At 49.7% G+C, this 142,127-nt stretch overlaps 4 protein-coding genes across 5 annotated transcripts; all 4 read right to left on the reverse strand.

Annotated features, from left to right (window-relative positions):
- Positions 1-1,121: 1,121 nt before the first annotated feature.
- DAAM1 (dishevelled associated activator of morphogenesis 1) lies at positions 1,122-92,466 on the reverse strand. Of its 2 annotated transcripts, XM_077783911.2 has the most exons (27): positions 92,328-92,466; positions 73,704-73,802; positions 54,128-54,351; positions 40,964-41,053; positions 31,546-31,617; positions 30,261-30,355; positions 27,790-28,123; positions 26,557-26,667; positions 26,355-26,458; positions 25,874-25,940; positions 25,432-25,549; positions 25,179-25,317; positions 24,784-24,842; positions 24,282-24,469; positions 23,651-23,956; positions 23,440-23,547; positions 19,267-19,296; positions 17,839-17,942; positions 12,614-12,698; positions 11,726-11,832; positions 9,923-10,011; positions 9,500-9,668; positions 8,674-8,781; positions 6,220-6,280; positions 5,465-5,596; positions 3,779-3,949; positions 1,122-3,198 (listed from the first exon to the last, which is right to left on the reverse strand). In XM_077783911.2, exons 3-27 carry the CDS (start codon positions 54,308-54,310, stop codon positions 2,989-2,991), a joined length of 3,240 nt encoding a protein of 1,079 aa, XP_077640037.1. In that variant the 5' UTR covers positions 54,311-54,351; positions 73,704-73,802; positions 92,328-92,466; the 3' UTR covers positions 1,122-2,988. The 2 variants fall into 2 exon arrangements, with proteins under 2 accessions (XP_077640037.1, XP_077640038.1); XM_077783912.2 differs by lacking the exon at positions 19,267-19,296.
- Positions 92,467-116,899: 24,433 nt separating this feature from the next.
- Positions 116,900-123,992, reverse strand: LOC144246456 (inositol 1,4,5-trisphosphate receptor-interacting protein-like 1). The gene has a single exon (XM_085580940.1). The coding sequence runs from the start codon at positions 122,014-122,016 to the stop codon at positions 120,460-120,462; it is 1,557 nt and encodes a 518-aa protein (XP_085437066.1). The 5' UTR covers positions 122,017-123,992; the 3' UTR covers positions 116,900-120,459.
- Positions 123,993-127,091: 3,099 nt separating this feature from the next.
- LOC144246455 (inositol 1,4,5-trisphosphate receptor-interacting protein-like 1) lies at positions 127,092-130,359 on the reverse strand. The gene has a single exon (XM_085580942.1). The coding sequence runs from the start codon at positions 130,168-130,170 to the stop codon at positions 128,614-128,616; it is 1,557 nt and encodes a 518-aa protein (XP_085437068.1). The 5' UTR covers positions 130,171-130,359; the 3' UTR covers positions 127,092-128,613.
- A 4,859-nt stretch (positions 130,360-135,218) lies between these two features.
- Positions 135,219-140,441, reverse strand: LOC144246454 (inositol 1,4,5-trisphosphate receptor-interacting protein-like 1). The gene has a single exon (XM_085580943.1). The coding sequence runs from the start codon at positions 138,294-138,296 to the stop codon at positions 136,740-136,742; it is 1,557 nt and encodes a 518-aa protein (XP_085437069.1). The 5' UTR covers positions 138,297-140,441; the 3' UTR covers positions 135,219-136,739.
- Between the last annotated feature and the right edge of the window lie 1,686 nt (positions 140,442-142,127).

Genomic DNA, 142,127 nt, shown 5'->3' on the forward strand with positions numbered 1-142,127 from the left:
CACCAGCAACAACAAAACAAGGAGAAATGAATGAGTTCACCAACTGGAAGGCATTTCAGAAGCCACATGTGGGTGACAATGAGGATGCTGCAATCCTGGAGGGTGGAAAAACCCAACTGCCTTAAACGCAGCAGGGTGGAAAAAAACCCAATCTCCTAAAACCCAGCACTCAGGGCAAGGTGAAGGGGTTATCACCTGAGCCCAGAAATGCCTGCAAACACACCCAAAAAAGGGCAACCCTCAGAGAGCCTCTTTTTCAACTCCTGCCTCAATTCCTAATTATCCCATTTTTGTCCCCTAAAAAATAACTCACGCCTCTGCCATGTACACTCACCGAAATTGTTTCGCTTTATTGCATATTGCCATCTTAGAAAATGTACAATCTCATAACATCACACAGCATTTCCCACTAGCTACAACTACTAACATCCTTGCACCTAACAGACTACCTTAGTCACTACGAAGCTAATAAGGTCCAAGACATAAACTTTCGTTTACAAATTATGATGGATTTTTTTTTGTTGTTTTGTTTTTGGCATTATTAAAAAAAAAAAAATCATCTTTAAAATACACACCCAAGAGAAAAGAGTGGCTACTTACACCAGCACCAATCTAAAAAGTAGTTTTCGACAATGGCACATGGAATTATCTGCACACAGCCTTTGTATTTATTTATAGAGATATAATATTTTTTTCTTTTTTCTATTTTTTTTGAAAGAAAACAAAGAAATGGCAAAGTCAGCCTGATAATGAGGCTGTTGTAAAACAATTAAAAAAAAAACAACAACAACCCAAGAAGTTTGGAAGGGCAAGAGGAAATCTGTCAGGAAAGGTCCTGATGTGGCACTGGGGTTGCAGAGGCAGGAGCCGGGGTGGGTGCTGGACCCTGGGAGGAGATTGCCCTTTCTGGCCCCACCACCTGCCCAATTAAACACATGTGACCAACCATTCCTTAAACCATCAGAAGCCAAACTTTTTCTTTTTAACCTTTTTTTTTTTTTTTTCCTTCTTATTTTATATATTTTCAATTCCCCCCATAGTCCATTCCCTCAATTGTATCAAGCCCCATTTTTTTTCAGCCATAAATAAAAAATATAAATAGAGGCACTTTAGTTAAGGAATAGTATTATCATTACCTTTTGTCTTTATTTCCCCCTCCTTCTTAAAGCAAAGTGCTTAACTCCACCTTTGAACATAATCTGCAGGTTTTGCAGCTGCTTGGCTATGAGGTGCTGGACCTTATTTTTGCACTTACCTGCTTTATTTATTACTGCTTTAAATGCTACTCAGAAAGTATTTTTTTTCTTTTTTCTTTTTTTTTTCTTCTTTTTTTAAAATCTACAGTGCGTTAAACGTTGCAACGAAGAAAAGAACAAAATGGTAAAACCACAGCTCTTGACAATTCTGCTTCGAGAGAGATTTCACAGCTTTCACTCAGCACACAGACCCTGTGGCCTTCAGGTGCTTAGAACCATATTTTTTTTATACAAATTAGTTTAAACAGCACTTTTGCTATACAGTACATATAGTTAACTGACATCCCATACCCACCAGTAATACCGATTATCTGACAAAAAAAAGAAAAAAAAAAAAAAAAAGAACAACCAACCTTATTTCAAATAGTGTTAATATCTAGTGCAACAGGGACAAACTCATCTCTCCACAGGAAAAAGAACAAACAAACAAAAAAAAAGATCACAAAAGTATTGGTGGTATAAAAAGGTTTTGTTTTGCTTTCTTAAAAAACATACCACAAATAAATAAAAGTAAAAAGTAACAGTCCTCTATATACTCAGCATAATTTAAGAATAGAAATGTTAATATGTTAATGGTGGTTATTTTTTATTCTCCAATTCTTAATTTTCTAAACCCTTAAATTATTACTCCCTGAGAGCTCTGAATTACTTTTATTATTGGTTTTTTTTGTCTTTTTTTTTTTTTATCGGACTGACATTTGACAGGTAGTTCTGCTTACAAATTTGCAATGACAATGAACAGCAAACCAGTCAAAAAAAGGACTTGGCTAAGAGACAAGTGTTTCTTGGCATCGCTGCTTCTGTGTGTCCGAGAAAGAAAAAGGAAAATAAGGCAGGTGAAAGCTGGTGGGTTTTACCCCAACCCCTTTGTATTTCAGAGACCTTTGGTCCTGACCCACCTTGACAGAGGATACAGTTTGTCCCATTGAACAGAAAGCAAGAACAAAAGTTACAACGCAAAAGTTTATGCTCTTCGTCTCCTCCGAGAACCGAACCTTTCCCACCGTCTTGGGCCAGAAAACGTTGCAAAAGTATAAATACATCAGTGTGGCGTTACAGCGAGAAGCACTTTGGGGTAAAGTTTGTCCTTTAGCAAGGTGGCAGCAGGAGGAAAAAGAGCATTTCCCAAGGATGACGGGAAGAGCATCGCCGGGAGCACCCGCGGCGCCGAGCTCGGGAACCAGCGCGAACGCACAGATCTGCGCGTTTCTCAGAATAATCACAACAGTGAGAGAAAACAAACAAACAAACAATGGGTTAAAGTTCAGTCAACTTTGCTTTTGTGTTTTTTTCTTCTTTAAACCTTGTGTGCAAGGCGTCCCCTGCAAACGGCCCTGGGGGGTTCTGAGCAGGAGAGCAGCAGGAGGCAGCTTCCCCGCTGGCTTTGTGACCACGGGGACAACCGGCGGCTTGGGGTTGGGTCCTCTCTTGCTCCACGGACGCGGCATTGTGCTTGTGCATGGGGAGAACTACTTTTTGGAGTGGGGAGAAGGTGGTTCTGGCACTCACCACCGTGAGCTGCCCACACACCTCCCTCCACACCCCCGACCCGACTATTTACACAGTATCTACACACACACGCTCGCCCGCGGGGACAGAGCGCGTGCCACCGTTCCGCTCGCAATCGCGAGGCAGCGTCATGGAAACAAAAACCAAAAAGCCCAAAAACCACAGCCACTTCGGAAAGACTGACCCGCGTGTCCTTTGCTGGGCTCTGCTGTCAGTTTGTTTCTCAGAAGTTGAGCTTGGTGACGGGCCTCTCGCGGCCGCTCTCCGCCAGCTGGTTGGTGATGCGCTTGCGGTTGCGCTTCAGCTTGGTGAGGTCCTTGTCGAAGACTTCGCCCGAGCGCAGGGCCGACACCAGGTCATCGAACTCACCGCTCTCCTCGCCCGTCTCCTTCGCCTTCCTCGCCTTGCGCTCCCGCTCCCGCTGCTCCTTCAGCTGCAGGGCGAAAGAAGGCACCTCAGTCTCGCACAGGTGGTTGTAGGGGTGCCCAGCATGTGCATGGTGATCCCCAAAACTCAAGGAGCAAGGGTTGTTTCCCACCCCAGTGCTTAGCACATGAGAGCTGGTCAGGGTTATTGATAAACAACCCTGGAAGTGCTCCAAGGCCAGGTCTGAGAGAGCTTGGAGCAACCTTGTCTAGTGGAAGGTGTCCAAGCCCACAGTGAGGGGGCTGGAACTAGAACTAGGTCACTTCCAGTCCAAACCATTCTATGATTCTGAGATTCTGTGATAAAACCATGGGCTGAGGGTCACAGCCCCATGGCTGCTGCTCACGGGTCACAGCAGCCAACAGACAGCACCAGCTCTGCTGCACATTTCACTGCAAGGCCTCCCCAACCCAAGGTCATAAATCAAGTAATCAAAAGTGAAAAGCCATTGGGTCTAAGACCTCAGAAACTCCCTTCCCAGTCTTCAGTGCTGCTTGTGCCACCCTGACCACCACTGGGACATCATGACAAGGTTGCCACTCCCAGGTGCCCTGGGGGTGCTGCCAGGCTTGCTGGTGTGTGCTCACCTGTGCCTCCATGCGTGCCCGGCGCTCCTCCTCCTCCTTCCTCTTCCTCATGTTCTCGTTCTCCTGCTTGGCTTCAGTCACAGCTTGAAGGAACTGGTCAAAGATGCCAAAGAATTCGTCCGGCTGCATTTTGTCTGTGTCTTCTCCAAAGTGCTTCACAGCCTTGGAAAACTGGAAGAGAGAAGACAGGGGTGCATCAGTCTTGGATAAATCCACTGGACTGGTGAAACTCTGCTCTCTCAGAGCAGAGTGCAACTCTTCCAGCAGCCATAGCACACAGCAGGGCTTTGCCTCATCAAGACTTGATTTAAACCTGACATAAATCACCTGATGTGTTACCTGCTGCCCTGCAAGACCTGGATGACTATCAAGACCCCTCTCCCCATCTTGCCTCTGGCTCTGCTGAGCCTCCCCTGCCCCAACTCCACTTTATTAACTAAGCAGCAGTAAAAACAAGGAAGCAAAATACTGTGGGACTGAAGACATAAAACTAATAGTAAACACGGCAGGGGAAGGGAAACTTGCACTTTTAAGTTTTTCTTTGAAGTATTTTTGGGGTATTATTTATCATTGCCACATGCTCTGCTATTGAAACCAAATGTGTTGGTGAAACTTCTAAAAGAGATTTCTGCCCAGGCTCAGGCACAGCCCTGGGCAGGGAAATAGGGAGTTTTCCTGCCTCTTGTGCTGTTTGCACACCATTAATGTGAGGGAGTCGAATGAGGCCGTAGCAGAGGTCAGGACAGGACATCCACGATCTGCCAACATGTCCTGGTCCCCAAACAGCCCCCAAGTTGTCCTTGGGACTGACACTCCTTGTTCTCACTTCTAGGCTGAAGGAGACTCTTTGTGCAGGGCAAGTTTGTTAAAATTGTGAAGGCACATTCTGGAGATAAGCACGCTTAAAAGAAAAGGAAAACAAAATCAAAGCACCAACAGATTTATTAGTTGCTTTGATATTGCAGGGTAGACCAAGAGGAACATTTTTAAAGCCTGCCTGTATGATTTAGTTTGATTTGCAGGGGTGCCCCTGGCTCTTCAAAAGATATTTAGTGAATTTTTATTTCTTTGTTTACTTAAGAGGCTTAACACTTCAAGATGCAGGGAGGAATCTGAGAAGTGCCACTATATAAGTCAATATAATTGAGGTTAATCTTGCTGATTTTAATCAAGATATTACAATTCTCTGCCATGTTACCAGAGATTGTGGTGGGGGAGGGAAGGCTGAAAACACTCTCCTCATGTGATATAAAGTTTATAAAAAGGGGATGTTTCTGCTTTCCTAAGAAAAAACAGGAACACAACTTGAATCTGGACATTGTTTAAAAAGCAAAGAGCTGGAGCACTCCACACAGCCCATCCCTTCCAACAACCATGGAAAATTGCTTCAGAGTGGGGCTTCCACAGATGCTGGGGACCACAACCAGACCTTCTCCTCCAGATCCAGCCAAGATGATACAGTTTGCAGAGCATCTGTCCCCGGTCCTAACTCCATGCTGAGAATGTCTCTGCCAGGTTACCATCAGCAGGCCAAAGGGGTGGCCTGGGTTAACCACCTCAGGGAGGTCTATGATAAAGCCCAACCATGGGTCAGAAGGACAATGCCAGCTGGACAATGGGTACAGCCAGGGAGAAGGAGGTGAGGCTGAAAAGCTGCTCAGATCTCAAGGACATTGGTGGCCTTACCAGCTCTTTTGCTTCCATCAGGAGATCTTCGACATCTGAGAAGCTGAAGCTGGCCAATGTGATGAACTGGCTGACCACAGACACAAACTTGTCACCTGCCTGCTGAACCTGAGACTTCTGGAAGTCCAACTCCTTTGAGGGGGAAAAAGAGGTAAATCTGGTCAGGCCCTGGCTGATGAGGGACACAAACACCCCTGGCTACTGGTAGTGTCACTGGGAGTGTGCCTGAATCAGTGCCAGGGGTTCTGCTGGAACCCCCACTGCAGCTGCCCCTGCCATGCATGACACCCTGGATTACACTGCCTGAAGTAAGCTTTTAGGCCAAATCCTGCAGGAAAGTTTATGGAAGCAGGATAATTCAGCAAGACAGTGAGTCCTTTGGGATACCTCCACTATTTCATCACCACTCCAGCTGTGCTGCAGAAGTGCTCCCCAACCCTCAGTGGTTTTCCAGCCAAGGGGAGACTCCTCTGCACATCACAGATCCTCCTTGGGCATCATCTGTAGGCTTACTCAGCCTCCCTTGATGCATTAGACACAAACCATGCATGTGCCTAATCATACATGGTAACTTCAGTGCCAGAACAGCCCTGAGAGGACAGGCACATGTGCAGGGCAGGAAGGAAAGGCAAACAGATCTCCAGGATGTGAGATAAAAGCAGCTTCACTGGGAGCTCCCTGGCCTGCCTCCCCAAGGAGGGATGCAGTGCTGCTCAGAGCCAGGCTGGACTATACTTGATTTAAATAATACTTACAGTCTCCACTGCTCTCAGGCCACTTCTCAGAGTGTTTATTTCTTTCTCCAGCTCGGTCATGCTGTTGGAAATAGCAAGATGTTAGTTTTCAGCTTTTCCCAGCAAAATCTACAGCTCTCTGCCCAACTTGACTCTGGTTTTCCCATGAAAAGACCCCAACCGTGCCCACATTGCCTTCTTTTTGCAGATCAGCGTGTCTCAAGCAGCAAATCAGCCTCTAAGCTGGGACTATCTCAAAGTGGCTGCAGCTGTTTGTTTCAAAACAAAGTGCTTTTCTGTATTTTTCATCAAGGGGACTGTGCAGGTTTAGCAAGCTCAGCAGCCTCCAGCCCTCTCCAAGTGAAAGGATGGCTCAAGAGAGTGCCTTGCTGGGCACAGATTTCTCTCCAGGTCCAGGAGTAGATGAGATCATTGTCCCAGTGCACAGAGGAGAGTTATTCAGGGTACCATGGTTGGGTGAACACCAGGCAAAGCATCCTTCCGAGGCTTTCACAAAGGGAGACAGCCCAAATATAGAGAAATAAAAATAAATCACCACGTCTGGCGCTGCCTTTGTTTACACAAGGCTCAAGCCTCTGATGAGCTTCAAATTCAAGTGCTCATGGGTTTCTACCACTATTATGTCAGGGGAAGCTTTCTCACAAAGCCTCAGTGACCACAGGCTTGATGCCTTTCCAGGGGTGTCTGTGCAAGGGCTGGGGTCCCTGGAAATGCTGACACTGGGTCATGGGGCAAGCATTCCTGGCAGGTTTAGTCTGGGAAAATGCAGTTTTGGGAGCCCCGTGCTCCAGCAGTTCATTACTGCTGGTGGGATTGACAGAGGCGGCAATTTCTGCTTCACAGCTGCAGGACTGGGGGGAATTCAGGGTTTTCCAGAGCTTTAGAAACTTTTTGGTTTCGCTCTAGATTGGACCAAACCCAAATGTTACATATGGTGTCCAGTTTAGAGCGAAATGATAAAGTTTAGGGGGGTAAAGAAACCCTCTGTGCAGGCGTTTTCTTTCCCATACATGTGTCTGTGCAACAGCTGCAGGTCAGAGCATGGGAAAACCAAAGTCTCCACCAGCATGGAGCATGTCCTGCTCAGCCATGCCCTCAGCTGATGCCTACAAACTGAGCACCACACATCCACAGAACCATGGAATACCCTGAGTTGGAAGGGACTGACAAGGATTTCCAAGTCTAACTCCTGGTCCTGCACAGCACAGCCCCAAGAATCCCACCCCGTGCCTGAGAGCATTGTCCAATGCTTCTGGAGCTCTGTCAGGCTTGGTGCTGTGACACTGCCCTGGGGGAGCCTGTTCCAGTGTCCAGCCACCCTCTGGCAGAAGAACACTCTTCCCTGCACACCAAGATTTGTCCTGTCACTGTGCTCAACCCCAACAGCTGGTGATTATTTGACATTTTATACATGAGGATCCCTGTTTTCTCCAGTACACATTTTACCTGGGAACCCACCACTGCTACAAGAGAGCTTTGATGCTTAGAAGACATCATGGAATAAGGTTTGAGTTGGAAGGGACCTCAAAGCCCTTCCAGTTCCAACCCTGCTGCCATGGGACACATTCCACTATCCCAGGCTGCTCCAAGCCCTGTCCAACCTGGCCTGGAACACTTCCAGAGAGGGGGCATCCACAACCTCTCTGGGTAACCTGTTCTACCTGCATGCTCTCTAAAGGGGTGCAGTTTCAGCCCCTTTCCATGTCCACAGCTAACACAAATGGCTGCAGAAACGTGTGGTCTTTGCTGCTCACATCCCTGAAGCATCAAAGCCCATAAACTCCTGCTGGAGTTTAAAACCAAAACAGAGCCTCACTGATTTCAGAGGTACTTCAGCACATACTTGAGGGCTTTGCAGATCAAAGGCAGATTCCTCCTGAACTTAAAGGTTCAGGCTGTGTTTAAGGGCTTTGCTGAACTGGGGCAGCCTGTTCCCAACAGGTCACTGGGCAGGGTTAAAAAGCTGGTTGCAAACCCCAGAAACTCCACGTTGGTAGAACAAGAGGCAGACAGGAGCTGGATGCAGGTGAGTCCCTCCCACAGCTGCCTGGTCCTGCCCATGCTGCAGGCAGAGCCTCCCTGGCACATGAAGATAAAACAGCTGCCCTTTATCTGCAGCCACACCGCAGCCGCTTCCTCCCAGGTTCCTTAATGCACCATTAGAAATTAATTAAATGCTTTTGCGGTGAGATAGCAACAGGAAGCGGCTGCTCCAAGCAGCTCTCCTCCCCCAAGCTCAGAAGTTTCCAGCCTTCCCTGCAAGGGCTCTGATTTAAAGCTGCCAGGTGATGTTTGTTTCTGAGTCTTGGGCTGCTCTGGGCCAGCGTGGCCATGGCATGGGACAGAGGATCTGGCCAGGAGGGTGAGCTGGGGTGAGGTGACACAGAAAAGCAGGCTGAAATGAGGGGAGAGGTGCTCCCAGGGCTGCCTGAATGCCACCTTGATCCTGCTTACTTGACTTTGGCTGCCTGTGGGATGTCCCGCAGCTCCTCGTGCAGGCGGAGGACTTTGGGGTATTTCTTTTCCACAACAGTGATGAGATAGTGCAGCAGGGTGATGTTTCTAGAAGAGAGGAACAGAGAAGTCAGTGTGGCAGCATCTTGGGGGGCTCATTGTTCAGTCAAAACCCCTGGTAAAACCCTAATAATTAACTATTTGAGGATTTCTGTAAGGATGCTGTTTGATGGGATCGGTCTGTCCCATGCACAGCTACAGGGCAGAGCAGCCTGGCCCCCGCAATCAAGGGTTCTACACAGGAGGAACCCAGGGGAGGTGACTTGAGCATCACTGCTCTTGTCCTCCACCATCTTTACTGATGGATGAGACCAGGCAGGTTTGAGACTCGGCTCCTCTTGCTCTGTGAACACAGCTCAGCAGGGCAGAGCAAACCAGGCAATGGCTGCATCAGTATGAGAGTGGCAGAGGGAGTTCCTGTGAATAAAAGCCCCTGGGAACCCTTTCTCTGGCTCTTGGCATCTCCAAAGGGGTTAAAAAACATTTGGAAGATGATCCTGCTAATCAGCCTTGGCTGCAGTTTAGCCAGCCCAGGAAGGAAAGGCCCCATCAATCGCTGTGCTGATCTGCAGCTTGGCTTCCCTTGAAAGCTGTCCTGCTCAAAAAAATGCACACTCACATCACTGGATGTGCCAAATTGGGCAGCAAGAGGAGGGGACTGCTCCCTCCTACCCATGTCCCAGAGGTAATGCTAATGACCCCTGCATCCCTCCAACACCCCTGGGGGCTGTGGATGCTACCAAGGATAAGGGCAGGGGCTGCTCACTTGTCAATGCTGGACTTGGTGTCTGCAATCTTGTTGAGGCTGGAGATCTTAAAACCGAAGGCGTTGCCTCTCTGGCCCTTGTTCATGTAGTTCCCAAAGGCCAGGACCACCTCCAGGAGCTGCTGGAGGCTGCTGCTCTGCAACACTGCCTTGGAGCCAGCACGGATGGCTGAAAGCAGAAAGGGGTGGGACATTACCCCCTGTCACAGCAGCCCACCAGCAACCCCTTCAGTACCCCCAAAGAGTGACCACCAACCCCTTCCCTTCCCTTCCCTTCCCTTCCCTTCCCTTCCCTTCCCTTCCCTTCCCTTCCCTCTCACTGCCAGCTCCACGTGGACCAGGCTCATCCTAGCACAGAGGATGCTCTTCCTGGGAGTGATCCCTGTGCTGGCACAAAGTCCCTTAGCAGGTTTGGTCACTTGCCTTCCACTTTGGGTTTGACCTCTGCAACTCTCTCTGCAAACTTCTTCTTGAAGTAGAGGGACTGCAGCCTTTGCTGATAATGGTTTATCCTGGAAAACAAAGAGGAGGAGCAGGCTGAGCTTTGCTGGCTCCAGGCAGAGCTCCACTGCTCACAGCTGTGCTCACAAAGCATGCCTGAGCCAGGGTGATTAAAAAATAATGACCCCTTTTCTCCCTGAAACTGTGCTGGGATGGGAAACAAATGACAAGTGAAGCTACAGCTGTCCCGGGGTGGATCCCCGTGGGTTCTTAAGCACATGCTTAAGCCTATCCCCTTAACTCAGCAGGTTCAACAAGTGGATTTTTACACCCCATTAGTATGAACAAACAGTTCTTTCACAACCACTCCTAAGCAAAGGTGCTGATGAGGTCTGGGCTCCCTATGGCTTTGTGATGAGCTGCAGCTGGAGAGAGGCTCACCTATGACCAGAACTAATGAAATTGGACCTTCTGATCATCAGCTTGATGGACTGGGCTGGAAAGCCCCTTTCCTGGGCAAGTCAGTGATGGCTCTGCTCATGTCAGTTGTGTTTGTGCTAACCAAGATCTCACTTGTATGCACATGGCAGTCTGATTTGAGTCACTTGCACCAAGGACCCACGGGAGACATGCTCACACACTGAGCCATGAGCTACACTGTTGTACTAATCAGAGGTGACAAAGACATCACACTTGGTTACAGACCACAAGGCAAAATTAAAAAGCCCTGCTGGAAATCAAGGAAAACATTTGCATTGTGCTTTCCAAAGGGTGAAGGCATGGGAGCAACACTTGGGTGAGAGCCTGTGAAGAAGAAAGGTGACCTGTGATAGAAAAGCTCATTCTGAGCACCACAGAGCCCTGAGGGCTCAGGTGTGAGCTCCACAGCTCCATCCTGCCTGCCTTTGACACTCAGCAAGCACACAGCAATCAGTGCTGAGGGAGGACAGGAGCATTTCTATTTTTGATCTCCCAGTGCAATCTCCAATTGTAAAACTCGCTGAGCTTGCCAACAAGTGACCAGCTTGAAGTTCAGCTAAGAAATTCAAAGAGTTCAATGCTCAGTTCAATTCAAATAAGGAGCTTCAAGATTTTAACCTGGCACTTCTAGAGGATGTGCACGCAATAGGTAAGGTTATTCATCCCTGAAGACTCCTAAGTCTTAAATGATTGTTGCCAGGAGCAGGAAGAAATGACATTTCCTTTCAGTCTCATACAGAGATGAGTCAGTCCTGAGGTGAGAAGTGGGACTCATCTACACAGCAGGGCAAAATGTACATCCATCAGGCTTGAATATCCATTAGGATGAAAGGGAAAGGAGCATTGTGTTATTCTAACAGCACTTCCCACCTGGGCCACAATGAATCATAAAGTGGTTTGGGTTGGAAGGGACTGAAAGACAATTTAGTTGCAACCCCTCTGCCCTGTAGAGACACCTTCCACTTGACCAGGTTAGATCACAGAATCTCAGAATCATCAAGGTCAGAAGAGACCTTCAGGATTATCTAGTCCAACCATCAACCCAGAACCATCACAAAATCCATCTCCCCATTCCTCTCGCTTTCTCTGTCCAGCTGCTTCTTGTATGGGAGCACAACCCTGATTTTAGGACAGAGCATCACAAATAATCCTTATAATTTGGAACCTCCTGTCTGCTTGGCCCACTCATTTCTTGATGTGAAAAACAGTAAGAAGGACTTATTTCCCAAGCAGGCTCCATGAAACAGCCACTTCCCAATCAGCCTGTGCAGCCACTGGCCAAAATGTGTCCCCTGAGCCACCAACCTGCTCATTTCGAAGAGGAACCGGTCAGCCTTGGCCATGCGGTCCAGCTCGTGCTTGTGCTCTTCCAGCAGGTCAATGTCCCCCTTTTCAGGAACAAACTTCAGGAGCTGACCAGGAAAAAGCACAGCAGTGGACGTGAGATCTATGCACACTTTTTCAGGAGCTAAAAAGTGATTTATTTCCTGGAGTCTAACACCTTTTCAGCATGTAGAGGCAGTGACCCCAAGGTACCTGTGAAATAAGTGTTACTGCTGTCCCTGTGACCTTCCTCACATTACTCCACCACGTCAGTGTCTCCTGACTCTGCCCTGCCATCACTCAGCTTTTACAACAAATGAATTAAGTCTGCTCCAAGGAGGTTTCAACATCAGCTCTGCCAGAGGAGATGTCAGTCAGGGACTCCCATTTGCTGCAACTCTACTTATTAGCAGATGGAAATTTCATGAAATGAATCCTCCCACATCTCAACTCAAAGTGCAATTACCAGCTCAGCTTTAAGGACAGGTGAGTAATAAGCTTCCAAAGGGATTCAGAGGGGGTGAAAATGGGATTCCCCTTTAGAGGACTGCAAAAATACCGTCAAACCTTTCAAAAATAAACCACCACTGAGCACAAACTTCAAGCTGCAGCCACAAAAAGGCAAAATGGCCCCACCTCAGGGTCCCAGGGTACAGGAATTGCACATGGGGGCCATGCTGCTCCCAGCACTGATGCCACAACCGAGCTGTTTTCCTGCTGCTCCAGCCCACCTGGGTGGTTTTTCAGCATGTGGCTGGTAAATAATTTGGGGCCCAGCACACTCAAAGCTGTGCTTTTGGTCCCAAGCACTTTGCACAGCGTTGTCTCAGCATGAGGCAACCACAAAAGAGCACGAGACACGTTGCCCACCTGTTCCAGCATGTCTTTTGGGAGGTCCTCCTGCTCATCCATCGTCAAAATCGCTCGTTTGATCTCGTCATTTGAGAGTTTCAGCCTGGGAGGTGGAGGGAAAGGAGAGTTATTCCAGCCCAGCAGTCAGGGAAGGCTCAGTGCAACATGAACAGCTGAACCCCAGCCAGCAGCAGCATCACAAACTGCTCTATCCAGCATGTTATGAAGGAGGATGTGTGAGAAATGTGGTAGAACCATGCTCTGCCAAGGCTCAGCACAGCAGTGAGGAGCCCTGGCCCTGCTGCAAACAGGGGGTCAAACCCCCCAAACCAATCCCCTCTCCCCACACCGCAGCTGCCATTCCCTATTTCCCTGTTTAACAGTACTTTATGTAAGCATTGTAAGCAGTACATTAAATACCCAACTTCCAGATGTAACTCCTGCCCATAGCAATGCTGCTCCTGCTGTTCCAGCACCCCCAAAGGCCCCAGTGAGGTTACATTCCCACTGACAGCAGAGCCCAGCCCAGGCTCAGGAGTGCAGCTCAGCACTGCCCCTGAACCCACTGCCACAACCCTTAAGGAAAATCTGGCCAATTTCCACTGCTGTTATTGGATTCAAACATTGTCTCTCTCACTTTTCCTGACCACCTTCAGCTGGAGTCTACCTCTAGGAAAAAATTAGAAAGAAATCCAAAATTTGGACAAGTGGATGTTCAGCATCCCTGGGGAACCCATCAATTTGGTTTTCTTTGGAGGGGTGGGGATTCAATGCTCTTAGAAATGTAAGATGCTGGAAACTAGTCTCTCGTCCACCTTTTTCTTCCTCTACTTCACCTAACAGGAACTGAAGATGCAGCCTCAAATTGGAGATTTCCAATTTGGAAATTGGAAACTGTGTCACAGTGAGCACCACCAGGCTGGGCTTTCCTGGCAGGGATTTTTCTGCCAGCAGCCCACACTGAGCTGAGGCAACAGAGAGATGGAAAGACGCCCTCAGCTCCTCCTGAGCTACAGCAGCCATTAATTACAGTTTAATTTGACTGCAAGGAACCGCTCCCTGCAAGGACTTTGATTGCAAAACCACATGTATTTTTCTTATTCTTTGCATTGTGGTCTATAAAATAACCTAAATTAAATAAAGGGAAAGCCCAGAAACTCCTGCAACTTTATTTACATCCTCTCCCTCGCCTGGCGTGCAGTCATGGTTAAAGCCATTGCAACAGATCCAGCTCAAAAAAATTCCCTGTAATTCCCTGTACTTGCACGCAGGGAAAAACCACAGAGTTGAAAAGACCTGTTTGAGGAACCCCATGGCCTCAGTATTGGTGATCAGTGCTGCCAAGAGATGCTGAAACACTGGATGTGGCTCAAAGGAATGAGCTGAAACCAGAAACACACCCTACAGCAGGATGTGAGACCTTGGAAGTCAACCTGGTCAGCAGATCAAAAAGAAGATTGGGAGCTGACTTGATCGCTCTGAGTAATTAAACAAGGAGGGTGTTTTTCACCCCCACATCTCCTCAGGGAGCAGACTTAGTCTGTGGAGTTGGCTTTTGGAAGCTAAAGCTGATACAGGAAGGGTTCTGGTCTCTAAGGCCAAGGTAGCAAAGGCTTGGTTTAGCTTGGAATATTTTGCTCAAGACTGGAAGTGAAGGATTAGCTTTATTGAGACAGGTGCATCTTACAGACCTGGTTAAATAAATCTTCATTCCTTATGAGCCCATGTTTCTCATCCTGCACTCAGTCCTCTCTCAACCTCCTCCTCAAGGGAGCACTCTAGAGAGGGTGTGTTAATTAAGGAGTGAATTAAAATCTACCTCAGGCAGGGGAGGAAGCTCTAAGAGTGCACTGAGCAGCGGCCAAGACAATTGTTGGGGCCATCATGCAAGGAACAAATCCAGAATCCTTGGAAAATACCTGCTCTGCTGCTTGCAGTAACAAGCAGTCACATCCTGGGGTCACCCTACCTGTCCCTTCCAATGGCAGTGGCCAAGATGGGACATGATCCAAGGTGGGATACAAAACTGCAGGAGAACTCCTTTTACACTCCAGCAGAAACAGGAATGCTCAGACCAACAGCACCAGTTCCACTCTGATAAAAAGCAGACATTGGCTAGATCTGGGCATCTGGGGAACCCTGGGAGGCAAAAATGCACCTTATAAAGTGGTGAGCAGCTACTCCTCATCCATAGCAAACACCAAAAGCATAGAAAAGTAGCATGATCATCTCCAGGAGGGTGGGGGAAGACAAGAGTGTCTCTTTTAAGCCCTTACTCATTGAAAGCACAGTCAACAATAAAAATTGCATTTAAAAAAAGAGATTGAAAAAAAAAACAAAAAACCAGCTTTTCTCAGGAATCATCACAAGCCAGTGCCAAGAACAAGAGCCTTGCCCCTGCATCAGCAGAGAGCAAGCGCGGGGCGCCAGAAGAAAACAGCTTCTCAGACAATTTGATGGGAAAGGGGCCAGTGAAAGCTAGAAGCTTATCTATAACCACAATAATTATCATTGTTGGCAGCAGCTGTCGAGGGCTGAGAGGAACGGGGTCACAGGACTCGCTGTCACAGGCATTTAGAGGCAGCAGCCGGCGATGTGAGGTGACAGCTCGCCAGCCCGGGCTGCTGGCCGTGCCTTTTGTCAGACCTCGTGGAGGACATAAGAAGTGTGAAGGGGAAAAACAAATTCTGCCAGGAAAGGGACGCGCCCTCCCTGAAAAGCCACATTCATGTGAGGGGGAAAAAAAAAACCCGCCTCATGTCGCCTCACCAGGAGAGAGGAATCAAACGGGCCATTCACTGCCAGCACAGCCGGAAAACGACGGAGCGAGGGTGGGTTTGCATCTGGCAGAAAGCAGGACTAAAATTACACACCCATGCACAGGGAGCAAAAGCAAGGACGTGGTGGGTTCACAGAGGGAGACACGGTGAGGCACTGACATCAGCAAAGCCATCTCCAAAAGACAGAAGGAAAAAGCAAGCGTTAAAAATGTTCTTGTGCTGCATTACAAGCTGGAGGAAAATCCAGTGATCTCACTGCGCAGTAATTTCTCCCAAAGCAAGGGAAACAGGCAAAAAAATAAATCTACAGAGAGAGATAAAGTATCTCACTGGCTGTAATCTTTCCACGCTGCGAGCCAGACAATGCCTGGTGAGCTCACAAATGTCTGGGCTAAACCAGGGGCCAAGCCTGCAGGTCCTTCTGCATGTGAAAGTCTGCTCAGCCCCGTGGTGGCCAGGCAAGAGAGGTGGGACTGCAGCATCCCAGGTGCCAGACCAGTCCCTTTGGAACACTGGGACCAGGGACCCACTGCTCTGCCCAGATTTGGGGTGGGCAGAGGCAAAAGGTTTGCCCAGTGATACACAGAGTCTGCTGGAGATGCAGGAGTTGGACCTGAAGATACTAAGAGGATGCTTGGGCTTCATCCCTACACCACCTCTGAGACACTTGGCATCCAATCACCCAAAGGGATTTTGGGGAGAGAAGGTCAATTGTGGTCCTGGAATTACCATGGGATGAACTCCAAAGCACTTCCAAAGCAGCATCTGGGGCAAGTCACTGCAACTTCAAAGCCACTCCATCCCTGCTTGAGGATGGGCCTGGGAAAAGCCATATAGAGGCCTGAGGACCACCTTGCAGGGCAAGTCTGATCCTGTTTCTCCCCTAGGAACTGGCCCACAGGGAAAGGCAGGCAGGCAGCAACCTCCATCCTGCCCTTTTTGTGGGATCAGTTACTGGCAATTTGTTTCCAGCCATTGCTTTCTTGGAAAAGAAAGGTTTGCTGGTGAGATGAAATTGAGACCTTCACTCTGTAGGACGTGCAAGATGCCTTTGAAGTTGAGTGCTTGGGTCTCTCCCCTTCCCACTGAAGGACCTATTTGTGTGCTTAACTTCCAAATACACACTTAAACCTCTGGCTGAATCACACCTAAACCCACTCGACGCCCAGCCTACGTATGCCAGGAGCAGCTCAGCCAGTGCCCCAAATCCCATCGTTTTACTTGCTAATAGCTGCCTGCCACAGACATACTCATTTGCCTGCTGCTTTAAACTCTGCTTTCATCATCATCCTTTTTTATTTGGACTGCTAGGAAGCACGAAAATCCCCAGAAGCAGCCCAGAGCAGAGCCAGCCAAAAGCAGGGCAGTTTTACCCCCAAATGCTGTGGCACTCATCGCTCTCACTGTCCACAAGCTGCCAGCCACCTCTGGGAGAAGCACCAGGGGCTGAGTTACCCACTCAGATGGGTTTTGTTTTTTTGCAGACATCAGCCTCTCCAGTCTTTCTAGGGAAGGAAATCAGGTGGGCTGCCCAGACAAGGCACCATCTCCACTTGGAAGAAGCAGACAGAACCCACAGTCTGGGAAAATACCAAATTCAGCTGCAAACCCAACCCGCCAGTGATGTTGCTACATCCTGGCCAGTCCTGGGTAGCACAGAAGCTTCTGTGCCTCCAGACAGCAGAGTGAATATTTTAAATTTTACTGATGGTGGATTTATTTTTTGATGGGTGAGTCAGAAACAAGTGGCATTTTCTGCTGCTCTTTGGATGGTTTTTTCCAAGCAGCTACACTGACAGCTCATCCTTTCAGACCACCACAACCTGGTTTCCCTTTTCTCAGGAAATTCAATCTTATTGGTGTAGTTTATCTTGCGAAAGTAATTTTTAGAATTTTGGCAGCTGTTTGGAGATCAGATTAAATTGCTGGTAGCAGGGCTGAGCCTGCCTGGGGAGGAGTGTGAGGGAGGCTGTCAGACCAGCAGGGCAGCTGTAAGAGGGGGACATCCCCTTCCCAAAATTCAGATGCAGGCAGCAAGGTCCTGGCTGAATTGCTCCCTGAACCCTGCTGGTACCCAGCACTTCCCCAGCCCAGACAGACCCTCTTCAAAAGGCAGCAAAGAGCAAACAAAAGAGCAAACAAAACCCAGGCTGAGAATGATAAGAGGTGAAATCAGCCCCCTTCCACTTCCTGTGAAAGCTCACTGGGCATCCCAGCTCCTGGGGGGCTTTCCAGGGACACCAAATTGCCACATACCCCCTTAATGGCACTGCCCCCCTCCAGGTCACCCCACCACGAGGATGTAAGGCTATAGCTGGGTTCAGGTGTCGCTGCCTCTCCTGCTGCACTGGCTCCTGTCATCAACCCCCTGCTCCAGGGATGAGGAGCACACTCAGGGCAGCCCAGGGCACGGTATTAAGCATCCCCCCAGCTCCCCAGAGGGCAACAAGGCATTAACCATACCTGGAGAGGAGGATGTTACAATTCTGAGCTCTCCGGCCGTCTATGACAGAAAGCTCCTTGACTTTGTGCCGGGAACTCAAAGTGTCATCGATGGCATCTTCCTTCTACGAGGAAATAGTAAGAAGAAAAGCCTGGAGAAGAGCCATGGAGCAGCAAGGACATTTAGTAATCTCAGCACACAGCAGTGTGATACACAGTGGGCCCCCATTAATCAGGAGTGTCACCACAGGTTATGGGTAAAACCCCTCGCCTGTAACAAAACACAGTAAGTCATTTCATAAACCAGAGCTGGCTTTGAAGCCACTGGTTAGAAATGTAAATATTTTCTCAGACAGGGAAGATTTAAAAATCTGCAAACACACGGGCGCTGCTGAATAAATAAAGGCTGGCTTTCTTAGCATACATACTTGTGATACTTCATTAAACCCTCGCATGGAGGATTTCATTATGGGCTGCTGCACACACTCAGCATCGCTCTTGTTCCTCACCCCTGCTCCAAAAACATCTGTGATCACCCTTCATGCATCAGTCCTCCCGAGCCAGCTAACCAATTCAGGCTATCAGACTTGCAGAAGCAACCAGCAGCTTTCTCAGTGAAATCCTCCCAAAAGAAGGGATTTGAAAGCAGGAATTGGTGTGGCATAAGCACCTCTATCTCCTAAAGTGGCTTAAACACATTACCTTCAGATGAGTAACAATATTGTGGTTGTGGGCAAATGGGTAGATCTACACAACAGCAGCTTTGTAGGGCTGCCCAAGGAGTTCATGTTGCCCCAGGTTTTAATTTACCATATTGCATATTTTAGTAAGGTTAATCAATTAAAAGCTGGCTATTTAATCCTTCTGGAAGGAACACAATCTGGAGCTGCAAGGTCCTGAATGTTACAGATCCACACTAAACATCCACCAGCATAGAGACCTGGCACATGGCCACTACAGGGGCAGGGAGTGAGCACTGAAATTACCATTTTTTAACTCATTTTCTTGTTTTAATGAAGGAAACACGCAGATATGAGAAGTGGGAAGAGAGGCAGGTGATGAAAAATGAGCCCCAAGTCACCCAGCACTAGCTGCCCCTCTCATGTGCCTTGCCAGCTCTGACCAAGCAGAGAACTTCAACCCGTGGGTTTATTTCCATCTTTTGAAAACAAAAACTGCTCAGGGCTAGGAGCTTCTCTGTGTTCAGCTGCAACTAAAAATCCAACTCCTGGACTCAGACATTGGTTTTCACCTCGGGCCAGGCAGCAGAGAGGGTGGGCTCTGCCTTACCAGCCTCCCCAGCATCAACTTTCAAGCTGCTCCTTCTGGCAATCTTTGCACCTCTGTGCTTCAACCCCGTTTGTCACACATTAACCCCTCAGAAGCAGCCACGTGCCCCCATGTTCCTGTCCCCAGCCCCACATCACACTCCTGCAGGTGCTCACTTACCTGTCTGGAGCTACCATTCACAAAGAAGTCCTACAGCCATAGCAGAAGCATGGAAAAAGGCAGTAAAAACACATGCAGTTCAGTGATCTCAGCAAAACCAGAGGGAACTGAAGCACAGAGGAGGGAAACATGCAATATGGGGGGGGTTTGGCAGCATGGGGAGGCACTTGGGGGTGCCAGTGCCAAAACAGGGGGGGTGCAGGTGAAAATGTGGGTAACAGGATGTGCAGGAGGGGAGAGCTGATGGGAGAGGAGGCTCCATGAACGGGTCAGGCCAAGGTACATTGTGCACAGGGGTGAGGAGGGGACACGGGCTGAGGTGGGAGGATGTTGGCCAAGCCCTGCTACTGGCCCAAAGGCACAGCACTGCTCAGCTTGCCGTGCTGGGAGGAAAATTGCTGGTTCCTGCACATCTGAGGGACTGAAATGCCAATGTGACTGCCAGGAAAAACAGGGCTTTTAAGTGGAAATAACGAGAGGCGCATCCCGCAGCAAATCTGGCCGCAGCAAAACTTTACCATTTGCCACGGCAACACACTTCCCCTGGAGTTCTCATCCTCCTCCTCCTCCTCCCTGCTTCTCCAGGGCTCTGCAGCCTGGCCAAGTGCCACCCCAATGCCCACATGCCCCTCCCCAGAGCTGGCTGTGCTGCTGGGCTCTCCCAGCAGCCTGGAAGCAGGTGCAGTAAAGCTGGCACCACACACGTGTGCACACACACACTCACACGGGAGTTTTCCTTCCCCATCCCCTTGGCTGAGCTCTGCTGATCAAGAGTCTTGTGGCTGAAAGTCTCTGGCTCAGTTACGGTTAAGGAACAGTGTTTCACTAATCAATCTCTACCCAGCAATCTCCTTTGTGGGACAGGCACAAAGCACACCCACAAGCTCCAATGGGTATCTTTATCTTCATTAAACTGGTCCCTAATTAGGAGCTCTTCCTTCCATTTCAACCCTGCCCCACGATGCTCAGGCTTGCTCCAGGCTGCTGGAGAGGGAGGACAGGGTGGCTTTCTTTGCAGTCCCCTGCTCTAGGAGAGGGAGGGCTACTCATGCATGAAGGTAGAGAAAAGGTTCACTACAAAACCCCTCCTTCTCTGCCTCAAACCTGCCTCATCCCTGCCCCTCTCCCTCGCAGGAACCGTGCTCCAGCCTCTGCTGCAGGATGGTGTAAGGAGGAGCAGCTTTAAATGTGCTGTCACCATCCCCACAAACAATTCCCAGCCCTGCTGTCCCTGGCCCCTGTGCAGGTCACTCTTCCTTGCACAGAGCAGCTGGAGGTTTTACTTCCTTCATCCTTTTTTGGGAGATGAATTCTTTCCCAGCTCACTGCTAAGCCCCTGGTTCAACAAGGCATATTTTTTCCACTTGGCCCTGACTCTTTTACATCACTCACCGCTGCAGGACCTGCCAGAACTGCCCTGGCTGTGTCACTGCTACTTATCAACATCACTCCCAGCCTCTACCCCCGTGAAGCCTCTCAAGGCATCCCTGACAGAGGCACAAACCCCTGTGCAGTTTAAGCCCTGATGGTCCTGGACTTGCCTTTCTCCATCACTACATGCACAGCCTTACACAGCTATTGCCAGTTCTCATGCCACAGCCAAAAACTCCTGCTGGCTTTTCTGTAAATGCTGATATTTTGTACAGCTGCAGGGCTGAGACCTCCTCTGGGGACAGGGACATCTGTGGAGCCTTGGCTGGGAGGATACAGGCTTTCCTAAGAGCTTCATGCATTGTGAGGCAGGGATGCTCCCAGGCTGATCCCCAGGAAGCCCAGAGGGTTTCTGTCCTCCCCACATGGAAAGGGCCCTTCCCAAAAGCTGCAGAGCTCACTTAATAGCCTGCATTTACATGCCAGCCTGTGATGTGGGAAAAACATTTGAAGAGATGTTTAATTTTAAGTACATCATTAAGCCTCGGGTCTGTGCAGCACTCAGGGATTCCCAGGCACTCTGGCAACAAAACCAGACAAATCCCAGCAAAGGCAGCCCCACAGCAGCCACCCTGGGGGGGGTCAGAGAGCTCTGTGCACTGCACAGCCCTCTGCCTGCTGTCCCCACGTCCTGCTGGGGCAGGGCCACAGGGATGCACCACCTGAACGTGCATTTTCAGAGCCCTGCTTTGTCTGGGGCATGGGCAGCCAGGCAGCCCCTGATGCCCCACGAAATGTGGATATTGTGACTCAGGACAAATGAGAGACACGATCACTGAGCAAGTGGCTCAAGACAGGGAACAGGGAGGAGAAAACCCTGCTCCTCCCTTGCTTCTTTGTGACAGAAACCAAGTTTTGCTGGAGCTTGAAAATGCTGAGAGTTATGAAACCATTATTAGTTGACTGTGCCTCAGGGACAGGCTCACTCCCCCAGCCCCCCACCATGTACACAGTGCCCCATGGTTTGCATGTGTTACAGAACCATACAGTGGCTTGGGCTGAAGGGACTTTAAAAATCCTCTAGTCCAACCCCCCTGCCATGGGCAGGGAACATTCTGCTCCACTAGGCTGCTCAGAGCCCCATCCAGCCTGGAACACTTCCACTTCTCCTGATCTCATGGAGCACATCTAGCCCCACACACTGCTGCCTGCACTGCTGCTGGCTGCACAGCCATGCACCCCCTCTCCATCCTGGGACTAATGCTGGGAACACCCTGGGGATTCCCAGCTATGCAAACACATCCCTCAGGCCCAGGGAGATGTGTCCCATGGCTCCACTCAGACACAACGAACCACAATGAACTTGTGCATCGTGTTCCCAAGGGCAGCTCCAGCCCCAGCAGCATCTCACAGGTGGAATTTTGCCTTGTCTTTTTCATCTGCCTTTTCAGATGCTCTCACAGCATCTTCTGCCAGTCCCAACCCAGCCCCTGGCTCCTCCATTCAGCTCCCTTTTGGTCCTCATCCCATCTGGGATGTCACAGCGCTCCTTGCACTGTCTCCCTGTTCCTCCTGGCCCCAAACCTAACCAGCCACTTCACCCAGCAGGACCTCAGCCAAACCAAATTATTTTTAAATTCCTGCCTGGCAATAATCCACAGCACACCAGGTGACTCATGGGCTCGGGCAGGCAAGCCCAAGGGCAAACTGTCCTGCTGACACTCAGGTTTCTATTCTTGCTCCTCTTCCATTTCCATTCCTTGTCCTCAGACGTGCCCTCCAGTAGGCATGAGTCAAGCTCAAAAAATGCCAGGGGAAAGAGAAATGCTGTGGTCACCTCTTCCCAAACACTGGGGCAGGCAGCACCTACTTCTGGTGGGTAACTCCTGGTATTTGCCCTGCTCTAATCCACCCTGATCTTTCCCTCAATTAGCCTCTGGAACAGATTGAACTCTCACACTGCCTAATGAGCTTATGGGTCTGGTCCACTCCTTCCTGGTACTGTGCCTCTGACTGAGCCTGGCACGAAGGAGACAAGCTGCTCTCTCCTCCCAGGAACACAGCCAGGTGTTCAGCAGGTGAGCATCCTTTCTCAGCCTCTCTCCTTGCTTTTTCTCCTGCCTTCTTGAAACACTCATTGCTTTTGCCCATTTTCATCCTGCCTGGGGCAAAAATAAGTGTCTAATTTTCTTTGTGTGCTTTGATGCTTTCCAAACTGGGGCTATAGAGCTTGAGCAGGAGATTAAAAAGCAGAGACTTTTGCCTGCAATGACATTATTTTGGTATGGGATATTTGTTCAAAGCTCACATTTTGCTGTTGGCTCACTACAAAAATAAAATAAGAGACCCACCCATGGTAAATGTGGGCAAGGCTTAGTCCTTCTTGGCCAGAGAGGGATAGAAATTTTCCACCCAACACAGACACATGGAGCAGTTGCTGTTAAGAGCAATCCAAAAATATTACCCAACTGTGGCCACATCTGGGGGTTATTTTCATAGCATTCCCTGTCTCTTTTCTTGTGTGTGTGTGTGTGTGTGTTTTTTTGATGATCCACCTTCAGGGTGCAAGTGATCAGGTGTGTGGGCAGGGGTGGAATCAGGTACAGGGAGCCACAAACAGCCACCTCAATGCCAAGGCTCTGGCACATGGGTGAGAGGACAAAGCAGAAGAAGTTGATCTGGCAAACGTGGCTTTGGTATGAAATGATCATGGGAGATGTGTTTTGGGACCACAAGTGAAGCCACATGATCCCACAATGGTGGCACCTTGCCCAGGTGTGCCCAGCCCGGGCCAGCTGTTACCTGCTGTCTTTGGTAGGCTGAGAATGTCCTTTCCAGGTCTTCAAGGTCCAGGATTTTGAACACTTTTGTGTCATCTATGTTGGTCCACACGGTGCCTGCCAGCTTGTTCTGCAAGACAGTGGGAGCATTGCGGGCTGGGGTCCTCACCCACTGCCCTTACATCAGCATCCAGCACCTCCAGTGTCCCTGCCCAAATTATTGCCCAACTCACCTCTGGAAGCTTGGACCAGTTGAACGACTTGAGGGCGTTCGTCGGCTGAGGGATGCTCTTCTTCTTGAAGGCCATGCCCGGGGGTGGGCCAAGGGGAGGCACCAGCCCACCCAGGGGTGGGGGGCCAGGGGGAGGGGGGGGACCCCCTGGAGGAGGTGGTGGGGGAGGCGGTGGGGGACAGACCCCTGGGAGTGGTGGGGGTGGCGGAGGGGGAAGAAGAGAGCCGGGAGTTGGGGAAGGTGAAGGGCCACCAGGTGCTCCTGGTGGCATGGGAGGTCCTCCAGGACTGGCAGCACAGATCGCCCTCTGGGACAGAAAGAGGAACAGGGATTGGTCATATGCAGTTGGGGAACACCAGCTAAGAAATACCCCCATGCTGATTTTTAATTAATTTGGTTCAATTTTAGGAAACAAAAGGAAGCATTCAAAGACTTCAACACTCCTGACTGAGGCTCAGTGCAGCTGAGAGGCAAATCACCCCATCACTAGGGATTGACACCTTGGTGGCTCTTCCAACAAGCCTCTTTCTCAGTCCCCCCATGCAGCTCAGCCTCCTGGAATTACCCCATAGCACATGCAGAGGGTTACAGAGTTACCCCATTACACAGCAGGAGCAGGTTTGAGGTCTCACCCTGCTCATCTCGTGGAGCTGTGCTGTGAGATCTGCCACTTGCTGCTTGACCTGCTTATGCTCGCTGGACTCCTTCTCCAGCTTCTCCTTCATCTTGTTCAGCGTTTGCATCATCTCCTCCTTCTCCTGGGCCTTGGCATCACACTCCCGCTCCTTCTTCTCCAGCTTCTGCTGCAGCTCTGTGTGCTCTGAAACAGCCACAGGAGACCACTGGTGGGTGACAAACACTCCTTTTTGCCAACAGCAGCCCCACACTGCCCTGCAGAGAAGCTGCAGCTGGCAAAAGGGAGCCTGTGCTGTGCCTCAATACCCCATTTGGAGCCTCTCCATGAAAAAATATTATTTGCTTTGCCCATTTGCCACGTCAGCTCCATGGCATGATACTGTCTGAGCCCTTCAATAAAGCCTGCAGATACATGTATAAATAAACATACAAACACATGTGTATGCTAACTGTTTAGCCAAGGTTAGCACTGACACTGTGTATTTCTCCATTACCCACCTTTTCTCATTTTCTCTGCTTGTTCTTTCCACTGTTTCACTTCATTTTCATTGACTAACCTGAAAGGAGAAGAGATGGAGCACATGAGACAATCCTACTACAGCAGATAGGAGACCATCACCAGCAAGGAACACAACTGAGTAAGTGGGATTTAAGTCTCCCCAAGTGGTACACATAATAGCTCTGCTGTGTTACGTAAAATTTATCAGGGAGCACGCAAAAACTCCTTAATCTCAAATATTACTTGCAAGTGCTGTCTAACAAAAAGGATGGGCTTAATTGCTAAGGTGGGGTGAGTCCTGGGAAGCCAACAGCTCCAGGGATGTCCAGTCAAGGAGCAGGAACATCACTGTGTGACAGCAACGAGCAAGGAGCGGTGACACTCGAGCACTTACATTCGTACAACATTTTTAATGTTGAAGTTTTCCAGGGGAGTGGCGTCGGGGTCCTGCCCTTTGTCACTCTGGATGACAATCTGCTGCACGATCCTGTCGAGCAGCAGCCAGTACTGGACAGTGTTGCCACTTCTTTTATCTGCAGGGAAGGAAGGGGAGAGACTGACGTGAGCACAGGGGAGGCTGTGAGGCTGCTGGGCAGCAGGGCTGGGCTGCCAAGGCTCCAGCAAGCCGAGGCTGTGCTGGGACTCACAAGGCATCTGGAGACAGTGGTGCAGGATGGACATAAAGTGCGGGTACGCCTCGCTGTGCGTCAGCCTCTTCCTCGTCAGCTCGAACATCTGAGTTGCACTTTTGGTGTCAATGTGGACCTGTGGGCAGGAGCCAGGCAAGGTCAAGGCCACTGCACCCTCAACAGGGTCTCCTGTTCCCCAAGTCTCAGCTCCACACCCCATGAGCCACCCCCACCCCAAAACTGACAGACAAACTGGCCGCACTGCCCTGCGAGGGGCAAACAGAGCTGTTGGGCAGGCAAAGGACAAAAGGGCTACAAGCAGGCTCTAGGACAGGACAACAGGAAAGATTTCCAAGCTCTACATTTTATCCAAAGACCACTCTTTATTCCTTTGACCACTCTTTTAAAACTAACTGTGACACTGGGTGCCAGCATCTGTATCAGCAGCATTTGTACTCACCAGCTCAAATCTTTTGGCAAACTCCAGTTCATCTTCATTCCTAAGCATTTCAAAGAAATCTAAGTGCCTGAGGAAAGAAAGGGGAAAAAAACAAACCAGAACAACCTGTTAAAAGCAGATATGAATGTGACAATCAATAAATTACAGGCAGCTGGTCTGTTAGTGGATCAGACACTGGGAGGGTTTGAAACACCAAGACTTCCTAGTCACTACAGAATGTTCAAGGAGCCTTTTGGGATGGCAAGAGGTGGATGAGGGTTGACAGCATCCCCTGAACCCCTGATGGCACATCCTCCCCAGCTCAGCCCTGCATCAGTATGCAGCAAAACCGTGTTGGAATTTTTTTCTCCCTCTCTGGAGACAGCAAGGAATTTCTGTAAGAGGTGTGACTCTAGAGCCATGTGATTTCCCCAGAGGCTGACACCTGAAGCAAGGACAGCAGACAAAAAAAATCACACGTGTGCTGAGGGTCATTACTCACCGGTCAAGGGTTGAATTTTCATGTTGTCTTAGTTTATCAATGACTGGCTGGATGCCGAGCATGAGGAATTCATATCTCAGATGGAGTCTGAAATCCAGGCTTTCCTGCAAGGGACAGTTGTGGGCTCAGCACAGCAAGTTCACTGCAGTGAACACCCCAAGCACAGCCCAAGGCCTCCCTGTCCCAGAGCCCTGGTGCTCACCACGCCTGCGCCCTGACTCAGGACGGCGTTGATGAAGGACATGATGGCTGTCTTGAGGCTCACTTCATCTCGGTACCGGCCCGTGCTCTTGTCCAAGTCATTGATCAGCGTCTGCCAAACACGTGGTGTCAGTTCAGTGCCCTGGGACAGCCCCAGTGCTGGCCCAACAGCCAGGGAACACGGGCAGGAACGACTCCTCGGGATGCTCCCACGAGGTGATGCAGCATCAGCTGCTGGCCACCCCAGCACCCATTTGGGCCAACACCAGCCCAGGCAGGTTTGCTGCAGCCTTGCAGAGCTGTGATCCCAGTGACCCTGCACAAGCAAGCCTGTTTTTTTTGGTGGGTGTCACCCTAAAGAACTGTTTCCTCCCTCCTCAATCGGCTGCAGATCCCATCAGACACGGCTCTGGGGTAATTCTGGATTTTTCAACTCGCAAACAGCCATAACAAAACATTTGCAAGCTGCCACTTAGGGACAGGAATGCTGAATTTCAAGGGCTGAGAGGTGAGAGGAGACACACTGTTGTGCTTTGGAACAGAGGAAATCTAGGGAAGTGATGTAAAACTTCTTGCTCCCAAGGATGAAGATAATTTTAGAAATAAGTAATGAAAATTTTTACTCATAAACATCTCATCTTTAAAACAATATTTTATGGGGTATCTTTAAAACAATACCCCATAAATCAACATAACCCATCAACAAACTGTAAGAAAACTTGTAGAAGACAGGAGGGACTTCAGGACAACAGGGTTCCCCAAACCCTGATAAGCTGCTATCAGAGAAGGAATTAGAAATCACAAAAGAACTGTTTTTTTTCCCCTCTTATAAAAATGTCTCCATAACATTAACAAAAAAACTTCTCTCCCTAAGTAAACTGAAAAAAAAAAAAGTTTTAGAAATAATAAGCTGACTAGAAATTTTAGGTTTTGTTTCTTTACATTATCAATAAGAAAAAAAAAGGGTTCTGGAGTGAAGTGCTCTGAAGAGTTTAATTCCTAGTACCTTTTCCCTTTTAATTACTACTAATAAAATCTTCTTCATACCCTTTTAAAGTTTTAAACCTGCTTTACCTTTCTCCTAATCCTATCTCACAACAAGAAGTAAATACACTAATAACTAATCAACACCAAACCCACCACACTCTTTAAATATTAACAAAAAAAAATTCAAAATTAGTAAAAATCTCAACTTAACAAACCAAAACCCACTACAAACAACAAACCCACATACCTGAAAACGAGTCCTTTCACTGGCATATTTCTGGTAGTGCAGCATGGCCTCCAGTACCTTCTTGTGGCCCCCAGGAACCAGGCACACGGCGCCCATGATTTCCAGCACTGCCACCTTTGTCTTTATATTCTCTGTGCTCAGACTCTGAGCAATTACATTGATGCTCTCCAGGTGGGCCAGGACGTGGGCCCTGCCCAGGGAGTTGTTCATTAGTGCTTTTATACATCCAATGAGCGAGGTATGTATTCGAGACTCTGCTGTCTCATAGTCCATGCTTTTGAGGAAGTTGAGGATACATGTTAAGCCATCCAGGTCGATGAACCGGGTCACAAACCTGCCAGAAAAGGGGATTTTCACTTTAAAATAAAATGCTGAAGGTCTGCCTTATCCTCAAACAGAGTCTGTTATGTACACCTAAAACCTTTCTGTATAGTTCTTCATGGATAGCAGAAAGCCTGAAGGGCTGAGAATCACAAGGCTGGAAGAGACCTTCAAGATTATTGAGTCCAACTACTTCCCTAACACCTCAACTAAACCCAGGCACCCAGTGCCACATCCAGGCTTTGTTAAACACATCCAGGGATGGTGACTCCACCACCTCCGTGGGCAGTCATTCCAGAATTTTATCACCCTTTCTGTAAAAAACTTCTTCCTAATATCCAACCTCCTTCCTAATATCCAACTTCAACCTAATATCCAATTCCCCTGAAATTGTCTGCGGCCCAGACACAGGGATGAGCTTGGTGCCTGGTTGCCTATGCTACAAGGTTCTTCAACTTGCACAAGATTCTTCAGAGTGAGGATATTTCAAAGAGAACCAGCTAACCCAGCCATCACCACAAGTCTCAGGGTGGAGGTTGGAAGTTTGCAGTCACACTGCAAAAAATACCAGCCTGAGTCTTGAGACCAGTTTTGAACTGGAAGAAGACCCCAAGCCCTGAAGTCACCTCCTCATCAGCTGCAGACACCTCAGTGTCAGCCTTTCTGCTTTCTGCTACCTCTCCTGCCTCACCATCCACACCCTTCTCCTCCCTCAGGCACAGCTCCCCAATTTTAAGGGATTTCTGATTTTTACATGACCCACATTGCCACTGAACAGAAAGCAGACAGCAAACAGAGGTCAGTGCCCCAGGCAGATTCACTGGAGCTGGCAGACACAACAGTGCACACTGCTGAGGCATTTTGGGGCCCCCATGCCCAGTGCCATCCATGGTGGGTGTCTCTGCTTTGGCAAAAGGCATGGGCTCAGAAAGCAAACGAGCCAAGAACATCCCAGCACTGAGATGATTTTAATTCCAAACAAGCCATGCAACAAAGGGGGTAATTGCAGGCTTGGGGAAAACTGCTTTCTCTGCTTCAAAGCCTCCTCTTCTTCCAGCCAAAGTCAATAGGAAAGTTGGTGTTCATTTCCCTGGGTGCAAAAATAGGTTCAACAGGTAAAATCTTCTATGGAATCTGCTGCATCCCTCAAAAAACACTCAAACTTTTATGGATTTTATAAAGTTTCATGCTCACTGCAGGGGCCAGCACCCACAAGGTCCAGGTGTCACAGAAATCAGGTGCTCACCCTGGACCCTGGGAATTTCTTATCATCATCCACAGGTGGAAGAGGGAAAGGTATTTACAAACAATAGTGCATTTGTTTCTTCCATAACCAAAACAAATCAGGCACTTCCCAATGGAACATCTTCCCATCAAAAGATGTCAACCTGAGGCACTTTAAGTGTTGCAAAAGGGTGCATGCAGACTTCAGAGAAAACAAAATTAGGAAAAGCTCCAGACATTCAGAAAGCATCCCAGCCTTCATTTATCCTCCCATCAAAAATTGTTTTCCATTTCATAAAAGCCTGAAGATTCATGTGACTTTATTGCCTTATAAATTGCAAGAGGAGTTGAAGTTGAAACAAAGGTCCTAGCTGACCAATAAAAATTGTTGTTTTCTTTGAAAAAAAACACAAAACACAATCTTTAAGGAATTTTTACCTTCTGTTCAGTAAAAAGGAAAATTTGTAAAAACAAAAGTTGCCTGATTTGCCTGAACAGACAGAGAGGTCTTGGTCACTAAAAGGACCAAGAAAAAGGAACAAAATGACAAAATGTGACACAAAAAAGCAGTTGGTGAAACAAAAAAAAAGGCAATTAGTGCCTCAGAGTCCTTGCCTCCCTCACCCTGTAAAGCTCCCATTTATATTCCTATTTAACCCCCTGTTCTGCCAGAGAACTCAAATCCAACCCCACAACAGCAGCAAGGAGGGAAGGGAAGGGAAGGGAAGGGAAGGGAAGGGAAGGGAAGGGAAGGGAAGGGAAGGGAAGGGAAGGGAAGGGCAGGGAAGGGAAGGGAAGGGCAGGGAAGGGAAGGGAAGGGAAGGGAAGGGAAGGGAAGGGAAGGGAAGGGAAGGGAAGGGAAGGGAAGGGAAGGGAAGGGAAGGGAAGGGAAGGGAAGGGAAGGGAAGGGAAGGGAAGGGAATTGCCTCATTGGTTTTGTCCGCAGTGCAGTCTTCAAACTTTCGATTGTTTTATTTCTCTCCTCCTCATCTTCTTTTTCCAAGGCGATCAGGGATTTTCTCTGGGAAGGAGGAAGGCAGGAATCAGAAGGGGAATCTCCCTGTATGCCCAAGGAGTGGCAGTGCCCACCACCCACTGTGCCAATCCATGGGGATCCTAAACCCATCCTGGAAGTCTAGAATCCTTATGGCAACCCCAGAACTTGGGAAAAGGAGCAGTGAGGAAAACCACCCCATGGTCTGCAAGGAGACAGCCTGGACTGGGGACAGAGAGATGAAGGCACTGCCTCCAAGCCCCCCAGCAACTCCTGCTCTGCTCTGCACTGGTGTGGCCTCACCTTGAGTTTTTAGGGCAGTTTTGGGCACCACAATGTGAAATAAAGGCATCCAAAAAAGGCATTAGGCTATTGGAGATCATCTAGAGTAGGCCACAGGGATGGTGAACAGCCAACCCAAGTCTCCCAGTGCAACCCAGCAGCGTGCATCTCAGCTGGGGACAGTGGCTGTGTGCACAGCATGCATCTCCCACACTGGATTTTGCTCTCCAACTGGGGCTGGGGCTGGGATTTGACTCCTGCACCAGGGCTGCCTGCTCCCTGGGCATGCACGAGGCACAGCTACAGCTGAAAGCTCCCCAAGTGATTCCTGCACCACCCAACAGTGCTGGGCCCCCAGAGGTGTCAGGGTGAGCCCTGCCAGCCCTGGCTGAAGTTAATCCAAAGCAGAAAGGGTTCCAGCAGATATGAGGAGCTGTGCTGACCCCTCAATTTAACCCAGCTCCTCTTCAGCAGCATGTCAGGGAGATCAAAGCCACCCTCCAGGCATCTGGCAGGCTTTGATCACAAGCTCTGCTCAGGCTCAGGGTTCTGCCTGGCTGGCAGCCCATGGCCAGGACTGGGTGCTCCTGCCTTCCCAGAGGGAAGCAGCTCATTCCCCCCTGGCTCACAGCCCCTGCTCATCCCTGGGAGTGTTCAAGGCCAGGCTGGATGGGGCTTGGAGCTACCTGCTCTGGTGGCAGGGGGTTGGAACTGGATGTCCTTTTAGGTCCCTCCCCACCCAAACCCCATCCATGGATCTGTGATTGCACGGACGCCCCTGGTGCCTTAGGAACATCTCTCTATTTTGCAGCTGTACCTGTTGGTCTAGCAGGTGGCACTGCCACCCTCCCAGGCATGATGATGGGACATTGTCCCCACCCTTCTGCTGCCCCACACGGGGCTTAGAGGCACCAGGGCTCTGGGGGAATACTCACAGCAGCCATTGAATTCAGCTGATCGATGTAGAACTCTGGCCAGCTGGTGGCTCCTTTATTTTCTTCCTGGTCCTAGATAGGGGATAAAAAAAGTGAAACAAAGCCAGATTAGTAAAAAATAGTATTAACATTCCCTGCCCTTCATGACCAACCATTTCTGAAGCACCCCTGAGCTCTTGCATGACTTCATATTAATATAAGTGTGACTTTCTATATTCTGAGCTTACCCCTGACTCCAGCTATGCAAACATTGCCTGGTTTATTGAACTGCCACAAATACAATTACATCACCTGCCTATGACCAAACACTGCCCCACTGGTCCTGCATCAGTCTTGTGATTATCAGCTTCAGGGAAACCATACTGAAATTTTACATTCAAATCTCTCATTTCAACTCTACAGTGCCCTTGAAGCTTTGGCTGCACAGCCTTGAATATGCTCAGGGGGGAAAATGTTTACAAGCAATGAAGAATGTTTAAATGTGACATGATCTAGGCTGCACTCCTGGAGCAGAACCATGACTTATCAACATAGCAACATCCTAAGAGAGACTCCAGGCAAAACAATTCCTCTGGGGACTTCATAAGTCACTGGGAGGGAACATGCATCTGGCAATGTCACCCCTTAAATGATGTCACCCCTGGGCCCATGATGTGTGACACTGAGTGATGCAGAGCCTCATCTGGCCATCCTGGTCCACGATGCCCTGCATCTGTCAGGGCTCATCAGGGGTTTTCAGGTTCTACCTTGTTCTTGTAGGACATGATTGAAGAAGCTCTGAGCCCAGCTCAGACAACTAGTGCTGCACATTCCCAGGGGTGCATGGAGTAAGTAGGTAGAATTTGAAGGAATACTTCATAATTAAACTTTTCCCCCCAATTTATTTTCCTAAAGACATATATATATATTAAAAGAAGAGGATTTCACAGCAGAAATGCCACACAGGTCTAGGCTGGAGTGAACAAATTCTAAACAAATCCCAAACATTTCCATCAGCAACCACCTTGTGATCACTGCCTGACTGGCTGCATGGCTCTGCCCCTTCCCTAACTTTAAGAGATGCTTGTAAACCTCATCCCACACCACAAACACCTATGGTGGGTATGGTGGGAGCTGATGATCTCCTCTCTGCCCCCACATCTGTGCTTGCAGACAGCCACGGCTGCTTTCAGCAAGCCCCAGGAGCAGAGTCCCAAACATTTACCGTGGCTCAAGAGGCTTATGTGGAAATTTTGTGCATCCAAACTTCCCAAGCTGCAGCGTGCCAAGACGAGGACAAGCAGAGTCAAGGACAGGTAATTTGGACAAGGCTCAGTTCGGTCCTGGGCAGAACAGCCTGTGCCTCCAGACCTGACCCTTCCTTCCACCATGCCTGGCTCCAAGGTAGGGACAACACAAGGTTGAGAGCACCAAGAGGCCTGGAAACCTCTGCCCTTTGCTCGAACACTTTTCCTGACCCCAGAGTCCTTCAGAGATGCCAAGCAGCTGGGCTTAGGCTCAGGCCAGCTGTCTGCTTGGTGTCAGACTAGTGCCAACCCTCTCCTGCCAGCTGCCTGTGCCCTGCCAGGGGAAGGCTCTGCACAAAGCTTCTGGGCACTCTGATTTCCCCAGCTCTCCTGCCCCACTTTAGAGTCCAGCATGCAAATGTATTCTAGGGGACTGCAGAGCTGGAACATTCACAGGTGCCTTGAACATGGTCCAGTCACCTCCTGGAGGTGTCAGAGAAGGTCTTTCCCACTGTCCCTCTAATAAGGAGCATCTCTTTCCCACTGTCAGAACCCCAGCCTGGTTCAGGGTTTCCGTGTGGTGGAAAAGTCTCTCCTCCACCCCGAGCTTCCAAAGAAAAACTCTGCAGGCTCTTGTTGTTCGGTCTCAAGGCAGTTTATTGCAAGTTATCTAAAAGATTTTCTTCTGGGGCTGTTGTGGTTTGCTCACAGCTCAGGCAGAGGCACACACACACCCTGACATCCTCTCTGACCCCGACTGCTTCTTCTCTCCCCGCCCAGAGCTGCTGCTCTCTTTTATATGGTACATTACGTGTTACATGGTTACAGTTTTTCCCCAATGCCTATTACCTATATTAAATGGTGCTTTTCTATCTTTTATATGGTACATTACGTGTTACATGGTTACAGTTTTTCCCCAATGCCTACTACCTATATTAAATGGTGCTTTTCTACTTTAAACTGATCCGTAAGCGCCGGCATCACCAAGAACATGGAGGTAAGGAAGAAGAAAGAGGAAGGACAGTACCGGCCAAAATCCCTCCATCTTAAAACTTCAGACCTCCATGTACAAAGTAAAACTCCCCCTGTACAGGACTTAAAACCCCCCTGTACAGCACTCAAAAGATCTCCCCTCTACTTTGTGACTACTTCTACTATAATATCTAAACTTTTGTGACTTCTTGTTCTTCCTGCAAGGTTGGTAACTCATTCCATGGTTCAAATCCAAAATCACAGCTGTTTCCAGCTGCCTGCCAGCGTCTCAAATGCTTCTGACCTGGGTCTGGAACCTCCAAAAATGTCTGAGGGATATTTTGAGTTCCAACACCCACCAGAAACACCAGCTGGGAAGGGTGGCAAGGTCCCCACCAAGGCACAGCAGCAAGAGGTGGCCAGATGTGCCCAGCCACGAGACCTGGGCAGGGAGTGAGATCCGTGCTGAGGAATGGGGAGGGAAAGCAGCAGGGCTGGGGCATCCCACATCCCAGGACCTTCCCACGTGCTGAGAACACCTGTGAGGGATGTGGACCTGCTGCTCATTTAGGGTTGAAAGGAGCAGTGGAGCAAATAAAGGTCTCCAGGGGGTGAAGGGGAGGCTGAACAACAAAATTGGCTAAACTGCTCATTTATAATTAACGTGCTGCATTATAAATATTTCCCTTTGCTCGGCTCCCTCAGGCTCTTGCATTTCCTCCCTGAAACCCCCAATTTAGAGAGTGCTCTCAATTAAGTGCAGCAGAACCTCATTAATTCCAATGAGCAGCTGGGCAGGCTCGCTGGAAAGCAGCTTCCCAGGCAAAGGGGGACTGCACAATAAAGCAGGCAAAGATCAGGGCACAGGCTTCCCTCCCCTCAGCTCGCTGCAGGACGTTGCTCAGTGGTAATTACTGGGGCTAATGGTCCACAGCACATTGATAAGTGTCCTTTGGTGTATTCCTGGTGGTAAAGAAATCTCCTGACAAAGCGACAGCCCGGAGAGAAGTGAGTCACAAGGCTCTGCTCAGCACCGGGAGGAGGGAGGAACCTCTCCAGCATCAGGGTTTGAAAAGTTGAGGGTGTCAAATGGTTTCCCAGCATGCAGAGTGGGTTTTGCAGCCTGCCTTCAGGGAGGGATGCCCAGACACAAAGCTGAGCACCTCCAATGTGAGTACCTCCAGGATGTTCCACTGCATCACTGAGCATCTCCCATTTCTTATTCTCTGGGCTGAGTCTGCTGTGTGTGCTCTCAAGCAGCAAAGAAGTGAGGGCTGATCTGAACCCTGCTGGAACCCAGACTGAGCTGCTCTGTTAGAGACACACTGATGGCTTTAATTGCACATCAACATCCCTCACTGTCCTCCAGGCCCCGATGTGCCACCACATGGGCTCAGCTGCAAAAATTAGGACATGCCAAAGTTGCACAGACAAGGGCAGACCTTGCTGCATCCCCTGCTTTGTTCCACCTGCACCTCTCACCTACTTCTTCATTCCAGGGACCTGGCAAAACCACAAATCCCATCAGCTGCCCTGGTGTCACCACGTCGCCCTCTCATGCCACAGCCTCTGCTGTCCCTCATCCCTGAGCTCTGTGCTGATGGATGCTGCTCTGTTCCATGGTGGCAGGGGCTGTTGTGATGTGAAACCCATGAATGAGCTCCATCCCCTCCTCAGCACCACAGGGAAAGCAGTGCCCAGCCATTAGCAGGAGCTCTCTCAATGAGGGTCACCAATCTGCCAGTTCCAGCCATCCCTTTGCTCTTCCCAAGGAGATTTCACACTCCTGTCACATCTTGGTGATGAGTCTGACACACATCTCAACACTGCCACAGCCTTTGTGCCTCCCCCTCGGAGTGTCAGCAGCTCCCACAGGCAGAATTCCTTCTCTTCCCAATGACCACTGAACTGACGAGGTGGGGGCTCAGCCAGTGGTGGCTCAAAGCAACTTCAAGGCTGGTCTCAACCTCATGCATGTCATGCAACCTCACAGCATGTCCCCATGGTGGTGGAGAGGAAGACACCTGTGATGCTCCTCAGTGCTTTGTCACACCTGCTTTGCTTCCTAAACAAGCTTCTGGCAACATCTTGCAGCTCCTCAGTGTGCAGGTGATGTCACATCTGATCCAGCATCCTGCTTCCCTACAGAGCCCATGGTGGTAACTTTGGGATAACTGGATCTGGAGCTGCTTTGAGATGATTGATGGTGGCTGGCTGAGTTCCCCACCCACCTGATGTCCTACAAGGCTGGAAGGAAAGGGCTGGCTCACAGCAGCCAGCTCCATGCAAGCCCCAGAGAGCCCTTCAGTGACAGCAGCTGTGGCTCTTCTCCAAGGTAGCAAGTGACAGGACAGAGGGAAATGGCCTCAGGTTGTGCCAGGGGAGACTTGGGTTGGATGTCTGGAATAAATTCTCCACTGAAAATGTGGTCAGGCACTGGAACAGGCTTTCCAGGGAGTGGTGGAATCACCATCCTTAAAGTGTTCCAAAAAGTGGGGATGTGGCACTTGGGGCCATGGTTTAAGGGTGAACACGGCAGCACTGGGCTCATGCTGGATTCAGTGATCTCAGAGGTCTTTCCAACCTTAACAACTCTGTGATTTTGGTGGTTCAGCTCCCTCTTGGCACCACCTGCAAGGCTGGTCTGCCCCAGGAGAACTCCCCAGGAAAGTCACAGGAAGGGATTAAAAAATACCCTCTTCAATTGGCACCAGCTGCAAAAACAGAAACACCCCCTTCATTTTTACACATTGTCCTGACATAACTTATTTTGCACAGTGTTCCCCACCCCTCCTTGCTTCTCCATAACAGCAGAGCAAGGGAAAGCTGACAGCTCACTGCATTTTGGCAACCCCTCCCTCCTGGGTGATCCCCCTGGATGCTGTTTGCAAGGTCAGGGAGGAAGCAGGCTGTGGCATGGATGGGTTTTAAAGCCCAGGGGGTCTGCAGCCTGTATGAGATGTTTAAATCCAGCCCAGCCTTTGCAAGGGGTTTGCTGGTGGACGTTTGGGCCCAGCACAGCCCCCCAAGGCTCCCTCATCCCTCCAGGCATCCCTGGAACGGCACCTGAGCAATTCCATAAAGCTGCTTCCCCACGGAGCCACGCTGCAAAGGGCTGGAATTTCACCAGACTCTCCCCAAGCTGGGATCTCAGGGTCTGAACCAGCCCAGCCCAGCCTGCTCTGGTTTTCCATATGCTAACACTTGCTATACCCTCTCCTCCACAAACACACACGTGCCCCTGTACGCTTTTCCCAGGGTTTAGGAATTATGCTCCCCATAAGCAAATATAGCATGACCAGATGCCTTTGGTAGTCAGCTGGTTCATTGTTTGAAAAGCTTCACTTCAAAATCCAAAAAGATTGCTAACAGATGCATTTTTTGGCCGGTGAGCGAGAAAAACCTTGCTTAAACAAAAGTGTGTTGTGATTGGAACTAAAAGGGGAATTACCTTGAAAGATAAAAACTATAAACATTTCCCAGTGGAAAACATCCCCAGCCATGCAAACAGGCAGTTTCTCTCGCTCAGCCTGAGCAAATGACACCTGAGATGGTATTTCAACCTGCTGCTGCAATAACAGCAGGGATATCTGGATGTCCAGAGGTCATGAAATCCTTCCCATCCATCCCAGGTGACCCTGGAGCGTGGCAAAATGCCGAGCTATTTTATCCTCCCCTCCCCTGCATGCCATCTTTGTCAGCTTTTGCTCTTAGTTCTGCTACTGCAGCAAAAAATATGGGGAATTGATGTTTTTTAAATGAAGGGAATGGAAGGCAAGCCCCATGAAGGAGCTGAGGAGGACAAGTGGAAGAACGAGCTGGAAAGCAAAGCTCTCTGGAGGGAGTGGGTGGAAGGAGCAATTGGAAGGGAAAGAGACTGTCTGCCTGGGAAATAGAGGATTACTGGAGAGACATCACTCATTTATTACATATTTCCCCTGAAAAATCACCACTGCTGCCTCTTCCTAGTGCAAAAGGATGCTGGTTTTTATCTGACCCCTGAGGAAATTTTAGATACAAGCTTTGCTTCAAAGTGCTCAGAGTGATGCACCCAGGGTTAGTGATGCCACTGGGTTTTCAACACAAGCTTACAGAGCTCAGCATCCCTTGGCATCCCTGCAGGTGGCTCTTCCTCTACTCCAGCTTTAGAAATGCTCAGCTGGACCCAAAGGGAGAGGGGCAGAGCCAGACCCTGCATTCACATTAACTGCTTTTCACTACCCATCCCTCCCACCTGGTTATTTATTCTGAGCTTCCAACACCCTGTACCCACCTATATTTTGAAGCTCATAAAAGCCACCCTTTGAGCTGCTTTAACAGCTTGACATGAGCTACAAGGGCTGTCAGGAGCCAAATTTCCTGTGGTAAAACAGGTCCTGCAGATCAAGCACGAAGGGTTAATTATTAACTCCCTCTGGAAAAAGGCCATCCTGAGTCACACTCCTCCACTGAGGCAAACCCACAGCCAAAGAAACAGCAAATCTGGAAACCCTCCTGCTTCCTCCCTGAGCTTCCGAGCAATATCCTCTCCTGGAGAGCAGGGCCAGCAGGGAGTGAAGTATTTTGGGATGAGCTATGAAACGAGTCATGGCCCAGAAATACCACTTCTAAAAGCAGATTTCATCCCACTGTCGCTGCATCTCTGCCTTTGCATTTCCCTGCTTTTCCCCAGCCACAGAGGGGCTGACAACTTCAGAGAATAATCTTTAAATCTCTCTCCTGACCCCAGCACTGCATGGCTGCTGGATTTAGTGCAGACTTCAGCTCCTCCTCGGGCTGCTGCTGACAGAGCTGGCCAGCCCCATCACGAGATGCTTTTTGTCTCTCTGTCCCCTGAGTGATACAGGAGGGTTGGGACCACGAGGAGCTCATGCAGTGCAATCCCCAAGGATGGGATCAAACCCACCGCCTCCACAGATGGAGAATCAGGGAGGACAAAGCCTCCACCCTGCCAAGCCAGTCCTGTGGGCTGGGATAAAACCAGCTGCTAGAAGGGCAGAGAAACCAGGATATAGGGCTGCAGGCCAGGGGGAAATATTCCAGGGAAAGAAACAAGTCTGGGGAACAGCTGGATGTCCCCTATTTCCTCTCAACAGGCGCTGCCAAGGCCAGGTGCTGTCAGGTCTCTTTCCAGGACAACCCAGCAAAAAAATGTCTAATTTTTACTTTCCTTTTACGAAATCTTGCCCGTCGTGGAAATACATAAAACAGCAACATCTGGGATGTGCTCTGGAGAGCTGAGTGTGGTGGGTGATACTGACAGCAAAGCAGAAGCACCAGCCAAAACTGGCAGCAGAGTAAAGAGCAAAAACTGCTCAGGGGACAATTCTGGATTGTTAAGTCAGGCTGATGTCCACCTTCACCAGCCCCCTGGGACTCACCAGGTAAAACTGGGTTTTACCCAACATTTCAAGCAACAACTTGTTGTTAAATACAGGCATTGGGCACATTCTGCACTCCCCAAATCGCTGCCACTCAGGGTGCAGCCAAGCCAGGGAGGTAGGACCACCATCCTATCCCCAGCTCTGCTGCCCTGCCCAAAAAGCAGACACTGTTCTCAGCTGGAGAAGTCCAGCCCCTCTCCCCAATGCCATGAAGGTGATCTGGCCTCATAAATACAGAGGAGCACAAGTAAGATTTGTGCTGCCAGGATATCCACCAGTGTTTGTGCTGCTCACCAGTCACCATCACACAGGGCAGGCCAGCCTAGAGCCTGCTGTGCACAGCCATGTTCTCCAGCCCATGGAGTTGCTGATTTCCTCCATGGCTGGAGCCTTAATTGATATGGTCTCACTCATTTTTAATTAAAAAGCAGGAGAAAAGCATTTGTCTCAATCAGAGCAAGCAGTGGCACATATGCTCTGCAGCTCACTGTGATGGCAGCACAAGTAGGGAAGGAGTGGCTGGGAGCAGCCAGAGGAATCAGGAGCAGAGCAGAGCAGCAGCCAGGGTCCAGCCTCAGATGGATGCCTGCTCCCAGAACCTCAGAGGATGCCACAGGCACTTCTGTGGCTCCTTCCCCCCGTGAGCAAGGAGCTTCACAGCACAGCCTCTAAAAAGCCAGGAGGTTCTGGAAAGGGAAAGAGCCACCATCAGCTCCATCTAAACCCTTCCTCTGGAGATTAGATAGCACATAATCTGCACTCACAATAATAATTACATGGCTTTGCTTGATTTAACTCTCCCATTATCCAGACACACCAGGGCAAGGCTTTGCTTATCCACCAGGGAGTGAGGAGTGAGCATCCCCTGCCCATTCTCCTGTTGATCCAGACCAGTGCCTGTAATTTGTTCACATCCCTCCTCCCCTCCCATTTAAATCTCGGGCATGGCAGGCCTCTGTCTAACAATAATACAGGGATTTCAGGGGTATTTATGAGAGGCTTAAAACTTAATCCTACATGAGCAAGGTAAGCCTGCTCTTGGCCTAAAATGTGGATGGAAAATCTGGTGCCATTGCTACAGCAGGAGAAAAGAGACATTTACAGCAGTGAGAACCCTTTGAGTGGGGCCAGGGACTGCCAGCACTGCTCAGCCACCCCCTGCAGCTGGGTGAGGGGCACACTGGCAAATCAGGGAATGGAATCACAGAACCTTCCAATGGTTTGGGTTGGCAGGAACCTTAAAGATCAGGTGTTTCCAATGCCCCTGCTGTCACCAGGAAAACCTGCCACTAGACCAGGTTGCTCCAAACCCCATCCAACCCAGGCTGAAAAAATCCAGGGATGGGGCATCCACAGCTTCTCTGGGCAACCTGTGCCAGTGTTTCAACACCCTCACTGTAAAAACCTTCTTCCTTTAATCTAACCTAAATAAACTTCCAGTTTAAAATTATTAACCCCTGTCGTACTGCAACAGCCTCTACTATAAATTCCATCCTCATCTGTTTGATAAGCCCCCTTTAGGTACTGGGAGGGGCTCTAAGGAGATGGTGAGCAGCCCCTCACCCCTGCAAGGCCAGCCTCAGTGCCCACAGAGCCCTGATGTGCTGGCAGGGATGAGCATAGGGGTGGGGACACCCATGTGAGTTGTGGGGACACTCCCTCCAGCCTGAATGCTGAATGGGCTGGGGACCAAAGACTTTCTTTTCCCAAGGTCACTCCAGAAACAGACCCATTTCTGTGACACCCCTAGCATTCCAAGAGAGCTGTGTCCTTCCCCCTAACTCCTCCCCATCCTGCAGGAGAGGGAGGAGGCTCAGCACCCAACAAGTCTCTTACTTTTTTCTTGCTGCAGTAGATCTGCCACTTCTTCTCCGCTGGCAGCGCAAACATGGCCTCTCTGTGCTTGTCCGTGAGGTCAAGTTCATCCTGGAAAGGGGAAAAGGAACACAAAACATGCACCATGAGTACACAAACAGGTGATGGCACAGACACAACCCCCCAGACAAGCAGTGTAAATCAATGTGGGGTCACACCACAGTGCAGCAGTGACCCCACAGCATCACCCCATGACTCTCAAATTTGTCAGGGCAAAGATGCCAATTCTCATCCTGCTCTTGCTGACCTCTCCTGACTCTGGGCTGCAAACTTCCCTGCCTTGCCCCTCCCAGACATCTCCTGCATTGCTTTTAAAAGCTCTAAGTGTTTTGGAAAGGACACCCATGAAGCCATCACGGCTGCCCACAAGACTCACACTGACAGCTTCAGGTGAGCAATCTCATCTAAGACACACACAGCAAAGAAAAATTCAAACAGGACCTTTCTTTTTTATCATCTTTACTTCACTGAAGCACCTCACCCTGCGTGATCCAGCCCATTTCCATTGCTGACACCCTCATATAATCAAAAACTGTGGGGTTTGGCTTTTGCTTTGTTTTCTTACAGCTAAAAATAGAAAGCTCTTTTCCTAATACCTACGGTTCATAAAGAGGTACATCCTCCCCATCAAAACTGGATCACACACTGCCTGGCAGAGATAAAGCTGTTTACTGACTGAAGCATTTATTGGTTTATCTGATGTTTTAAAGTACACATCCATTTCTGACCTGGAAGCTCGGTTAGCAGCGTGCCCTCCGCCGGGATGCCCGAGTATTATCAAAGCCTCATCGCTTCCTGGTGCTGGATGTAGGTCAAAGCTTTTATGAGGGAACTAAATAAAACATTCAGGCAGGGCTGGGAGGCTCGTTGCTAAAGCCAACATCGATCTTAGAAGCATGGGTGTTTCTTTAAAATCACCACCACTGATGATAATCCTCGTGCTGGAGGGGTTTGGGGGCAGCAGGGAGAGGCTGCAGAAGGTCACAGGAAAGCCCTGCCACGGCTTCAAGCCAACTCATCCCACCCAGACTGTGGATTTAAGTAAGAGGATCCCCATTAAAAATTACACATTTCATTCCAGCAACCAAAAACACCCCATATGGAGAGCTGTTAAAGCTTTCCTGCCTGAACAATAACACTTACCAACTAAAGCTGGCAGCTTCTGCACCCCAATCAAAGCCTCATTTGGGGAAGGCTGAGCAAGATGCCTCTGGCAAAAGATGGGTCCCTGCATCAGCAAGCCCACAGGGCACCAAGAAATGCAGCTGATATGATTCAAGCTCATACTGTACCCAGTAGCCATGGAAGGGAACTTTCAGCTCTCTTGTAACCCAAACCTAGGGGCCCTCCAGCACAACAGCCAGTGACAGAGGGCTGCTGGCAGTCCCAAACATCTCAGAAAGGCTTATCTATGCACTGCAGGTATTGATTTCTCTTCTTGTTGAAATTACTCCTCAAAATGAAAGGTGTTGCTGTTTTTTTCTATTACACACTCATTGAGGAGGCTTTGCCTCTTCCCCGACCTTTTTGCCCCAAATCTTCAAACCAACCATGATGCACAGAGCTGATGCTGATGGAGTTCTGGAAGCACACTTGGACACCTTTACAACAGAAAAACCCATGCTGCTACAAGAGTGACTGGGGAAAAAGAGAGGACCGGGAAAACCTGAGCTCAGTGCAAGACACATCCCATCCTCCTGCACCCAGGGAGGAGAACCTGGGCTAGGAACTACTCCAAAAAGTGCCATGCTCAAACATTCCCAGGTCCTTACAGCTTGGGAGGTCAGAGATTACTATCAAGCAATCAACCTCCACCCCAGCCTGGGGCAATGCCTTCCATGCCTCAAAATCAAAACTGCACTTCTCCGTTGTCTCCTCAGGCTATCAACCAGTCAAACATCCAAGCTCTGCTTCAGCCTCAGTTCAGAGAAATCACAGAATGGTTTGGCTTGGGATAGACCTCAAATATCATCTAGTTCCAGCATTCTCCACCCTCTAAACCAGGTTGCTCAGGGTCCCATAAAACCTGGCCTTGAACACTTTTTTGAAAGTCTAAAGGTGACCAACAGGATGACACCCACGCAGGGACCCGGCTGAAATTCAGCTCAATGGAAAAGTAAATCTGGGAGTGTGGGGGAGAACAAGGGTCTCTTGATGAATATTTACCTCTGTGGTGAGGGTTTGAGAGAGCACAGGAAATTGCTTCCACTGTGACCCCACTTTCTGGCCATGTGAATCTGATAACCAGGCCTGAAAGCACCAGCCACGCACATCTGCACTTAGAAAAATATTTACTGAAACTTTCAAAATGCCCATACCCTAAAAAGACAACTTGTGCAAATGTGAAGATTTATTAACCAAGAAAAAAAAAATCTAAACCTAAGTTGAAGGCTAAGCAAGAGCAAGAAGGGACAAAACAGAAGAACATATTAGGTAGGTGCTGGCACATGACAACGTGCAAACACATCCAGAAAGGTGCAGAAATGCTTCTAAGTCTCACACAGCACATTTCATCATGCCTCAGCTCTAACACATTCAGTCATCACAGCCCTGCATCACTCAGCAACACCTACCTAATGATATCTTGCAGGATGCTTGGGAGAGGTGTTTCAATAAATACTACGTGGCACCCAGTGAATATGAAAATCCTCATAATCAAAGAGTGACTAACGACTGCTATTTGGAACCACAGCAGTGACTCAGCTGTGAAGAGTCAGGTCTTTGCTGGTTTTTATATGTTTGGGGATTCCTGCAGCCACCTCCAGCCCTTTGCTTAGGCTCCCTGATGTGCATCTCAGTGCAGGCTGCTCAGAAACTGCCCTTTCCAGCTCCAAAAGATCAAGGAAGGACAGGAACAACACCTGATTTCTGGGCCTCATAGCCCACTGTAGAAATCCCACAAAGCCTTTAACAATCGAGCTGAGCCGCAGCACAGCAGAGAAGCTGTGCAGAAACTCACACCCATATGGGCCTTCAATTAATAATCATGAGCTTGATAATTAGGTGATTCTAACTGGAAAATTCATTTTATGGGACATTTGCAACCCACACAATCCCACCAGAGCGTGTGATGCTGGCAGCTGCTGAAGAGTGAGAAGACAACCAGAGGGTCGGTGTCCATCACCCTCACAGCCCTCACCCCTCACCTTTCACAGCTCTGCCCCTTCCACCTGGCTGCTTCCCATGTCAGGATCTGCCAACTTCCCTGTTTTTAATACTGCTCTGGAATCAGGTCAGTGGCATAAAAAATAACAGCCTCGTTTTTACACCAAAAGGAAGTCTCTGCCCAGAGTGTTTTTACTGGAAAGAGATATGCTACTCTTAAATATTTATCCTGTACAGCTAAACTATTCACCTTTACATCAGGAAACAGGTTTCCACATTAAATCTTTATTTGAATATGGTTTTTAAAAAAAACTCACAGGGAAGCTTTGATTCTTAGTGTGTATTTTGCTATTTCTAGAAGGTACAACACTTCCATGCTGTGTGCTCTGCTGACAGCTCTCCATCTCAGCCAAGCAAACCTCACCTCCTCTCTCTGAGCACAGCACAGGCTCCACTGAAGGTGAGCTCTCACAGCATTCTCCTAAAGCTACCTAAGAAACGTGTGGCTCAGCTCAGCACATGGTGAGCACAACCCTGTGGGCCAAACAAGTGCTCCACAGCTCTCCCTTGGAGGACACACAGCAGCACTCAGGGACAGATGTTCCATGGCCTGCACCTCCCTGAGCTGGCCACTCAATGCTATGAGGAGCCCTGTGGTCAACCAACCCCCTGGTCGAGCAGGGCCACTGCCCAGGGCCATTCTCAGATGGCTTTTGGAGTCTCTCCAAGGAGGGAGATGGCACCACCACCTCTCTGGTTGGTAGCCACTGCCATCTCCTACCACCTCCTGAAGGCAAAGCCAGATCAAGCCAAAAAAAAACACTGGTCAAAGAAATGTTTGACCCTCCCTGGTGCAGGAAAAGCACCAAGTCCAGCCTCAGATTCACAGCACAGTCCTTTGAGACAAACTCCTGTCCCTGCCACTTCACTCATGCCATGTTTTAATGAGCATCTTCCACAGACTGAGAGCCACGGGCACCAGTGGGGCCAACAGGATGGAGACAGCAGGATGCTGCAAATTTCCTGACTGCAGGAATGACCTCCAGGATGGGCTCCTGGAGCTGGGTGAGCCCAAATGTTGCCCACCCATGTCCACAAGACCACAGCGTGACCAGCATGGGTTCTTCCCCTACATCCCACAGGTCCTTCGTGCCATCAAACATTCTGCATGAAGCATCTGGGGAGTAGAGATTAAATAAGGAACAACTTCCTACAGAGGGGTCTGCAACTCCCAAATATCCTTACAGGTTGTAAGAAAAGAAGATGAAAAACCTTTCAATCCAATGCATCTTTCTGGTTGATAAATTGTGCAAGTTCGGTACATGGAGGAGACCGGATCTTATTTATAACTGAAATACTTATTTATAACTGAATTATTTAAAATTTGTTGGTTTGTATATACATACATATATGTTTACAGAATGACAGAAAAGCTTGTTTGGGGCAGTACCATCAAGATCAGCTAGTTTCAACACATTCCCTGTAAGCAGGGATGCCACACACCTACACCAAGCTGTTCTAAGTCCTATCCAACCTGGCTTTAAAACTTCCAGGGATGAAGAATCCACAAATTCTCTCTCTCTGGATTTACTTATACATACCAGTGTGTGTACATATATACACACACACACACACACATACACACAGATATATAGAAAGATGTCACTGGATCAGTAAATGACCAACACAATAAATAGCAAGTGAATTTACTCCTGGTGGATGGATGCACAGAGTTTAGAAACTTCTGTAAGCGAGGCTATAGCATGTAAAGATGAGATCTCTTGCATCATCAAATGAAGCATGAGAGAGATTCAAGAATGTTTAAAAAAATTGGAAAAAATAGAAGGGAAAAACGAAGTGTGAACTTTTTGGCAATGTTTGGCATTAAGGGGTCCAGCATGGGAATTTAAAAGTCAATAAATAATAGCCTGTTGAAGCCTGCACCGCCTTCCTTTCTCAAGGGTCATACTGCTTTTTCACTCTCTTCCAGGCATTCTTCTCCAAGTTCATCAATTTGATTTATCCCAGAACGCTGTGGTGTCAGGGGAAATGGCAATCAGCATTTTTCCCCCCATTCCTCATCTCGTGTTTTTCCGCCGCTGCTGCTTCCACTGCTGGCCCTGCTGCCTCCAGCAAACCCCTGCCTCAGAACACACCCTACTCAGCTCCTTCTTTTCCTTTTAAGCTGTTTTCTCAGAAAAAAAAAGACATATTAATCCTTATTAACCAGTGGCTGTTACAAACAACCCCCTGCCTCCGCACCCACCCTGTGCCACAGGAGGAGATCCTCCAGCTGCAGTTTTATTTAGGCAACTACAATTTTCAGTGCATGCAGAATTATCTCAGAGGTTTTTTAAAAAGTCTTTTGTTTTTATTATCACTAATAAAAATGCCTCCTCCTCAGCACACTTCTTTTGAACTACAGTGCCCTGAGAGCTTAAAAACAACTCCTCAGACAAGCCAATCCCTGCTAATATTATCACTGTGTATTTTTAATTTCTCCATGACAACTTGCAGCTGCAATTACAGAACATGAGTAAAAATCAACTATTCATATTTTTAATGAATAAGCATAACAGATAAAAGATTATTATTCATTTTGCCTTTATGAATTTCCTGAATAAAGGAAATTGCTTACAGCCAAGTGAACGAGTAGCAGCAACAAGGAATAACAGAAGCACTTGGAAGTGCTCATGCCTCGTTAACCTCCTTCCACAATGAATTTTTCTTCCTAGTCTCAGAAAGACCCCAATCCACCCTGCTCAGCTATTGACCTGAACACATTGGACAGACATAAATGAAATATATATATTCCTTCCTCCTTCTGCAGGAAAGATTATGGCCATCAATAGCTGATTTAGCCCTTCAATAAACTCCAGCTGCAGTTGATTCACGCTCCCATCAGTTCAGACACCTAACTGAGGCAGACAGCATGTAATGTTTTAATATTTTAATTCAATCATTATTTTAAATAGGCTAAAGGTTTCATAGCTGCTCCTATTTCAATATGACTGTATTTTAAGAGAGGTATCCACTAAGTTTCTCCTTTTTTGTTATCATATATATTTTTTTTTCCCTAATGTTATTTATTGAGCTCAGCCTCCTGTGACCTTTTCACCGACCTCATCTGGAAAACCTTTCTCCCATTTTAATTAACCCAGGGTACTTTTCCAGCCTGAGTTATTGATCTACACAGTTTCACCCTGCAGAGCACTCTTGGATCCAGAAGCCCTGCAGGTGCATCACCAGAGCACTTTTTCCACACAATTGTACATACACCCTGAAAAAAACAACAAAAATATGTCTCAGCCTGTTATCTACTACTGTGACAGCTCAAATTGATTCAATCTCATCAACCAGAGCTGGGGATGGCTGTCCTTTGGTGGGAGCACCTCCTACCATAACAAAGCATAGGGCTGGAAAATAGAAAAGGTTTCAAATGTGGACCTCTCACCTCTTTACTGAATTCAAGCAGCAGCTCCCTTTTCATGCAGATTTTACACTGCTTCTGCTGCTGGCATCCCAGGGAGCTGCTCAAGCTGGAAATCAAGCCAACAGGTCAAGAGTGGCTCCAGATGTGCCCTGCCTGACAGGGATGCTCAGGTAGGAACACTGTGGATGGTTGGTCTGGGGCTAAACTGTGCCAAGGTTTCCCCAGATAATGCTCTGGGAAGGGTTTCCAAAGGGGCTGGGTGGAATCAGAGGCTACAAAGCCCCACACCAACTTGATCCTGGAAGTTTCCCAAGAGGTACCTTGGGAACTAAAGGATGCAGCCACGGGAAGCAGAAGCCAGCTGTAATCTGATGTTGATGGAGCAATAGAGGATGGAAATGGATGGGACCAGTCCTCATCCCCCACAGGCCTGGCTTTAGTCACACCTGGAATCCTAACAGCATTTTTGAGAACTTACCCAGGTGCAAAGCAAATTCACCCTAAGAGGAGGATTCTTCTGACCAAGGCTGGATGAGACTTGGAGCAACCTGGGGTCTGGTGGAAGGCATCCCTGTCCATGGCAGGGGGGCTGGAATGAGATGATCTTTAAGGTCCCTTCCAACCCAAACCATTCTGTGATTTCGGGGTCTGACACCCAGCAAGATGTCACCTGCAAGCAGGCACAGACTGGAGAATAGATGCTGGGTGTGGGTGGGAAAGGGAAGCTGATCCCTGTAAATAATGGTATTGATTTGAACACGGAGTTCATGGGAACTGGGATCGCTGGGCACTCAGGCAGGATCCTCCCTGCAGGGCTGCGAGAGCCTGGGCTGCCAAAAGCTGACCTTGGTGATGTTCCCACGCTGAGGAACACCCAGACCCTGCCAACGACAGATACTACAGCAGCACGGACAGCTTCACTTGGATCTGCAAATGGATACAAGGCAGGCACAGGCTACTCCCTGCAGGAATGCTTCCAGCTCAGCATGGTGATAGAGCACAACTCATCTGCTGTCCAATCCTGCTTATAACTCCAGCAACACCACCCCAGCACTGTGCAGTGAAGAAGAAGACTGCTGCTGGAGCAGATTCCCTGTCCAAGGAGGCTGGTACCCTCCATGGTGACCTGTGCCAGAAATACTCCAGCAAGTGCAAGCCAAAAACCTAAAAGCCTCAATTAAGGTCACCGATGCATTACCAAATGAGCTGCCAGGCATCTCCTAGGGATGTGGCCTCCTCTTTTATGAAGTGCAAAGTGGAAAGCATTTAGCAGGTAGACCATATTATTTTTCCACTTGGACTTCTGGAAACAAAGGGGTTCCTTATGTGCTCTCTGCCTTCAGCTGAGATTCACATTGTGCTGTAACACGGCTCCTTTGCAAAATCAGGTTGGGAACAGCACGTTTTTTGGGCAAGCCCCCACACTGGTTTGTAGCAGTAACAGATACTGCAATTACAGGGCTGTTTCTGCTGAAATACAGAGTTCCTTGGTGGATTGGTTCATTCAGGTCCAGGGAACACATGTAGGCAGAAAACCCTTATTTTCTGACCCAGTAGGTGTGTGACTTCCCTATCAGATGCTTGCCTATCAAAAGGTACATTTAGAGAATACCTGGGAGGGTGTTAACAACACGAGGTGATGAAAACAAGCGTCATGAGGCCTGGGCTGGGATGGGAGCCTGGCAGGTCCAGACTGCTCACATCAGAAAAACAAAAACTGGCCAGCCTGGTGAAAGTGTCCCTGTGGCACACAGATCCCTGCAGAGTGAATTTAAAAGCATATGTTACCTATTATTTGGTTTGAACTTGATTCATAAGCCAAAGGAGCTTGGTTCTGGGAGACAGCAGTGGGATGGGGTCAGGAGCTCCACACTCAGCATCTGGCTCTGGATGGACTCTGCAGAAAGGGGTGGCTTGCCCAGAACACAAGGGCTACTGCAATTGTAATTTTTTTCCAGACACCAACCACATGCTTTTCTTTGCAGATCTAGGGCAAATGGCTTTGGTCATCATTCAGTGGTTCCCAAAATCCTGAAGTCCTTAATGCTGGAAGGACCAGGCAGCAAAATACGACAGCTGACCTGCAAGCATGAAATGCAAAGCTTGGCTTTGCAGCTGATCCCTCAGCTGCTACTTAAAAGCCATGTTGTTTTGCAAAGCCCAAAACCTCATACTTTCTCCTTATTGGATTAGAAAGCAGGGGGAAAAGCACATTGCTGAAGTTCCTGAGTACACTGCAGATTGCCAGCAATGAGTTCCCAACCCAGAGCTGTTATTGACACACAGCAGTGCTCACACTGACCACACCACCATTCCTCCTCACGTTTATATGCTCCCTGCTCAAGTAGCATATAAAACAGCCATCATCCCAGCATGCCAACAGGAAGGCAAGGCACAGCTCCAAGGGACAGTTATCCATGGAGAATCCTGCCCCAGCACTGCAAACCATGAGCCACAGACCTATCGACCACCACAAAGCATTTCAAAGGCAACAGATTTAATGTTTGTGACAGGGGATGCTATCTCCTAACTATCTCCTGATAGCATCTAGAGAGCAGCTCGGATGAAATACATTAGTTGCCCCAAGTACAGCAAAAACAAATGCTGTGATAAATCTTATAAGCTGCCAGAGACCTTTTTATTGTTCCTCAGGCTCACAAGTTTCCACTACTTCATAAAGCAGCAGGGAGGGGATGCAGCCGCCTTCCATGTGAGGCATAAAGCCCAGGCAACATCAGTGAGCAAAGGCTGCACCCATCCTGATTCTGGGGGACTGGGGACACTGCATAGCCACAAGCGTCCTGCTGTCACCTCCCCAAATTCCAAAAAACTTGTCAGCTGCTGTAGTCTGGGCAGAGGCACCCAGGGCAGGTTACCTGCTCTGGTTTCACAGGCTAAAAACGGGCTGCTGCACATCACAGGCAGGATGCAGGGCAGGATGGAGGTTGCTCTAATTCCTTCTGCTTCACTAACTCAGAAGTGAAAAGGCTGTGAAGCCCCAGCGGGAGTAGTAAATGGAATTTCCTCAAAGGCTGGGCAAGACAAGCGTTGAGGAATGTCTGGGGCAGCCTCTCCTCTGAACCCATCCCTCCACCAGCAGGGATGCAGGCTGGGAGCAGGGTGTGGGATCACATGGGGCAGCATCTTGTGCTTCAGGGGCAAGCAAAGCCACACCAGAGTCAGCAGCTCCTCTGAGCATCTAAGCTACGTCAGTAGCCACCAGAGCATCACTCTCATCCTGCAGGGATGGAGATGCCACTGTGAGGAAAGCCAGAGTGGGCTCCTGGGTCATGCTGGGGCTGCTCTTATCCTCTCCAAACCAAGCCATCCCAGCCCCCTGCCCGGTGCACATCACCACACACAGAGCATTTCATTACAAGCCTCGGAGTGACAAGGAGTGTTAAGCAGATATAAAGGACATCAGTCATTCACCCATCTGGTGGGAAGTCTAGTTGCTGGCGGAAAATAGAGAGGATTGTTATGGCAAGATCTACCATATGGCACCATTATGTGGAGCTTTGCAAGTGCTTTCTCTGAGCACGCAACAAGACTTCAGCCTTTGAAGAAATGCTGTATTGTTAGCCTGGATACGCAGGAGCCTCTTGAAAGAAGCTGTGGCAGATGGCACAGCTTTGTTCTCCCGGTTCGCGGGCGGTTTGTGCAGCCCCAGATTTCCTCCTCTCTGGGGCACAGTGATCAGTGATCCTCCTGATGTGTCCCATGGGAGGACTGATGGCTCCTGAAACTCCTGAAATCCCATGGATGCTGCGTGGCAGGTGCCACACCTCTGCAGGAGCCTCGGGAAGCAAACACCGCCTACCCGAGCCGGCAGGACACAGCGGCGTTGAGGCACAGAAAGCTGCACAAAACCATAAAGCATTGTCCCAGCCAGAGGAGCTGCAAATCAGTAAGTCTTGCTGAAATACTCTGCTTTTGTCTGTGCCTCTCTGCCAGCACCTGCTCCTCCCTGGGTGGCTGAGCCTGGCCGGAGCCCCGGCAGGACAGGGGACAAAGAAAAGCTTTTCAGATGGGGCCGGTGCCCGCTTGAGCGACATCCCAACAATGCTCCGACAAAACCCATTCAGACCAGGCTGGGGGAGAGGCAGAGAAAGGGAAAAGGTTCCTCTGGGAGGAAGCAGTGATCAGTCATTGACCACAACAACAACATCTGCATCTGCCCTGAGCCAGGGAAAAGCCCCTGCCTGCTGCATAGGGCTGGCTGGGACAGGGAGCATCGTCCCTGCAGTCTGGGATGAAGATCAGGCATTTCTTATTACTGAAATTTGTGCCCAGGTGACAAAAATATCCCATTTCCCTGTTGTTTCTAATGCAACTAAGTGAAAAACACTTGCACAGACACAGAATAAACCCCTAAGTATTTATCTGTTCTACTGACCTATCCCAATTAAAATCCAAAGTGTCCATCCAACACTAAACAGGCCAAAAAAAACAGACACTGGGAAAAGAGCCCAAGCCTTTAGCTGACCTTGGAGTCACAGCTGCTCCACATCCCTCTGCAGCCCAGGCCCTCACCCTCTGCTGCTGGCATGGGACAATCACCAATTTCTCACACTACGGATCCTTCCTGCCTCGGATCAACAAGGCAGATTTAAAAACACACAAAACTCAGGGAATATTTTGCAGGATGGCTCCAAAGAGAAAGGGACTTTGCCCTTCAGTGTAAGCAGCAGGCTGGGATCCGTGGAGCTGGCATTCCACTCTGTTGTTTGTATCTGCAGGAGGATTGTCCATGCCTACTGCTGCAATGTCCCCATAGATACCCCCCATCCCAGGCTGAAATCCTCCATCCCTCCACTCTAATGCAAACAAGTGGAGTAGAAAAGTCAGGATTAAGCTGCAAGGGAAGAGTTGGCAAAGGACCAACTCCAGCTGGCAAAGCCTCCAGACCCCCTCCAACCCCTTTAATTTCCCTCAACCCAATAGGTTGAGACAACCAAGAACTTTGGAGGAGCCTCAGTCCCACAGAGCAGGCACAAGCCATCCCACCCAGGAGGGCTGAGCACGATGGCATCGGGCTCCTGCAGGCGTAAATATCAACCCAGCACCTCTGAGTGCTTTCTCTGTCTCTCTTCCAAATGTTACACAGTGGGTTTGTACAGGAACAGTGGGATACTTTCCAAACCATTTAACTAACACTGAAATTTAACACCCAACACCAACAGGTTACAGAGAGCAAGAAGGAGCCATTGTAAGGACAGAGTGGGGATTTGCAACTGCACTCCCCGGAATGAGATCTGCCTTCTTGTGCCCACAGGGCAGAGCTTGGCTTCCCTCTCCCTCCCACCCAGTGCTGGCTTGGGTTGAGATCTGCCTGATGGGTTTTTTGGGGAGACAGGGGGTTGCAGCTGCTTGTGCAGGAGCACGGTGGGCACCCGTTGTCCCCCTCCCTGCACAACTTCATCCCCAGGGAGCTCCTGCTGCCAGCATGGCCTGGAGCAGCAGCTGCCTCCAGGCCTTTTTCTCACCCTTGGCTGGGGAAAAATAACTAAAAATCTCCCCAGCATAGAGAAGGGCTGGGGAGCATAAGGCTGTACTGGCTCTTGTCTTGCTGTACACACAGAGGTTCCCTGTGGCACTGCCACTGCACAAAGCATCTGGATGAGTTTGGAGGAGATGTTTTGAAAATCCTGGGCTGAGATGAGGTGCAAAGGCTTGGTGGAGCTGCAGAAAATGAGCCTCCAGAGATGCCTCCTTCAGCCCAACAAGGCTTTGGCTGGGGCATGAGAAAAGCGATCCATGGGAAGAATTTCTCCAGGAAAACTTGGTTTGGCCAAGTTAGGAGTGGAGAATAAATCAGGACAGAGACAGCCACTTCTCCTGAACAAACTCAGTCTGACCACAAGAGTTCTGCTGCAGGGACACCTCATCCCCACTGTGCTGTGTTGGTGTCCTGCTCTGCCACACCCTCGGAGAAGGATGTCTTGGCAAAACCAACTTTTATAATACAACCTGGAGCTTTCCTCTACCAAGAGGCCTGGCTCAACAGGTCCATGCTGCCTGGCATCTAATGGGATGTGTTGTACCTTGAGGTGTGACTGACCAGTGTCACAATTCCCAGCTCCCTCTGCTTCTGAGCACTGTAGGAAAAGCTCATTTCACTGCTGAATGAACTCAAAGTAGAACGCCATCCAAAATACCACACCAAAATGTTTCTGCTTAGAGGAAATTAAAGCTTTTTTTGGCTGTCAATTTTTTTCTTAATCCATGTTTTTCCAAGTTTTGGAACCAAGGGTTCCAAGAAACAATATCCTGACTTTCTGAATCACAGTGTAGCCCACACCTGACAATTTCTCTGAAGGTCACTTTCCACCTATGGGGAACATCCTGCTTTACCAGCTTGGACCCAACCCCCCGCTAAAAGAAATAAAGAGTTTCTAATGAGAGAGACCACCCCAAAATGGCAGGATTTCAGGGAGGAGCAGAGCTCAGGATTCAGCAACAGCAGCCTCCCTTCAGGCCAAAGTTTGCCTGAAAACTCAAAAGTGGGGAGACTACAAAGAAGGGGCTGAGGGGAAAGAGGGAGAAACCCCAAAACTAAAACTGAAATTAAGAAGTGTCCTACTTACCACCAGCTCGGTGAACATGGCATCCAGCTCCTCCACCGGCGGCATGGGCAGCGAGGGCTCCATGGTCTGCAGGGCGAAGCTGCTGTCATTGCGCAGCCGGTACGTGATCTCGGGGTGGTCGCTGCTGCGGAAGCAGCAGAAGATGAAGGAGATCCCCCGGCTGCTCCTCTTCCTCGGGGCCATGGCCACAATCCTCTGTGTCCCTCCCTGCTGGGCACTAGATCCTGTGGGGAAGAGAAGAGAGGAGGCTCGAGCAGCCGCCCCGCAGCGCTGCGCTCCCGTCCCGCGGCGGGAGGAGGAACCCAGCCACCCACGCGCTCGGCACGCAGGGGAAGAGCAGAGACACTTTTCATGCCAAATATTTCTGCTCAGATTTGACGTTTACAGTCCTGGCAACCTTGACGACCACGCAAATTAAAAAGATGCATTTGCTTTGCCTCGTGCCAGAGCTGGCAGCCACAAGGGTCACGCCACTGTCCCTGTGGGATGAGAAGTCCTGGACCCCACCGCAAATCCCAGCAAATCTGCACTGATCTCCCCATGCCATGGCAGCCAGGCCAGCCCCCCTCATACCCACACTTCACATCTCTTCATGCCAGGCGTATGGAAAATTCAGGGAACTGCTGTCAGAACAGCTGGATGTGCTTGGGGCCACCAGGTGCCCATCACGGATGATTCAATCCTTGAGGACCTCATGTGGCTCAGCATGCCCTGAACTACAGACAGCAGCAGAGCTGAAAAAATATCCTGCACGCTTCCCCCAGCTCTTACACATGTCCCTAGACATCCACCAGCAGCCCTCTGTATGGCAGATCTTTTTCATGGAAAGTTTTGCTTGGCTTTATTTAGATAAACCTTACTTGCAGCTCCAGTAAATATTTACAAGAGGCAATTTCGGCTGATAAAAATCACACGGTGCCGGTAGCTCAGATTTTCCTAAGCAGTGCTGACATCGGGCATCGCTCGCCCCAGTGGCTGCTTGGGTTTTGCTGATTTCTGAAACTGGTTGGGAGCAAAGCTCAGGGCAGGAACCATGTGCCCTGCCTCACTCATGACAGCAAGGACCAGGCAAAAGCTGCCCCAAAATTGGGGCTCTTAAGTCAGCGACACAAGAGGAGAGTCACCTATGAGGAATGAGGAGTGTGGAGAAACACTCTGATGAGAAAAATCAACCAGCAAAGTAGGGAATTTTTGGAAGCCTAAACATTTGTCTTACAAAGTTACACACCCACATATTTTATCTCTGTGAAACAAGACACTGAGATGTTAAGAGCCTGGACAAACAGCCAAGGTTGAAATACGGATGACTCAGATTTATTAACAAAGCTATGAAGAGACTCAGGGAAAAAAGGTCAGCATTTGGAAAGGAGTGTCTGATCTCCCTGGAGCCTGCCATTCCCTCCAACTATGGATTTATACAGCAGAATAAACAGCTGCTGTGCCCCATGGAGAGCCAGGGCTGGGGTCAGACCCCAGGTCAGACCCTGCACCACCACAGCATGGCAAATACTGCCCTCTGAAAGCATAGAGCTTGCAGAAAATTCAAGCTCTACCCACAGTTCTTTAACAGAGGATTTGACCCTTGAAATGATCTCCATGGCACGCTTCTAGCACATGGTGTAATCATGTGCTGAACCACGAATGATGGGAAACAGCTATTGGATCTTCACACAGGATAATCCCAGGCTGTGCAATTGCTCTATGCCCAGCCTGGAGAGTCGTCCCCCCACTTCCTGAAGGGCCCCAAATCTCATTTCACATTTTTACATCTTGGATGTAGAAATATGCAGCCGCTGGAGGAATTTTAGCTGCCATGAAAGCTCTCTCATCACGGCTCCCCGGCAGCCAGCACCGCAGCAAATCCATTAGCTGCCTGCTGGCATCCCCTCGGTGTCAGCAGGGTCTGGGGACCTGCTGCAGAGCTTCTCTCCTAAAGATGGGAGGGAAACAAAAAGCCAAAGGCACGGGGATTTCTGTTCACTCCAGTATGGGAGAAAACACTGCAGGTTTGGGTTTTAAAGAGCCACAAGGAGCAGGGTTCAAAGGGAGATGCTGGTGGCTGCCCAGCGCTTTGTGCCCAGCACAGGAGCTCTGTCCCAGCCTACATTGGGTCCTCATTGTGCAAAGTTTGGTCACTTGGTCATTCCAAGTCCAGGGGTACAGCCACACCAATCCCAAAGCAGCATCTGATCCTGATCCTGCTCCAGGAGCTGGTCTGGAGCAAACAGACCCAGCCCTTCCACAGGGCATTTTCCATCCCCTTTTCAACACCACGTCAACCTCATCCTTGAAACCTGCTGCTACACACAAGCTCTGACATGGGCTTACAAAAGCGTGTGGAAAGCTTTTATCAGAACAGCACCTGCTTCTCAGAGACACACACTCCTGACAATGTTTTATGAGGAGTCTGAATGACAGACCAAAAGGCAAGGTTTTGTTCTGGGGCTTAAAGCAGACAGCCATGGAGCAACCAAGACAAGGTACTTTTGAGCTGCTTCCAGCTCTGGAGCTACTGAGGTTCCTCATTTTCATCTATAAACAATTTAAAAAACCAAACCACCCTATAATGTAGACTGAGTGGGCTGTAGGTTATTAGCAACCAAGGCTAAAAAAAGGTTAGGGAGAGAATATGTTAGCTACCAGGCAAATAGCATTAAACCTTCAGAAGACTGATGAATATTCATTGACATGATGGATCAAAATCAAAACACAGCTCCCTGGCAGGTCCTTGGGAGCTGCAGACAGCTCAGCTTGCATCATCAGAACAAAGTCCAGCTACACAGCCTCCTCCTCCCCTGCAAATCCTGCAGAAATTGGTTATTCAAGAAGAAAAAGCAGCAGCCCCTGGCAATCTGGAGGCTTATGTTAAGGAGAGCAGAAGGGACAAGGTCTATGCCACATCATATGTTAAGTGTCCTGCTCCCACCTCCTGCTTGTACCTTTGACTGCTAATTAGATCAATAAATTTAAGTCAGACTGTGATCTGATGGTGCCTTCTGGCCTCTACTATTGAGTGGGCCAGAATAAATTAAGCTTAATTGCCCCTGTATGAACAGAGCCAGGGATGATAGGTTGGGAAGGGTCACTGAGGGAACTTGTAGCCAAGCCCAAATCTCAAGGCAGGACTGATGGGGCCGAATCATTCCCAAACAACCCAGTTTTCACAGAAACAAGGGTGAAAATGTTTTTGTGATGGGCTCAAACTGGAAATCCAGACTGAAGAGAAGGAGGAGAAGGAGTTTAGCTCATGTGTGTGACAAGGATGGACCAGGACAGATGGAGGCCACCCTGCCCAGAGATACACAGAGACAGAAGTTTAGTTCTCCCCAGCCCTAAAAAGAAAAGCATCAAGCCTGCATCGCCCTGAGCAGTGTTTAAATGAAATCAGTCATTAGGAGAAAATTGGACCCTGGTGTCGCTTCCGCCTTTGCTTTAAGGAAAGGAGAGCAGCAATTACCACTTGCATATTCAACAGCCTCCTCAGCAAGCTAAATTAAACTTCGTGGAGCAAGGAGCTGCCAAAGCCTGTCTGTGACCGATGCCCCAACCAGCTGGTTGGGAGCCAGCACCGGTATTGCAGCACTGCGGTCTGCAGCCTAAAAATACCCAACAAGGGCACAAACACATGCAAAGGAGCACACACGCTCCCCTTCACACCCGCCTCCTCCAAACCCACCCAGGAGCCAGCAGCTAAATCCTCAAACATGAATATTAGCTTGTTGTTTTCCTGGCTCCCCTCCCAAAATGAGGATGTGAGATCCTGAGTGAGCTCTGTCTCTGAATGTGGAGCTTTATTCCAGTGTGCTGCACAGGGAGGGAGGGGTTTTGGTGTAACAGTGCTCACTGACCCTCTCTGCTGTGTCCTCACCAATTTCAGCATCTTGGGCCACGCCAAGCTTTGCCTGCCTTTACTCTGCAAGAGCTTCAGCACAGCCTGGGATGCTCCCAAACCATGGAAATACTCCAACTCTCATCCATCACTGCAAAGTGATGTCCTTGGCTGGAGATTGGTGGGAAGCACTTGGCTTCAGCAAGGACTTTAGGAAGATACATCACTGACACTAAGTGTTAAAACCAGGTCCTGGACCCCTTTTCTCAGCTCTTAGAAAGCAGGAATTTGGCATTCCACACAGTGCACCCTATAGTTGTCCCACCCCACCACTGAGCAGTGCTCATCCTCCCTCGGAGCTTCTCCCCACGAATTCAACACCCGGAGGAGGGCACAGTGCAAGATTATCCTGCACCATTTCTCTAAATAAACAATTCCAGATGATTTTTCCTCCTGTGTAAGTCACATCCAGACCTCCACAGCAATAAAAACTGGATGCTCCCACAACATTTTTCAGATCAGCTGTACATTTGCAGCATTCCCTGAGAAGCACCAAAGCCCTTCCCAAGCATGTTTTAATTTTTCACCTTACAGACCCAAGATAGTCAGCACTTTCCTTGGCTCCACTCAGTAACCCAACCTCTTCTTGGGTTTGGTTCTGATTGTGAGCCCACCAAAGTGTTTTCACGGTGCTCTGACCATCCAAAAGGCAGCTGCACATCCCTCTCAAGAGAGAGGAGTTCTCTTCCATTTCACATTTACACCAAATGTGCAAATGAAAATGTGCAATGGTGCATGAAAACACCTTTTACTGGGGTGGGGGGGGGTGGGGGTCGTCTAAGTAGTATTCAATTAAAAAAATATAATGTTTGATATTGAGCTCTTGCACGATTAAATGCTCAGAAATAGGATTGCCTTCCCCTGGGCAGGAATCATCTTCCCTCCAACACAGAAGCTTAAAGGATATGAGCTCATTACCAGCACCTCCACTGTGCTGAGCATGGTGCTGGTATCCCCCAGCACAGCTGCTCTGGTTTAAAGCAACCAGAATGATTTTTTTGGCCACAAACTATCATCCTGATTTCCAAAACCCCCTTTCTCCAGTGCAAAGCTGTTTTCAGGCATAGGCTGGTACAGGGGAGCAATGTTTGTGTTTGGTGGAAATCAATGTATGTCATCAGGAGGGAGCAAAAAGCCCAAAACATTCAGCTAAAAGGCTTTAAGCTATTGATTGCCTTATCTCCATGCATCTACTCAGAACAGAAGCCCAAAAGGGATGGGAACAGGACCCTTTCCATGATGCAGCTGCCACAAGGAGCCTGACTCATCACTAGTGCATCACAAGAGCTGTGATTCTCAGCACATGCAAATTCAAAGACTTGGGTTTCATGGATTTATAAATACACCTGCCAAATCCTGAATTACCCCCAATCCTTTTTCCTCATCCCAGAAATCCTATTATGCTTTATGAACCCAACAAAAAGAGTGTTTTGTGTCTCCATACCGTGCCTGGGCTACCTGGTACCTGAAGGCCACCAGGACACTGCCCCTGATGCCATGAGGAGACAGCTGCAGCCACAGGTTCTTCTGCTCACTCCAGCAAAGCCCCATCTGCCACCATCATCAAAAACCCAGTGCTTGCCTAAAATGTGTCACCTCCTCGTTCTATTCTTTCCTTTTATTGTGGCATTTGTCACATTCTGAAGCATACATCTGGGCCTGCTGTCTCACAAGGAAACGCTTCGCTCAGCTCAGGGGCAGATGAGCTTCGGGGGCTTGATAGCCACATCCAGGCTGCAGCAAGAAAAATTAAACCAAGCTTATTACAAAGCTAGTGAGGGAAAAGACATAGCTTCACGAATTTGTAACACTCCAGGAAAGCCCTCCTTTTTCCACTTTAAACTTACACCTATCAAAAGTGCTGGGAGAGACTTTTTTGTATGTGTCTGCATGGGGCTCCCACCTGGAGGTGTTGATGCCATTCAGGGAAAAGAGCAACAACCTCCACGGTGCTGTGAGAGTGCCATGGTCTGGCTTGCCTGTCTCCAGCACACGAGTGAGGTCCCTGCCAAGGGCAGCACACAGGCTGCTGCCTCTGTAATCCACTTTTCAGGGGGAAGAGTGTGGTGCACAGCAGGGTGAGACGGGATCTGTCTCAACGCTCTCCAGCTGAAATCAATCCTCGGAGCAGCCAAAATCTGGAGCAGGGGACGGCTGATGGTGAGCTGCAGGATGTTCATGCCAGGCCATGGAGACAAGCTTGGATCCAAGGAGAAGCTGAGGACTTGCAGCATCCATCAGGAGCTGGTCCAGGGAACCCCACACAGCCCTTGATCCCCTGTGCTGCATGGCTCAGTGCACATATTAATCCAACCAGGGAAGATGCTGCTGCAGCAAAACCTTGTTTAGTTTTTGAGGTTTAAAAACTAAACCTTGCTGGAAGTTTCCCAGCCATCTACATGGTGAGCAGCACAGTAACACTGGATATCACAAGTTCTCCACTAAAAGGGTAAATTTCATCAGTGACAAAATGAGATCTTCCAAACCACTACAGACCACTTCTTACAGGAGCTCCAGCAGATCAGCTCGGGCAAATACCATTTATTCCAGGAACAAGGACAACAACATGGAGCCACAGACAAGACCCAGTTTGCAAACCTATATAAATATATATATTTCTTGATATTCACTAGGGTGAATGAATGACCCAATTTTACAGACACACACATCCCATTTTCCCAGAAACCAGGTGGATTTGTGGTCTTTTCACAGAATCAAGCAAAAAAAAATGGGGTGAGCTGGCACTGATGGGAAAAAGAAAGAGTTTTCAAGTCACATAACGCTCCCTTAAGTGCAATCCATGATTTGCATCCTGAAACCCAGGCACAACACTTATCCAAGCCCAAGAGACTTTCCAGGAAGGCAGAGGGAAGCAGAGTTGGATCTCCAGGAAGGATGCTGGGGCATTCCCCTGACCTCCCTGTGTCCCAGCCCAGTTCTAAAAGACAACACAGAAAAAAAACAAAACAAAACAAAACAAACGCCCCCCCCAAAAAAAAAAAAAAAAAAAAACACAAAAAAACCAGAAAGGAAAGGTGGCACGAGGGGCAGTGGGTCCTGGTGTTCCCCTCACCCCACTCTTGTTTGGGGGCAGCAGCTGTCAGTGCTGCATTGTGGTGGGGCTCAAAGGGGCAGCCACAGCCCTTTCAGAGCCTAGGTTATGTGCAGGGAGGGATTAGCACCCACCCAAGGCTGTGCTGAAAGCCTGAAGCCTTGCAGGGAAGAGCCTCCCAGAATTTCTCCTGTGCTGTCTGAACCTGGTCTCTCAGGCAGCCTCTGGGAGTGTCTGGGCTGGGTGATGCCAAGCCTCATCCAGGCAGCCCTCAAGGACAAAACCAGGTAAGAGAGAGGGATGCAAAACCTCCAGGCAGCTCAGGAGGCTCCTACAGCCTCACTGAGCATCCTGGGGGAGCATCCTCCCCCATCCTGGCTCCATCCCTATCACCCAGCACAAGCACAAGCACCAATCCAGCCCCAGTCCCTTTCCACTGCTGGTTTTGGCCCCAGCTAGGAGAAAACTGCTCATTCAAAGCACAACACAACTCCAGAAGCTGCTAATTCCAGCTGCAAAGCCCAGCCCAGATATCACAAGTTCTGACTACTCCCTTTGACCATGCAAATGCTGTTAATACAAACTCAGCAGCCTGGCAAGAAAGAGTGGAGCTGCATTTCCCACTGGAGGAGGATATCTGTTTGCCAATTAGACTTTTCCTGGAGAACAACAGTTCAATCAACAATCTTCCCTTATTTTAATTCTTCCCCTTTTTTCAACCCTGCTCCTCCAATGAATATTTGGGCTGTGAATGTGATTTATTATATGCAAACCCTTACTGCTGAGCTTTCCATTTCACTGCTCCCCATTTCAGCAGTAATCCCCAGGGTGAGACTGGCTGAAGGCAGGCAGGTTTTTTCCTCTTTCAAAGCCTCTTAATTTGGCCTCACAAAGTGGAGTTTCCAAGTTTCTCAGCAGCAGATGCTTCCAGTCCATCAGCACAGCAACATCTGCCATGGGGCCACCACCACAACAAGGCAACAAGGAACTACTGGTTAAGTCCCAGAGGGCTTTTTTTGGGTGGTGTTTGGAGTTTTTTAGCACTATCCATGCTTAAGGTGAGGCTACTGGAACCACAGGTGTTCAGGCATTTTGTGGTGTGCAGCAAGCTGATTTCTTTCTCTCTCAAAATGGAAACTGGATGAAAGCTGCTGTAAATAGGAATCCTTCCCAGCAGGGATCCTGATGGCTAAATATCATTAAACTTCAAAATACCATTAAACCCACAGTACTGAAAGTGCCCAGAGCAAACAAAACACACTTGTCAGATCTCTCAGCTGGCCTACCCATCTGCAATGCTGATTTTCTTTTAAAGGTTTTTAAATTCTGATGTTAATCCAGAGTGATTTCCCCCACTGAAGTACAAACCTGGGGTTGAGAATTCCTTGATAAATATGTCTAATGGCAGAAAAGGCCCACTGGCCTTTTTTCCTTCCAGTATGACACTAATACCTCCCTGTGCTCCAGGAGATGAACACTAAAAAACAATGCATGTGAGCTCACATCAGGCACAACATGATGCCAACAGCTCCTACCCAGCCTGGGAAAAAAAAAAAAAAAACAGCAACTTTTATCACATTTCACTGAAATACTGTTTGCATTTAAACAGTATTAAAAGAAAAAAAAAATCAGACAAGTGAGATTAATTGGAAGGGTTGGTCATACTTATTTTGTGTGACTACAGCACAATGTAGCTTATGGCAAAAGCTTTGACCAGGACGGATCTGCACCATCCTGAGCCACAGGGCAGCAGGACTCGATTTTCCAGGACAGCTGCTCAAATCCACCACCTGCAATTCAGAGGATCTGTCTTAATGGGGGCATGTGGTTTTAATTGCCTAATTATCCAGCCTCTGACCAGGGGATGGACCAAAAGAAGGCTCTGCTCCTGCTGGAGCATCCAGAAGGGAATGTCAGTGGAGGTCCCAAGGGGATGCATTTAAAAATCAATAGAGGCTATTTTAATGCTTAATCCAGGAAAGTATCAGCATCAGCAGTGTCAATACAAACTGAATTTAAACACACTGAGTACATGCACAGGATTGTTAGTTTTTCCTCTGTGCATTGATTTAACCAAATCTGGTTTTCCCCTGGAGAATCTGGAGTCCAAACAAGGCATCCACAGCATCTCTAGTGCTTCAGGCATCCTGCCTGCCTTCCTCCCTATATACTGCTCAAAAAATGAGCCTCTCCATCCCACCTGAGCAAACATTTCAGTGATGAAACCCCCTGGAGGGGCAATATCACAGCAACAGTGGTCACATCCCTGCCACAGCTACATATGGGAGTGGATTTCTCTTTTTTGCAGGTTTTCACACTGCACCCAGCACAAACTGCAAACAAGCTTCCCACCCCTGTAGACATTTATACAATCATCTCCCTTTGCTTTAAAAAAAAAAAAAAGCCTAGCAATTGCAAACAGCTGCTTTGAAAAAGTGACCCAAGGGGCTCCTGAGAGGCTCAGACACCCTGAGAGAACATAACTATGTTTGATTTTTTTAAATTTAATCCCATCTGCAGCAGGAGGGCAGACTGGGTGTTGATATATCTGGGACTCAGCACACTTCAGACGTGTCCATGAGCACAGATGAACCTTCCCCAAGGCCACTGCAGGCATGGAGTGGGCTCAGAGAGACACAGTGTCACCCACCAGTGTCACAGCACCAAACTCTGACACCCACCCACTGCCCTCTGCAGAGATGCTCCCACACCACCACTTCACCCCTCTCTCCTGCTGCTTCCCAAGCTGGTTGTGGCTCTGGAATGCTTGGTTTTCTTTGGGCTTGTGCTGGGAACTGCGTTGCTAATCCAGAGGTGTTTGAGTTACTGCTCTGCAGCCCTGGCACAGAGTCAAGGTCTTCTCTGCTCCTCGCCCCACGCCACCAGCGAGGAGGGGACACAGCCAGGACAGCTGACCCCAGCTGACCAAAGGTTATTCCAGAGTGCCCAGCATAGAAATCTGCATATAAAGCGTTTTTACTTCTCCCCATCAACGCCAGTCTGGTTCACCCACAATCCAAACCCGTGGAGAGCTTCACACTTGGAAGAGGTGATGGTGGTTCTGGCAGAGCTCTGCACCCCTGGATAAGGCTTCAGTGCTCTGGTGATCAGTGACTTGTGGCACTCCTCCAGAGCTCCCCTCCTTTCGTGGCACTTGAGTGACACCAGGTCTGCCCAGCTGTGCAGGGAGAGAACACATCCTCAACCCCTGAAACACTCCCCCGGTGTTGCAGCATTTTTGAGACAGAGGGCATGATTTATGTCTGGAAAGAGATTTGAGCTACTCCAGTCAAGGCCTCAGATCTGGGCCTTGTGAGGCCTTCCAGCCTCTGATGCAGTTAGAAATTAAGAGTTTGTGGCGCAGTTAGAAATTAAGAGTTTGTGGCACAGTTAGGAATTGCATTAAGGTGTGATGGGAAGCACTGGGCTGTCTGGGTGTGAAGTAGTATAGATTTATAATGTGAAGTTTAGTCCACCTTAAGACAAAGATAAACAATCTTCACTTGCCAATGAGAGTGCCTTTGTAAACTGTAAACTATATAGAAGTGTGTATAAACTGCCATCTTCTCTCGAATAAACGGAGAACGTTGCATTAATCGTATTGGTTGGATGAGTGTTCTGTCCTGTCCAGCTTTCCCGTTTTATGAGGTCCCTGGTTTTGCCCATTCCTTCTGCAGCTCTAGAAACACCTCTGTCACCAGAAATGGCAACAGAGGCCACTCAGAGAGGCAGCTTTGCCTTCACCAGAATGCCAGGTCTTCCAACACAGCCCACACAACACCATGGATAACAAAGTGGGGCCCAGCAAGTCTAAGCCCAGGATGAAACCCATCTCAAACCCTCTCCTAGAACAGACAGCCTGCAGGTTTGCTGCCCAGACACTGCCCTAAATATTGAAAAACATCTTGCCCCCCCTTGTCTGACCTAACATTGCAGTCTGGATGGCTTAAACACATGGTAATGACATAAAGAACAAGAGATTGACCCTCAGATCATCCACAATCTTCTGACTGTCCACAGGGGAAGGAAATTAAATGGCTTTTGGACAACAAATCTTTGCAACATTTTCCAGCACAAGACCTGTAACATTGAAGTGAAAGCTTGAAGAAGCTGCAAATTGGATTTAGGTACCTGAAAATTCCAGATTCACTCCACCACTGCCAGAGTTGTCACAGGAAGAGAAAGCACCCTCAAATAATTGCCTCTCCGGGCAAAAACTTTCAAAATGCCTTTAATGCAGATTTGTAGAGCTGGCAAGAGCTACCCATCCCCATGGACTGCAACACGAGCCCTGAGAGCAGGCAGAGAGGAGAAAAAGCATCTGCCAAGCAATCACAGGCATTTTTTTCCCAGTGAGTGCCTAGTGAGAAGAGCAACCCATGCATCAACAGGAGCACTTGACACATGCCAGCACTTTCTAAATTCACTTTCAGAAGATTTACCAACACGTCCTGTGGAAAAGGAATGTGTGCTATGCAAATCCAGCCTCAAACTGCTCCCTGCCTAATCTAGCTTTAGATTCAAATGCTTATTACCATGGCTTCTAATCGGCCCATGTGCAATACACAGGTTTAGTTTGGGCTCCCAGGACTTCAGCTGTGCTCTTACTAAGGCACTGAATGGAGAAAGAAAAAAGGAAACAAAGAGGGGGGAAAACAAAACCCCAGCACTGCAAAGAATTCCAGTTTTGGTGGAAAGCAGGCCTGGAAAGAAGCATTGACACCTACCAGTAAAAGCCAGGCTGATATGCAAACATTTGGCAGCTCACCAAGAACATACTGAATGTCAAATCCTGTTTGCACCCCATCATATCCCTGCAGGGAAGTGGTGGTGGCTGGTCTTTTCTTTCAGGGTCTCTCCCTTCCCCCTGAGACAAGGTGATGAAAAGATCTCACACCCACACAGGACCCATCTATCAGCAGCACCAAGCCCAGCTGGTCACACCATAACCTCCTGACTACCTTACAGATGCTCTGAGCACCCACACCAGCACTTCCAGAGCCTGGGTAAGGTGTGCCAACCAGGAGCTGTTGCTGGTTTAGGGAGGAAGTGGGTAAATCACTGCATTAGGGTCTGCAGCAGGGAACAGGGAACCACCTCCCTGTTTGCTGGCACCAGCCACACAGCTCTGGCCACAGTAACCTCTGTCCTAATCAGCACCAGGCAAAATGCTTCATTTAACTTCTGAGTGTGTGAAATTTGTTCTGCTCTATCCAGCCCTGGTACCTCCAGGACACAACCACAACCTCTGACCTCCACCATGCAGCTGCAGCTCAGCCACTGGGCACCAGAAACAACCCAAAGGCAGGGACACAGGACCCCCACTCAGGCTTCTCCTCCCCATCTGCTGCTCACCTGCCAGACTGAGCTTTCCTGAGACACAGCATGGTGAGGTTTCCAGCAGCATGGTCCAGCTCCCACCTTCAGGATGCTGAACCCCAGCAGCACCTCCTCTGCCTCCACAGTGCCAAACTGCACAGGGACTGGCAAGCAGCTCCAGCAAAAAGTCAAGACATCCAATTGCTGCTACCAGCCTCTGAAGACCCTACAAGACAGTGCTGACCCTGTTATGCTACCAAAATAACATTTGGTGGGGTGAGCAGCACTAGGAATACCAACATGAATGGGAAGATTTACTTCTGTGAATCTCAGCAACACTTTTAGAGTAAAGCTGCAGGATGAACTTACGTTTATTAGACATCAGAGAATTCACTGAGGTGAACATCCCCCAGGCAACACCTACATGTCTGCACAGAGACCTGCAGGCTTTCTGCTGTCTCATAACATGGCAAATCCAACTAAAGCACTCTTTATGGCTTGGATGTTCATAACATTTATATGTATTCCCTGGTGTCTAGTACAGGCTGAGGTTTCATTGCATCCCTTAATAAAAAACCTCCGTAACACCCTTCTAACTTGATGGCTGTTTTGACAAAAAATTGCGGCAGCCTCACAAATTTGAGATGAAAAACCAATCTGAAAGAAAGGACAAAAAAACAGGCATTGGACTTAATGAATTGTCATTGACAGGAGGAGGAGCAGATGGACAGACCGACTTTAAAGCTTCCCTTCATTAGGAAATGACACTAAAATCATGGGTTAACTTTCAACAATGCATGTTATTACTGAGGAGAGTGAGGCAGCTGATATTCTGCCACTCAAGCACATGTTCCTCTATGCTTCATCATTTACTGAATTAATAATCAAATGCTTTGAAAAGAGAAGAAAAAAAAAACCCAGAGAAACCGGAGGCTGCAGCTCTCAGTGTCCTCATCAGCCTGTTCAAAGACCAAGCCAGATTCACCAGTGCCTGCATCACTGCCTGCCTGTGCTGGTGTCTGGCCAGGCTCTCCCTCCAGCACCTCCCCAGCTCACAGCTGCACCTGCAACTGGTCTGGGGGACATTTCTCCTTGCTCCTGTAGCCAAAACAACCAGCAGGGATGGTTAAAGCAGGTGGAAAGACCCCTGTTTCCACGCAGCCTGGCCTGGGGCACCGAAGGAAGAAACTCTGCAAGACTCCCTGCCCAAGGACACAGATGGAGGATCTTATGGAGGAGCCCTTCCCACACCAAAGGAGCCATGCAAGTAGTATTTACCAGGTCACAGGTACTAAATACCCCAGCAAAGTCATGCTCACTTGTCAACCAAGAAAAAATTCACATTCCTGTATTTACTGCCACTTCTACAGCAGTTTCCAGGACCAGGTCATTTCTAATATGACTGTGAGGAAGTCCTAGTGAAGGGATCCATGGCACAGAGACTCATGGATAGTTCACACACAAGTGAAAAGATAATTCCAAGCCTCAGAAGCCACATTGCTGGAGCTGTGGATAACACTCAGGCAGAGAGCAGTTTGCTTATGATAAGCCAGGATGACAACCCAGTGGAAGTGTAAAAATAATTTAATGAATAAGTATATTTAGATTTATAATCCCACAGCGGCTTTATTTATAGGGATGCCAATCACTTTTACACAGATATAAAATTGGCTGGCAGAATGCCTTAGACTATATCCAGAAACCCATCTGTAACAAATCTAAGCTGTGATATCCCTGCATACACTTGGCCAAACAATAACACTGATGCCAGTCATCTTCACTTTAAATGTGCAGATGGGCCAAAGGGGGCTTGCCAAGCCTTCCCCACAGCCAAAAATGGGTGAACTCCCCTATCACCTACTGGAAACTGGGTTGGGAAAAGGACCAGATGAAGGAAAACCAGTCACCATCTGGCTGTGTGGATTGCAACACCAACGCATTGCTGGCTGGAGAACAACCCTGCATCCAGCTGAATCTTTTTTGGAACTTTCCATCACTGAAGTAAGGAGCTGCAAGCAAGGTGAAAAACCCCATGGAGCCCTGCAGCACCTTTAAAAGGTGGGGGCATTAAAGTAGGGTTCTTGGGTATGGGTTTTTTTTGATTCATTGTTCAAGACACAAAGCTGGGACAGAGGAAGGTGCAGGAGAAATTAACTGAAAGTCATCACTTGGCTCAATCTAAAAGCAGATGAGGATTTCTAGTGATCCCTGCCCAGGATCTTACAACTTTATCTAAGCCTGCAGATGTCAAGGGGAGAGGCTGCTGTGGGTTTCCACAGGGCTGGTGACCACCTGGAAAACTGAAAAGTCACAGCTAATTCACAAAAAAAAACAAAGAAAAACCTGCTCTTTATCTCATAGGCACTTCTGGGGACTGGCTGTCTCAGAAATGGGGCAAAACAGGGGTGGCTCCATGTCAAATGGAGACTGTGGGTAACTGCAATTCATCCATAAAGCTGTCAGACATTGGCAAATGCCAAGGTGGAAAAGGTTACTCAGGAATATTACTTTGAATAGCTCTGGGAACAAACCCAGCATTAATTTTCAACACTTACTGAGCAAATTATTTGAATAAACTGAGGAAGGCTCGTGCACACATACTGACAGCATTATTTGGTAGATTTTTGCCTCTGCTCCTGAGATAATTTATGACAAAACAACTTCCAGCAATGACGATCACTTTCCAGACCAATGAGCGTATTCAACTACCCCTGGGGAAAGGTAACCTATCAAGATCCCTTCCAGCACAATTTTAGTACCATTTTACACCACAAACTATTTTCACACTGGCATTTGCTCTGATTTATCCCTGGAAATAAGTTTGTCTAAAAGAAAAACTGATGGAAAGAAAAAAACAGAAACAGAAACAGCACTTTCCTCGCTCAAGGACAAAGCGAAGTAAAATAACCAAGCACAGAGCTACAGCATTCTCAATCCAAATGTTTTCCAAAACATTTCCAAATGTTTCTCAAAGCTTCCAGATGGAGCTTTCATAACTAGGATGCAACCCCTCCAAAGCCTGGGGCATTGAGCATGGATGGCATCATGGTGTGCTGCAGCAGACACACCGAGGAAATGGCTGGTGCTGACTTTGCCAATGACAAACCTGCCAAAACACACCTGAGAGCCCTGCACAGAAAACACAGTGTTTCAAAGAAAAACTGCCTCTGCTTCTTCCACAGGGCATATTCCAATGTGACAGAGGAGCTTGATTGCTACGTGGGCTTTCAGGAAGAGTCAGTCCCTCTGTACTGAGCACTGGTGAGGCCACACCTCAAGTGTTGTGTCCAGTTCTGGGTCACACACGACAAGAAGGACATCAATGTGTCCAAAGAAGGGAAAGGAGCTGGAGAGGGGTCTGGAGAACAAGTCTGATGAGGATCAGCTGTGGGGGCTCAGCCTGGAGAAAAGGAGGCTCAGTGGGAACCTTCTCACTCTACAATTCCCTGACAGGAGAGTACAGCCAGGCAGGGCGCAGGCACTGCTCCCAGGGAACAAGGGACAAGACAAAAGGACACAGCCTCAAGCTACGTCAGGAGAGGTTCAGGTTGGACATCAGGAAGAACTTCTTCACTGAAAGGGCTGTTAAGCATTGGGACAGAGTGCCCAGGGCTGTGGTGGAGTCACCATTCCTGGAAGTGTTGAAGAAACAACTGCATGTGGCACTCGGTGCTATGGTTTGGTTGACAAGGTGGTGTTTGATCAAAGGCTGGACTCAATGATCTTTTTCCAACTTTAATGATTCTATAAATACATGTGGCCAGATGTCCTCACGTTCTCGGCAGACTTCTGAGTTTATTCCAAGCAACTCAGGATGATCCTTCCCTGCCTCTCTTTAGGAATTACAAAAAAAATATGCCAAAAGATTATTTAAAAAATTCAATAAAACAATAAAAAACTTTTAAACCCCACTTATGGAATGGTATGGAGAGAAAACCATACATTTTCTACACTCAAGCTAAAAATTCTGAAGTTCTGTCCACACACCATCAAACGTGGATGTTTATGGTTATTACAGAGAAACCTGAGACAGTTGTGGGAGATTCTGGTCTGAGCAGCTCACCACAAGCACAGCAGCCAAAGGATGAGCACTGAGGTGTCAGCAGGGCTCAGCTGCAGGAACTGACCACTCTGGGGAGGGGGGACTGGCACACAGCTGCTCCCCATCCCCATCCTCAGCCTCCTCATCCCACTGCTGACACAACTTCCATGGGAAACAGCGGCGCCTCTAAACCACGCTCCAAGTCCTTCAAAGCCCAAAGCTCATCTCCACCTCTTTCAACAAGCTCCTGGACACTATCAAAGCCCCTCCTACCAACTGTACATGGGCTTTGTATTAGACTTTCTGTAGAGTAGGGAAAAAAAAAAATAGAGCCTTTCTTGAGGATGATAAAGTCTAGACACTACAATATATTTTCCAGCTGATACAGCAAACCTAAAAAGCCTTCCCTTGATCTCAGACTGTCACGATCAAAGCCATTATCCCATTCAGAGCCCTTCTGAAACTTTAGCTTCCAAATGTGCAAGTTATTTTTAAAATCTAAACCAGGCCAAGCCTCTTGTTTGGAGTTTTATGAGGAAAATGGGGTGTGCTCCTCCCAAGCCTTCCCCCACTATGTCTGGAAGTGGCTGGTGGACACATGGTGGAGGGACCAGAGCAGGGAGGGAGCCCCATGTCTGGGGACACCTCAGTGGCACCTGGTGGCCACGATCTCCTTGCATGGGGGGACACAGCTGAAGCCCCAAGGCGCCTCTGGTGTGGGGAATATTCCCTGTCCTTGACTGAGACAGAGTTTTTTGGAGACCAAACCTGGTTTGCATCCCCATCCCCAGGATTTGTGCCTGCTTTTGGCACCCTCCGTCACTGAACATGCTACTCTGGAGACAAAGAAAAATAAACATCTTGAGATACTTTCATTTCCTACAGAAATTAAGTAACTAAGCGTTATGAATTTCCTTTAACAGGTAGCAGGATGATCCAAGTGCACAAATAACATCCATCTCTGCACCAAAGTACAACCAGGGAAATGAGGTACTCAAAATCATTCTCCAGTCTCTTGGAGCAACTTTTCAGCTGGCTGAAAGAAAAAATACACAGCCCTGCAAAAGAACAGGAAAGCCAAAGGGGTATCAACCTCTGCCTTAAGTGGGATGCTCAAGGAGAGATGGTGGAAGAGTAGCTCATCCCAGACCAGCTGGTGCTGTATGATGTATCCAGAGCTCCTGGCATGCTGTGGCCTCTGCAGGAGAGGGAATCTGTACTCAGTTCCAATCACCAAAGCTCACAGTGTCCATACTGGAAAAAAACAAAGGATGGATGGTCTGGAATGATGAGGAGCTTGGAGAGAACTTTGGAAGACTTTCTGAAAGCAGGTGACCACCAAGCTTCCCACACCACATCCTAAGGTAGACTTTTAACAGGGATATTCTTCAAAGAGAGATGGGGACAGGAGGTGGCTCACACTGCAGAAAGAAGAGAGCAACACAGCATTCACATGCTCCAAAGCTATTTAAAAGCCAAATGAGGCTCCCTAGTGAGCACTTAATTTAACTGAGCAACTTCTACAGCACCAGGCAAATGAGCCACATCATCTCCTCTTCCTCCCAGCATCCATCTCCACCACTCTGTCATCTCCCTTCCCCTCCATGCTTCCACTCTCCTCCACTCCCAGCAGCTCTGCTCCTCCTCCCCACCTCTCCCTCTGCCCAAGCCAAGCAGATCTGTGAAGGGCCCAGTGAAGCAGGCAGGCACACACCAGTAGGATGGGGATTAGAGACCTGCCACCCCCTCCAGCATCCCTCACTGTGGCTGGAGGGACCATGCCAGGCAGGAACACTGGCTGTGCTGCACATCACACATTCCCAGTGCTTCAGGAGGTGTTGTCTGAACTGCCACTGGCTTTCCAGCTGGGCAAACATCAAGGAAATAATCAGGCTGACAGGCTTTCTTAAGAGTATTTCCATCAAGTAGGACTTTTCCCACCTCCACACACACCAGAGCAGAAGGAGCAAAGGCTTGTGACAGCCACTACACCCGTCCCAGAGAGGACAGGGGCCTTGCCAGGGGATTTGTCTCTCCAAATTGTTACTCTGGAGCTGGGACAGGATGTGGGGTCATGCCCAGCTTCAGCTCTGCCACAGCAGAGTCGAACACATGCCCCATCACTTGTCTTTACTCTTCCTAACAAACACAAAGAGAAGATAGACTTCAACCTCAACCTTCACACGGGCAATTTTCCCTGAAGCTACCAAAGCTCTGCAGATCCCTTTGGTTCCACCTTGTTCCCTCCAGGCCCCTTCCCTTTCACGAACTTCTCCCAAGGAAGGGGAACAAAGGCCAGCCTCACACTTCTATCTCTAAGACGGGCTACCAACGTCAAAAATGTATGCTCCTTCTCACACAGGAAAGCAGAGAAACTGATGGCAAAGGCTGTTCTGGATTTACAAGTATCTAAACCCATCAGGAAGCAGCATGCACCCTGAACCCTCACTCCCAAGGTTTGCACATTGGACATGATAAATGAGGCAGCAGAGGCAGCTGACAAGCCAGCACCTCAGAACTCAACCCCGACCACACCAGCTCAGGAAGAAAGAGAAACCAAAGGGAAGAAAGCAAATTGTCCAGCCGCACACTGCCATCCGAACAGGGCCACTCATCTGCTCCTGGTGACAAACCCTGAAGGGAAAACATCACACAATTCACTCAGGTTCCAGGCACAAACCAGGGCTCAGCACCCCACTGCTCTCCCTGCGAGGCTTCCCAGCCATCCCACCCTCCTCTGCAGTGACTTCCTGAGTGTTTCTCATCTCCCGTGTTAGAGATGGGAAATGTGTGCATTAACAGTCCTCCTTCCCAAACCGAACATGGCAAATACAGCCTGAAAAACAGCTAATTCCCAATCCTGCCAAACTTACAGTGCTAACTTATTTCCAGACAGAGCTGTGATTTTTATAAGGGATACCACTAGGTTAAGGAGTCAAAGCTGTAACTGTATGAGTGAAAGCAAAAGCCTTTCATTCCTGCAAGGATTTTTTTTTCCCCCTGCTCCTGAAAGGACAGGGAGCAACTCAGCTCTTGCCAGTTTAGCGGGGTGAAGGCTTGGCTGGGAGCAGCCTCATTAAACTGGCTGGGTCGTTCAGCGCCAATCCAAACACTCAGTCCTCTGATCCCCACATGACGGGCTGGGAACCACAGGCAACTCACAATTAAACCCGTGACAATCAGGAAAAATCCCTATAACCCCCCCCCAAGCTGAATTCACCAACACCATCCCCACCCTCCCTGCTTTCATTTATTTATTTATTTGTTTACTTACATAAGCCTCATGGCAGATAACTTGGAGGAAATCGGATGCTTTAATGATTAAGTGACACTTAGGCAGCCCTCTGGAAGATAAATACGTCCTTTGGTAACCCTGCAACAGAAACAGAAGGTACAAACAGAGAGTAACTAATTATTCTGATTAAATCTTGGAAGACCTGAAATACCCGACTGCAGCAGAACAAAGCCAGCGTGCTGCTCGTAAAAAAAAAAAAAAAAAAAAAAAAAAGTCACACCCTTTTTTTTTAAAGAATTCACCCAAATAAACCTTAAGTGCTTCTGTGTTGTGTTTGTTTGTGTGTTTTGTTTCTTAAGGTCTAGGCAGCTGATAGGAAATCTCTGCCATACCCTGGAGGGATCCCGTCACCTCCAGCTAAAATTAGACTTCAAGGGAAGCATCGAAGGCGTCTCCAGCCCACCACGCACTCCAGGAGCAGTGTGTGAGGGTTTTTTCTCCTTTCCCATCGAAACCAAACACAGAGGGGTTTTTGGATGAAAAGAAGTTAAGGAAAATAAACAAATAAGGTGCACTCCTAAGGAGAAAGAGGGGGAAAGCAAGTCTACCCCACTGCCAGGCTGGGAGGGATGTGAGCCAGGGATGAGGTGCGGGCAGGTGGGGAGGCAGCTGAGTCACCTGCACTGGGCAGGATGCAATGGGATGCTCCATGCAGCACTGAGAGGAGCTTGCAAAGCCCACCAGCAGCCCATCCAGCAGCATGGATATGGAGTGAGGCCCCTGCTTTATTGGTGTCCAAGACACCCATGCCAGGAGCCTGCTCCAGCCAATGCTGCAGATTGAGACAAGAGGATGGGCTCAGCAGACATTCCCGTGCTCTCCTTGCCTTGGAGGAAAACCAGAATTCCCCTCCACCCCTTCCCTCTGCCTCCCCCCAGTACACTAAATGCCAGTGGAGCTCAGGGGAATATTTAATCTCAAACCTCAGTAATCAATCAGTTCACCCTCATGCATGAAAAAGAGTCACAGCGGTAAGCACCAAATCCCATTTCCATCCAGCAATACGACGGTTTAATTACGTACATAACACTTCCCTTTTAACATAAATCCTGAAGAGATCCAGGCAGCCCCCAGGTTATGGGTGGGGAAAGACACAGTGAGGGGGAAGAATATGGGGAGGGGGTGGAAGAAAGGGAGGAGAAACCATTATGGCAATTATTTAAAATGACAACTTTCTATGGCTGCTCTGCTTTGCCATTGGCATAGCCATTGTTTCACCTTGTGTTTGCTGTCCCAGAGGATGGGCAACAAGCCCAACATCCAGCCCTGCCACCAGAAGCTGCATCTGCCTCCTTCCAACACACCAGCAAGCATGTGGGAAAATGAGGGCATGGAAAATGCAAGATGGGCACACATGGAATGGACTGCCCAGGCTGTGACACAAATAACAGCAACAGAGCCTCTCCACTGGTGCTGCCAAAATTACTCCAAACCTGCTCACTTCAAAAAGATCATTCCTAGCTGGGTCTGAGCAGGTTTGGGATCACTCCCTGCCAACACCTGTTATTCCAAGTGCAAGAATGGCTGGACCAGCAGGATCATCACACAGCTGCCAGTGCAACAGGTAGGCAGCTGTGAAATACATTCTGCTTTTGTCCAACCAGACCAGTCCCGAGGGGCACAGCCATGGTGAAATATATACATATTGGTTTAAATATAAACACATGCACAGACTTTTCTAATATATAGGAACAAACGAGGGGACACCCTGCTGAAACCCCATGTGCAGCTCCACTGCTCCCACAGTGATGAAGGAAATGAGAAGCAGAGACCAGGCACACACCCGCTTGCCACGGCGTGTTTTGGCTCTGGGAACGTTTCTGGATTCTCCAGCTTGAGCTCTGACCTCCAAGAGCTATAAAATGGTTTTGGAGTCGCTCTGGAGGAGAAGTGGAGGAGTTCCTGGGGGCTCAGCCAGGCAAGGGGAACAGGATGAAGAGGTGGGATCCAGGTGCTCACAGGGACAGCTGAGCCAGTCCGTGCCCCACCAGTTCAGAGGCCTTCAAAACACCCATTGTGCACAGGAAGAGGCCAGGAACAACCCCAAACCCCCAGTGCACAGCAGAAAGCAAGGTCTCCTCATCCATCCATGACCACAGTTCCAGCCTCACCAGACCACACTGCTCAGACAAAGAGAAACAAGCTCAGGACTGGGGCAGATTGGGGTTACTTTTGACTTCTCTGTGTGTAGCAGAGCTGTGTTTCTGAACTCTATTTTTTTTTCAGGCAGATCCAGTGGCAGGCTTTGTAAACACACATGCATTGCTTCCAAGGGGCTCATAAAAGCAGCTTTTGGAAGTGGAGGTGGTGCAGAACAAGAGGAATTTTTCAATTCCTCTTGAGAGGAAGCATCACTCAGAGATGTGGAAGAAAAAACCTACCTGTAACCTAGATTGCTGCACTGTGGTCTCTTCAAAGGCCAATGATCCTACCCCTCCCTTTTTTTTTTTTTTTGGCTTCAATTTCCCCAAAATCTATAACATCAGGAAATGCTTGGCACAATGGACTAAGTCTCAAACTCCACACAGGGAAACTATTGCTCTTACATCCTGAACTCTTCAGCTCACACCAGGAGGTGCCCAAACAGGGATCAGGCACCATCAGATGCTGGCAGCATGTTCCCAGAGGATCCAACTGTATCCTCATCCTCTCCCAAAGAGCAGAACTTCACAGTGCAATTCAGGACAGAGATATTCTGTGCAGTATCTAGAGCAAATTAAACCTCCCAGGCACAGCAGCAAACATGGATTTATTGATTCATGGAAAATGTCCTTATAAATTACTTCATTCAGAGCAACGGGACAAGACAAAACGAGGACTCTCCCCGGCAGTCAGAGGTTGCACTGTAGTCCTTTCAGTCCCACGTTCCAGCAGAAATCACTTTTTCTGAGCAGACATCTCTTACAGGGCTTTGGGGGGCTGGAAGAGGGCAAGACAGGGGCCAGTGCAGATCTGTGTCACATCTCACCTGGTCCCCACCTCTTTGCCCCACAGCAGGCAGAGCCAACAGATTATTTTTGCAAGCAAATAGGATAAAACCACTGCCTGACATCAGTTTCACAGCTGCAGAAACTCCATCCACACCTGCTGGCTTACACTGCAGGGCTGCAGCCACCAGGTGGGATGGGACACAGAGGCTGCTGCCCCCCAGCAACTTCCCAAACACCACCCCAGCTTCTGGGGGTCTACTCATAGGGTATACTCACTGTGGAAAAGGGAGGGGGGATTGTCTCCCTGGTGTGATGTGGCACAGATCCATTAGGATCTCTTCTGCTTTGTCCTCCTCCACCCCTATGAAGCTACCTTAAGAGTGTTTGCTCTGAAAGTGATTTCTCCTAGAGTATGGGGCTCCCAAAGACTGCAGCTTGTCGATCTTATCTGCTTCTCTTGCTACTGATGGCTTAATGTGCTTTCATCAAGCTCAAACTCCCTTCAGGTCTACCTGTGGTCTGCATTCAGGATGCTGAACCAAGGCTAAGGCCACTTTCTGCAAATGTTTGTTCCAATGGCCAAATGCAGCTCAAATATAAATAAATATCCAGATGTCCCCGTGCCTTGTTCAGGATTGCATGCACCTGGCTTTGGCTTCCAGGCATGGGCTGAAGAGCTGCTGGATGCCATTTTATAGCTTCTTGATGAAAAGGCAAGAGGAGCACTCCCATTGCCCAGCACAAAACATTTCCCCAGCTTTTATGCACATGCAGAACTTCCCTGCACACTCATCAGCCAAACCAGGGTCAGGCACTGCTCTTCCATCAGTGGTTCAGCAGCAGCCCTGCTTCCAAAATGCTTCTTTTGCTAATCACAGCTCAAAAAGCAGCAGCTGACAGAACCAGAGGACAAAGCTTGGAAGCTGCACCAAGGGAAATACCAGTTGGATATTAGGAAAAAGTTTTTTACAGAAAGGGTGATAAAGTTCTGGAATGGCTGCCCAGGGAAGTGGTGGAGTCACCATCCCTGGGTGTGTTTAACAAAGCCTGGATGTGGCACTGGGTGAGGTGTTGGGCCTGGGTTGGACTCGATGACCTTGAAGGTCTCTTCCAACCCAGTGATTCTGTGAAAATGCTATTCCACAGCTCCAAATCACTGCCTGTGCTCCCTGTCTCCTTCATTTTACCTCCTAGCTTTGCAAATCAGCACCAACCTGAGGCCCACTTAAAAAAAAACACCCAAGACACTGAGTCACGCTGTGCGATGCCTCCAGGATGGCACCCACCGAGGGCTTCTAGGAATGCCTCTGCCTGCTGTGAACTCCCCCGCTGGAAACATTAAAACTACAATTATCTCAGCAGATGAATAACCAGCACAGCATCTCTGGCAGCAGTGTGAGGCAGGGACTCCCAGCAGCAATGAGTTGAAGTTAGCAGGGCACTGAGGCACACACAGCTGTGTTTGTGGTCCTGTGCATCTCAGGCACCTCCACCCTGCCACGCTGCCTCACCCCTGCCCCCAAACACACCCTCAGTACTGATCAGCATTGTGATAAACAAACGTGTCTCATCACATCTATTCACTGAACCCACCTCGGAGGGGTTGCCATTCCCACGTGCATTGGTTTTGGGAGAGCCATTGGCATTTTATTCCCAAATCTCCGCTGTGATGTGGTCCCTTGGCTCCTCCCAGCCCCAGGGCACAGCTCCTGGCTCCTCAGCATCCTCCTGGCTGATGGACCCTGCAAGGGCAGGGAGGTGAGAGCTCACCTTTCTGAGCTGAAAACTGGCTCCACGGTGGAGAGCTGCTCTGCTCCAGAGACACCAGGAGAGAAGGAGAAACTGCCTTGCCCCTGGAGAGCAATCCTCTGCTTCCCTGAACTAACTGTAGCACTGCCACCGAAGACAAGGAGATGGTCTTTCACAGGTGAAGCTGATTTCCCCTACTTTTATCTAAAATTTGGGTCAGGCACCAATCTCTTCTCTGTGGTTGCCTATGATAGAACCTGAGGGAATGGGATGAATTTGTGTCAGGAGAGGTTTAGGCTGAATATTAGGGAAAGGTTCCTCCCCCAGAGGGTGACTGGGCACTGGAACAGGCTCCCCAGGGCACTGATCACAACACCAAACCTGAGAGAGTTCAAGGAACATTTGAACAACACTCTCAGGCACACGGTGTGATTCTTGGGATGTCCTGTGCAGGGGTGGAGTTGGGCTCAGTGATCCTTAAGGGTCCCTTCCAGCTCAGGACATTCCATGCTTCCATGATAATTTACCTCCCTTCTCCATCTGTAAGCCAAATCAGAGATAAAGCAGGTCAATGACTCAGTATTTTAGGAACCATGATGAGACATATATATATATATATATTTATTTTTTTTTAATTAAAGGGAAACTCATTTACTTAAACACTTCAATTGGCTTAATTATCCCAATCCAGGAGTTTGCTGGTGCATTTTTTTGTTTTGTTTCTTTTTAAATAACAAAAGCAATCATCCCAGGGAGGGCAAACATCCATTTCCCATGGAAGTCATCCAGGCTTTTCCCAGCATCCTGGGAGGGAGGAGCAGCAGAGTGTGAAGGGCTGGCACAGAGGTGGATAAGAGGGTTAAATCCAGCTGCTCAGAGATAAGCTGGTTATGCACCAGGGCAGCAAATGGGGGAATACAGCTTTGCCAGCCTCCAGCAAATATCTGCACAAGGCACTTGCATGGCTGACCCCGGGTATTTAACTCAGAAGTTGCCAATATTAGAGACCCCGAAGCCACATTTCACTAAAGTTCTCCTGACTAACTGTTTTCCTGGCTCCTCTGAAGCCAGCAACAGTGAGGACTGAAAAAATTAAGTGACTTTGAGGCCAGCATGGCAGGGAAGATGCAGCAGCACGTTTTACCTGTTGTTGTGACTTTCTGGTCTTTCGAGGTCACACTAGAAGAGTCTGAGATGCTGTCACACAGGACAAACCTCAGGAGATAAAGCAACCAAAGACCCACTCAGCAGCTCTGGCAGGGCACCCACACAGACAGAACAGGCATCTCCCATCACACAGCTTGTGTGTTGTGTGCCTAATCCCAGGAACACACATTCCCAGGTGGCACCTTTGGACTGACACATTAAATTTCACCACTGGCCTTTAATTTCCCTTTTGCCTTCCAAGACTAAAACTTCTTCCAATTGCTGCTCAAGCTGACCAACAGCTTTTTACTTTCCTTTGCATCCAGAAATACAGAACTACTGCTTCTGGGAATTATGCAAAGATGAAGAGGGACCTTTTCTCTGTCCTGGAGCCACCAGCCATGCCCAGGTAGGTGCAGCTCAGCCACTAAACTTCAAAACCTGTCAGACAATGGAAAGCTCATGGCTATGCTGGAATTCCTCGTGCTTCCAAAACCTGCATCACACAAAACTCTGCAGCTGGAGCACTCCCCACAGATGCCCACTGAGCATCCCACACTTTGCACCTGGCCCAGATGCAGGTAAGCAGGAGAGAGTTTCAGCCATGGGACGCCCCAATCCCGTTCTTCTCCCGGCTCCATCTGGAGGCAGCCAGCCTCATCCCTTGTTAGTGTGATTTCCATAATCAAAAAGGGAGTTAGCCTCCATAACCACAACCCAAAGGGTATATTTAGCTCAACTGGAAGACAAAGGAAATCATGTCCACCACAGATTAAATCAGCTGAGCCTGCTTACGCCAGGAGCACACGTCTGCCACCCATGGCAGCTCCCACGGATTTATTTCCAGCTCCACACTTTAGTGGTCCCCCATGGAGGAACAGACCTGCTCCACCAAAGCTCTGGAAAGCAAAGAGGTGGAAGAATGGGTTCAACAGGTTTCCAAAGCCTTGGGCAGGACACAGTCTCTCGCAAGGGTTTGTGTCATCTGTCTACACCCTGGAGCCACGGCATGGGATGAGGTGCAGGAACCCACATGGGGCTGCACCTCCTTCAGCCCACAGCGAGGAAGAGGATGCCAGGAAACCCTGGGGGACCCTCTGAAACCACCCCAGAGCCCAGCTCTAGCGTGTCCCCTGCACCCCAGCACAGTATAGGAGGGAGAGGACATTCCCCTCACTGTCTTCAGGACCTTTCCTTCATGTCTGCCTCCCAGGAAAAGGTTCATTTCTCCTGCCTCATTTCCATGGATATAATTTCACCCCCCACCTCCTTTGCTGCAGTCTCACGCAACTCAAAGACGCAGCCAAAGACGTGGTTATTTTTACATTTTCCTCCCAGGAGATGGCATCTCCACAGGGCACGGCTGCCATGCCTCATCAGATCACGACACCAAACTGCCTCAGCCCCACGACAGCAGGATGAAGTCATGGGGACACTCTGCCACCAGGTATTTTTCTGTCTCACTGGCATCAAAACTCAGCAGCTTTTCAGTCAAGAGCGTCCCAAAAAAGCAAAACAGCACCAGTCCTGGAGGTTGTTCCAGCTTCTCTCTCCGTAACTCCCACCCAACACCGAAACCATCTTCCAGTCATCCCAGTTTTAGATTTTTCTGAGGCTTTTGCAGTTGTCATGGAACCCTGGAAGGCACTTGCTTCATCCACATTCAGATCTTTGTGGATTCAAGATTCCCAAATTTCCCCAGGGCAAAAAGTGACTGGGTTTGGCCATGCCATGATGTCAAGGTCCACAGCATGACCTCCTTGATGTGGCACATGGGCTCCAGCACAGCATTCCATGTCTTTACACCCACATCTCTTATTGGGCACTTTTACACAGGGAGAAGGAAAAAAGCAACACTTCCATGAATAACCCAACAGCTTTTGGAATTTAGGGTGTGGGGAGATGGAGAGCAAAATTTTAGGCACGCAGGGAAAAGCTGGTTTGTTCTTTTTGTGTTCTCTTGTCCCTAGGAGAGTTCCAAGTGGGGCAGAAGGGTGATCTGCTGCATGTCACAGCACATCTGCAGCAGCTACACCCTGCAAGTTCACCCAGTGTTTTCCTTTCTCCCTTTCCCTGAGATCACTCTTGCCATCATTTGTGCCTAACAGCGAGGCCAGGCATGTAGGGAAGAAAGTACCACCTGTGCATGGCTTATCTGTAGCTACTTTACAAATAAAAGTGATCATAATGAACGCTCGCACCCTAGAAGAAATCCTAGCGCCCTTCCCCCTCCTACACCTCCCAAAGCAGAGCACAGATCCAGCTGCTCTGCAGCCTTATCTTGATGCAGAAACAGTCTGGGACAGAGATAGAAGGGCTCCCCGAAGGCTCAGCTTATTAAAGGCATCTTTCCTTAATCGGTTCTCTTCAAAAACATCGCGCTGAAGCGCCGTTCCCGGACTGGTTTTCATCACAGCAGCAGCAAACACCCCCAGCCTGGCGAGGTCGTGTGTCCCCCTGGAAAGCCAAAGGGTTTTCCAAGCTAAAAAGCAGCCTAAGACCAGACAGATCTACCCAAGCCAAGGCACTTTGAGGGACCTGCAGCTGAGAGTCACCAGCAGCTCCCAAACACACCTTTGCTGTCACCCCAGGGATGTCACAGGAATGGGGGTCAGCACAGTAATGAAGTCCACGGGATGCTCCTTCTTTATCCAGCAGCTTTTCCCTGCAACCCCACTCCTGCTGCTGCAGGGGATTGCACACTTGCAGTCAAACACTGCTAATCCCAGGTTTCAAGAACCAGAGCTACAAAACAACCACACAAAGAGGCAGCAGCTCACACGCATCCCGCATCCCGGGAACCTCCCTGCAGCCAACGCCTCTCTGTTTATCCAACACAAGATCTTCCCTCCTTCAGCTATTTCCATCCCACCCTGCTATTAATGGATGCAGAAGGCGGTTGGGTGAGGCGTTTGACAAAAATCTCATTTAGAGATCAAGACAAGCTTAATTGGTTTCTAGCCAGACCTGCACAAAGATGGGTTACTCCACAAATACAGTTGCTAATCTGCTCATTATACTCCCTAAACTCCCACCCACAAAGAAAAAGAAACTAAAGCAAAGATGCACAAAAGAATGCAGGATTTTGAACGTGTTACTTCCAGCTAGGAACACATCACGATTCTACAAGAACAAGAGCTTTGCTTTTCTTTGAAGGAAAAGGATAACCAAGCAGTAAACAAAGTAACAACAAAAAGACCTAACACAGATTAGATCTGTATTTTCCACTGGCAATCCCCAGCCATTCTTGAAGAGCATTTCCAGCAGCTATTGTTTCTGTGGGCAGGCAGAAGCAGGGGAAAAGCTTACACGGCCAAGGAGACGTCATGTCACAAGTGACAGAGTAGAAAGGACGGGGAACCTCGTGATTAAAAAGCACAGGACTGAAACCCCGGAGAGCTGAATTCACTTCCGAACTTGCTGTAAAAAAAAAAAAAAAAATAAATTCGCGAATTTCCTGTGTGATCACATCCTAGATGATTTATTCAAAACCTAGTGTTGAAAAGCCAAGGGAGGGGGAAGGAAGCAGGAGGAGGAAGGGGAAGACACGGTCCTGTGGGCTTTTAATAAACTTGGGGTTAGAGCAGCACTGGCAAGCTGTGAACATCCATCAGTGTTGGGCACTGCATGACCTGGAGTGGTGCTGGGAAAGCTCTGAGTATCCCACAAGCTCAGGTGAGAGCCTGCCCTGCTGCTGTGCCCAGGTGTGTGCCATGGGCTCACATCCCACAGGCTTCTGTATCGCTGGAGTCCCAGCAGAAACACAGCCACGTGCAAAACGGGAAGTTTGGGGATGGCTTCCCCTCCTGGAGCTACACGAGGATTGAGAAGCAAGAATATAAAGCTGCCCCCGAATGCAGCGTGTTGTAAATCAGCCACAGCCCAGCTCCAGCGCTGCAGAGCAGCTGCAGCAGCAGCACAGGTAGAGGCAGGTGATGAAAGCCTGCCTCTTTGGTTACAACCTTCTCCCTCGTGCAGCAGCCCAGGACTCCCAGCTCCAGCAGAGAAGGGCTGCTTATTTTCCTGAAAGCCAGCCAGTTCTGCTAGGCGGGAAGCACTGCACCCACGGGAGAGCTGAGCTGCGGATCCTTGCAGGACAGAGCCAAAGACAAGGCCAGAGCCAGAAAGGACAGGGGTCCTTTCTTTCCTGGGACCTTTACAGCAACGTCCCCTGAGCTCCAGAGCACCTTTCCAGGGCCTTTTCCAGCAGGTGAGTTCAGAGTAGTGAAGAGATACAGAAAGGTGTTTTTCCAAGATCTTCAGCCACGATGGGTGAGCACAAACCCAAGGCTTGGTGCAAACAGCAGCCCAGTCTCTGGCATTGGACAAGAGCTTCCAGGCACGGAGATGTGGCGTTGGTGCTGTCCCAAAATGCTGCTGTGGGAAACTCAGGGTGAACAGATTCAAATTTTCCCTTTCAGCAGCGACTCAAGCTGTAATTAGCAGCACTGAGTCCAACCCAGGGGCTGGATAAGGACATTCCCGTGACATATCTGACAAGGCGACTATTGGATATATTTTCCTTGGCTTTTTTCCTCTTTGGAAAAATGAGCACCCATTTTTCACAGGTCTTTTTTCCCTCACGCTCCATATTGTCTGGAGTCAGTTTCCCAGAGAAAGGGCATACAATTCAGAATACACTGTAACAGCCCATAACCACAGCTGGAGCTGGGGTCTTGCCATCCCCAGGGATGGGTCCCTCCTTAATTATCCCACACCTCCTGGCATACTGGGGATGCCAGAAGACACAGTCTCAGTTTGACTTTCACCAAAGTGAAAAACACAGTCCAAAACCACAAGGCAAAAGTAAAATAAAAACATGAACATGAGGCAACTGAGCTACAGCTGCAAGACACATCATCACCACTGTCTCACACTTCTCTCACCTAGATCAGCCTCATCCCCAGAGCAAAACCAACAAGACTTCCTGTGATGCAACTACAAGCAGTCCTTTGGAAATCAATCCAGAGAATTTTGAGGCTGAAGTCCCTCTTTACTGTCTTTTTCTCGCTATGAAAGCTGTCATGCTATAGAATGGCTTCAAAAGCCTGGATGTAAGGTAAGTCCTAGTATGGCAGCTAAGGGAATGGCACAATTCCATGACTAAGTAATCCTCATCATAGCCTGTCACACATCACTGCAGTTTGAACACAGCTATGACCATCACGTCATCAATTAAGAACTGATAAATTTTGCTGAACCTGGTAAGTGGAAGAGCAACATTTAATACATAAGTAAATGGGGAAAAAAACAATAAGCATAATGGCTCAATTCTAGCCCCAGCCCCAAAAGCAGAACTCACTGTAGGGATTACAATATTTAGCATGCTCCAAAAATTTTCCTCAACATTTTTTTGCTCCATGTGATGGGCAGGGATTTCTCATGCCTCCAGAGCCACCAGCTACTTCGCATGCAATTTGCCAGCAGCACTCTCCATGGAAAAATAGATGGAGCTCATAAATGGATCCGAGTGGTCCCCAGAAAGGTTCCAGTCTCTTTGCTGAGTGCCTCCAAAATGCTGGGACAAGGAGAGAGCATGCTGAGGTCTGAAAACCAATCTCCCAGACCTGGAGAGCTTTGGTAAGCAAATGGCTTGCGTAAAGTTTCTGTCAGAACACCCACTTGAAGCGCTGGCATTGTAAACAAGGTTGCTCCAGAGGCACCTGGGATTAGCACTGTTCAAACAGTCCTTGGCACGACTTACCGGAGTGCCCAGGAACAGATTTGCAAGTTCAGCTTTTCTCCTGCCTGGAACCTCAGAACAACACCAGAGCTCCGACAGCCTTAACCCTTCTGTCTCCTACACGGAGCAGGGATGAGCATGGCAGGAGCCCTGTGCTTGATCAAAGTACTCAGTGGAAGAAGAAAATCCAAGGAGGCAGCACCGTGGGGCTGCTTTTTTCCTGAGTTTCAGGATGAGATCCAACACCAGGCTGTCTATGAGCAAGCTGGGCACAGGAGTGTCCCTCTGCAGGAGCACGGCAGCTGAGAGCGATGCATGGGATATGCAGGGAGAACAGTGCCAAGCCAGACAGGACAGCTGAACAACACCAGGCACCCTGAAGGCTTACCCTGCTATCAAGGCACAGAGCAGCTCTCTTCCCTACACTGGGCACACAAACCAAGGCACTCCTCATGCCTCGGGGGCAGAGGGAAGGAAACCTCAGCCAACCAAGCGTCCTTTGCATGCGATTCCTGTGGAAGCCAGGCACGACAAGGGTACTCACCTTCCCTGACACATCCCTCCCACCCTCAGCTCTGGCAAGAAGGTGCTGTGGTTTCCAGGAGCAGCAGCAGCATGAAACAACAGGAACATGAAGGATGACTGGAGTCACGGCAGGGAAAGCTTTACACAAACAGATTTACAGTCGCTTCCATCCACACAAGCATCCTTGAAGGAAACAGCTGCACCGGACCACAGCTGACATAGACTCTCCAGGATGGGACATGAGTTCCTCTAAGCACCATTCATTAAGTTGATGCTGAGGCCAAGCACTCAAAAAAAAAAAAAAAAAAAGCCACACCTCATGTCTAGGTAAAAGTCAGATGGATGTGCAGCTCCAGAAAGCCACCTCAGAAAGGTATGGAAAAAAGAAAAACACTCAGGAGCAGCAGCAGGGCAGACCCATCATGGACTGAATTCCATGTCACATAACACAACACAGACAGAAAACATCCCCCTGCACTGCCTCCATGGCCATGCCACAGCAAACAATTAATCTTGCTTGTCTGGGGTGGGGAAATGGTCTCTGGACTCTTCCTCCATCCTCCTCCTCCTCCCTGCTGGAGCTGTGAGGAAAGCCTGCCAACAGAGTTTGCCTGTAACAGGCACCAAGCTGCTAGAAAATCACCTGAGCGACATAAAACATCTTTCTACACCCTCCTGGAACACACTGCACTCTCCTTCTCACACCTCAGACCCGAGTGGCTGCAGATCACACCCCTGAACAATGCCCCTCTACATCCCCCATTTTCACACTCCAGGTTTTTGGGGTTTTTTTCATGAAATAAATTTTTTAAAATACATTTTAAAATAAAATAAATTTACTTTTAAGTAAATATTTAAAAATTAATTTTAATTTTTGAGTTAAAAATTTAAAAAAATCTCCTCCCAGCCCAAGTGGTGCAAAGCTGGCTCCCAGGTGCAGAGCACAGCCCCAGCTCCCCTGCCCTGCAGCCTCAGCATAGGGACAGTTGTGTTCCTGCCCAAAAACAGTGTGAGGATTTTCCTGCTTGGGAACAGTCTGCCCTCAAATGCTCAACCCTCCAACTCTGCTCACTAAAGGGGAGACAAGCTGATCCTCACTCCTGCAAAACATCGGAGGAACCCACACCCTGCAGAGCCTTCCCCAAAAGCTGCCAAGTTCCGTAGCTCAGTTTTGCATATTGGTACAGAGCCCAGCTGCTGGTGTTTCGCACACCACCCCCCAGAGTCTGCCTCTGAATGGCACAATTTTGAATTTTTTCCTTTTGCCATACTGCCCCAAGGCAGGATCTGCCAGCAGCCCTGCCCATCGCTACGGGAAACAGGATGAAAGCCCTATGTGAAAGATGAGCAGCAGGGAGCAGGAACACCAGGAGATCCCACTGTGTTCTCCTGTGCTCTCCTAGGGATGGGCACAGGCCAGGTGGATTAATTGAGTCCTTCCCCTCTCTTTACCTCACCAATCTCTGGCTGTTGCCAAGCTGTTCTGAGCTTTGGCACGGCTGCTTTCCACCCAGGGCCCGCACAAAAGGCGATGAGGAGCCTCAGTGCAGAATTCCTGGCAGCAGCCCAAACCCAGAGGTCGGTAATTGGGTCACTGGGTTCAGCTTCCGAAAACCATTCCTTCAGGAGGTGTGGTAAACGCAGGCACCGTCGGCAGACGGAGCCGGACACTCCTGCAGCTCCTCCACCACTCCTGCAGCTCCTCCACCACACCCTCCACACCTTATTTCATTACCTGCTCATGAAAGCACTCGGTGGCACAGGGACAGAGCAGCCTGGACAGGGAGAGCCCCGACTTGCCAGCTGCGTGCACGGGGGAGACATGATTCAGGTGAGCAGCACGTAGCTGAAAGCACATCATCGCTATGCAGCGCTCAGCCCCAGGAATGCAGAAGGGAAACATGAAGCCACTTGTCTGGCACGGCAAATAACCCTTCAATCATCTGCCAGGCCCTGCCGGGGAGCTCTGGGTTGGGAAAGAGAGGATTTCTCCAGCCAGCAACGCACCAGCTCTTACCAGCCGCGCCACGAGGCGCTGCAGCGCTTCCTCCGCCTCTGCAAGTCAGCTCCAAACACAAAAAAATAAAAATTCAAGCAGCAGTGAAGCAAGTGGCGTGTACTGCAGGAAGAGAAGAGGTTTGAAGAGCAACCAGCATTGGCAGCCATGGGCACTGGCAGGATGAGCAGCAGCTGGTGGGTAAGAACACGCCTGTCCAACACCGCCCTTCCAGCGGTCACGGCAATGTTTTGAACACAGGTTCTCAAGGCAACTCCGCCACGAGGAGCAGAACGTGGAGAAACCTTCTGAGTCACGGTCACATTGGTTCCCCAGTGAGTGTCTCTAGGCTGGGCCACCCCATCCAGTTTGGCTGACTCAGGAAGGGACCATGAGCAACCTCGTCTCCTGGGTGTTCCAGGCAGCACAAACCTCCTCTATTTAATATATTTACCATAAACTCCTCCCAAAAGGCTGAGGGTGAACACAGGAGGGAGCACAAACAGGATAATCAGAGACTCATGTGAGGGCACAGAGGTTGCTCCAGACCTGGGAACAGCATGGAACAGATGCCTTTGGGAATGACCTGACCCAACCCCACCATGAGGAAAACACAGGCCAGATATTCAGACAACTTCAGGCACTAATCTGGTTAATTTGCTATAATTCAGGTGGCTGGTGTTCAGGCCACACCAATCATGAAACAAAGTGCTGTCAGCTCAGATCCTGAAACTCTTCAGTCAACTAACCACGTCCTTACAGTGTGCCAGGGCCGTTTCTCTCATTTCCAGCTCCTCTGGTTTTCTTCTCAGCAGCCACAAAGATCTGAAAGCTTTATGACCCACTGAGCTGAGATTTTCTGAGCTACCCCAGAACTCCTGGTTCCTCAGTGAATTCCAGAATGTTATAATGCCACAAGGACAGAAGATACCAAGTGCAAATGGTCTCCTGAGAGGGCAGGAAGGTTACGTAGGCACCAGCACAGCTTTTATCCCAATTAAGGAAGAAAGAAAAGAAGAATCAAAGGCAAACAGCAAATTACAACATATATCTGGCAAGGGGCTGTGGAGCCTCTAATTTCTGCATTAAATAGAAAGTTGGAAATCATAGAATCAAAGAATGGTTTGAGTTGGAATGGACCCTAAAGACCATCTGGTTCCAACCCCCTTCCCCTAGTTTAGGTTGCTCAAAGAATATGTCATGAAGGGTGAGGGAACTAATGCAATACTCAGAAAAGCTTCTGGTGGAATATTTAATGACTTTCCAACCCTTAACTAGCTGTTTCTCTCATCCCCTAGTATGTTAAATACATAGACCGAGTAGATCTATGTGACTTAGCATCTAAATTAACCAACACACAAGTCAGGATCAGGCATTCAGTATTTCTGCCCCAACTTACAGCCCTTTGCTTAGATCAGCTCCTATTTTTTCAGCATAGCACTGACATCTGTTGTGTTGCATGAGTGAAAAGTACATATATGATTAAAAGATAGGGGGAAAAGAGAGAAGGGGGGAAAAAAATCAATGTGGACATGACTTGAATTTTGTGGCATTAGGCTGCTACGACTTGCAAATAAACAGCTGTCCCAGCAGGTCCGTGCAAGCTTAACAGCACAGCAGTAAAACACAAGGTTTTTCTTCCCCTTTAAAAGGGTTTTACTTATATAAAAAAGTATATTTTTATAAGAAAATAAATTGCAGGTTGAAGAATCATAGTTAGGTCACACTCAATTCCAGAAGAACAAGCACATCCTGCTTCACATGGCCTCACCAGTCACTCCACAGCAGTGGCAGCTTTCTGAAGCCAAGTTAAGATATTTAATTACCAGCATCAAGTCAGAAACCAAAGCGTCCAACAAAATCCTCATTTGTGAGCGAAGGCTGCAGAAATGCTGTTCAGCAGGCTTTGGCAATCTGCAAAGCTGACAGCTGGATGCCCTGGCTTATCGGCTGCTAGAGCACACGCGGAAAAAAGCTCTGAATAGTTGCAGTGCCGAGCGAGCCTTCCAGGCAGCCCCGCCAGCCTCTTAAAAAGGCTCACAGAAATAGGCAGGCTTCATTTTATTAATACTTCAGAGATAAAAGTGGCCGTGTAGGAGCAGCTCAGTGGGTGTCTGTGCAGGAGGAGGATGGGCAGACCACTCACTCTGGGTGGTACATCTGTCAGGATCCCCACACAACCCGTTCAGGTTGTAAATGCACCACTGTGCAACCTGGGCACGTGGTGGGCTGCTCCAAGTGCATCCCCCTTTAGGGATGGACCCAGCAGGGATGGTCATGCATGGAAACTTGAAAGCAGGAAGATGGAGCAAGAGGAGCTATGCTGCTGGCTGGCTGACAAACAAAATTTGTGGGAAGCCCAGCTGCCCCACAGCTCCATGTCCCCACTGCCTTGGGCTCCTCAGCTGTGACATGACAGCGCGGGAAAACTGGAGGAAGGAACCAAAACAAAGCACAGAAGCAAAGGGAGATAATCACAATCCAGTTAGACCAGCTGTCCCCTGGTCTGGCCTGTCCTCACCGTTCCTGCTCCCTCTTGCACCCCTGCCACAAACAAAGGGTCAGATAAGGAGCCAGCTCAGGTCAAGACCGGTTTGACTCCGTTTCAAGCCCAGGGGAGCGGATTCAGCGCTGATTTTACACCTCACCCATCCTGTTTGCCTCCCCGGGGCAGAGGCCAGTACATAGAGCAGGGTGCACGCCTGGCTGGCTGGACCCAAAAATCCCAGGGCCGTGTCAGGGCAGCACCGGCAGAGCCACACACCAGCTGAGCGCTGGCCAGAGCCAGGAAGTGTCACTGCTTCCTCCTGTCCCGGTGTCACACCACACTGGGCGGTCAGAGATCGCGGACTTTGGCTTTTGCTTCCTGCTCCTGACAGAGCAGGGCAGGTCCCAGCATATGGCCATGGGGAGAGCAGGGTGAGTCACTCATTAATCCAGGAACAGCAAGGTGGATGTCTGACCTGCGGGTTTGGGGGGAAACGCACGCCAAAACAAACTGCAGTGCTCGTGGAAAGAGGTCCAGATGCTGCAGGACACATCTACTCCTAATGGGACTCAAAGAGGGGCAGGCAGGGAATGCCAATAGCTTTGGAATACATTGGTTTTGGTTTTTGGCAAGGGAGGATAATGAGGTTGCACTACGGTTGACCACTGAGGCATTAATACACACCAGCACTTGATTTTGTACACAGTATCAGAATCAACCTCTAGAGAGGGAGAAAAGAAAACCAATGGCTTCTCCTTCTCCATGCAGCCAGGAGAAGCTGCCTGGCTGTACAATGCCGGGCATCTGCAGTGCTCAGGCCTGGTCAAAACCACAAGGACAGCCTGTGCCATGGACTGCCCTCTCCCCAGCACCTGCAAAAGGAGACTTGGCTGCACCCCGTGATCTTCCACCTGCCTCCGATTTCCACGGGGAGCCCCTTGCCCCCAGTTTGGCAAGCACAGCCCTGTCGGTTCACGTGGCTTTTGTTAGGAGGCACATTATTGTCACATTATTATCTGTCTGTGCCTTAAATTAACCTTGATCACTTAAAGATGCATAAAGACTGTTTCACACCAGCACCAATGCAAGAGGCAGTGTGGTGTGAAAGCCATGAGGGTTGCAGACCCCAGGGACCAAACCCCACTGGTCACACTGAAGACTTCATGCCAAGTAAAGCACCAGGATCCGACCACAGCCACAGCACAGCAATGGCAGCCAACCCTCAAGGCTCCATGCAGCAGGAGCATTGTCCCTCCTCCAGGGAGACCCCTGACCAGAATCCTCCCTCCCAGAATTTCTGGGCGGGTGCAGCCAGTGACAGACCGGACCTCCTCACCTGGTGCCTGAGCCATACACATGCTTGTAGCCAAGCCATAGCCCAACACCGGCACATGCCAAAATCCTACTCCCACATCAAAGCATCGGCCGGACAAGAGCACGCCTGCAGCAAAATGTGTGACACCAGCACCAGAGGCTTGGCACACACAGATGATGGGGCAGCCCCGAACTGCCGTGCCTGTGGGGAGGCACTCACGAAGCTGAGATTCCCCAAAGCCCGCGGGAGCCCCACCAGGGGGGTCACACCGGTGGTGTGGGAGTCGCCGCAGGGGTGGGAGCCGCCGTGCCAGCCGGCGCCGGGGCTGCAGCAGCCTCCGGAGGCGTTGCCATGGAGAAGGCAGCGCAGCAGCAGCATCCCGCATCCCACGCCCCCGCCTGGGCGCCCCCTGCCCGGCGCCCACGGGGCTGGGCACCGCCCGGGACCCGCCGGGGCCGGGGGAGCCGCCGTGCTCCGGGGGACCCGCCGTGCTCCGGGGGACACGCCGTGCTCCGGGGCGCCGGCAGCGGAGCGGGCTCCGCGGGGCCCGGGCGCTCCCCCCGGGGCAACAGCTCCACGCAGCGCCCGGGGCGGGGTGGGACGCGGGCTCGCCTCCCTCCCCACGGCGAGGAAAAGGCAGAAAAGCGCCGGCTCCCGGTGCTCCCGAACCCCTCCGCAGCACGGCCGCGGGCTACGGGAGAAGGGCAACACACTCCGCCGAAAGCCCCGCAAAGCGAAAGGGAGGAGCGCCGAGGGGCTCGGAGCACTCACCGCAGCGCGGCCGCCGTTCCTGCCGGGGCGGAGAGCTCTGTGCCCGCTGCCCGCCGTTCCTGCCGGGGCGGAGAGCTGTGTGCCCGCTGCCCGCCGTTCCTGCCGGGGCGGAGAGCTCTGTGCCCGCCGTTCCTGCCGGGGCGGAGAGCTCTGTGCCCGCCGTTCCTGCCGGGGCGGAGAGCTCTGTGCCCGCTGCCCGCCGTTCCTGCCGGGGCGGAGGGCTCGCTGCCCGCCCGCCGTACCTGCCGGCGCGGCGCTGCGCTGCGCGGCGCGGAGCCCGCCCGGCCCCTGCCCACAATGGGCCGCGCCCGCCCCGCCCGGCGCGCTGGCGTCAGCGCCCGCCCGCCGCCGGGACTCGCGGTGACGCGCGGGGCGGGGGCTCCGCCACCGGCGGTGCCCTGCCGGGGGTACCGCCCCGGCGGCGCTACCGGCGGTACAGCGCCGAGGGTACGGTGCCGGGGGTGCCGCAAAGGCTGTACGGCACCGGCGGTACCGCGCCGAGGGCACCGCTCCGAGGACACCGCAGCGGGACGCTCCGCGCTGCCCGTGCTGCAGAGCAGGCGGGGGGCAGGCGGGAGGGTCCCGCTCCCGCCGAGCGGCGAGGATAAAGTTTCAGCCGGCTGGCGACACGGACACGCGGGATCTGTGTCGCAGCTGCCTGGCAGAGGCCTCCCAAGATGCGGCAGTCTCCGCTTGGATTTAAGAAATCAATTTTCCAGAGGTTCCCATTTCACGTGAATCAGAGCAGCAATTGGATACACGGTTGGATTCCCACATGCATGGGAATAACCTCGCTGTATGAGATGGAAGAAGGAGCAGTTAGTGTTCTTGGTGCAAATCAAAACTCAGATCAAATTAATAGCGTGGAACATTTTACCTTAAGTAAACTTTTTTCTTTTTTTTTTTTTTTTTTGGAGAAGAAGTCAAGCTATTTACATCTTGAATATTTTTTTTTTTTCTTTCTTGGCAACAACTATATGGGAAGGTCTGAAAAGCAGGAAGAGATTTACTGTGATTGTGTTTCATATGGAGTCTGCACAAAAATTGATGCAGGGACAAAGGAGAAGCCAGTGTTGGGAAAGTAAAGAAAGCATCCATAGAGTTGATACCAAAATGTGGTGTAAAATTAACAGAATCACAGAACGGCTTGGGTTGGAAGGGACCTTCAAGATCATATTGTTCCAACCCTCCTGTCATGGTCAGGGACACCTTCCACTATACCAGGTTCTCCTTGGCCTTTTCCATTTGTGCCTTAGCTTTCCTGACCCCATCCTTAAACATCAAAATCATATCCCTGTACTCTTCCTAGGTCACCTGTCCCTGCTTCCATTGGCTGAGCATTTGCTTCTCACTCCTCAATTTGAGGAGCAGGTCTCTGCTCAGCCACGCTGGTCTCCAGCCTGCCTTGCTTGATTTCTTGCCCTTTGGGTGTTGAAGCAATCACAGAAGCAGTTTTGGGATAAAAGGTGTCAAGGGCAGGTTATCTGGAGCAGCAAATGCAATGATGGTGTTGTGAAACTGGTGGGACAAGAGGACAAATATCTGTACCCAGGCACAAGTTTTGGCAAGAGGAATTATAACTCACAAAATCTACCACAGTCCTTGATGGAGCCAAATATGTGGTAGATCTAATGGATATAAGAGATATTGATTTCTTAAAGGCTCTGACAAAATCCTTCATCAAAACATACTGAGGGGAGTAAGGAGCCATGAAAAAAACCTCAGTGGTTTATAGGCAGAAACCACAAAGGCCAGACTGGGATGGTCAGTCTGCAATGGAGCTATGAGGTGGGGAGTTTCACAGAGCTCTGAGCAGGGGGCCTGTGCTCAGCATCTTCATCAGTGATGTAGGAGTAGGGGACATGGTGGTGGTGGCTTCTGGTGACACTGAGCTGCTTGGAAAGGCCCAAGGCACCAAACCACAGCGGGACCTCAGGATGTGCAGTGACAAAATGACAAATGAAATTCTCTGGAGACAAATGTAAGTGATGAGCCTCACAGGGAGCGCTCCTAACATCATGCACATGGCAACAGGCTCTGAACTGACTGCAACCCCTCAGGAAAAGGATCCCAGGTTATAACAAGGAATTTGTTGAAAGCATCAGCTCACTGCTGAGCAGCAGTCAAGAAAGCAAATAGACAGATAGGAGTTAATGAGGTAAGAGGAAAAACTGCTGTACAAATTCCTGGTTTGCTCTCCTCTTGAATACTGTGAGCAGCTTTGGCCTCTGTTCTCACCAAAGAACTAGTGATCAAAGATAGGGAGCATTTTTCACTGAGGTAAAGGGTTAGGCTAGGACTATTCAATCCAGTATTTCTATACAAGCCTCAGGCTCAGGAAGTCCTGGAGCTGCATGCAGCCTGCTGTGGACTTGGAGAGTTTATGGGAAAATATCCCTGAACACTTCTCATACCCCTGGCTTATCATACACCATTGGCTATGAGAGGATGCTGAGCAGAATGGTCCCTGCCTCCATCCCAGCACAGCTTTTCTTTTGCCCTTCCATTCATCTTATTTTTCTCCATAAAATGCCTTCCCAGGACCCCCCTTCTCCCACTCTTTTCCTCCTCAAGGACTTTCATTAACCACATAGTGATGGTTTGATCTGCAAGGCTCCCAGCCTGGCTAAGTATCAGCTTAATGGTTGGCATCTGGAATTGCATCTTCCTCATCGAAACTGCTCAGCCATTTTCTTGTAGCTGCCTCCTCAGAGCTTGTTTGGACGCCGCTTATCAAGCCCCATTGTGTTGCTTTCCTGCTTGTTTTTCCAACAGCCGCCTATTAAATTAAGCTCCTCTATTCAGACAGGAAAACCCAATAACCAGCTGCCCAGAGCCTTTCTGGATAAGTAGGACACATGCAATAGTCATCGTGTAAGACTGATGAGCATCCAGCCCCGAAAAGGGGAGAGCATGGGTACCAAGCCTGCTTGGAAAATAATCCTTGTAACAGGAGGGGGTTAGCAGGGTTTGCTCCTTGGATGAAAAACTAAACCAGGACTTTCTCAGAGCTGAGGGAAAGAAAATGGGTTTCTTGTTCTAAATCTGTAAGAATATACTTGGTAGCCTTCATCTTTAGATGCTCACTAGACCCTAATAAATGTTCTCTGCGACCAATCCATGTCAGATCAATACTGTCCTTATCTCTGGGGAGGAGTTTTTATGTGTTCCAGTGAAACCTAAAAGGACACTTGATTCAGCTGACAGTAATGGAATATGGAACCCATCCCCTTACAAAAATTAAGTAAAATTGATTTTGGAGGGAAAAAAGCCCTCTCGAGGTTATAGTCTTTCACGTTGCACAGATTATATGCTCAGCAGAAATAGAGGCCACAGCTTTTATTTAATCGTTGTTCTGATCTAAACCAAACACTTGCACCAAAAGAACAAAATCACCATCTGAGCCCCTAAAACCATCCCAGACCACTGGAACTTGTGGGAATATTTCCATCACAGCAATCAGGGCTGGTTTTGGCTCAAAGGTAGGAGACAGCATTATGCTTTTTGTTGCTTGATATGAGGTTTTTAGAGTACATAGAAGACCTTTAGCAGTTCTGTATCTGGGCTGGGATGTTCTGTGTGGAAACAAACCACACCCTAAACCAATGTTATCTCCAACAGCACCGAGCCCAATCTCACCCCAGGGTTCACATCAGCTCCCTGCAGCTGGCAGGGGAGGCAAAGCTTTGGTATAACATTTCATAGCCCCAGAAGGGAAAATAGACACATTCCCAAAGCAGGACTCAGCGGGCTGGGAGCATTAGCAAAGACTCAGTGGATTTAGGCCCTGATTTTGCAAAGTCCTTAAGCTTGTAAGGAATTTGTAATTTGCTTGTAAGCAAATTCCCATCCGCTTCAGTGGCATTTAATCACATGCACATAAGTGCTTTATGGTGTACCAGGGAGCTGTACCTTGGTGGAGGTGGGGATATTGGGAGCCCAAGCAACCAAATTCTTTCCCAGTGTGTTCAGAGAAGGGTAAAATAATGGAATCATATTACAGAATCATAGAATGGTTTGGGTTGGAAGGGATCGTAAAGATAATCTAGTTCCAGCACCCCTATTATGGGCAAGGACATTTTCCACTAGACCAAGTTGCTCAGTGCCCACCCAGCTGGTCTTTCTAAGAAATATAAAATGTAAGACATAATTGGAGAGCAGATTTTGAGAGCTACTGTAAGCAGTTATAACAAGGTCTTGCTCCAGCCCTGCCCTGTCTAAACCTACTCTGCTGGGAGATGCTGGGAGAGCACAGCCTCTCCTGGCTGCTTCACCTGAAAGATCACCATGCCCTGTGGGAAAGAGATGGCTCAGATGAGTGGCAGAGAGATATAAAGCACTTGTAAGTGTGCTGGGGTATAGGAAGCTTTAAATTATCTCTGTAGCTTGGTCAGGGCCTTCCACCCCACCCCTCTCTGTGCTCCTGTCCTTGCCTTCATCCCCTCTGCACTGGTCCCTGCAACTGCCAGAAGCCCTCGTGCTTCCCTTGCCATCCATCCTCCTGCCTGTCTCCTGTGAGATGCTGCACGTGCAGCCATGCTCTGGTTTGGATCATCTTGCTGGTACCTGGCGTGTCTTTGGCAGACTCCTGACACTCAGCTCCTGATTGCTGAAGCCAAGGGTCAATCTTCCTCCCTGGAATGTCCTGCCAGTGCCAGGCTTCACCCACAGCCTTGTGCCAGCCTCAGATGCTGGGTTTGGAGGAACATGTATTGTTCAGGGTGGCTGGAGGGCTCTATCTCTTCTCCCCTAGACTCTCTCATGGCTAGAAAACAAGCCATTCCTGATTAGGGATCTGTAACTTTGCCCAGGTTTTTTTTCTCCTCCCTATTCCTAGAGATGACTTGCACTGAATTGCTGTGAAAGGTACCAAACAATCAACAATAATACAAAAAAAAAAAAAAACACCAAAACAAAAACAAAACAAAAAAAAAAAAAAAAAAAAAACAACAACAAAAAAAAAAAAAAACAGAGCAAATTCTCAATGGATGAAATCTCAGCACCCTGTTTTCTTCCTCACATCCTTGGTTATTTATCTCCTGAGAGCAGGAAAGGAGGTGAGATGAGGGGTAGCATCCAGGGAAGAGGTGGGGCTGGAGGAAGAGAAGTGAAGGGCTGGGAGAGGGGTGTGTATCAGTGCCTCTTTCTCAAGGCCAGAGACTGCTGCAGATTTCCACCAGCTGTTGTTGGGGCTGTCAGAGAAGGGTTTAACAGGGATGTGTGCACACACAGCCTACAGGGAGAGCTGCTTTTATTTGTTCACATCTAGCAGGGGTTGAATTTATTGCCTTTGCAGAAGGGAAAGCAAAAAACCAGAGCGTCGCTTAAATCCCATTTAAAACCTCAGATTAAGGCTTTGCAGGGAGGAAAAAACAGGGAGGTGGAGATAGCCTGGCCAGATCTGGCTCCATTGCTTGGGGGAGTGGGCTACAAATCCACATGGCTACAAAGCCAGGGGGACAAGTGAGGCTGTTGTTTTATCAGTGGAGCATCCTTTGCCCCAGACCTGTAGCAGTGACAGAGTGAGGACGTGCCAAGTTACCTTACACTCATGATGAACTTCCAGCCTCTTATTGGAGCATAAAACACTTAACCCCCAGGTCACCAGGTGGATCCCAATTCTGCCATCCATTAAGGAAAGAAGCTTATCCAACGGAATTAGGATCCCTCATCAAGGGCCTACCTGCATTTGGAATATTTTAATCCTCATGATTTTTGACATGATTCAATATTTTATACCTACCTCACTTTTGCAAGATGCCTAAGCCAATTCTTGGCAGAATTTGTCCAAAGTGACTCAGCCAAGGTCACTCTTAGATTCTGTGGTTGACCTGGGGATGGCTCAGAGATACCCCAAGTCTTGGCTGAGCACAATAAATCACAAAATCCTCTCCATCTTGCTCACTATTTTGGTCCCCCTGATTTGTCCTGCATCATTAAATTTTTACAGTGCCTGACTCCAGATGACTTAAAGTTTGTGCCTCCTGTCTCCAGTAACTGCAGAGCTAAGAGGTTTTGTTCCTCCCAGCACAAGGGCTGGAATGTGAAGACTCAGCGACCAGCACAAGCAGGAATATTTCTCCCATCCCTGACAGCTGTGTAACTGGACATACACGCTCCTGGTATCTTTCAGAGCATCAGTGTGGCTTTTACACGTCCTGGTGCTGCATTTTTTTCTAATCAGCAGAATTCAGGACAGATCTGTTACAGGACTTGAACAACGACGTTGCAGTCAGCAGAGCAGCAGGGTCCTCTTGCACTCCTGCCAAGAGGTCACATCCTGCATGGATGGAGTGAGCACAGGAGTGCTCCAGCCTCCCTGCTCCATCCCTGGGCACTCCTGGGGTGACATCAGCATCATGAGATCATCTCTCTTGACTGGCTAGATTTTCTTACAGGTTTTCCCTGGAGGGCTTCTGGTTACTCTCTGGTTGCAGTTTCTCTGCTGTGAGGACTTCTGCAGGCTCATGTTCCCTTTTCCATGGTGCCCAGATGTTGCTCCACCCCAGGCTCTCCATGCAGCTGTCAGAGCCACTGTGTTGGGAATGTTTGTGATGGGGAGGTGTTGCAGCCACCTCTGGATGATCCAGGCTGTACCCACAGCAATAGCCCTACTGGAAAGTTTTCCTGGCTTGCCATGGGGTTGAACTCTGCAGGAAAGATCTTCTCTTTCCTTTGCTCAGCCTTTCCTAAATGCTGGCCATGGCTGGTGATGCTCAGAGGTCTCAGACTCAGGTTGCAGCCCTGGGAGAGCAGCACCTCCCTGGCACAGGAGGAGCCCCTGGGAGTGCAGGGATGAGCAGCTGGGGCATTAGGAGGTGTGGCAGTAAGAGCAGCCTCCCTGTATCACTGTGGTAAATGGAGCCCCGTAAATGCCCTCACTGCTTCGGATTACTGGTGACAAAAGGATATTTCTAAACTGGCAGAGAGGAAAATCACAGTCACAACAACAGCAAGAGGGACTTCCCCAGTTGCAACCTCCTTAGTCACAGCTGGATTACCAACCCCATTCTTATATTTTCCATGGGGGCGGCATGAGTAAGAGCTGACTCCTAGGGATGTCTGTTGCCTCCAGAAACCCTTAAGGAGAAAAATGCTAATGGGACTATCAGGCTTGGTTTTTCATCCCCTTATGTGGGATGTTGAGTGGTTGTGCAAGGACTGGGATGGTGACTCAGGTACAGGACAGAGCCAGCCCAGGGGGCCAGGATATTGAGGACTGCCCCAAGCATCCCCCAAGGCAGTGTCACTGGCAGGGGATGGGCATGCACGGTTCAGTCTTTTCCACAGTATCTGCAACACCTCAGCCCCTCCAGAGATTATATTTGGGGTACAGACTTGCCTTGCAGATGATCCCCCAGCCCCTCCAGCTCTGTCCATGGCTCTCCCTGTTTTGATCAAAGGCGAGTTGGGAGTGAGATCAGATCTTGGGAGTCTCTCAATATCTCCCAGATGCTGGTTTATGCACAAGGGCCAGTACAAATGATGAGCATAGGACTCAAACACGCACCACGTCTCACAGGTCTCCTGCAGCTCCCAGCCATGGGTATCCTAGGAGCCTCAAGAGCCTGACTCGGCCTCCCCATGGCTGGCTGGGCTGTTGGGATACAGGAGAGGGAATTGGCAGCCCCCAGCTCCCTCCAGGAGCAGGGGCTGCACCCAGAGCTCAGCGTGATTCCCATCTCTGTGGAGACCTGGGAAAAGGAGGAATGTGGAAGGAGGACATTCCCACTCGGGCAAAGCCGATGGGAATAAAACCTCGCTTCCTCAGCCCTGCCTGCCGAGGCGGTGGGAATGTGAGCTCAGCCCCTAGGCGACTTAATGGGCTTTTAAAAAACCCCTTTGTATTGGATCCATTCTTCTTCCCAAAGCTTGCTGGCCCCGCTCCAAGGGGAAACCTTTGATTCTACGAATACACCACAATTATCATCCCGAGGAGTCTCAGCTATCAGGCTCCCCGCCTCCGAAAGATCAGCAGGATGCCGAAGAGGTGCTTAAATCATTTCATCCTAAGAAAACCTTGGGCTGTGACAGCTTCCCTGTTGCTCGGAAAAAGCCACCCCTCTCCCAAAAGCTCGGCTCCGTTTTTGTCCCAGGGATTCTGTCGCTAGCGGAGGCAGGGCGGGCAGCGCTGCAGAAACCAGGCCACGGAGCTTCCCGGTGATTTCACCAGTCCTGGGACCCAGCTCGGCGAGATTTATGAGCTCACAGGAATCTCGCCTTGGAGTTATCTCCCCCTCCCCTCTTTTTATGGCTCTGCAGAAAGGGATTGGGCGATTGAGCCCTGCTGGGTACCGTAACAAGCTCGCTCTGTTTGACACTTCCAAATATTTTTCTCCATGTGCTGCTCTCGCCAGCATCGCCGCCACCCAGCACCGGGAAGCTCGACCTGGCGTGGGGGAGATGCAAACCAAAAGCTTGCCAAAAGCTTGCATCCATTCCCTGACTCCTATCCTTTCCTCACGACTCCCCTAAGCTGACCTCCAGGTAGGTTTTTATTATCCATCCACTCCTTGACTCCTCTCCCTTGCTCATGACTGCCCTAAGCTCACCTCCAGGTTAGCTTTTATTATTTTTTTAATTGTTGTGCAGTTTTTTGTTTTGGTTTTTTATTTTTCTTCCCAGAAGTATTTTTATTTTCTTCAGGTAATACAAATCCTGCCCTTCTGCAATGCTCTCCAGTCTAATGCTGGGGTTTTTGAAGGGGCTGGTGCTCCACTTCCAGCAGGAGTCCAGCACTTCTCTTCTTGCAGAAATCCCCTTAAAGCACGTCATCAGTACTCTTCTGCAGCTGTTTTTCTTAGTAGTCTAAATAAAGCATTCAAGTTAGGACTCCTTGATGTGAAGCCAGATTCAGAGGCTGTCAGTTCCTTTGTGTATCCTCAACTTGTCCGGGGGTGTTTTATTTTGGGATGGCTGCTTGCTGCAAAGCTGTCCATTTAGCAGCTCATTCCTGCCACATTCTGCTCCTTGCCAGTGACAGTGGAAACTCCAAAGCACCCCTGAGTTCTGCCCCTGCAAACCCTCTGCACTGTGCCTGCCTTTCTTTGAGGATAAACGATTTTTCAAGCAGGAATTTGTTCAGGCCAGGGGCTCTCCATGACAGGAGCCCGAGGGAAAGGTGTTTCACTGTGGCTGAACAGCCAAGGCCAGTGTACTTCCCAAGCTGAAATTGCAGCCCACACAGCTGTGGGGTTCAGCTGGAGTCCCTTCCTCATGGGAATCAGTTATCTGGGGAAGGCTGATCCCCTTTGCTGACACACAGCCACCACATGGGTCTAGCAGAGGCTGCTGTGACATGGCATTGTCTTTGGGGATGGCATCCCCATCCTGCTCCAGGGCCACACTGCTGTGGCCAAGCCAGCCAGTGCCCTGGGCCACTCCAGGATGAAGGCGATGGGAGGCTGAGCCAGCTCTGCCACCAGGAGGAATGTGGACCCATAGCCAGCTTAGGGCCCCACACAGATCACTCCAGGAATCTCCAGGCAAGCAACAGGCTGAGACCAAAAATCCGCTCCTATCCTTTATCAAAACCACTGCTGCTTACTTAGGATGCTCCAGGCATGATTCAGCACTCATTATCTTCATTGAGCTGGAGATTAGGCTGCAATATTCCCAGATAATAGCTTTATTAGCTCTGAATTATTCTTTCAACATTATTTATTTACACTGAGTCAAGAACCCTCAAAGCTTTCACTGAAACAGTAACACCAGTTCATCAGAAAACATTTTACGCTGTGCTTTTTACAGGAGCAAAGATCCTGCATAGAAGGAGCTACCCCAGGACAAAAGTACTCTTGCCAGTGAGGTCTTTTTGGCTCAAGGAAGCTGTAGGTGTTATGGGTGCCCCACAAGATGCTAATAGTGTGGAAAGGTACTTTTCTAGAATTTCAGCACAGGCAATAGACCGTTGTGTCCTGTTATCTGCTGTGCTGGCTCTGCTAGGGCTGCTCCTGGCCCAGGGACAGCTGACACTCATGGCACAGCTCACCAGGGCCTTTTTCTTGAGCTCCCATGACCTCTCTGCCTCCAGCCATCCATCCTGTCCCAGCACTGGCTGGCACCAACCCTCTTTCGGCTGGAACAAGATTGAATTCTCCCTCCCTGTCCCCTGAGAAAGGAATTAGACTGATTTAATAATAAATGTGTGGGCTCTTAGCTTTGGCCTTGCTCATCAGCCAAGACAGCACATGGGCCACTGCAAAGCTGTGGTAGCCCAGAGAACAAGTCCAGGGTACAAGGAGCTGGCTCCAAGAAAGGCTGTCTGGGAGGTCCTGCACTGTGTGCTGGTGATGTAACCAAGTCCAGATTTTCCTCTGACTTGGTGTCACTGCAGAGGATGACTGTGGGGGATGACAGCAGCTGAGTATCCATTCACCTTTGCCCTATCCTTAATGACCTTGTCATGGAAAACAGGAGCTGACAGCCCGACCCTCCAGACAACCAGCTCCTCCCTGAGATGCAAAGGACCTTTTCTGGGTAATCTACTTTCTCCATTTCTTTCCAAGTTATTCTGTTTGCAATCAAAGCTGCTAACCATCCTATTAGCACACTGCCCAGTCTGGATTAAAGGGACCCACATGATGCTGGGGTTTTCTTTGGCCCACATTCTCCCTATGATCTTGGTACCTATTGCCTCCAGAGCTGAACACAGCCCCACATGACACACACACTCCCTGGGGAGGATGCTCTAGGAATGTCATATCACCCACCTGAGTCCAGCAGAGATGAACATGCACATTCTTGATAGCCCCAAATGTCCCTCCTGTCCCCACTTCACTCCTGGAAGAAGGATTCCCACTTGGGGAGTGACTGCTTGTGATGTACCCACCACACAGATGCTGTGGCTCCCCAGCAATCCTGGCAGATGCTGGGGGCCATCTTTAATGTGTATTTCTTTTCTATTTGAAACAGTCTCTCCTGGAAGGGCTTGAGCTTGAGGCTATGTATAAAAGCTGCCATTGTTTTTATTGGGCTACCATCCATGTGTTTATAACACAGATGCCCTGAGTGATTCTGCTGGCAGGAAGTGGAGGTGAAGGGGCTCCTTGGGATGTGCTCAGAAATCATCTCCACATCCAGGACTCCTTTTAGAGTTGTTTAACATCATCCATCTTTCAGGGCTCTCACAGCACTGCCACATCTCTGGGGTCTGGTATAAACACTGGAGCTCACAGTCAGTGAGACAGAGCGGGGCAGGCGGTGCAGTTACGAGATGTCCTGCGTCAGACCTGGTGCAATTTGTAGCTGCTTGGAAACGCCCTGGCAGAGAAACAGGGGATCTGGGAGACACACCTCTCCATTCCAAGCCCAGCCCAGAGGCAGCCTGCCAGCCCCAGAGCACAGGCATGAAGCCCTCATGGAGCTACAACACAAACTGCTCCTTTGCTTGCTGTTTGCACTCTGCATCAACTAGAGCTGTCTGGAAGTAGCTCTGGGTAATATTTGCTTGTGTGTTCCTCTTCAAAATCCCAGCTCCAGCTTTCTGGAGCTGCTAGGAATGTACTGCCCTGGCACTGCCTCTAACTGAAGCTCTTGTCAGCCAAGAGAGAATGAATTTGTTCCTTCTTTTGAACCACAGAAGGGGACTCTCCATCCCTCTCCCCACCTGTGGTACACCTTGGGCTTTTCTACTGAACAGCCAGTGCCACCACCAGCCCAGCTCCATCTGCTCCACCTCTTTCCCATACCCATCCCTTCCTTTGGGACATACCTTCCCTGGGTGCAGATGTCCAGCACCAAGTCCTGGTGCCCTCTATGCCTCCAGCAGCTGCTGGGACTTGGAGTGCAGGCAGATGTCTTTCCCAAGCCCAAGGAGTGGATCAGTGTCAGAGGAGGATGTGGACATCCCTGCCTGTGCTGTGCCTCCCTCCCAGCCCCGCCGTGTGTGAAAAGCGCACAAACCGGACATTCAACTTACCAAGTCTTTGCACAAGGCCGGCCACGGCTGAGGCTGCCAGGGAATTATCAGATGCTCCTGTGGCTCTGCAGAGAAGCCAGGATTCTAAGGGAAGGGTTACTGATTGCATTTTGGCCCTGGGGAGCTGTGTTGGACAAACTGCTGGATAATCACTGCACAGTCCAGCCTGCACAACAGCACTGTAATATTTTTCTCTTATCATCGTGCAGCTTTGGAAGTTCTTATTTGATCTCCTTTATCCATGTGACTGTGTTCAAGAATGCAGCAGCCTCTGCCTGCAGAATAGTTCCTATTGTTCCCTTTGTTCATGTGTCTGGGCTGTTCCTCAGCCTCCTCTCTCCCTTCCTGCAAAGAGACACACTCTGCATGGTCAAAAAGTACCTTTACAACTTGATCTTAGATATTAAGTCAGCCATGAGAAAGGCAGAGGGCATATTTTCCTGAATAGTACAGCTTTTTGTGATACAGAGGGAAGCGTGGTGAAAGGTACCTTGAGCTCACACAGTGAATTAGCTGCTTTTAACTTCATCTAGGATCTACTCACTCATGCCCAACCTGCAAGCTGCTCTGAATTAATGCTGAAAATGGATGGCAATGGATTGGGCATATTTGGTTTATCTATCTGTTCTTCTTGAAGTGCTGCCCCTCTTAGTTTGAAAAAATCCACAGTAACACAGTATATCAGCCTGGAAGAGAAACAAAGAATCTGAAGGCCATGAGAAACACACGTCCACATTTCAATTTTTTATTCTGCTTTTTTTCTGATACAAAAGCTTATACATGCCTTCATGCTGAAAACAGGCTGGAATTGACTTAGATATTGAAAGTGTTTAACTTGGAGACTCCTTTTTGTGAGTGAGAAACTGAATTCAGTGCTTTTCAAAAGCAGGCCTCCAGCTTTGCAAAAATGTCTCTCCGATTTCTAGATCAGCCCTTTCTACTTCTCCTTTCAGACAGGTCTGCAGCAGGTTATCCTAACATGATCTGCACAATCTTTAAACACCATCGAGTGCACAGCTTCAAAATAAACCTCAAACAAACCTCAGCTCCATCTGAAAACCCATCTCCTCTCCATCCTCCTTGTGGAGAACCTGTAGGAAAATGTCAAATTAAACAAATGAGAACTTTGGCACTGCTGAGTTAGATCAGGCTGAGTTAGTCATCAAAGTTACAGCAGGAGGTTGTTAATCTGTTGGTGATTTCCAAGCAAATTATTTTGTGTATTCTGCTTACAAAATAAGAGAATGGAGATTTTTTTGGTTGAGCCTGGAGGCTGATGCATCACCAGCCATGGTAAAGCAAAGATGACACAGAGCTTGCTCGCACACTGAGGAAGGTGTGCTCCTTAATTTAGCCTGAGTCATCACTTCCATTAGGAGCAGGGTGGAAGGATGGCACCAAAGCCACCAGCTGCCACGGGGCAGGGACCAGAACCTGCTGAGAGCCTGATCCTGCACTGCCTGTGGCACACATGACTGGTGAGACAAACTAGAAATCACTGGCTCAAGGCTGGATGTCTGCTTTGGCTTTCCTACCTGCCTCACTGGCAATTCCTTTAGAAATCCTCGCTGGGAATTCCACCATAGACTGAACTTACGTGAACAGGAGGCCAAATAGTTATTTAATTTTTTTAAAGTCTTGTTGCTTTTTTGGGTACTGAATGAAGCCAGGGAAATCACTTACTGCTGCTCAAGTCTCATGGATGTGCAGTGTTGTTAATCACAGACTTCTTAAATTGTAAATGAAGGTTCCTAAAATCATGAGATTCATATTTGTTTATTTTTAAGTAGAAGAAGTTGTCTCTTTTTATTGAAGTTTTGTGCTTTCAGGACATGACATCATTTTTTCCCCCCCACATGCAGCAGCAGAAACAACCCCAAAAATTAAAACCTCTATTGCAGCTTCCTGACCCCAGAAACAGGAATTTAGAAACATCCCCTTTCGAAAGACCCAACTGAGACCTTTGGACATGGGCAGCATAGGTGGGAGCAGACATTTTGGTTCACAGGGACTGAGTTCTTTCTACCCTGATCTCTGAGCAGTGGAACCTGAACCTGCCATTGCTCAGCACCCATTATTTGATCTGCAGACTGAGGAGGAAAAAAACCTCAAAAATCAGCTGATTTGCAATGTGTCCTCTCCTCTTCCTTGTGGCAAAACCCCTTCCCAGAGTGTGGAAAGCAGTAAAACCCCCTTGCCCAGCACTTCTATTTTCAAACAATGTCAAGGTGAAAAGCCCCCCAAGTGAACCCCGAGTGTCTCTTTCTCTGCTTGGCTCACAAAGCAGGAGCAAAGAACAAACCTCCTTTCCTGTCCCTCCTACCTCCCTGAATCCTTCTCATTAAGGAAAGAAAAGGTCAATATTGGTGGTGTTGAAATGAAGCACAAGGACCGAGCTGCCTCCTGTGCCTGGTGCAGGGCGCTGAAAGAGCCAAGCGTGAAACAACATTTTCCAGAGCCTCCATCAGCTCAGGGGGCTGGTTTGCTCTGCCATGGTACAAGGAAGGAGCCTGGTTTCAGGAAGCAATTTGCAGCCAGCCCCTTAGGAGACTAAGGGGGAAAAAAAGCACCTGTGAGTGGGTCATAGCTTGGCCTCTCCTGACAGAAGTTTGAAAACTCCCTGGCAATTTGGGAAATTCAAGAGGTGATGGACAAGTCCCACCAGGAGGATGCTGAGGAAATCTGAGGCTTGCCACACCAGAGAGCTCTTGGTGAGGCTTTCCATCTTGGCCCAAGCCCCTGTCTCCCCTCCTCTTAGCATCTGTTTGCCAACACATCCATGCAGCAAAGCTGACGCCCGAGCCTGTGTTGTCCTCATCGTGAGCACAAATTCTCAAAAGTGGCATGGAGAGATGATGTCTCCCAGCCCACCAATTTACCACCCATCTTATCTCTCTGCAGCTGTCTTCTGCCTCTCCACAGCTTCCTCTCCTGGTATATGCTGTCCTGGCCAAGCATGGATTTGGTCACTCATAACCATCCTGCTCTACTTTCAATCCCAACACTTCCATGTTTCCTCCTGTGCTGCCTTCTACTCTTCCCATTCACACCTCATCACCCTCTTTGAGTCCTGCCTGGTGATGGTTGCAGAGATTGAAGCTGGGACTGACACCCAAGGCTTTGAGGCCGTACCCTCACGGGGAGTAGACTCCTGTATTCTTGTGTTTTCCTGTCTGTTCATCTCCAACCACTATTGCCTCTGCTCCTAAATCTTCTGGCACTCTGGGTGCAGAGAGATGCCCCTGTGGTCTCTATTTATCTGCCATCAGTTTTGATGCTGTCGTGGGTGCATTATGAGAGATATTGCCTAAGCCTGGGTGAAAAACAGGGGCCAAAGCCCCTTGGCACCAACATCACAGTGATCTGTATGCTGCAAACTAGGCAGGGATGGAAGGCTTAAGTGTCCCAGAACTTTACAACAAATACTGTTCTGTGAAAAATAGGAATATTCTGCCTTTTTATTGCCCTGATTTGGTATCAAACTAAGTGTTTAAAAAGGCCTGACTTTTCTCCAGGGATACAACATTCAATTTTTGACCAACCTACCTCTTGCAATCTTAAATCTGTTTTAGAAGGAACCTTTTTTTAACCTCTTTTTTTTTTTTTTTTTTTTTTTCTATGCAAACAGACATAATTTCTACATCACTCCAATTACTCCTTTCTTGTGTACCAACAACACAAGGCATTTACCTTGGCAGACCAGGTAAAACAGTGCCCTGAGGGAAGCTGAATAGGCCCTGGTGATGAGTTACAGTGTCTAACACTTCCCAAGTACAATCACAGTGATTTATGACTGCTGACATGACAAAGATTTTGTCTGGTAGTGAGGAGTGATGGCTGATGTCCCTCTAAATGCTTATCATTTCTGGCAGCTTAATTGAATCCCGTTAACAGATGCAACAAAACTGAGAAACATTTCTCCTCCTAGGAGTCCTCATCAGAGCAAAGCAAAGATTGTGTTGGCATTACTTCCCTGTTTTCAGGAATTCTTCTTTGAAGTCAGAGGGTTCAGAAATGATCTTCCTAAAAAGAAAATGCCACCAAAGTAGTATGTTATCTTCATATTTGATTTTAGGACACCTTGGCAGGAGAACAACCTCCCAAGATGGGTGGTAAGAAGGGAACCTTGGAGAGTTGCTGCAGTTTTTCCCTGAGGAGTGAGGCATCCCTGATTCAGCACGCAGAAGACTTGGGCTTAGGTCCAACTTGGAGCCTTTCCCTCCTCTTGGGGGTTTTGAAGCCTTTCAGACCAGTTGAGCAAAACCTCAGATAACTGTGACAGCCAGGGCATCCAGCCCTGGCCTGCGAGGTGTTCTGGGAACAGCTCTGCAACACAAGAGCTCTGGCACATGCAAGGGAGGAATGCAGGCATTCTGACAGGCCTGCAGGCACTGGGAGCACTGCAGGAGACCCTGGGTGGCTGCAGTGCTGCACAGGGGCAGTGTTTGCTCAGCACCCAAGAGAGCAGCACAGCCAAGGCCACTGGAGGCAGGTGGAGGGAGAAAGCTCCATAATTCAAAGCTGTGGTGTGCAGGAGAAGGCTAAAACGTGGGAGATGCTTTTCGGTAAGGTTCATCCACAGCAGCAATGGACACCTGTGGCCTGGAAGCACTTTTAGGAAAGATAAAGTTGCCCATACTGTATGTCCTCTTACAGCAACTGAGCCATGCTAGTCTCTCAGCAGATTCCATGCACCAGGGTGTTATCTTTTTCTCGGGAAAGCCATGGAACTGGGTAGAATTTAAATTATACCCCAGAGAAGTTAGCTCACTTCTCTGACAGAGGTCATAATGAGGGAGTTGGGATTCCAGTTATAGCTCAGCACAGCAGATGTAGCTGGTTTTGCAGATGATAAAAATACAGCCTTGTCTCAGGAATGCTGCAGAAGTGAGGCATGCGGGTGGCTGGCTTCTTTTTTTCAAAGCTGTTGTTTAACTCTGGCTGTACTGTACAACAGTTGTTCCCATTGGGAAATCAATATTTACAGAGTAAACAGCAATGAGACATGGGCTGGGTGCCATCCAAGCACACAGCAGGATCTGCTCCAGTGACTGCCCACACTTCAAACTGCAAAAAATGTTACTTCTCTTTGTTTTGGGATAGGAGTACTTTTCATTACCAGTGATGAATACTGCTTTATTTTTACTGTGTTCTGTATGCTTTCCAAGGCCAGCTTGCAAGGAAGGAGGCAGCCACTGAAACATAGAAAGCTACATTATATACTCTGCTATATCACACACAGATCACCTCCTCCAATCAGAATTTACTGCTCAGTGCACCAAATTAGCCACCCACCCCAAAGGAAAGCAATTTATCTGATAAAGCAATCAGAACTAACGCTTCAAATACTGAACTTCCAACTCAAGCTTCTGCTTGCTCTCATCTGTATGTCACAGAATCATAGAATTGTTTGGGAGAGACCTTTTTGTTGAAGCCCCACTGCCATAAGCAGGGACACCTTCCATTAGACCAGGAGGATCAGAGCCCTATCCAGCCTGGCCTGGGACACTGCCAGGGATGGAAGTGTTACAGGGACCTCCTCAGGGATCCTGCAATTCCACTGCCTACAGACACCTTCCCCTGGAGGACAAACACCAGTGACCTGCCTGCAAGGAGCAGGTCACTGAGGCTCAGCTGGGACTGGCACAAACCTGGCAATGTGAATTTGGTGCTTTGCTGTTGCCCAAAGCACTGCCAATGGAGTGGCAGTGCCACTCTGCCACTCTCACTTTACTTGGAAACTATGAGTCCATGTCCTCTTGGATTTGCAACAACACACTTGAAGCTGGCTCTGTAATACTGCCTGGCCCCGTATTCCCTCCTGTTTGCAGAAGCACAGCTGTAAAGAAAAATTTCTGTCTATTATCTCTATTTACACAGGATGGTGATAAAGACATTCCTCCACAATCGTTTAATCTCTCTTTGGGCTGACACCACCATCTTTGCTCAGCCCAGCTCCAGATCAGCAACACATGCAAACACCACACAGTGATTTGTGGGCTAGGGAAGGACAGTCATGTGTAAACAATCTCTGTACCAAAGTACCCCTCAAGTCCTGCACTCAATTTTGAATCTCTCACTGCAAGAAAGACATTAAGGGGCTGAAGAGTGTCCGGGGAAGGGCAAAGGAGCTGGGGAAGGGTCTGGAGAATAAGTCTGATAAGGAGCAGCTGAAGGAGCTGGGGGGATTCAGCCTGAAAGGGGAACTTTCTCACTCTCCACAACTCCCTGACAAGAGGGTGGAGCCAGGTGGGGTGAGTATCTTCTCCCAGGTAACAAGTAACAGGAAATGGCCTGAAGTTGTATAGCAGGAGGTGTAGATTGGGTATTAGGTGAAATTTCTTCACTGAAAGGATAGTAATGCATTGAAACACGCTGTCCAGGGCATGATTGAGTCACTATCCCTGGAAGTGTTCAGAAGGTGTGTGGCATTTTGGGACATGGTTTAGTGGTGGGCTTAGTGGCACTGGGGCAACAGTTGGACTCAATGATCTCAGAGGTATTTTCCAACCTAAACAATAATGTGATTCTAAGTTTTTTGCTGAGCACTATGAGTGAAAATGAGTGAGATGAGTATGCCACTAGGCAGGACAATACTGAGAGGAAGGACAGCCCCATCTTCTGGAACCTGAGTTGATTGAAGCTCTTACCCAATTTTGGCAAGAGATTCAAAGCAAGAAGTTTGTTTTGGGGTGGGTTTCTGCTGTAAATTCAGCTGGTTGTCTGGAGCAGTGAGGTGCCACTGGCATACGTGCTGTCCCCACCGTGGGCTGGCCTGGTCATGTCAGTAAGCTCTGAGCAAGCTCTGCATGAACTCACTGCCTGGCCCTAAAGGATTGGCAAAACAGGAAACTCTTTCAAAGGTGTCTAAAGACTTGATGTTGACGTTTGAATTTCCCTTTCATATCGCTGCAGCATTTTTGTCCAGGCGCATTATCCCTGCAGCGCAAAGCTGTCATTTATTTGTAGTCAGAGATTTCGTGCTTTTGAAATGAAAGCCAAGGCAGACAGAAAATAAAAGTATTCCAAGACACTTTAGTGCATTAAACAAGTGTTAATTAGGGGAAGCTGAGTCTTTCCAGCCCTTGGGGCAAAGCATATCTTGCGTACAAATAATTCTGAAAAAGGCAAAGCTGTTCTGCTTAGGGAGATTTTTGGTTCTATATGGTTTGAGGAAAACATAGAATATACTCATCAGTAGAAACAGAGTTATAACACAGTGAGAATAACTTAGAGGGAGCTGATGGGGTCAGAGGCAAATGCAGAATGCATGGCCACAGCTGGGAAAGCAGCATCCTTGCTCACCAGGCACACAACCAAGAAAATAGGCTGAGGAAACATGGCAGGGTTATTAAGGGCGCTCCTCTGGTCACAATCCTACCTGTGAAATGTGTTCTGTCTGCTCAAGCAGGGTAACTCCCTATCTTCCCATGAGCTTCTGGGAACCAGCTCCCAAAGCAGCAACTGGGAGTGATGGTTATTAAACAATGCACTCTTGAAGCTGCACCTAAAGCTGGCCACACTATCCTGCCAATTTTCGGCAAATTGTGCACTTGGAAGAACTATGGGAAAAAATCCACTAAGAATCTGTGAATATAACCTCTTAGGTGAAACTATGTCCCACTTGTTACCCAGCTCAGCAAATGTTAATGTCCTGGCCCTGAATTCAAATTCCCATCAGAGCCATTTTCCCCACAGTGGCATTCTTTGCCCTAGTAAACACAAAAAGTGGGCATTTTCTCAGAGGAAGTTAATTTGGTTGTTTAGAAAAGCCCTCTACACACACCAAAAAAAAAAAAAAAAAAAAAAAAAAAAAAAAAAAAAAAGGTGGGAAACAAAACCTTTTCAATAATCTGGGAAATCATTTTCACACAAAACCTTTTCTGCTAAAGAGAAACACTCTCCCCAAGCCATTGAGATGCTAAGGGACAACACATTACTTTATTATCTTAAATGAAGAGAATTAGATGTCCTTGCATTTAATTTTGCCAGTACACATACCTTCCATTGACATTCTGACTTTATTTCAAGAGTGATTAATTCATTTAGCTTTTGGTTCATTTTAAACTTATTTTAGGAATCATAATAAATCTCACTTTGAAAGTGCAGAATGATTTATTTCTCAACTACATTTTTACTTTGAAGTCTCTGTTGGCTGTTAATAAAATAAGGCCTTTTACATTTTCTTCAAAGCCACAAAAGACAAATACACGTGGATGCTTTGGGCCAAAGGAGGGGGCTGAAAACCTGTTTGGCAGTGGGAATTTAGCTGAAAGGAGGAGGGGTGCTGCTCTCTTACCACTCTGGGGAAAAATTCTGCATTTGTTCAGCCAAAACCACTGTGTGTGGAGGCAATGGGAAAGTTGGGACTGGGTCTGCAGAGATCCTGATTTAGAGTGTGGAGTCTTGGGCAATGAACGTCACATTTTGTTAGAAAACCACTAGTGTTTTCACAGCCCAGATTTCATAAACCTAATGTCTGTCTTACTGAAAGTTAAGTGCTTTACAGCCCTGCACTCAGTGTTTGCTTCGTGGTGAATACCATAGTAGGCTCTGTGTCCAGCTCAGAGCTGCTTTTGGAGTGTGTCTGGAAACACTCATGCCTGTGAGACATGGAGAAACATGTAGGCTCAGAGGAGCAAACTGACAGCTGGCAGAGCTGGGCAGCCACCCTCAGAAGCCACCAGCTCAGGCTGGCTGAGGATGAGCCTCAAGTGATCAGGAGTGAGATTTTTTACAAAGACCACAGTCAGAGCAGAATGCTAAACTCATGTGCTGATGCTCTGGACCACTGCAGTAGTGCAAAGGTCCTTCTACCCTCAGGGAAGCATTTCATCAGGAGCACTGATGCTACAAAGCAATTCCCATCCCAAGCCAGCAGCTCTGTTACTATCATGTCACAGAAGCAGGGAGAAGGGAGAAAAAAATCAAAGCAAGTTGGAATTGAGCGAGGGATATATCACAAAATGTCCTCTCTGGAAGACATAGTTCTCAAAACCAAAAATCTTTCTTTTGCTAAAATATTTCACATTTCTGTTAGGGAGAGCCCCTAACAAGGCGGCACGTTGCCAGTGGCTCAGCTGACAGCACTGGTGCTTGCCAAGGTGGAAGGCTCATCTGCGTGGCTTGAGTCAGCTCACAGCTGCCAGTATCTGGGCTGTGTCCCACCCCACATTCTTCCTGCCATCAGGTGAGGGGCTGCAGCAGGATTGCAGGAGAGAAAACCAAAAGGACTTCAGCAAATCAAGTCTCTTTCATGCGTGGGCTGTTTCTGTCATTGTCTGCTCCCACAGGCTGTTGGGCAAAGCCTTGCCTGAATGTAATAAAGCACTGAAAAATACTGCAATAATTTTAAATAGATATAAATCACACTATAATAATACTGTAATAACTCTATGGTATGATAAGTTACATTGAAACAACACAGGGTCATATCAGTGGCACATCAGCTTCTTCCATTCATTGTTACATGGAACATGCCTTATTCTAGAAGCAGGCTGTTTGGAAATCAGTGACTTTCCCACCACTTCCTACATGTTTTGTGTTCACGTCATTTTCATCTTCTTGGCAAACACAGCCTGGGATTGATGTGGCTAAGAGACTTTACCTATTGCTTGGTTCAGCTGGGTTTCAGATCAGTGCATCTTGTGATCTGCCTTCAGCTTGACCAACATCTCTTGCAGCCTGCAACACACCTTAGAGCAGTCAAAGACCGTCAATAAAGACTGGAGGGATCACAGCCTTTTCTGGAGGAAGCTCCAACCTTGGCAGAAATAAACCAACATACAACCCCCTGGCATGAGGCTTTCTCACTACCACTGGTCCCACCAAAGCCAATTCTCCTGTCCCAAGGCTGAAGGTAGAAGTGAAGATGAAGAGAGCAAAGAGAAAAGCAGCTGCATAAGTTTGAGCACTAGAGTGAAGTTCCTATTAATGACTTTATGAAATGACATTGCCAAATACTCTTTGGGTTAAAACTGGCTCCCCATCGCAGTAGTATGGACTTGTTTAGGTTGAAAAAGATCTCTAAGATTGTAGAGAGTCCACCCCCAAACCTGACACTGACAAGTTGACCTTGAAACCATGTCCCCAGGTGCCACATCCACACATTCCTTAAGAGCCTCCAGACATGACAATATCATTAATTCCACAGGCAGCCATGACAACCGTTAAAAACCTTTTCAGAGGAGAAATTTGTCCTTAATACCCAATCTAAGCCACCCCTGGCAGAAGTTGAGGCCATTTCCTCTTGTCCTCTCCCTAGTTTCTTGGGAGCAGAGCCTGACCCCCACCTGGGGTGTGGCTCCACACTTCTGTCAGGGAGTTATAGAGAACAAGAAAGCCCCCCTGAGCCTCCTCTTCTCCATTCTCAGCCCCTCCAGTTCCCTCAGCTGTTCCTCATCAGACTTGATCACCAGACCCTTTCCTGTGTTCAGGCCTTTGCCACCACTGCTTTGGGACCTGTTGCAGCATTCCACACTCCACACAGGCATGTTTTTATCTAACCCTTTCTTGCTCTGAGTGAAAGATTAACCCCTTTTCTTTGCAGTGACCTAACTTGCAGTCTGATTGCTGGCTCTGCTTGTTTTCTTCCCTTTTGCATCACCCTCACAAAAGAAAAAGTCACCATACTAAAGAAACTGCTGCTAGAGGGGAGTAGAGAAAGTCAGCAAGTACTTAGTGAGCAATTCCCATCCTTTATTCATCAGTTCGTATGATTTGGGCTAGCCAAACAACTGGAAATGGTTGTTTCCCTCTTCCCCTGCTCAGGGTGCTTTAACAAGGGAAGACTGATGTTCTGGAGAGGGGAGGTATGTCTGCAGCCATTCACTTGTTATGATTCTCCAGGGCCAGAGTGGAATACATAAACCTCTGGCTCCAGCTAGAGGCCACTCACGGCTGGGTTTCTAAACAGAACAGATCTCTCTTTACGAAGTATCACTCTGCTCTGTTAAGGTGTGTGGTACAATAGGCCCGCCCAATATCTCATAGGGAACTAGAAGACAAGAGAATAGAGAAATTAATGCTTCCCAGGAAGTGGCTGAACATTGCTCGTCTATAAGAAGTAGAGAATAAATGTTTTTTCTCCTTTGTTTTTGCATGCACAAATTCTCAATTTTTTTCACTTTAATTAAGAGCCTTATCTCAACTGACTACTTGTTTTCCATTTTATGTTCTCTCCCCTGTCACACTAGGAAGGGGAGTGATGGAGTGGCTTAGTGTGAACCCGCTACACCCATTTTAAAAAAGGGTAGAAAGCAACACTCTGGAAATGACCAATGTCAGCCTCATGTCAGTGCCTCGGAAGATAACGGAACACATCCTCCTTGAAGCTATGCTAAGGCAAATGGAGAACAGGGAGGTGATTTGGGACAGCCTAGGGTGAGTCTTGCCTGACCTACCCAGTGGCCTTCAATGATGGATGGAGTACATGAAGGGACAAGGGAAAGGCTACAGGTGTCATTTATCTGGACTACTTTAAAGCCTTTGACATGATCCCCAAAACATTCTCCCTAAATTTGAGAGAGATGGATTTGGTGCCTGGACTGTTGGATGGATAAGAAATTGCAGGAATTGTGCTTCCAGAGATCAACAGCTGAGAGTCAGGTTGGACATGGGAGATCAGTAGTGTCCCTCAAAGTTCTGTTCTCTGAGCAATGTCTATTAATATCTTCATTAATCCTGTACACAGAGGTATCCTCAGCAGGTTTCCTGATGTCAACAAGCAGCAACTGACACACCTGAAGAATGGAATGACTACCAAAGAGATGTGGATGTGCTTGAGGAGTGGAACCATAGCAGTCTCATGTAGTTTAAAAAGAACAAGTATGAGGTGCTGCACCTGAGTAAGGGTAGGTCTCAGGATAGATCCAGGCACAGTCTGGCACCAGGATGCAAAGAGGATGGGAGCTCCTGCCTGTCTGTGCCCCGTCAGGCTGTTGTGTATGCCCCAAGGCAGCCAGGCTGTTACTACACCAATGTCTCCCTCACTTTCTGTGTGCCCGGCCCCTCCGGCCCTGCTGCCCTGCTGGCGGAGCCCTGTGCCCGGGCAGGGCCGTTCCCTGCCCGGGCGCTGCCCCATGGGGTGCTCCCTGCTGCGGCCGGGGCTGGCCCCAGAGCAGGGTCCCGCTGCGGGTGGCCCCGGGCCGGCCGCGTGTCCCCGGCCGGCTGTGCCCGGGCAGCTGCCTCAGCCCTGAGGGCTGCAGAGCTGCGGGAGCCCACGGCTCTCTGCCGGCCGCGCTCCAGAGCTCCCAGCTCCAGCTGGCAGGGCCTCAGCGCCCGCCCTGTGCCCTCCCGCAGCGACAGACAGGCCGGGCCCTGCTTGCTGCCCTCCTGGCGGCATTCCTGGCCCCTGCGCTCCCCAAGGGCTTCTCCAGGGGCACCCTCCTGCGGCCTTTGGCTCCCTGCACGGGAGCCACGAGAGACCGGCACAGGGGCTGTTGGCTGGGGCCTGGAGGGACAGCGCCAGGGCCACTGGCTTCCCACTGACAGAGGGCGGCCTTGGGCTGGAGCTGTGCAAGGACTTCTGCTCTCTGAGGCTGCTGAGCCTCTGGCCCACGCTGCCCACAGGAGCTGTGGCTGCCCCATCCCTGGCAGTGTTCCAGGCCAGCTTGGATGGGCCTTGCAGCAACCTGGCCTAGCGCAAGGTGGCCCGGCCCTTGGCAGCAGGGCTGGGACAAGACAATTTCTAAGCACCCTTCCAAGCCCAGGCATTCTGGGATTCTGTCATCAGAGGGGCTGGGGGTGGCTTGGCTTAATTTCGCCTACAGGTAATTCACCACCCTGAGTTTGGTTGAGTTCCAGGAGCCGTGTTCATGAGGCCAGATTCACAGCCCGTGACATTTACCACTACTATGGGCCAGGCTGAGATCAATAAAGTCTTGCACACTCCAGATTCTGCACAAATTGCCTTTTATTGACACCAGAGCAGTGCGTTTTCCACTTTGCCACTTATAAATGCACTAACTCTAGAGCAGGAATGTGGGTTGCAACAGATAGCAAGACTAGATAAGGCTTTACATCTCTATAAAATTTATATCATAGATGTTACCTATTATAGGCATATGGTATAGAATATATATTACAGAGTTATATTCATATTTCATGTATACAGCAAGTCTGTATCATATGTATGCTGTATATGTAATAAATATATCTATTTTATCTAAAAACGTCCGGACATAAAGGGACTATGAGCAACAATCACAACAGACACGGACAATAACTATGCGTTCTACTGTTACTATTTAAACAAAATTACATATGCAACTCTTTAAAATTACTTTTTATCCTGACATAACTCCATATTTCATATGTTGATATTATTTATATTACTATATTGTTTTGATTTATCGTATTTTACTAGTATATATGATAATTCATCAACTTTATCGTATATAACAGGCATACACAATATATCAACCTATTGTCGTGGCTTGACACGGAAAAAAAAATTTTTCCGGAAGGAAGAGGTCAATTTGGATCTTGAACAATGGAAGGTGGACACGCCTCTGAGAACACAGAGGGGTTATAAGCAGAATTCCCAGGAGAACTGGCTCTCTCTGGTTCCGGTCAGCGCGCAGTGCAGCCTCTCCCCTGTCCAGCCGTGGCTGGGTGGGCAGGGGAAGGCCCATGGCCTGACTGAGGTAGGCCCGAGGGTAGAGAGACTGGAGCCAGGCTGGCCCCGTGCAGATGGGAGGGTGGAGAAATCTGGGATGTCTCTGTTCCCCCCAAGAGTTTCTCTCCCTCTCGGGAGAGAGAAAGAGACAGCAGCAATTTTGTCAGCAATTTCACCGTGGTGAAGGAGGAGTTGGGGGGGCCGCAAGGTGCCCTGTCGTGTGGGAGTTGCTGGAGTCTGGGCATCGAGCCATCCGGGGAGTTTGGACTTTTAACCTTTCCTTGAGAAATGAAAGCTTTGTGAATTTTCCTTTCCCCTCCTCAGTTTGAAAGAGAGGAAGAGGGACACCTTGTACCCTGGGATGTTAGAAGGAGGAATTCTAGATGGGAGGGGGACCAGGAGTGGCTTTTGGCCGGACTTTTTCTGTGTTGGCCACAAACTGAACCAATCTTCTCCTCCAAGAGAGACTGTATTTTAGGAAAATGCTAGAGCAAAGTCAAGAGACCTGCTTCAGCTGGGAAAAGACAGAAGTGGAGTGAACAGAGAAAAAGTTAGGGGGTTTGTGGTGGTGCCCCCTGTCTCAAAAGAAGAAGAGAAGAAGATCTCTGTTCTTGGACCCTCAGCCCCAGGGGAAAAATGGGAAAACGGGGGGGACTGTGGTCCCAAGAAATGAAAAACGGAACTGTTGTTTTCTCCCCTCTTGGCAGGGCATCCTTGAAAAGAAAAATCCTAAAAGCAGTCTGTCCAGCCATGCATTGGTGGTGAGAGCACTGTGCATGGAAAGGAGAAGGGTCACCATGGCAAACTTTTCTCTGGGTGGTGCCATGTGTGATATGGAAACACAGGATGTGGAGCTGTGTTTTCTTGGGTGGCCTGTGGCACAGGAGAAACTCTGTTCCCTCGAAGGGCTGAGTATCGATCGTCTAGAGGGTGGCAACCTGATTGGGGTCCAGATTGTGTCTCAGTGTGGTTTGTTGGAGTTGGGTGGTGGGAGGAGGTGTCACGATCCGCTTATAGCGGGGTGTCGTGATGGTTCGTTAGCCGATCCCAAAGTGCAAAAGACACTCAGCAGTTTAATCACAACAAATGCACCTTTATTAAGGGCCAAAACAATAAATGCGATAGTGGGTTCAGAAAAGAAATAAGAAGGATAGAGAGAGAGAGAGAAGGGGGGATGGGAATAGCTACCAACACAGGCGGAGTCCTCACTGGTCCGGACGATGTGGATCCGTCTTGTTGTGTTGGGGAGAGTCTCCAAAGTCGTACCTAACCCAGGGGTCTAGTTATAGTTCACAGAGGGAAAAAGGGGGGGAACAGGCAGAACAATGAGAGTCTATTGAAATTGCTGGGGGGAACAAGTGTATTTACAGAAAATCATCTAGGCTGAACAAACACAATGAAGGATAAGTCCATTGAAGTTACTGGAGAAGAACAGGTCAGGTCATTCTCTCCCTTCGCCCACTGTTTGTGGTAGGAGTCTCAGTCTCAGTCCTTGGGGAGAGGGTTCTTGATCTCCGTCTGTCACGGTGGTAGTGAGGCAGATGAGGGGTCTTCAGTGAGAGACCACCAGAGTCACCCCAACAGTTCATTTGGCTTAAAGGTGGAGAGTGAAGCAGGAATTGCAGTAGGCTGCTCGATGCTGGGTCCACGCTGGGTCTTCGCCAAGTCCTTGCCAACCCCTTGCCAAGTTCCTGCCGGGCCTCATTGGGAACAGCACGTAATGGTACAGCGGCTGCACCGGGACTATTGTCTTCTCCAAGCTGGAACTGCAGAGGGGGAAGGGAAATCCTGCTTGTGGCAATCGGCAGGCAAATGAGTGAGGGTCTTCAGACGGCCTCTTACAGGAGGAATGCTTTGCAAGGTTTTCATTTTGATCTTTGTGTGCTTTTTTGTTTCCTTTTTCTTTCTTTTCTTCCTTTTGTAGTAGTAGTTTAATAAAGCTTTTTTCCTCTTATTAAGCTTGGGCCTGCTTTGCTCTGTTCTCGAGTTCACTTAACAGCATTCAAGGGAGAGATTTTCATGGGGGCACTGGCCTTGTGCCAGTGTCAAACCATGACACCCATGAAACAAAAACCTTGATTCCTCTATAGACAAAATTTCATGTCAGCTCCAACACACGTGGTTCAATGCTGACATCAAGGTGTCTCTTCCGGGGACAAGGAGAGGCTCCATCCATTGACTCATCCTGGGCCAGCAGCGCCAGTTTTTCCTCTAGGCCTTTTTTCTTTTTTTCTTTTTCTGTCCCAGATCCCCACTTCTTTCATGCTGGACATTTTAGCCCACCTCAAAGGCTGGGAAGAACTGCATATTGCAGGTGGGGTTCGGAGACTTTGGCCCTGCGCGCAGAGCAGGGCTCAATGACAACTGGGTGCCTTTTTTGGAAAGTGAGATGATAGCAGGAAGTAGAATAAACCCTCCCGTTGCCGTCCACCTGCTGAGGTGGCAGCAGAGGCCGTTGGACCTGCGCCAGAGCCTTTGCACGCCTCCTCTTCTCATTAAAGCACCAAATTTCTGCTAGGAGGTGCTTGTCTGCTGCCAGCTGCCAGCAGCACAAGCACAGCTCTGTGCACATGGCCATGGCTCCTGCCCTTCCTTCAGTCATCTTCTCCGAGAGCGATTCTTTTGAACGTCTTGTGCAGCACCCGGTATTCCTGCATGGCCTGGGTGTGGGCAGTCGGCTGCTCCGCCATGTGATGGAAGAGATTGTATCTCCTACGGCTTTGTACATCTGGGGGTAAATTGATGTCCTGAGGAAACTCCCGGTTACCCACAATGAAGTGTTCGAGGCATTTCCTTCGCAAGCATATATGCAGGCTGTCCCTGATATCCGTCAGTCGCTCCCGGAGATGTCCCCTGCGCCACGATGATGTGGGCTTGAAAGAGAGCAGGTGCATGACAATGGTCTTCATGGTGTAGGTGGAGAAGGTGTAGCCCAGCACAAGGCGGGCGAAGAACTGAAGGCATTTGAGGTGCAAGCTGTCAGGGGGGGCCTGCCTGGCAATGTACTTGAAGTACTCAACCTCTGCCACAGCGTAGGACTCAGGCCAGATTGTGCTGAGTGTGTAGGCCTCTCTAGGCTGGCTGCTCACAAAGATGGCTGAGTCACATCTGCGCACCCCGAAGAGCATCTCAATCCTGAAGCTTTCTTCACCATTGGTCACCTTGAATTGGCAGGAGCGTGTGGAGGGCAGCAGCGTTAAATGCCAGTTGTGCGACTGAGGCAAAGCTGGCCAGATTGCTTTCACCAGTTGCCGGAACCAGCGGGCAGTTTTGTGCACGTCCAGGTAGGAGTCGGTGCACAGGGTGTCTAGGAGGCTGGGATCCTGATTCCTCCTCAACTCCTCCTCGGGGTGGTGCAGGAAGCACAGCATGTTCTCACCCTGCTGCTGCCCCGTGCAGGTGCACTCCAGCTGCACGCGGACACGGAAGTTCCTGACGTGCCTCTGCCCTGCGCCGTCCAGCTCCAGGTGGAAGCTGTGGCCTCGAGGAGGAGTCATGGGTATGAGCACACGGTACACCACATCCTGCTCACGGGGACTCCAACCTTCAAAGGCACTGCCCACCCCGATGGCTCGGTGCAGGACTGGGTAGAAACTGTCAGACAAGACATGCCCAAAGTAAATTGCGTAATTGTCCATCAGGTCAGTTGTCCACTCACAGCCTTTCTGCAGGTCCTGTACAGGCCACTGTATGCGCTCCATGATAGCTTGTCCATCACCATCGTCAAAAGGGTCGTCTTCTTCTTGGGCTACATTTGCAACATCATTGTTGTTTTCTGCAAGTGCAGCCCCATTGACAACATCATTTCCATCATTGTCATCTTCATTTCCAGCAACATTGCCAACTTCCTCTTCATTTGCACCATGGTTTTCTTCTTCATTCTCCTCTCTCCTCAGGCTGCTTTTCCACCCAATAATCCGCAGGACCAAGACCAGGGCCAGGAGCACAGCAACAGCTAAGAGCTGCAGGTGTTGCATCTTCTTCTGGGAGAGCTGCTCCACCTCCTGCTCCAGCCGAAGCCTCTCCCGTTCCAGGTACTTTGCACGCGCTTCCATGCGCCAATGTGTTTCCTCATCCAAACCGTCACCCACGGGCGGCGGGTACTGGATGAGACCTTGCAAGAGCGCGAACAGGAACACGACTGGATCCATGGTCTGCAGGAGGAGGGAGAGAAGGCCTTGAGTGGGGAAGGGAGGGAGGGAGGGAGGGAGGGAACTACTGGTTGCAGGAGGGAGGACAGGATGCTCAGGGTTCTGGGTGCAGGAAGGACAGGGCCCCAGACAGCTGGCAGGCAGCAAGGGCTATGCCAGTGCCCCTGGAGCTGCAGCAGCAGCAGCAGCAGCAGCAGCCCTGTGGCCTGCCCAAGGCTCTCCCATGAGGGGCTGTCCCTGCACACAGGGGGAGAAGGCAGCCCCGACTGCAGCGTTTCTGCCCCAGCTCTTGTCCCCAGCCCAGCCTCCCTGCCACGTGTGTACTCACCGCTCGCCCAAGCAATACAGGGCCAGTGTTAACCTGCTGGGGCCTTTTATTGCTTCCCCCTCTGTGACACGTCCCCTGTGATGTCACAGGCGTCAGAGCGCATCACAGCCCAGCCAAGGCCACCCTTTGTCCCCTCAGCCAACTCCTCCCTCAGGAACTCAGAGTGGCCCTGGTGTACTGCTTAAGGCTGCCCTCAAGTGAAGCTGTTCCAAAGAGCTCCCATTGTTCTCTCTTTTGCATTTATTTGCATCTGCCCTTCATTGACAATCTCATAGATATCCCTGTTGGAAGGCGCCCTTGAGGATCATTGAGTGTAAGCTTTGACTCCTCACGGGTTGAGCTACACTCAAATCTCAGAGTCAGTGAGGTTGACAAAGTCCCTGGAGATCATACAGTGTGACTGCAAACTTAACACTGCCAACCGCACCACTCAGCCTCGTCCCCAAATGCCACATCCACGCCACTTTTAAACCTTTCTGAGGGTGGTGACTCAGCTGCTGGCAGAGGAGAGAAGAGTGGTGCTTTTGCACTGTATTTGCCATGATTCAGTGGGACAGAATGGGATCTAGATGGACAGAAGAGTTTCAGATTTCCCAGAAAGGTTTCCACGTGAGGAGGACCTTTGTGCCAAATACATCAACCAAGGGAATCCATCCCCTTTCCAGCAGAAGGAAAAATCCAAGTTTTTCCATGTAGAAAATGGAAAAGTTTGGAGTCAAAGTCAGTGCTGGAATGTCCGTGTGGGTTTTGCTCACCAGCAAGGCCTGACGGTGAAGAGGGGATCTCAGCAGCCAAGAAATGCCCCCTGGCTCTGGGGCCATCCATGGCACGGGCAGCACAAGTGAGAGCCCTTGCATGGCCTTTGCCTTCAGCAAGGCTCCAGTTTGGGCAAAGCCTGAATTCCCTGGGAAAGCAGCTCAGATTTACACTGCCCAGCCTGAAGGATGCCAGAGGACAGACAAGCTCAAGAAGGTGCTAGTGCAGTGCAGCTTAGGCTACAGCTTTCTGCCCTTGTATCTCTGGAGCCTTGGAGGGGAAGGCTGCGTGCCTTGCAGTGAATTCCACCAGCTCTCCTGCTAACAGCCCTGGACACCCCAAGGCTCTTTGGTCTCAGCACAGGCAAGAGCAGGAAGAAATCCTCACCTGGCTTTGGATAGCCCTGAGATGAGCAAGGACGAGCAAGGACGAGCAAGGACTTCTTCTTTTGCTGAGAAGCCGCAAGCAGCACCGCACAGCTGCTTCTCTCAGGCAGCAATCACTGAAAATGGAAACCTTAGTCTTTGGGTTTGGGCTTTGTGTTGTGTATTGTTTGGAGCTTTTCCCCCCGCAGGAAAACCTCTGGCATTTGCCATCGTGCACGCCTGCCTCTGAGTGATCCTCTCTCGGTGCAGCCTAGATGGAACTCAAAATTGTGCCTTTGCCCCTCTCTTTCCCCTGGTACCATGAGTCAGTTCCCGGGATTGATGGGTACAGCGTTTCTGTTTTCTCACCTTGTGCTCGGGAGCTGGGAGAGCCGCCCACCCCCCTCTCCATCGCCACCTTGACCCTAAAAGCGTTTTACAGTAGGTCAAGGCGGCACGTTGCCAGTGGCTCAGCTGACAGCACGGGTGCTTGCCAAGGTGGAAGGCTCATCTGCGTGGCTTGAGTCAGCTCACAGCTGCCAGTATCTGGGCTGTGTCCCGGCCCACATGAGTCCTGCCATCAAGTTGCAGGGCACAGACCTGATACTGACAAGTCCGGCTGGATACCATGTCCCCAGGTGCTACATTCAGACATTCCTGAAGTGCCTCAAGCAATGACAATTCCACCAATTGCATGGGCAGCTGTTGCCAGTGCTGGACAACGCTTTCAGAGGAGAAATTTGTCCCAACTACCCAATCTAATCGTCCTCTGGCAGTAGTTGAGGCCATTTCCTCTTGTCCTCTCCCTTGTTTCCTGGGAGCAGAGGCTGACGCGCAGCGCAGCAGCCCCGCCCTCCTGTCTGGGAGCTGCAGTGAGAGAGAAAGTTCCTCTGTGATCCTGGCTGTGAGCGCAGCCGTGTGTTCCCCCTTCTGTGTGCCCGGCCCCTCCGGCCCTGCTGCCCTGCTCGCGGAGCCCTGTCCCCGGGCAGGGCCGTTCCCTGCCCAGGCGCTGCCCCATGGGGTGCTCCCTGCTGCGGCCGGGGCTGGCCCCAGAGCAGGGTCCCGCTGCGGGTGGCCCCGGGCCGGCCGCGTGTCCCCGGCCGGCTGTGCCCGGGCAGCTGCCTCAGCCCTGAGGGCTGCAGAGCTGCGGGAGCCCACGGCTCTCTGCCGGCCGCGCTCCAGAGCTCCCAGCTCCAGCTGGCAGGGCCTCAGCGCCCGCCCTGTGCCCTCCCGCAGCGACAGACAGGCCGGGCCCTGCTTGCTGCCCTCCTGGCGGCATTCCTGGCCCCTGCGCTCCCCAAGGGCTTCTCCAGGGGCACCCTCCTGCGGCCTTTGGCTCCCTGCACGGGAGCCACGAGAGACCGGCACAGGGGCTGTTGGCTGGGGCCTGGAGGGACAGCGCCAGGGCCACTGGCTTCCCACTGACAGAGGGCGGCCTTGGGCTGGAGCTGTGCAAGGACTTCTGCTCTCTGAGGCTGCTGAGCCTCTGGCCCACGCTGCCCACAGGAGCTGTGGCTGCCCCATCCCTGGCAGTGTTCCAGGCCAGCTTGGATGGGCCTTGCAGCAACCTGGCCTAGCGCAAGGTGGCCCGGCCCTTGGCAGCAGGGATGGGACAAGACAATTTCTAAGCACCCTTCCAAGCCCAGGCATTCTGGGATTCTGTCATCAGAGGGGCTGGGGGTGGCTTGGCTTAATTTCGCCTACAGGTAATTCACCACTCTGAGTTTGCTTGAGTTCCAGGAGCCGTGTTCATGAGGCCAGATTCACAGCCCGTGACATTTACCACTACTATGGGCCAGGCTGAGATCAATAAAGTCTTGCACACTCCAGATTCTGCACAAATTGCCTTTTATTGACACCAGAGCAGTGCGTTTTCCACTTTGCCACTTATAAATGCACTAACTCTAGAGCAGGAATGTGGGTTGCAACAGATAGCAAGACTAGATATGGCTTTACATCTCTATAAAATTTATATCATACATGTAATCTATTATAGGCATATGGTATAGAATATATATTACAGAGTTATATTCATATTTCATGTATACAGCAAGTCTGTATCATATGTATGCTATATATGTAATAAATATATCTATTTTATCTAAAAACGTCCGGACATAAAGGGACTATGAGCAACAATCACAACAGACACGGACAATAACTATGCTTTCTACTGTTACTATTTAAACAAAATTACATATGCAACTCTTTAAAATTACTTTTTATCCTGACATAACTCCATATTTCATATGTTGATATTATTTATATTACTATATTGTTTTGATTTATCGTATTTTACTAGTATATATGATAATTCATCAACTTTATCGTATACAACTGGCATATACAATATATCTACCTATTGTCATGGTTTGACACGGAAAAAGAAAAATTTCCGGAAGGAAGAGGTCAATTTGGATCTTGAACAATGGAAGGTGGACACGCCTCTGAGAACACAGAGGGGTTATAAGCAGAATTCCCAGGAGAACTGGCTCTCTCTGGTTCCGGTCAGCGCGCAGTGCAGCCTCTCCCCTGTCCAGCCGTGGCTGGGTGGGCAGGGGAAGGCCCATGGCCTGACTGAGGTAGGCCCGAGGGTAGAGAGACTGGAGCCAGGCTGGCCCCGTGCAGATGGGAGGGTGGAGAAATCTGGGATGTCTCTGTTCCCCCCAAGAGTTTCTCTCCCTCTCGGGAGAGAGAAAGAGACAGCAGCAATTTTGTCAGCAATTTCACCGTGGTGAAGGAGGAGTTGGGGGGGCCGCAAGGTGCCCTGTCGTGTGGGAGTTGCTGGAGTCTGGGCATCGAGCCATCCGGGGAGTTTGGACTTTTAACCTTTCCTTGAGAAATGAAAGCTTTGTGAATTTTCCTTTCCCCTCCTCAGTTTGAAAGAGAGGAAGAGGGACACCTTGTACCCTGGGATGTTAGAAGGAGGAATTCTAGATGGGAGGGGGACCAGGAGTGGCTTTTGGCCGGACTTTTTCTGTGTTGGCCACAAACTGAACCAATCTTCTCCTCCAAGAGAGACTGTATTTTAGGAAAATGCTAGAGCAAAGTCAAGAGACCTGCTTCAGCTGGGAAAAGACAGAAGTGGAGTGAACAGAGAAAAAGTTAGGGGGTTTGTGGTGGTGCCCCCTGTCTCAAAAGAAGAAGAGAAGAAGATCTCTGTTCTTGGACCCTCAGCCCCAGGGGAAAAATGGGAAAACGGGGGGGACTGTGGTCCCAAGAAATGAAAAACGGAACTGTTGTTTTCTCCCCTCTTGGCAGGGCATCCTTGAAAAGAAAAATCCTAAAAGCAGTCTGTCCAGCCATGCATTGGTGGTGAGAGCACTGTGCATGGAAAGGAGAAGGGTCACCATGGCAAACTTTTCTCTGGGTGGTGCCATGTGTGATATGGAAACACAGGATGTGGAGCTGTGTTTTCTTGGGTGGCCTGTGGCACAGGAGAAACTCTGTTCCCTCGAAGGGCTGAGTATCGATCGTCTAGAGGGTGGCAACCTGATTGGGGTCCAGATTGTGTCTCAGTGTGGTTTGTTGGAGTTGGGTGGTGGGAGGAGGTGTCACGATCCGCTTATAGCGGGGTGTCGTGATGGTTCGTTAGCCGATCCCAAAGTGCAAAAGACACTCAGCAGTTTAATCACAACAAATGCACCTTTATTAAGGGCCAAAACAATAAATGCGATAGTGGGTTCAGAAAAGAAATAAGAAGGATAGAGAGAGAGAGAGAAGGGGGGATGGGAATAGCTACCAACACAGGCGGAGTCCTCACTGGTCCGGACGATGTGGATCCGTCTTGTTGTGTTGGGGAGAGTCTCCAAAGTCGTACCTAACCCAGGGGTCTAGTTATAGTTCACAGAGGGAAAAAGGGGGGGAACAGGCAGAACAATGAGAGTCTATTGAAATTGCTGGGGGGAACAAGTGTATTTACAGAAAATCATCTAGGCTGAACAAACACAATGAAGGATAAGTCCATTGAAGTTACTGGAGAAGAACAGGTCAGGTCATTCTCTCCCTTCGCCCACTGTTTGTGGTAGGAGTCTCAGTCTCAGTCCTTGGGGAGAGGGTTCTTGATCTCCGTCTGTCACGGTGGTAGTGAGGCAGATGAGGGGTCTTCAGTGAGAGACCACCAGAGTCACCCCAACAGTTCATTTGGCTTAAAGGTGGAGAGTGAAGCAGGAATTGCAGTAGGCTGCTCGATGCTGGGTCCACGCTGGGTCTTCGCCAAGTCCTTGCCAACCCCTTGCCAAGTTCCTGCCGGGCCTCATTGGGAACAGCACGTAATGGTACAGCGGCTGCACCGGGACTATTGTCTTCTCCAAGCTGGAACTGCAGAGGGGGAAGGGAAATCCTGCTTGTGGCAATCGGCAGGCAAATGAGTGAGGGTCTTCAGACGGCCTCTTACAGGAGGAATGCTTTGCAAGGTTTTCATTTTGATCTTTGTGTGCTTTTTTGTTTCCTTTTTCTTTCTTTTCTTCCTTTTGTAGTAGTAGCTTAATAAAGCTTTTTTCCTCTTATTAAGCTTGGGCCTGCTTTGCTCTGTTCTCGAGTTCACTTAACAGCATTCAAGGGAGAGATTTTCATGGGGGCACTGGCCTTGTGCCAGTGTCAAACCATGACACCCATGAAACAAAAACCTTGATTCCTCTATAGACAAAATTTCATGTCAGCTCCAACACACGTGGTTCAATGCTGACATCAAGGTGTCTCTTCCGGGGACAAGGAGAGGCTCCATCCATTGACTCATCCTGGGCCAGCAGCGCCAGTTTTTCCTCTAGGCCTTTTTTCTTTTTTTCTTTTTCTGTCCCAGATCCCCACTTCTTTCATGCTGGACATTTTAGCCCACCTCAAAGGCTGGGAAGAACTGCATATTGCAGGTGGGGTTCGGAGACTTTGGCCCTGCGCGCAGAGCAGGGCTCAATGACAACTGGGTGCCTTTTTTGGAAAGTGAGATGATAGCAGGAAGTAGAATAAACCCTCCCGTTGCCGTCCACCTGCTGAGGTGGCAGCAGAGGCCGTTGGACCTGCGCCAGAGCCTTTGCACGCCTCCTCTTCTCATTAAAGCACCAAATTTCTGCTAGGAGGTGCTTGTCTGCTGCCAGCTGCCAGCAGCACAAGCACAGCTCTGTGCACATGGCCATGGCTCCTGCCCTTCCTTCAGTCATCTTCTCCGAGAGCGATTCTTTTGAACGTCTTGTGCAGCACCCGGTATTCCTGCATGGCCTGGGTGTGGGCAGTCGGCTGCTCCGCCATGTGATGGAAGAGATTGTATCTCCTACGGCTTTGTACATCTGGGGGTAAATTGATGTCCTGAGGAAACTCCCGGTTACCCACAATGAAGTGTTCGAGGCATTTCCTTCGCAAGCATATATGCAGGCTGTCCCTGATATCCGTCAGTCGCTCCCGGAGATGTCCCCTGCGCCACGATGATGTGGGCTTGAAAGAGAGCAGGTGCATGACAATGGTCTTCATGGTGTAGGTGGAGAAGGTGTAGCCCAGCACAAGGCGGGCGAAGAACTGAAGGCATTTGAGGTGCAAGCTGTCAGGGGGGGCCTGCCTGGCAATGTACTTGAAGTACTCAACCTCTGCCACAGCGTAGGACTCAGGCCAGATTGTGCTGAGTGTGTAGGCCTCTCTAGGCTGGCTGCTCACAAAGATGGCTGAGTCACATCTGCGCACCCCGAAGAGCATCTCAATCCTGAAGCTTTCTTCACCATTGGTCACCTTGAATTGGCAGGAGCGTGTGGAGGGCAGCAGCGTTAAATGCCAGTTGTGCGACTGAGGCAAAGCTGGCCAGATTGCTTTCACCAGTTGCCGGAACCAGCGGGCAGTTTTGTGCACGTCCAGGTAGGAGTCGGTGCACAGGGTGTCTAGGAGGCTGGGATCCTGATTCCTCCTCAACTCCTCCTCGGGGTGGTGCAGGAAGCACAGCATGTTCTCACCCTGCTGCTGCCCCGTGCAGGTGCACTCCAGCTGCACGCGGACACGGAAGTTCCTGACGTGCCTCTGCCCTGCGCCGTCCAGCTCCAGGTGGAAGCTGTGGCCTCGAGGAGGAGTCATGGGTATGAGCACACGGTACACCACATCCTGCTCACGGGGACTCCAACCTTCAAAGGCACTGCCCACCCCGATGGCTCGGTGCAGGACTGGGTAGAAACTGTCAGACAAGACATGCCCAAAGTAAATTGCGTAATTGTCCATCAGGTCAGTTGTCCACTCACAGCCTTTCTGCAGGTCCTGTACAGGCCACTGTATGCGCTCCATGATAGCTTGTCCATCACCGTCGTCAAAAGGGTCGTCTTCTTCTTGGGCTACATTTGCAACATCATTGTTGTTTTCTGCAAGTGCAGCCCCATTGACAACATCATTTCCATCATTGTCATCTTCATTTCCAGCAACATTGCCAACTTCCTCTTCATTTGCACCATGGTTTTCTTCTTCATTCTCCTCTCTCCTCAGGCTGCTTTTCCACCCAATAATCCGCAGGACCAAGACCAGGGCCAGGAGCACAGCAACAGCTAAGAGCTGCAGGTGTTGCATCTTCTTCTGGGAGAGCTGCTCCACCTCCTGCTCCAGCCGAAGCCTCTCCCGTTCCAGGTACTTTGCACGCGCTTCCATGAGCCAATGTGTTTCCTCATCCAAACCGTCACCCACGGGCGGCGGGTACTGGATGAGACCTTGCAAGAGCGCGAACAGGAACACGACTGGATCCATGGTCTGCAGGAGGAGGGAGAGAAGGCCTTGAGTGGGGAAGGGAGGTAGGGAGGGAGGGAACTACTGGTTGCAGGAGGGAGGACAGGATGCTCAGGGTTCTGGGTGCAGGAAGGACAGGGCCCCAGACAGCTGGCAGGCAGCAAGGGCTAAGCCAGTGCCCCTGGAGCTGCAGCAGCAGCAGCAGCAGCAGCAGCCCTGTGGCCTGCCCAAGGCTCTCCCATGAGGGGCTGTCCCGGCACGCAGGGGGAGAAGGCAGCCCCGACTGCAGCGTTTCTGCCCCAGCTCTTGTCCCCAGCCCAGCCTCCCTGCCACGTGTGTACTCACCGCTCGCCCAAGCAATACAGGGCCAGCGTTAACCTGCTGGGGCCTTTTATTGCTTCCCCCTCTGTGACACGTCCCCTGTGATGTCACAGGCGTCAGAGCGCATCACAGCCCAGCCAAGGCCACCTTTTGTCCCCTCAGCCAACTCCTCCCTCAGGAACTCAGAGTGGCCCTGGTGTACTGCTTAAGGCTGCCCTCAAGTGAAGCTGTTCCAAAGAGCTCCCATTGTTCTCTCTTTTGCATTTATTTGCATCTGCCCTTCATTGACAATCTCATAGATATCCCTGTTGGAAGGCGCCCTTGAGGATCATTGAGTGTAAGCTTTGACTCCTCACGGGTTGAGCTACACTCAAATCTCAGAGTCAGTGAGGTTGAAAAAGTCCCTGGAGATCACACAGTGTGACTGCAAACTTAACACTGCCAACCGCACCACTCAGCCTCGTCCCCAAATGCCACATCCACGCCACTTTTAAACCTTTCTGAGGGTGGTGACTCAGCTGCTGGCAGAGGAGAGAAGAGTGGTGCTTTTGCACTGTATTTGCCATGATTCAGTGGGACAGAATGGGATCTCGATGGACAGAAGAGTTTCAGATTTCCCAGAAAGGTTTCCACGTGAGGAGGACCTTTGTGACAAATACATCAACCAAGGGAATCCATCCCCTTTCCAGCAGAAGGAAAAATCCAAGTTTTTCCATGTAGAAAATGGAAAAGTTTGGAGTCAAAGTCAGTGCTGGAATGTCCGTGTGGGTTTTGCTCACCAGCAAGGCCTGATGGTGAAGAGGGGATCTCAGCAGCCAAGAAATGCCCCCTGGCTCTGGGGCCATCCATGGCACAGGCAGCACAAGTGAGAGCCCTTTTGTGGCCTTTGCCTTCAGCAAGGCTCCAGTTTGGGCAAAGCCTGAATTCCCTGGGAAAGCAGCTCAGATTTACACCGCCCAGCCTGAAGGATGCCAGAGGACAGATAAGCTCAAGAAGGTGCTAGTGCAGTGCAGCTTAGGCTACAGCTTTCTGCCCTTGTATCTCTGGAGCCTTGGAGGGGAAGGCTGCGTGCCTTGCAGTGAATTCCACCAGCTCTCCTGCTAACAGCCGTGGACACCCCAAGGCTCTTTGGTCTCAGCACAGGCAAGAGCAGGAAGAAATCCTCACCTGGCTTTGGAGAGCCCTGAGACGAGCAAGGACGAGCAAGGACTTCTTCTTTTGCCGAGAAGCCGCAAGCAGCACCGCACAGCTGCTTCTCTCAGCCAGCAATCACTGAAAATGGAAACCTTAGTCTTTGGGTTTGGGCTTTGTGTTGTGTATTGTTTGGAGCTTTTCCCCCCGCAGGAAAACCTCTGGCATTTGCCATCGTGCACACCTGCCTCTGTGTGGTCCTCTCTCGGTGCAGCCTAGATGGAACTCAAAATTGTGCCTTTGCCCCTCTCTTTCCCCTGGTACCATGAGTGAGTTCCCGGGATTGATGGGTACAGCGTTTCTGTTTTCTCACCTTGTGCTCGGGAGCTGGGAGAGCCGCCCACCCCCCTCTCCATCGCCACCTTGACCCTAAAAGCATTTTACAGTAGGTCAAGGCAGCACGTTGCCAGTGGCTCAGCTGACAGCACGGGTGCTTGCCAAGGTGGAAGGCTCATCTGCGTGGCTTGAGTCAGCTCACAGCTGCCAGTATCTGGGCTGTGTCCCGGCCCACATTAGTCCTGCCATCAAGTTGCAGGGCACAGACCTGATACTGACAAGTCCGGCTGGATACCATGTCCCCAGGTGCTACATTCAGACATTCCTGAAGTGCCTCAAGCAATGACAATTCCACCAATTGCATGGGCAGCTGTTGCCAGTGCTGGACAACGCTTTCAGAGGAGAAATTTGTCCCAACTAGCCAATCTAATCGTCCTCTGGCAGTAGTTGAGGCCATTTCCTCTTGTCCTCTCCCTTGTTTCCTGGGAGCAGAGGCTGACGCGCAGCGCAGCAGCCCCGCCCTCCTGTCTGGGAGCTGCAGTGAGAGAGAAAGTTCCTCTGCGATCCTGGCTGTGAGCGCAGCCGTGTGTTCCCCCTTCTGTGTGCCCGGCCCCTCCGGCCCTGCTGCCCTGCTGGCGGAGCCCTGTCCCCGGGCAGGGCCGTTCCCTGCCCGGGCGCTGCCCCATGGGGTGCTCCCTGCTGCGGCCGGGGCTGGCCCCAGAGCAGGGTCCCGCTGCGGGTGGCCCCAGGCCGGCCGCGTGTCCCCGGCCGGCTGTGCCCGGGCAGCTGCCTCAGCCCTGAGGGCTGCAGAGCTGCGGGAGCCCACGGCTCTCTGCCGGCCGCGCTCCAGAGCTCCCAGCTCCAGCTGGCAGGGCCTCAGCGCCCGCCCTGTGCCCTCCCGCAGCGACAGACAGGCCGGGCCCTGCTTGCTGCCCTCCTGGCGGCATTCCTGGCCCCTGCGCTCCCCAAGGGCTTCTCCAGGGGCACCCTCCTGCGGCCTTTGGCTCCCTGCACGGGAGCCACGAGAGACCGGCACAGGGGCTGTTGGCTGGGGCCTGGAGGGACAGCGCCAGGGCCACTGGCTTCCCACTGACAGAGGGCGGCCTTGGGCTGGAGCTGTGCAAGGACTTCTGCTCTCTGAGGCTGCTGAGCCTCTGGCCCACGCTGCCCACAGGAGCTGTGGCTGCCCCATCCCTGGCAGTGTTCCAGGCCAGCTTGGGTGGGCCTTGCAGCAACCTGGCCTAGCGCAAGGTGGCTCGGCCCTTGGCAGCAGTGCTGGGACAAGACAATTTCTAAGCACCCTTCCAAGCCAAGGCATTCTGGGATTCTGTCATCAGAGGGGCTGGGGGTGGCTTGGCTTAATTTTGCCTACAGGTAATTCACCACCCTGAGTTTGGTTGAGTTCCAGGAGCCGTGTTCATGAGGCCAGATTCACAGCCCGTGACATTTACCACTACTATGGGCCAGGCTGAGATCAATAAAGTCTTGCACACTCCAGATTCTGCACAAATTGCCTTTTATTGACACCAGAGCAGTGCGTTTTCCACTTTGCCACTTATAAATGCACTAACTCTAGAGCAGGAATGTGGGTTGCAACAGATAGCAAGACTAGATATGGCTTTACATCTCTATAAAATTTATATCATACATGTAATCTATTATAGGCATATGGTATAGAATATATATTACAGAGTTATATTCATATTTCATGTATACAGCAAGTCTGTATCATATGTATGCTATATATGTAATAAATATATCTATTTTATCTAAAAACGTCCGGACATAAAGGGACTATGAGCAACAATCACAACAGACACGGACAATAACTATGCTTTCTACTGTTACTATTTAAACAAAATTACATATGCAACTCTTTAAAATTAGTTTTTATCCTGACATAACTCCATATTTCATATGTTGATATTATTTATATTACTATATTGTTTTGATTTATCGTATTTTACTAGTATATATGATAATTCATCAACTTTATCGTATATAACAGGCATACACAATATATCTACCTATTGTCGTGGTTTGACACGGAAAAAAAAAATTTTCCGGAAGGAAGAGGTCAATTTGGATCTTGAACAATGGAAGGTGGACACGCCTCTGAGAACACAGAGGGGTTATAAGCAGAATTCCCAGGAGAACTGGCTCTCTCTGGTTCCGGTCAGTCCCCTGTCCAGCCGTGGCTGGGTGGGCAGGGGAAGGCCCATGGCCTGACTGAGGTAGGCCCGAGGGTAGAGAGACTGGAACCAGGCTGGCCTCCTGCAGATGGGAGGGTGGAGAAATCTGGGATGTCTCTGTTCCCCCCAAGAGTTTCTCTCCCGAGAGGGAGAGAGAAAGAGACAGCAGCAATTTTGTCAGCAATTTCACCGTGGTGAAGGAGGAGTTGGGGGGGCCGCAAGGTGCCCTGTCGTGTGGGAGTTGCCGGAGTCTGGGCATCGAGCCATCCGGGGAGTTTGGACTTTTAACCTTTCCTTGAGAAATGAAAGCTTTGTGAATTTTCCTTTCCCCTCCTCAGTTTGAAAGAGAGGAAGAGGGACACCTTGTACCCTGGGATGTTAGAAGGAGGAATTCTAGATGGGAGGGGGACCAGGAGTGGCTTTTGGCCGGACTTTTTCTGTGTTGGCCACAAACTGAACCAATCTTCTCCTCCAAGAGAGACTGTATTTTAGGAGGATGCTAGAGCAAAGTCAAGAGACCTGCTTCAGCTGGGAAAAGACAGAAGTGGAGTGAACAGAGAAAAAGTTAGGGGGTTTGTGGTGGTGCCCCCTGTCTCAAAAGAAGGAGAAGAGAAGAAGATCTCTGTTCTTGGACCCTCAGCCCCAGGGGAAAAACGGGAAAATGGGGGGGACTGTGGTCCCAAGAAATGAAAAACAGAACTGTTGTTTTCTCCCCTCTTGGCAGGGCATCCTTGAAAAGAAAAATCCTAAAAGCAGTCTGTCCAGCCATGCATTGGTGGTGAGAGCACTGTGCATGGAAAGGAGAAGGGTCACCATGGCAAACTTTTCTCTGGGTGGTGCCATGTGTGATATGGAAACACAGGATGTGGAGCTGTGTTTTCTTGGGTGGCCTGTGGCACAGGAGAAACTCTGTTCCCTCGAAGGGCTGAGTATCGATCGTCTAGAGGGTGGCAACCTGATTGGGGTCCAGATTGTGTCTCAGTGTGGTTTGTTGGAGTTGGGTGGTGGGAGGAGGTGTCACGATCCGCTTATAGCGGGGTGTCGTGATGGTTCATTAGCCGATCCCAAAGTGCAAAAGACACTCAGCAGTTTAATCACAACAAATGCACCTTTATTAAGGGCCAAAACAATAAATGCGATAGTGGGTTCAGAAAAGAAATAAGAAGGATAGAGAGAGAGAGAGAAGGGGGGATGGGAATAGCTACCAACACAGGCGGAGTCCTCACTGGTCCGGACGATGTGGATCCGTCTTGTTGTGTTGGGGAGAGTCTCCAAAGTCCTACCTAACCCAGGGGTCTAGTTATAGTTCACAGAGGGAAAAAGGGGGGGAACAGGCAGAACAATGAGAGTCTATTGAAATTGCTGGGGGGAACAAGTGTATTTACAGAAAATCATCTAGGCTGAACAAACACAATGAAGGATAAGTCCATTGAAGTTATTGGAGAAGAACAGGTCAGGTATTCTCTCCCTTCGCCCACTGTTTGTGGTAGGAGTCTCAGTCTCAGTCCTTGGGGAGAGGGTTCTTGATCTCCGTCTGTCACGGTGGTAGTGAGGCAGATGAGGGGTCTTCAGTGAGAGACCACCAGAGTCACCCCAACAGTTCATTTGGCTTAAAGGTGGAGAGTGAAGCAGGAATTGCAGTAGGCTGCTCGATGCTGGGTCCACGCTGGGTCTTCGCCAAGTCCTTGCCAACCCCTTGCCAAGTTCCTGCCGGGCCTCATTGGGAACAGCACGTAATGGTACAGCGGCTGCACCGGCACTATTGTCTTCTCCAAGCCGGAACTGCAGAGGGGGAAGGGAAATCCTGCTTGTGGCAATCGGCAGGCAAATGAGTGAGGGTCTTCAGATGGCCTCTTACAGGAGGAATGCTTTGCAAGGTTTTCATTTTGATCTTTGTGTGCTTTTTTGTTTCCTTTTTCTTTCTTTTCTTCCTTTTGTAGTAGTAGCTTAATAAAGCTTTTTTCCTCTTATTAAGCTTGGGCCTGCTTTGCTCTGTTCTCGAGTTCACTTAACAGCATTCAAGGGAGAGATTTTCATGGGGGCACTGGCCTTGTGCCAGTGTCAAACCATGACACCTATGAAACAAAAACCTTGATTCCTCTATAGACAAAATTTCATGTCAGCTCCAACACACGTGGTTCAATGCTGACATCAAGGTGTCTCTTCCGGGGACAAGGAGAGGCTCCATCCATTGACTCATCCTGGGCCAGCAGCGCCAGTTTTTCCTCTAGGCCTTTTTTCTTTTTTTCTTTTTCTGTCCCAGATCCCCACTTCTTTCATGCTGGACATTTTAGCCCACCTCAAAGGCTGGGAAGAACTGCATATTGCAGGTGGGGTTCGGAGACTTTGGCCCTGCGCGCAGAGCAGGGCTCAATGACAACTGGGTGCCTTTTTTGGAAAGTGAGATGATAGCAGGAAGTAGAATAAACCCTCCCGTTGCCGTCCACCTGCTGAGGTGGCAGCAGAGGCCGTTGGACCTTCGCCAGAGCCTTTGCACGCCTCCTCTTCTCATTAAAGCACCAAATTTCTGCTAGGAGGTGCTTGTCTGCTGCCAGCTGCCAGCAGCACAAGCACAGCTCTGTGCACATGGCCATGGCTCCTGCCCTTCCTTCAGTCATCTTCTCCGAGAGCGATTCTTTTGAACGTCTTGTGCAGCACCCGGTATTCCTGCATGGCCTGGGTGTGGGCAGTCGGCTGCTCCGCCATGTGATGGAAGAGATTGTATCTCCTACGGCTTTGTACATCTGGGGGTAAATTGATGTCCTGAGGAAACTCCCGGTTACCCACAATGAAGTGTTCGAGGCATTTCCTTCGCAAGCATATATGCAGGCTGTCCCTGATATCCGTCAGTCGCTCCCGGAGATGTCCCCTGCGCCACGATGATGTGGGCTTGAAAGAGAGCAGGTGCATGACAATGGTCTTCATGGTGTAGGTGGAGAAGGTGTAGCCCAGCACAAGGCGGGCGAAGAACTGAAGGCATTTGAGGTGCAAGCTGTCAGGGGGGGCCTGCCTGGCAATGTACTTGAAGTACTCAACCTCTGCCACAGCGTAGGACTCAGGCCAGATTGTGCTGAGTGTGTAGGCCTCTCTAGGCTGGCTGCTCACAAAGATGGCTGAGTCACATCTGCGCACCCCGAAGAGCATCTCAATCCTGAAGCTTTCTTCACCATTGGTCACCTTGAATTGGCAGGAGCGTGTGGAGGGCAGCAGCGTTAAACGCCAGTTGTGCGACTGAGGCAAAGCTGGCCAGATTGCTTTCACCAGTTGCCGGAACCAGCGGGCAGTTTTGTGCACGTCCAGGTAGGAGTCGGTGCACAGGGTGTCTAGGAGGCTGGGATCCTGATTCCTCCTCAACTCCTCCTCGGGGTGGTGCAGGAAGCACAGCATGTTCTCACCCTGCTGCTGCCCCGTGCAGGTGCACTCCAGCTGCACGCGGACACGGAAGTTCCTGACGTGCCTCTGCCCTGCGCCGTCCAGCTCCAGGTGGAAGCTGTGGCCTCGAGGAGGAGTCATGGGTATGAGCACACGGTACACCACATCCTGCTCACGGGGACTCCAACCTTCAAAGGCACTGCCCACCCCGATGGCTCGGTGCAGGACTGGGTAGAAACTGTCAGACAAGACATGCCCAAAGTAAATTGCGTAATTGTCCATCAGGTCAGTTGTCCACTCACAGCCTTTCTGCAGGTCCTGTACAGGCCACTGTATGCGCTCCATGATAGCTTGTCCATCACCGTCGTCAAAAGGGTCGTCTTCTTCTTGGGCTACATTTGCAACATCATTGTTGTTTTCTGCAAGTGCAGCCCCATTGACAACATCATTTCCATCATTGTCATCTTCATTTCCAGCAACATTGCCAACTTCCTCTTCATTTGCACCATGGTTTTCTTCTTCATTCTCCTCTCTCCTCAGGCTGCTTTTCCACCCAATAATCCGCAGGACCAAGACCAGGGCCAGGAGCACAGCAACAGCTAAGAGCTGCAGGTGTTGCATCTTCTTCTGGGAGAGCTGCTCCACCTCCTGCTCCAGCCGAAGCCTCTCCCGTTCCAGGTACTTTGCACGCGCTTCCATGAGCCAATGTGTTTCCTCATCCAAACCGTCACCCACGGGCAGCGGGTACTGGATGAGACCTTGCAAGAGCGCGAACAGGAACACAACTGGATCCATGGTCTGCAGGAGGAGGGAGAGAAGGCCTTGACTGTGGAAGGGAGGGAGGGAACTACTGGTTGCAGGAGGGAGGACAGGATGCTCAGGGTTCTGGGTGCAGGAAGGACAGGGCCCCAGACAGCTGGCAGGCAGCAAGGGCTAAGCCAGTGCCCCTGGAGCTGCAGCAGCAGCAGCAGCAGCAGCAGCAGCAGCAGCCCTGTGGCCTGCCCAAGGCTCTCCCATGAGGGGCTGTCCCTGCACGCAGGGGGAGAAGGCAGCCCCGACTGCAGCGTTTCTGCCCCAGCTCTTGTCCCCAGCCCAGCCTCCCTGCCACGTGTGTACTCACCGCTCGCCCAAGCAATACAGGGCCAGCGTTAACCTGCTGGGGCCTTTTATTGCTTCCCCCTCTGTGACACGTCCCCTGTGATGTCACAGGCGTCAGAGCGCATCACAGCCCAGCCAAGGCCACCCTTTGTCCCCTCAGCCAACTCCTCCCTCAGGAACTCAGAGTGGCCCTGGTGTACTGCTTAAGGCTGCCCTCAAGTGAAGCTGTTCCAAAGAGCTCCCATTGTTCTCTCTTTTGCATTTATTTGCATCTGCCCTTCATTGACAATCTCATAGATATCCCTGTTGGAAGGCGCCCTTGAGGATCATTGAGTGTAAGCTTTGACTCCTCACGGGTTGAGCTACACTCAAATCTCAGAGTCAGTGAGGTTGAAAAAGTCCCTGGAGATCACACAGTGTGACTGCAAACTTAACACTGCCAACCGCACCACTCAGCCTCGTCCCCAAATGCCACATCCACGCCACTTTTAAACCTTTCTGAGGGTGGTGACTCAGCTGCTGGCAGAGGAGAGAAGAGTGGTGCTTTTGCACTGTATTTGCCATGATTCAGTGGGACAGAATGGGATCTAGATGGACAGAAGAGTTTCAGATTTCCCAGAAAGGTTTCCACGTGAGGAGAACCTTTGTGCCAAATACATCAACCAAGGGAATCCATCCCCTTTCCAGCAGAAGGAAAAATCCAAGTTTTTCCATGTAGAAAATGGAAAAGTTTGGAGTCAAAGTCAGTGCTGGAATGTCCGTGTGGGTTTTGCTCACCAGCAAGGCCTGATGGTGAAGAGGGGATCTCAGCAGCCAAGAAATGCCCCCTGGCTCTGGGGCCATCCATGGCACGGGCAGCACAAGTGAGAGCCCTTTTGTGGCCTTTGCCTTCAGCAAGGCTTCAGTTTGGGCAAAGCCTGAATTCCCTGGGAAAGCAGCTCCGATTTACACCGCCCAGCCTGAAGGATGCCAGAGGACAGATAAGCTCAAGAAGGTGCTAGTGCAGTGCAGCTTAGGCTACAGCTTTCTGCCCTTGTATCTCTGGAGCCTTGGAGGGGAAGGCTGCGTGCCTTGCAGTGAATTCCACCAGCTCTCCTGCTAACAGCCGTGGACACCCCAAGGCTCTTTGGTCTCAGCACAGGCAAGAGCAGGAAGAAATCCTCACCTGGCTTTGGATAGCCCTGAGATGAGCAAGGACGAGCAAGGACGAGCAAGGACTTCTTCTTTTGCTGAGAAGCCGCAAGCAGCACCGCACAGCTGCTTCTCTCAGCCAGCAATCACTGAAAATGGAAACCTTAGTCTTTGGGTTTGGGCTTTGTGTTGTGTATTGTTTGGAGCTTTTCCCCCTGCAGGAAAACCTCTGGCATTTGCCATCGTGCACGCCTGCCTCTGAGTGATCGTCTCTCGGTGCAGCCTAGATGGAACTCAAAATTGTGCCTTTGCCCCTCTCTTTCCCCTGGTACCATGAGTCAGTTCCCGGGATTGATGGGTACAGCGTTTCTGTTTTCTCACCTTGTGCTCGGGAGCTGGGAGAGCCGCCCACCCCCCTCTCCATCGCCACCTTGACCCTAAAAGCGTTTTACAGTAGGTCAAGGCGGCACGTTGCCAGTGGCTCGGCTGACAGCACCGATGCTTGCCAAGGTGGAAGGCTCATCTGCGTGGCTTGAGTCAGCTCACAGCTGCCAGTATCTGGGCTGTGTCCCGGCCCACATGAGTCCTGCCATCAAGTTGCAGGGCACAGACCTGATACTGACAAGTCCGGCTGGATACCATGTCCCCAGGTGCTACATTCAGACATTCCTGAAGTGCCTCAAGCAATGACAATTCCACCAATTGCATGGGCAGCTGTTGCCAGTGCTGGACAACCCTTTCAGAGGAGAAATTTGTCCCAACTAGCCAATCTAATCGTCCTCTGGCAGTAGTTGAGGCCATTTCCTCTTGTCCTCTCCCTTGTTTCCTGGGAGCAGAGGCTGACCCACAGCACAGCAGCCCCGCCCTCCTGTCTGGGAGCTGCAGTGAGAGAGAAAGTTCCTCTGTGATCCTGGCTGTGAGCGCAGCCGTGTGTTCCCCCTTCTGTGTGCCCGGCCCCTCCGGCCCAGCTGCCCTGCTGGCGGAGCCCTGTCCCCGGGCAGGGCCGTTCCCTGCCCAGGCGCTGCCCCATGGGGTGCTCCCTGCTGCGGCCGGGGCTGGCCCCAGAGCAGGGTCCCGCTGCGGGTGGCCCCGGGCCGGCCGCGTGTCCCCGGCCGGCTGTGCCCGGGCAGCTGCCTCAGCCCTGAGGGCTGCAGAGCTGCGGGAGCCCACGGCTCTCTGCCGGCCGCGCTCCAGAGCTCCCAGCTCCAGCTGGCAGGGCCTCAGCGCCCGCCCTGTGCCCTCCCGCAGCGACAGACAGGCCGGGCCCTGCTTGCTGCCCTCCTGGCGGCATTCCTGGCCCCTGCGCTCCCCAAGGGCTTCTCCAGGGGCACCCTCCTGCGGCCTTTGGCTCCCTGCACGGGAGCCACGAGAGACCGGCACAGGGGCTGTTGGCTGGGGCCTGGAGGGACAGCGCCAGGGCCACTGGCTTCCCACTGACAGAGGGCGGCCTTGGGCTGGAGCTGTGCAAGGACTTCTGCTCTCTGAGGCTGCTGAGCCTCTGGCCCACGCTGCCCACAGGAGCTGTGGCTGCCCCATCCCTGGCAGTGTTCCAGGCCAGCTTGGATGGGCCTTGCAGCAACCTGGCCTAGCGCAAGGTGGCCCGGCCCTTGGCAGCAGGGATGGGACAAGACAATTTCTAAGCACCCTTCCAAGCCAAGGCATTCTGGGATTCTGTCATCAGAGGGGCTGGGGGTGGCTTGGCTTAATTTCGCCTACAGGTAATTCACCACTCTGAGTTTGCTTGAGTTCCAGGAGCCGTGTTCATGAGGCCAGATTCACAGCCCGTGACATTTACCACTACTATGGGCCAGGCTGAGATCAATAAAGTCTTGCGCACTCCAGATTCTGCACAAATTGCCTTTTATTGACACCAGAGCAGTGCGTTTTCCACTTTGCCACTTATAAATGCACTAACTCTAGAGCAGGAATGTGGGTTGCAACAGATAGCAAGACTAGATATGGCTTTACATCTCTATAAAATTTATATCATACATGTAATCTATTATAGGCATATGGTATAGAATATATATTACAGAGTTATATTCATATTTCATGTATACAGCAAGTCTGTATCATATGTATGCTATATATGTAATAAATATATCTATTTTATCTAAAAACGTCCGGACATAAAGGGACTATGAGCAACAATCACAACAGACACGGACAATAACTATGCTTTCTACTGTTACTATTTAAACAAAATTACATATGCAACTCTTTAAAATTACTTTTTATCCTGACATAACTCCATATTTCATATGTTGATATTATTTATATTACTATATTGTTTTGATTTATCGTATTTTACTAGTATATATGATAATTCATCAACTTTATCGTATATAACAGGCATACACAATATATCTACCTATTGTCGTGGTTTGACACGGAAAA

This window comes from Lonchura striata, chromosome 5 (genome assembly GCF_050655825.1).
Source record: "Lonchura striata isolate lonStrDom1 chromosome 5, ASM5065582v1, whole genome shotgun sequence".
Taxonomy (NCBI): domain Eukaryota; kingdom Metazoa; phylum Chordata; class Aves; order Passeriformes; family Estrildidae; genus Lonchura; species Lonchura striata.

What these genes read in the sequence shown, in the direction of transcription:
- LOC144246454 (XM_085580943.1), bottom strand. Translation starts at nt 138,296, where the DNA reads ATGGATCCAGTTGTGTTCCTGTTCGCGCTCTTGCAAGGTCTCATCCAG.
- LOC144246455 (XM_085580942.1), bottom strand. Translation starts at nt 130,170, where the DNA reads ATGGATCCAGTCGTGTTCCTGTTCGCGCTCTTGCAAGGTCTCATCCAG.
- DAAM1 (XM_077783911.2), bottom strand. Translation starts at nt 54,310, where the DNA reads ATGGCCCCGAGGAAGAGGAGCAGCCGGGGGATCTCCTTCATCTTCTGC. An exon ending in TGAGTCAGGGCGCAGGCGTG is followed by an intron (nt 26,459 to 26,556) that starts GTGAGCACCAGG and finishes TGTCCCTTGCAG; the next exon opens with GAAAGCCTGGATTTCAGACT. An exon ending in GCCTGAGAGCAGTGGAGACT is followed by an intron (nt 5,597 to 6,219) that starts GTAAGTATTATT and finishes TCCCCCTCAAAG; the next exon opens with GAGTTGGACTTCCAGAAGTC.
- LOC144246456 (XM_085580940.1), bottom strand. Translation starts at nt 122,016, where the DNA reads ATGGATCCAGTCGTGTTCCTGTTCGCGCTCTTGCAAGGTCTCATCCAG.